The sequence below is a fragment of the Anoplophora glabripennis genome, unplaced genomic scaffold (genome assembly GCF_000390285.2).
Source record: "Anoplophora glabripennis isolate ALB-LARVAE unplaced genomic scaffold, Agla_2.0 scaffold709, whole genome shotgun sequence".
NCBI lineage: Eukaryota > Metazoa > Arthropoda > Insecta > Coleoptera > Cerambycidae > Anoplophora > Anoplophora glabripennis.
The window spans coordinates 70,783-214,961 of NW_019416783.1; the positions used below are offsets into that span (position 1 = coordinate 70,783).

At 32.7% G+C, this 144,179-nt stretch overlaps 3 protein-coding genes across 3 annotated transcripts in view; 1 reads left to right on the forward strand and 2 right to left on the reverse strand.

Moving 5' to 3' along the window:
- The first annotated feature begins 1,142 nt into the window (after positions 1-1,142).
- LOC108914226 (mannosyl-oligosaccharide alpha-1,2-mannosidase IA-like) lies at positions 1,143-88,813 on the forward strand. The gene is made up of 3 exons (XM_018719989.1): positions 1,143-1,824; positions 81,326-81,359; positions 88,668-88,813. Exons 1-3 carry the CDS (start codon positions 1,231-1,233, stop codon positions 88,811-88,813), a joined length of 774 nt encoding a protein of 257 aa, XP_018575505.1. The 5' UTR covers positions 1,143-1,230.
- A 25-nt stretch (positions 88,814-88,838) lies between these two features.
- On the reverse strand, positions 88,839-119,135 carry LOC108914227. Its single transcript, XM_018719990.2, has 3 exons — positions 118,743-119,135; positions 118,562-118,676; positions 88,839-89,025 (listed from the first exon to the last, which is right to left on the reverse strand). The coding sequence occupies exons 1-3, from the start codon at positions 118,882-118,884 to the stop codon at positions 88,839-88,841; spliced, it is 444 nt and encodes a 147-aa protein (XP_018575506.1). The 5' UTR covers positions 118,885-119,135.
- Positions 119,136-123,594: 4,459 nt separating this feature from the next.
- The window catches only part of LOC108914229 (catalase-like), a 34,535-nt gene continuing 13,950 nt past the window's right edge, over positions 123,595-144,179 (reverse strand). Inside the window, exons 2-6 of the mRNA XM_018719992.2 lie at positions 137,075-137,269; positions 136,819-136,951; positions 133,613-133,942; positions 124,268-124,701; positions 123,595-123,994 (exon numbers count right to left, since the gene is read on the reverse strand). Of these exons, the coding sequence (XP_018575508.1) occupies positions 123,617-123,994; positions 124,268-124,701; positions 133,613-133,942; positions 136,819-136,951; positions 137,075-137,269 (1,470 nt within the window). The 3' untranslated portion in view covers positions 123,595-123,616. The remainder of the gene's footprint in view (positions 123,995-124,267; positions 124,702-133,612; positions 133,943-136,818; positions 136,952-137,074; positions 137,270-144,179) is intronic.

A 144,179-nucleotide genomic window follows, 5' to 3' on the forward strand; every position in this document is an offset into this window, starting at 1 on the left:
TGCAATAGTAATGAGGTATACAAAACAACATATTTTAATTTTACACAAGTGTACCTACATACAAAGTGTAACTAAACTCCATGTTTAAATTTTAGTGGCAGATCTATGTTACACACTAACAATATAAGTTTCTCTAAACATATGTCCGGAAACCTTTCATTTTCGATGTAGAGAATTTTCAAAATTATTAAAGACTTGTAAAGAATCACACATTGTTTGTCAAGTTGCAAAACAATTGACGAAAGTCATAAAAATATTTTATTAATTCGGAGATAATATAATAATTTCATTATTATTTCTATTTAAAAAATAATGGATGATTTTGCATTTTTAACAATAATTACCTTAACTAACTAAGCTTATTATTTTATTATTTATCTTGAATTTAAATTCCAACAAAATGAAGCAATAACACACTTTTATAAAGAGGTTTTAATAGCCACCCTGTCACATTATTCAAATTTAGAAAAGTAAAAAAATTACTATGAAAAATTATATACATTCAGTCGTAAATTGCATTTCGTATTTAAAAGAGATTCACTTTAATAAAAAGAAAACACTTTCATTTTCACTTTGTCTCAAAAAAGAACTACTCTGTTCTCATACATATTTATAGTAAATTGTTAAAATTATTATTAAGGTTTGGCCAAGCATTGTGATTTCACCCTGTAATATTCAAATGATAATAATTAATAATTAATAAAGCTCTAAAACGTAAATGATGGTAATGATAATTATTGTAGTTAGCATCTTATAAACCAATATGAATACATAATTGAATTTACAGTTGCCTAAGTAAAAGGGGTTACATATCTTTGTTTTATAAATTTTAATTCTGATTAAGTATTTATGAAAATTTCTTTATATTACACTTTATATTTTACTTCAATGTCAGCAAAAAGTTTTAATTAGGTGCCTATTTGTTTATAAATTTATTTTCTAAGCATTTTAATTTGCGCCATCTAGTGGTATTCAGTGTAAGCACTCTTAGATACTGTAGTAGAATTCTAGTATCAGTCAATAGTGCTATTGAACTTCTTCAAAACAGAGGGCCATAAATGCTTTTCATTCGTTTAAAATTTGGAGATACAGTCCCACCTGTGCTCTTGCTGGCGAGCAAAGCAGAAATCTGCGGGCATTCGAGCAGCTGTCAGTGAATCATTAATGGCGTGGTGTTAGTGGACGTAGGAAAGAACTTGTTACGAAAACAATATCAAAAAATCATTGAAAATGAGTGCTAGGGGTATTTTGCCCACGTATCAAAGGTTCGTAAATGGTATGCCGGTTCCGTTTTCCAGAAGATCCTTTCGCCCTCGCGAGAAATACGTTATATTTTTAGTTTTCGTAACATTTGGGTTAGTATGTTTTGGTACATTCTTTTTCTTACCGGAGTTTCGTACCGGGGGTACAGCGGAAAGTGTATACAAAGTGTATGATCAAATAAAACGGGCCGCCCCAGAATTATTAATTCCTCCACCGCCTCACCTCGAAGACAGCCGCGAATCCCCAAAATTGATCAGGCACGAAGAAGATTTTCGTGTCGATCCCCACGTTATAGGTGACAGGGAAAAGTTGAAGGCTAAGATTGACCAGGACGGTGAGTTAAAAGTGCTCGAAAGACCTGACATGGGGTTCCAAAGGACATCCTCTACAGCTAGGCAACCCATTGTTGCTAATCAGGTAGACGAAAATGTGGGAGCGGAGGACCTTGGGGGGCCAGAAATTGTCACTGTGCCCCCTGCACCTAGTGATCATTTCCCTCTTACTATCGGTGGTGAAGATAAAGATTCTACTGCCAGAGAACGCAGGGACAAAGTCAAAGAGGTAAGGTTTTTTTTCACCTAAAATTAAGGACGGTGTTTCTATTTTAAATATTTAATCAGGGTATTTATTTTGGTTGAAGTACCTATATTTTGTATGTAAAAGGTGTTATTATTGCTCGTACACATGTTAATCGTAGTCGACAATTTATCTGTTTAATTGTATTCGTTATTTCTGAATTATATTTACCACAACATTATAATATCCGCCTACATAAAATATATTGTTATGAATATAGCTGAAGTGGTTATTTCGGTTATTTCTTGTATGCCTATGTAGTATGAACCTATCCAATGAAAAATGTTATTTGCCAATATTAATTATGTAGGTACCTAGACCTAGGTAATTATTTTTTTTATACAACGACTAATCCAAGTAGGCACCTAATCAGAACTTTATCTGAGACTTTATCTAATCGAATCAATTGTTATATCATGATGATTTTATTTTAACATATTTATTTGCTTTCTGGACAGATAACGCTAAAATCGTTTATTAAGTTTATTAGCAATAAGTTTTCCACGAGTATTGACGGTTCTAAAATTCACCAATTTTATTGAAAATAAACGTATATTTTGCACGAAGGACGAAGATAAGAAAGCTCGTAAAGAAACTACTTTAACAAGAATAATTTCATTTGGCAAAATAAAATGAAATTATCGCAAAAAATGTACATATACACAAATTTTTGAAGAATTCCTAGGTACTAAGTTTGTAAAATACACCAGCTAGGTAGGTATAAGTATCTCATTTAAAAATACATTTTTTATTGTGCGTGTGTGTGTGTGCTGTTTAATTGTGTCCATTTCCGGTTAGTTTGTTATAGAATTTCAAACAGAATAAACGAATCTTTTCTGTATAAATAAAAAAAGCACATATCAACTTGAAATTTAACCTTTCAATATCAACAATATTTATTACATATTCAAATGTGCATAATATTTATAAATTCTTAGACTACCTATTTAAAACTAATATTTGAACACATACCTACCTACGTGTCAGGTCTTCTATGTTTATTTATAGGATAGCATTTCCCTAATATGAAATGTTACAAATACTTTTAATATACACACTTGAAATCGAACTTGAAACTATTTGTAAAGGTTTTGTGTTAGCTACATCTTAATTAGTTTTTCCCCGAATTCTAATAAAAAAATTAAATTCCTTAGCTTAATCATTCGTATATATACACTTCGATATAACAGATCATTAAGTAAGAAAACGAATACTCGCAAAATGAGTGATGCTCAGCTTAAGAGAACAGTTATATGATCACCCAAATTTGGATGATCACTTATATTATTACTTCAATACCAAATTATTCGATCCTACAGCGCCTATTTTTAAAAGATAAGATTCTTGTGTTTCATCTATAAGCTTTGTATCGAATATGTAGTTTTAAATTTTATATTTATATGTTTAATCCCAAAATTTTTCCAATAAGATTCCCTGAGACTTGATTTTCGAAGTCGTATTAGTAAAGCAAATGTATCGATTGTAGATGTACTGATTAACAATTAATTACCGATGAGAATTATTGTTTTTGAATGAAAATCAATCATACTTGCTGCTGCTGAGTGGTTAGATAAGTATGTACTGCATATACCTATTGTTGGTGAGATATAAAAAATAATAATAATCAATACCAGTAAGTAATTAAAAAGTGTTCACCTTGTTTTATTAGAAAAGCGTTTCGTCCAAAAAAATTGAACATACGTAATGTTGCAGTCGTTGCCTCTTTCCTCATTTGAATATTTAGCGTATACTTTGTTTAGATGTACAGAAACACAAATCAAGTCAATAAAATCCTTTATTTACAACAAACTTCACGGATAATAAAACAATAAATAAAAACCATATGGTTGGCCGTCACGTTTTGATATGGTTCGTGCTCCATAAATTATTTACAAGATGCGTATTCCATTTTATCTTTCAGGAAAAGGTAACGAGAGTGGTTACGGGACGCCTTTAAGGCGTACAATTACGTTTAACACGAAGAAGTGCCTTTCCTGTATCATTCTTCGCATAATTTATTCGGTATTGGTTTATGCGCTAGGCGTTAGTCGTAAGTTAACTTTCACTAGAAAACCCAGTGTCCATGTGTGGTCGAGCAGGAAAAACCGTGCATAATATTGTCACAGCTATTTCATAAACAAAGTGGACGATGGTGAACAATGTCGGTGTATCCCAAAAATAAGTGCCTCTCTGCAAAAAAATATATTATTTTCACTTATTTTATTAATACTTATACAGACTTATACTTGAATGAATGTTTTTGTCATTTTTAAGTCTCTTAATAAACAAATTTGGTGTAAACAATTAAATAATAGTATTGAAACACCTACTCATCATGTAATATTAAAGAGTTACATGTTCAATACAATGACGAAAATACAACACAAAAAGCAGAATGTTAGCAATAATTTGAGGGGTTTATTAATTTTTTAAAGGGATGGATTAAATAAAAATAATTTCATATTATTGTTAACCACAAAACTAACATAAGTATCGATATTTAACAATTACACAGGGCAACAAAATTTGACGAAAGATTACACCCAAAAACCAGACCTCACTTGCCCAATTTTTTTTTGTGCGCACAATCCAAATCCGGCTTCAGAATTGTTCCTATACGCCACGTTTCCGAGATATCCTAACCTAAAACTGAAAAAAAAGATTTTTTTGCTATATTTGAGCTTATGTCATAGAGCGAAAACGAATCATGCCCTCTAAAACTACCACTTTTACCCTTCAAAACGCATTTTTCAGATTTGAAAAATCTTTTTTATTCGCGGAGATATCATTGAATAAAGTTAGGTACTTTAGCGTTTACATAACAGTGGTACTAAAATTGAAAAAAGTTCTTCAGAAAGTGGAAGTAATATATTTACATGTTTTTTGGGTCGCCCAATCCGAATCTGATCTCCAAATTATTCTATCACTTTAGGGTTCTGAGATTTCCTAACTTAAAACTGCAAAATCAACAATTTTAGGCCGAACTATTGGTATTAAGCTCTATAATTGTAACACGGAGCCATTTAACAGATTCGGATTCTGCATTCTGACCTTTTGGCCAGTGAGGTCTGGTTTTTGGTTGTAAAAATTGTTCCCTGTGTTATTTATCTATCTTGTTTTTTTTTATGCGAACTTCAGTGAAAGCAACAATTTTTAAATGAATCGATTCAAAATTTCTTAAATTCTAACATAAAATTACCTATAAGAAAATCAATATTTTTATTTTTTTTATTTTTTCATACTTTTTATATAATTATGGATTTTGTGTATTGATTAAAGGATTAATTATTTTGTAAAATTATTATTAATATATTTATTTATAATTAGTATAAAAGTATATAAAATATTTCCATAGATAAGTACTGACACTAGATTTTTTTTTACAATTCATTACAAATTTCAACTTCGATTTGGGGGTTGAGGGGGGTTAAATTAATTTTGATATTTTTTTTATTGAGAACTATCGTCTAAAACATTTCAAATAAAAGAAAATGCAGACAATTTTTTTCAAAAAATTCATTTTTAGGGGAGTAGGGGGTGGTTTTACAAGGGTACAAATAATCCAGAAGTAATTTTTTCGTCGAGCTACCCCAAATTAAAAAAAAAAGAAGGTTCGACGTAACATGGAAGCTGAGATATTATAAATTTGACATTGTCAGTTTTTTTCTGGTTGAGAGGAAGATCCCCCCCACCACCACTCCCTGAAGGGCTACTGCCGCGTACCCTTACTTTGACGGGCTCTGGATTGATCAATTACCGGCAAATTCAATTAAAATTAACACGGCATAAAGTTTAAACCTTCATTTACAAAATGTTAAAATTTCAGGTCTTAATGTTTATAACAAATTGCTCTGTGATTTTAAAAACAAAAATTGCTAACTCCAGATCAATTGATCGTAGAAATTTGTTTTTGTTTTCAATTTGTAGATTTTTTTACGAGCTTTTGAATGGTGCTATATAACTTCTTTCAAAAGTAAAAAACCGCGTTAGAATTATTTTATTTGTTTATTAGGGAAAAAAGTGCCTTCTGTTATACAATTATATACAACTAAATTTGAAAAACAAATTATTTTTTTTTTAACTAGAGGATACTTGGTGTCCCTTCGAAGAAAATAAGTCCAAAAGAAATATTTCAGTCATAACCCTGCCCCCGGAATAGTCATTTGAAAATGGATCTGTTTTGCAAAAATGGGATAAATAAATGGACTTTTGCAAAAACTATTTGACCGATCGAGCCCATCTTTTGCACATCTCTTAAGGATATAAAAACTCACATTTTGGGAAAGTTTGGTAAGATTTTATTAATTATTTTAAAAACAATTAAAGAAAAAACACTTTTTCCGTTTAATTTTGCAATAACTTTTTTGTTTATAAAACAATTTTAACTTATAAAGTCTCATTTTAAAGATGAGTTTCTCTAGATCAAATCGTCTGTTGAACTTTTTTGCTAAGATTAATAGTTATTTTACAATAACGCGTAGAACGAAAATTGACGAATTTTTGACCTATTTGTTGATAAAAAAACATGGCTATACTTTTTCATGACCCATTTGATGAGACACCTCTTGTATCATCATTCCCAAGACTTTCCAACAATAAAATCACGCCCAGTAATTTTCACGAGTTCTCCATGATTTTTTACCTTTATTTCTTGGTCCAGTAGCTGATTTCAAAATGTCAGCAGTAACATCATCTTCAAAGAAAATAGGTCCAATTATTCTTCGTCGAGATATGGTTACCCAAACTCCTATTTCAACAGAATGTAAGTCGTTTCCATTTACACATATGGATTCTCCGCAGACCACGTACGATAATTTTGTGAATTTATCTTTCCACTAAGATGAAACCATGCCTCATCCGTGAAAAAGTTATATCGCTTAAGTTGTTAAACCTGTTACAGGTAGTTCACTCTTTTTTCATTATCTAATGGTAATAATTCTTGCACCATGGACACTTTTTATGGATGTAAATGTAAATTTCTTACAGCTCTGTGTACTGAACCATAATATGACATTCCTATAATTAATATTTCTAAATATTGATATTTGATATTTTATAAATATTTACCCGCCTGAGCTAACAGTTGTAAAGGTAAGTGGGGCTTGCTGTTAAACGCTCTCTAATATCTTCCAGTTTATCTTCAGTTAAAACTGACTTCTTCCAGGTGACTTCCCTTTCCAAATACTGCCAGTATTTCTGAATTGTATCACCAAACGTGAAACATGCTGAGCAAAAATGTTATACTCTGCGGCTTCACGATTTGGAAACTCTTCCTGGAATTGCAAAAAATATAAATGGATTGAATAATTCCATCCGTTTTCATCTCATTGACCAACTTTGAAAGTAGGCCTCTACAATGAATTTATCGTCTGCTAACGAAAAGACCATTTTCTAACTTAAAACAGTTCGAGTACTTTATATCGAAGAAACCATCAGTATTTGCTTCCTTACCACAAAACCAACAGTTAACAGATTATTAGCGTTGAAAAACACTGACTATTTAGAAGATAAAGATTAGATTAAGCTTCTTAAATCTCTATCAAATGGAACAACATAACCATGTATTAAACGGCAATAATAGGCTACTGGATCTGATTATTACATCAAATGATATTAGCTGTGAAGTTACAGAAGATCCAGCACCTTTAGTCGCAGAAGATGTACATCATCTAGGGTTATATGTCCAGATTAGCTGCACATCTAAATCTGATGATTTGCACACGGATTGGGCGTAGTTAGATATAATTTTCGAAAAGCAAATTTTCACGAATTGTACATGGCTCTCTCTGAAGTTGTGTGGAACGATTTGTATGATGTGAATGATGTTGATCGTGCTTGTAGTATATTTTATGAAAAGCTGAATAGAATTTTTGGCACATTTGTACCTAAATCCATTCCCAGGACATCTACTTTTCCACATTGGTTTTCCAAAGATTTAATACAAAAAATAAAACTTAAAAATCATTATTACAAAATGTACAGAAAACACAATTTAATCGCATTGAATATGGCGATAGAGTTAAACATTTAAGAATTGTCAATAAATCGAATGTGTTCTGATTATGAAAAATGTGTGAGATCAGCTGAAGCTAATCAACTGTGAAATTTTATAATTTTGTCTGTTGGATTTTAATAAACAGTAAAACACAATCTCCGAACACAAATGAAATAAACACTACAAGCATACACGGGAAGCACGAACGTCTCTGAATTGACAGATCGTATCGTTCGGAAATCTAAGAAAACGGAAAGTAATTTTGATCAAATAGAAGTAAATTTTAATATCTTTGCAACATTTACTTGTGACGTCAGCTTCAATCATTCTGGATCTCTCAGTATTATAAAACATATAATATGGCGATGTTTTCATTTAAGTGTAGTTTTAGCGGAACTTATACGTCGAATGTCCTTAAATGTATTGCAACTTCCAGTATACCTACTACAATCGGTTCTTTTCGATATGTTCTTATTTATCAGCTCCTTAGCGAACTATCACATACAGAATAACGTTAATTTGAATAGTCCGAATGGTGTGCCATCTGAATATACTTGGGAGAATATTTGGCAAGATTGGTATCGATATACACCATCCACACTATAAGACATTTGTTTACGTTTTACATATCAGATAACATTCTCGACCATGCAGTCGTCCATACCAAGCGACCTCATCGTCTGAAGCCGCCGTACACACCTTACCTAGAAAAAGTTTTATGTTTCAAATATTCTTCGATAGTCTGTTTGGAAATGAAATAGGGTAATAAAACCTCGAGATAAGAACCGGCCATGGGCGTGGTAATATTTCGTTTCAGGTAATTATCGGGTAACACTAATGCTAACAAAAATGACAGGGATTGGAAAATCGACTATCTACAGACTTTTAAAGGAAACAAAAAATGAACAAGATACTGTAAATCCCCCAAAATCATCTACAGGGAGGTCAAAAGTCGTTATAGATGATTTCTTCAAAAATGTCATTCGCAGAAAAGTACACTCATTTTATTTTAAAAAAGAAATACCAACGCTAAACAAAATTTTAAGTGAACTTTCAGAGGACAACGATTTGCCAAAAATCAGTAGAAGCAAATTATGGGCCGTCTTACGAGAGTTGAATTTTTGCTGGGAAAAGCAGAACAGGAAGTCAGTTCTTATCGATAAAGATGAAATTATTTGTTGGCGAAGATCCTACTTAAGATCAATTAGAAAATTCCGTGACGAAGGGAGGAATATTTATTATCTAGACGAAACTTGGGTCAACGAGGGATATACTGTAACAAAAGTATGGCAAGATAAAAATGTAAAAAGTTTTCGACAAGCATTTTTGGATGGACTTTCAACAGGGTTCAAGGCACCTTCAGGTAAAGGGCGAAGATTAATAGTGACACATATAGGTAGTGCCAGTGGTTTTGTAGATGGCGGTTTACTTTTATTTGAATCTAAAAATACAGGTGACTATCACGAAGACATGAACGCAGATGTTTTCGAAGAGTATTTTACACAGATGTTGGATCTTATTCCTCCGGGGTCTGTAATTGTCATGGATAATGCCAGTTACCATTCACGGCAGACCGAGCGGACGCCTACGACTGCTTGGAGGAAAGCCGATATAATTCAATGGTTATCCGGAAAAAACATTTCTTTTGAAACAAATATGGTGAAAAAGGAACTTTTGACACTTGTCAATCTTAATAAAGATCAGAAAAAATATGTTATCGATGAAATGGCAACAAATCGCCAAATAACGGTACTACGGTTACCACCTTATCACTGTGAACTTAACCCAATCGAATTAGTCTGGGCGCAGGTAAAAGGAGATGTAGCGCGAAATAATACGACGTTTAAATTAAGTGACGTGAAAATTTTGTTAAAAAATTCCTTGGAACGAGTAACTGCAGATAACTGGCAAAGATGTATACATCATGTACAAAAAGAAGAGGAGAAAATGTGGGAACTCGATAATTTAATTGACGTTACTGTGGAACCTATCGTTATCAATCTAGGAGACGAAGATAATTCATCAGAATATTCAGAGGATGAATTTTAATATACCTACTTTTTTATTTTCTTTATTGTACATTTATACAACACTACATTTACTCACCATAATTTGAATTTTCAAAATACATATATTTTTGTGTGGAATAAAAGTCTATTCATTAAATTTAAATAAATATTTTGATAATAATATTGAATAATTTTATTTGAATTACTAAAAACCCTCTTAACCCGGTTATGATGCTTAAAGTAGCCTCATGTTTTGAAATGCTGTTTTTATATTGTTTACTTATAAGGGAAATGGACCGAGAAATTGAAGCGGCATAGACAAAGACAGATTGTCGGGGATTAAATTTTAGCTACCTGCTACAATTTAGTATCACACAAAGTTTTTTTAAAAGTACACCTCATCTATACGGATAATACATAATATAAAAATATTTAATATAAGCACCAGTACTACATTTATTTACGATTTGCATACATTACTCTCTTTCATTTCTAAACAGACTATAGTTGCCACACGCTCTGTCACTGTTGAATTCAATTCAGTTTTAATAGCTCGATGTAACTTATAAACTACCGTGAGCTTCATTCAAACTCCTTTCTTCGCTCTCGTCTCCTTTAACTAATGCTGTGCCCTCAAAGGGCCATTAACGTCCGCCATGGTAACGAACGCGAAGTTTAATGTTTTACTCAACCACCTCGTAAACCTAGTTTGGCTAATATAAACCCGGGTTAACTTTTCGGTGTAGAGGCTCACGCAAGATTCATGTTTTCCCCCTCGTTCCCCGCCGTGCGTTGGGGCGAGCGACTTATTGTGTATACGGGGAATAAACACGACAATAATTTGAAAATGAAATCAAAAGTGAGGGCAGAGCTGTAATAGCGAAAGGGGAGGCAGAATCAACTACCCCGTTTGATGTTTATTCTCGCAGTTGTTTGCCAGCGAATGTTTTCAGTCAGTAGCGGTTCGTTAACGCCTTTAAAATTTGTTCAGTGGCTTCTCCAGAGTTATTCGATTGTCAGTCAACTGTGAATGAGCAGGAATTTTTGCAAAGGGTGGGGGGGGGGGGGGGGGGGGGGGTCGTTGGGGTGGTCACCCAGGGCAAAAAGGTGGTGGTGACAAGGTTGAAGTATAAGGACTGTACTGAGGAAATTTACAGCTCGCCCTGTATATGTTTTGTGGTATACGATATGATTTCAGAAATACCAAGAATATATGGTAAACCCCAAGAATTTAGTGCAAAAACCTTCCTATCCAATAGCCAAAAGCAAACGGTGGCCTAAAGTGCGTAGCAAATAAATAATATACTTATTTTTGTTTAAATTTTTATATTAATTAAAACTGTACAGAACGAATGGCCAGTAATTTTCTAAACTTGCAGCATGCAACAAGAATCACGGAGGTGGCGTGCCTCCTTTCCCCTACGCCCATGTGTATCAATGTATATATTACAATATTCTTAGTACCCCAGTTTTTATTTTTCACATAATTTTGATTATTTGAAAAATACTATTTTTCTTTTTATTTTGTTTGTAGTGTTTCAGTCTTTTTGAGTATCTAGTTTGTTTAATTATACATCGAATTATACCTTTAATAATAATTGTACCTTCTGTCATACTTTAGATAAATACAGCAAGGGGTATGTAATATTGTAACCTGACGGGTTATTTATTTATTTATCTATCTCCTGTTATGAAAAGAGTTTACCATTTACTTCTCGAAAGGGAGTTTATAATTATCATCTACACTTTAATTAATACGTGGGACCCTAGAAATGTTGTACGTTCAGTGGATGAATCCAGGTGTTGGGTGTACAGGGTGTTCCACTCTCACTCGATGGACACTTAATTTGGAAGAGCAAGAAAACACCAAAACTTCGAGGGAGGTTTTTTAATAACAATAAAAGCAAAAGAAACAAACAAAATAACGAGGACACACGGCTTTGAACAAACATTATTAATTAATTTACACGTAACAACGCAATCCGAGATTAAGGGAACTCAACGCAAATTTATAGCTAAATCTGGAAACACTTTATCCGTTATTAAATTAACCCGAGACTCTAAAATTAAGAAAACTTCCCAGTGTGGAATCCAAGGAGAAACTGGCTTTTTTCGGAGATCTTTCCTGAATTCGACACCTCTCTTCGACACGCCCATTTCTTGGGTACATAAGTTACGGTTCTTATCTTATTGGCGAGATCCCTGAATATCGGGGGTTGAAATGGCTTAGCTATACCATGTTAATACCTAATTGACTGTATTTACAATTGTATGGATAATTTTGTAACTAAACTAAACTTACAAGTAACCCTACACCTTCCTCTTGTGACCCCCTCCGTATAGCAACACGGGACAGATTAGTCAATCTCCTTTAATATATTCTTATAGCTTGGAAAATCCGCCTATTTGATCTATTATTATTTTCCTCACATCATTCTAACAACTTATTTAAATATCTTGCAATTCCTACGTCTTTTCGAATGTATTTCGCGCGTTATTTGAAATATCAATTTTTCCCTTCATCATGGGCCGAACCGACGCAGTTAGTCGATACCAGATGCCTAACACTTGGCCCCGACGATCTAAGTCTACTTGTTCAATATCATTGCTAAATCTCATGAGGCCTTCTCCGAAGGACTGCGATGGTCGAGCTTTACAAATTTATTACTCCCGGTGACCAGTGGCACCAGTTTCTCAACTACTTTATGGCGACGCTAAACCTACTTGAAGGCCCTTAACTTTCCAATAATTACACAGACCCACAAAAAAAAAAAGTTGAAAATACCAAAGACTAGACCAACCTATCCTTATGTATTTTTACGCGCTGAAACCGAATCCGAAGTCAAAATTGCTCCATCACCCTCCAGTTTTTTTTTTAAATCGCGAAAAACTACCCCAAAAACACGGAAAATCTTCAAATTCTCGCTTGAGCACGGGTCCGAAGGTTGAGATAAACGTGGGAACCAGCACAATAAGACTATTTTATATGTATTTTGACGAGCTAAAACCGAATCCCGAGCCAAAATTGCTCTATCACCCTCCAGTTTTTTTTAAATCGCGAAAATCATCCCAAAATACGGAAAATCGCGTGTTGTTGTCTTGGATCTTAACATTATCTCTTTTTTTTATCGTACTCTTTTATCTTCAAAAGATCTGTGTAATGGATACCTTTTTTTCTGCTATCTGGCTCGGTTTCCCTTTTAAGCATCCAACAAAAATCTGCCATCATATTAACATCTCATCGTCCTTGGTACCGGCGTTCAATGGTTTAATGGACATTAAGGAAATGTCCTTAATGTCTTAAATAAAGATGGCTCATGCTACATTTATGGTAAATTTGAAATTTCTAAACAGGGATTGTATCTGAGAAGGGCCTACGACGTTGCTTACCTTGATTACAACATCCAATGAAATAGAAGACGTTTAAAAGGCCTACTACCGTCATATTTCCAATTTTACCTCTTTGACCTCTGTCAATTGTTAGGTCCAAGTTTAAAGTTTTAAATGATTCAAATATATTATATTTATTTTTAACATATTGTGAGATATTGTTGTAGTGTATCTATTCGTCTTGTTGAAGTCGATTGGTAATTTTTACAAATTGGCAATCTGTCAACATGGGCGTTCACTCAAAATTTGTCTGGGGGGTGTCATAAGTCCTAAGATATATTAGAAAATAATACAATTCTAATTTGATGACAAATGTGTGCGTTAGTGTCGCACCTGCCCTCTCTACTGACCCTTTTCTCGCCGACGACGACGCATCCTCCACCCCCAGAAATTGGTTCCTGCGTAATCCTCCAACGACGCACCCGATTCATCGCAGACAGGGCTGGAGACTAGCGCTTTTTAGCCCCTTTCCATCTCGATTCCCTCTGCCTGGCTGAGGTTTTAATGTTGTCTCTGAGATTAGTGAGAGTAAGACACGCTGTTTGTTGTTTGCCTAAAACCCTCGAGACGGCAGTGGTCTGGTAGAAACGTTTTCAATCTATCCATTTTCTATTGAATTGTTCTAATACATAGGATTTTAGAGTACTTTTGCGGGACAGCTCCTTTTTTTGTATGTATTTCTTTATTTCTGTATCCCTTAGGATCTCCGCCAAAGGCACAGAAAGTCCTCAGGGGATTGTATACTAGATGGCTGATGTACATCTCAAGCGATGCGTTCGCAACAAATTTTTAACAATGTTCTGAATTGCAAGAAAGCTTATTTTTGTAAATGTTTGCATTATATTGATATGCGACAAATTAAGGGCCGCTATACAATGCAACTATACGTACTTAACTGGTTTTTCACTTTTTTGCACAACCTTGAGACATATTTTCCTCTAAATAAGTAAGGACAACCTCAAGGTACTAAAAGGCAACGAGCACTCTTCAATTCGAGTCGTAGTCTTATACTAGCCAGAGAATTTTGCTCTGGTTACAGATATGCGAGATCCCAGAGTCGACGTTCGATCACACTTTGGAGTAGCTCCGTTTATTCTCGGGAACTGCTGTTCGCTTTAGGTCCTGATACCTGGCCTCTCCGGATTCGAACTCTTATTTCAGATTTATATAAGGCAACGAGAGTCCTTTTCGTCTCCTGTCCAGACGCCCAGATCTCCAACAGTGTTTATTGCAAGAATAAAGACTTTTATGGAAAAGTTATTAATTAGCAGCAATTTTGAAAATGGCTGCTAAAAAAATGAAAATTCAAAATTAGAAGCAACTACTTATATTGGTTATATGCAATGATGTGAAATAATTGAAAAGAATAAAGAAATACTGATCTTAACTTGACAAAAAGTGCAATAGTGTATGTAGGGATCTCTTAGGATAATTTTCTATATACAGCATTTGAAATTCTTTTAATTTCTATGAAACTTTTTTCAGTCAAGGTATTTACCGCATTCTTTCGACTTCTGCGGCCTGTCATTGTTTTTCTAGGCGACTCGATATAAAGGTGAGCAATAAAGAGAAACCAATAACATTGCACGACAACATAAAGGATATAAAATGGTTATGTCGTATGCGACTCTGGAGGAACCTATTTCACAAACGAGCCCCATGTGTCATTTCATTTTTTAATGCAATCCGCGGGATGGGTATAGCGTCTCCCTTTCGGTTTTGTGATACCCAACTTCTTGAAAAAAAAGTCCTAAATTTGTGAATATCCTATTTCCATTTGTTACACTAAAGTATTTTTGTTTTAATTTTATAATGGCACATTTAAGGCATTTTTCGGTGTACATTTCCAAACGCATTACACTTTACGGACCAAAGTATGGAAGTTTTTTGTATTATAGTTTTTCCGAAGTCAATTGAAGAACCTATAATTTCAAGGTATGTACCAGGCTCGGTCGCTAAGCAGCAACTCGGCATTGAAATATTTGAAAAACTTGTTCCCATATTTATTTAGCCATACCCATATATAGGTCTGGTCGAACTAAACGTGCAGGTGGTAGAAATGTATACGACCAGTTGAAGAATGCGAGCGCGGCCACAGGGAAATGAGCACAGTTGTATTGGGCTTCTGTGCAATAAATCACAGCAGGCGACAAGTGATTCATAAATTGCCCAGCAGTGCAGTGCAGTAGTGCGGAATTTGGTGTGAATCAGGCAATTTTAATTTATTATAGGCACCTTCTATCAATCATTCATATTACAATTGCGAAAGGCAGAAATAAGAGGGATACTTTGTTTACTAATATTACCACAACAAGGCATTTTGGAGACCTTTTGAAATGGAACAAAACGAAATTTACCACCAGTATAATAAAATTGTTTGAGGACATAAATAATTAAAATATATTGTTGGCCAAATGAACATATAATAGAAATTTTCTACACATTATATACAAATTATTATAATTTTTTACTTTTAGCAGAAAAATTGTTTAGGGACGCCTATGAAACTCATAAAATTTTATTACCAGGCGTTTTTATGCATATTCAACTGACTTCGGAAGGACTATAACTGTAATGCGATCGTAGGAAAATTATCAAAACAATAAACAATTAGAAATAAAATTGTGACGTTTATTTCGATTTTTACTCGGATTTTTATTATCGTTTGAATAAATATATTCGTTATTCGTATATTTGTTTTACGCAAGATGGTTTCTACTACTGCCATCAAAAGACGGCAAAGTTTTCCACGTATTGGCCAAATATTGTAATCGACAGATTACGACATAATACAGAATTATGAATTACAGACAAAAGTCAATATGGGTCTAAGTTGTACCGTTTCATTTAATGTTCAAGAAAAAAGATGCGTTTGCATCGAAAATATTAACTTCCGAAAAAAGACACTAATTACGAACAACAGAACCCTATGTTAAATTTGACACGGGCAGATACAAAATTTAATTTTGTTTCAATTTTATAAGTTATGCAGAGGTCTATTTAAGTAAAAAAGACACCGTCTGTGTATTTTTTAAATATTTTTGTCGACTTTTCTAAAATATTAAATCCTGTAAAGTAACTAGCGGGGTTTTGTGAAAAAAATTATCTCGTCTTGCAATCATGGTTTACATTGTAGTGGTGTATAAGTAGGCAAAGACATTAACTTGAGCAGAAAGAAAAGATCGCTGTGCGTAAAATATTTCGCAAAATTCACCCGTCATAGGCGTAGTGGGGGGACTTAATAATGTGTTTAGCACTCACGAAACTTATATTAACGCTGAGTGCAACGGTTTAACGTTGAAGAAAATATGACTCATACATATACACTTAGGTATTGTCAGTAATTTAAAAATTAGAACCCGCATATAGTAATTTATTTAATATTTTATCAACAGGCAGATAAATCGAATAGTATCTAATAGCTTTCCATTGTAGTTGTACAACATTTATTTTTTAAAGCAAGAGAAGGTCTACAAGTTTTGCATTTGATTCAGAGTATCAATATTGAATTAATTTAATTACAAAGTACGAGACAAAATATAATAATTAAAAATGTATTTTCGAATTGACGTCAGTAGAATAGATATTAAATGTATACGTCCATTCTAGAACCAATACTGGTTGACATTCACCTTTTGATCAGAATTATTTACTTAATTTAAAATTGTTGCAAATGTGCAGGAGGAATAATTGGAAACGAACAGCGATATATTATCCCGTGTTATCCATGTGGTCGAAATATTCCATGTATAATGTATATAATATTTTTTTAAGTATCAGGAAATGTATGCCCTCACCTAGTGAAATTATTATAAATCTTTTAGAGATTGCTAATTAGTAATTAATTATTAAAATCTAGTGCGCGAAATGTTTCAAATGAATGTTTTGATGCCGCACTAATTCGTGACGTCATTTAGTGCGCTGGAAAATCGAGAAGATGAGGGACAGAACAGCCTGATAGCATGAGCATGGCAAGTAATAAAAGTCTAGAGACAGTCAAATTCACTTTGACGCATACACAGTCATTCTTTTTGTCTTAATAGTTTCTTCAGGAGCAACTGTATCAAAAATATTTAATAAAGTATTATTAAAATACTGCACCTTCTCATCAACAGTCTGTAAAAATATAAATGATGGTGTTACTGTTAAATTTTTTAACAAATCCCAGTAATATCTTTAAAATTCCTTATCCTAATTCTGTTTCCGTCTTTGGTTCTTACCTACCTAATTTGCAGTAAACTAAATAATGATCTGAAATGTTTAAAATATCTTTTGTGCCACAAGTATAATTTTCGGAAATCGGTACTATTATATGGTCCAGAAGTGTACTGGAAGTTTTAGTACCTAACTCTGGTGGGTGATGAAATAATTTGTTGAATTGTGCATCTAAAAAATACTTAATATATCATATAAATCGAGATTTATGTCACCTCCAAATATAACCTCATTACAAGCTAGCTCCATTAGAGAGTTTTCCAGAGAATTCAGAAAATTGTTAAATTCACCTTTAGGTCGCTCAATAGCGTAAATTAATTTAGAAATTCTTACCTCAATCCAAACTTGCTCCAAATCTTCATGAGAATCTATATTAAAAATATTATAATCTATACTATCTTTTAAATAAATACTCAAGAAGTCTTTTAAAATCTGCAAAATGTGCTACTAATGATTTCATATAGAAAAAAGCAATCGAAAAATGTTTCATTGTACCTTCCACTTACAAAAATGAATTATAAATGAACAAGAACAAGAATGAATAAAAAACGATAAATTACTATAAAAAAAATTAAAATAAACAATTATATACAACTATTCTTCTTCGTTCGTACCTTTCTTTTCCATATTGCATATCCGGCAAAGCTAATTCGATATTATATATATTTAATACATCATCTTTACCTTTCAAAGATATTTTCCGCCCATTAGCTTTTATGTAGAGTCCAAAGGCCAAACATTCCCTTTTCCAAATTTTTCTGTAGCTAACATTAGATCATGTTTAGTTGTCAACAGCTTCTCGGTTATAAACATCTTCCTTCCTTTCAATTTCTTTTTGTTGTAATAAACCAAATTACGTTGTGCAACATCTATAAATTTTAACAATACAGGTATGGGTTTTTTTGTTGTTATTTTGTTTCGTTCCAATTCGAAAACAGCGATCAGATATGATATTTGTAATATTCAACTTGGATTCCAGAATTTGTTTTATATGGTTATCAAGATCAGTGTTAATGTCTTCAGAACTACCATTTAAGTTTGAATTTTTGTGCCAAATTTTCCAATTTTACTTTTAATTTATTTGCCTCACCCTGTAGGTTATTCGTTTTATCTTCCATTTATTTGTGTTATCATTTTACCAGTTTGGCCACTTTTGGAGAAACCTTATCAGCTAATTTTATTGACAGGTTCTCCAAAAAAACATCATGGTTTATTTTATCAGCTCTTTTAAAATTGCTTTAGAAACTTCTTGAGCCAGATGTTTTAATTGTGATTTTTGTCTTTCCATAGATACCATTGTATTGTTAATAATCCTTATATGAAAATGTTTCACTAACTGTTTTGTTCATACAATGATAATAATACATTTTATGAATACTTTGAACAATTCTGAAGATAAAACTCACACTATTATAACCGATTAAAATAGCCGGAGCTGCAAATCAGTACAAAAGTACATCTGAAAAAAATTTATAATTTCTTCATAGTACTATCTTAATGAAATGCGTATATTTTACACAATTGTACCTCATAACTAGAGAAATATGTTTCTCAAGCATTTACAGCATCTAAAAGTTTTTAACGGTGTTTGTCATGTTGATGTGCATTATTATTTATCTAAATATATTTTTTCACCTTTTTAAGGAGCGTCATTCTCTTCGGTATTATTATAATTATTTTATGGATTATTTTTAGTTCTCGAAACATTGATTTGAAGAGCGTGTACCGAAAAAACATTTGGCAATATCTTTTTCTCATTTTCATATGAAAACTGTCGAAAATGTTCTTATAGACACATATTCTGTACTTATATAAAGAATTAAAACAAAACGTGGCAAATTCTCGATTACATAGTACTATGCTGGAACCGGATTTCCGTACCTATTCCACGCCTCAGACAAAAGTCAAGGCTTAATAATGACAATTACACTTATTTAATTTGATTTAAATACATTCGGCAGTAATTGAGATCTTATCGCCCGAGTTGGTTCTCTCGAACTATTACAATAACACGGCACGCTGGTCTCCATTGTCTTTGAACTTTCATACTTTTGTTTGGCAGGCTTGATAATGGCCTACTTATCGTAGCAAAACATCGCGAAGCCCCACGTATGTGAATGTCAGATATCGACTTTGAGCTAAAGGCGTCCACACACGACGACCGACAGTACGTAACTACTAATCTTATTTTTTGTAATGGTTCTGCCTCTAGTTGCTTTTAATTCCACGCGATTTAAATCCAAATCAAGCCAATATTTCTTTTTAAATTGTGACTCTAATCATATATCAATTATTGTCTAAAAGAAATTAAAAATAAATGGACAACTGGCCTTAATGGTATTCTAGCTATTGAGCAATTGTGCACTTATATGTGCTTTGACACTATATGACCTTTCCTCAAATTTAGATATCGCCAAAAATACATCTTGTTTTTAAAAGGGGGACAAAATGAATATTGACAATTACAGATAATCATTCTTTGCAATTTTGTGAGATTGTTTGGTCACTGGTCATTTTCAATATTCTATATTTATGAAATGTGACATATTCTCAACATGGACTTATATCTGGCTGATTTATAGTAATAGACCTTATAAGTACCACTTAATTTATTGCAAGTTCTTTGGATAAAGGTTGTCAAACTACAGTATTTATATGGATTTATCAAAAGTCTTTGACATGTTTGATCATTTGTTCCAAAAGTCTAGGATTGGCATTAGATTTTCTTAAGTTTTTAAATTCTTATTTAAGTAACAAAGTTCGAAATGTTCAGTATTGCAATCAACTGACTTATTAGCGATATCAGTGGTTCCACATATATATTTCTTATATAGATATATTAGAGACCACTAAAGATTGGCCAAATATTTGAATGTATACACTTGTATATACACGATAAAAAGGAAAGTAATTTCTTTGTCGTTTGTAACGAGCAGAAAGCTGTGAGAAACGATGATGGTTAATTGCAGTGGGTGGATTTCTGTAATCGTTGTGGGTACATAATTGCAAGATTAAATACATATGTATTTATCTCCCTTTCGTTATACTTAATGCAGTTTTCAATTTTACTAAATGTCTGTGTATGAAGGTAGATAAAACTTCGTAATGAATTTTAAAAATTAATGTAGTTAAAAAGCTTATTTATTTAATTATGATTATTTTAATTTTTTTTTCAATTACGTATTTTTTTGAATTGACGTACGACATAGAACCCTAAGGGGCGTCTCCTGCAATGTGAGTATTACATTCTTCATTATAGAAATGCTTTTCCTTTTCTTATTAGAATTTTGATTAATTTCTACATTTGATAGAAAACATAAAAATAGTGCAATGCCTAAGAAAACAAAAAATTGCTATACTTAATAACACAAACAAATAATAATAATAATAATGTAGTAAATAATATAGAAATACTGTTTCTTCTTTATTTATTTAGTATTTTGCCACCTCTGCAAAAAAAAAATAAAAAAATTAGTTAAACAAACCCTTGTGCCGAAAGGATCGGTCATGAGTTATTTTTTATGAAAACGATTTTGCCTAATCAAAAAAGAAACAATTCAAAAAGTTGTTGATATTTTTATTTATTTTTGACAGTTTAATTAATTATTTTCCTTTGATATCTGACAGAATTTGTTTTTCGTTCAATATTGCTAAAAAATTTTTTAACAATAATACAGTTTAAACAGTTTTTCAATCAACTAAAATTTATGCACTTTATCAAAGAAATTTGATTTAGGTATAAGCGAGTTTATAGCATACCTTGTAAAACTAATAAACTCTTGGAGAGACCCCTCGCTCTGTAAATATTAGAACAGATAAGCACAAAGATTATATTGAAAAACGAGAATTTGAGAAATAAAAAATTTGCAGTCACGCTTGGGAAAAGATCCAATAATTTAATGAGATTGGGCCAAAATTATGAAGAAGTAAAATAATGCCGTTGAAAAGAAATTAAAAGGCACCACAATTATTTTCTTGAACGGGGAAAAATGTGTTTCAAATTACTTTTTGAACTTGGATCCTTTTTGGCTAAAAGTACTGAAAGATGAAGCAAGTAATAATAAAATAAGCATCATACATCTTTACCTATGGAAACAGGCAAAAACAAATTTAAACATAATTAAAAATAAAAAAAATACAACGCTTTGCCAGAAGAGGATGTGTGGTTTCAACAGGACGGTGCTCCATTCTTATGCCGTAACTGTGGGTGATTTTCTTTATTTTCCAAATCACTGCATAGGACGCAGTGGTTCAATTGAGTGGCCTCCGAGATCGCCAAATCTAACGCCCTTAGACTATTTTCTATGGAACACGACCGAACTCACTTGAGGAGCTTCTTCTGTGAATTGTTGAAGAATGTCAAAAAACAGTAAAGGACTGTCAGAAAAGGGAAAAAGGGGAAATATTAAAGACAATGAATTGACATATAGTCAGAAAATTAAGCTGCATGGCTTAATTTAGCTAGAATTTTCAAAATTAAGTAAAATTTGGTTAGAGTTTGAAAGTTAACCTAGAAAGAAGATATTGGTATCAAAAAAATGCAGAAAAATCTAAAGAATCTAAAGGCTTGTTTTAATTCTGTCAGCAGACAGTCTTAGAACAATTCAAAATAGTTACCCAAGCGTATTGTCAGTATGTCTTGGCTTAAATATGTTCTTATGAATGGAATGGTCAACTGATTTGAACCCTAGAACAGTTCTCTGTCGGAACCAAAACAAAGCTTAAATATGTAAAGATCATGCAGATTAAAACATGCAGAAAGTCAGTATTTTGAAAATAAAAATTCTCAAAGGTTTAGTTTGACATTTCCACGGTAACATGTCTTTTGTTTAAACTTCAGTAAAAGCAAAAATCGAGCTCAAAGTAGCTAGTCTCTCATAAATTTCCAAAGCAGTAACATTGTCAGTTTAGTACCTAAAATAACAGTTGAATATCAATAAAAATCAATAAGTTTGTGGAAATTACCTATCTGAAACGTAAACGTCAGTCACAGCAAGTAATGTCAAACGTCAGAATCACACAGTGTATATACATAGTTGAAATCCCGAAAAGTTTGTAATCATTGCTATCAGTAAACATAAAGTTCAACACTAAAATCTGAACAAGGTGAAATAAATAAAAGTGGAAAAATCAAAAAGTGTAGTGCAGTGGCGGCTGGTAACATCATAATAGATTGCAGTCAGAACGAGCTTCTGGACGTCAATGCGGAATTATCTACGACCTATATCAGTAAATGGATCCATCGCATTTCCAGAGTTCAGGAAGAAACCAACATAACGACCAAACGCATTGTGAGTTGCATACAGATAAAATTTGTCCAAATTGCACTTTCAAACATTAAATTCAAATAGTAAATACATATATTTAAAAATTTAATCATATATGCATATAACGAAAAACCAAATTTTCATTTTATCAAATTTTGACATGTCGACAGTATAACATCAAATCATAACATTGAAACTTTAGATTAAGAGGGGGAATTCTATGTAATTGTTTTATTTAGTCAAACATCTTTCATTTTAAATTACTTTAAGCAAATTAAACAAAATAAAATTACAGGAAACCACACCCTGAAGTTTAAGTCAGCTCTACTTTCACTTAAAACAAATTCAAATTCAAATGTAAACACAAAAACTTTTCATCAAATACATAATATGTTGTCTTATTGTTTAAGTGATGATTTTATTGGCATATCCAAACCAAAATTTAAAAATCCTCGTGAGCAGAATTGAAAAGTTTAAGGGTATTTTACGCCCCTACCTAAAGGGTAGCTTCCAAGACACCAAAACTTAGACCATCACGTGTTCCCTTTAAAAACAATAAAATCGACGTGTCACATTTTTTTTTGGTTTTTTCCGATATTTTCTAGATGGGAAGTTTTAATTGTATAGTAATGAAAACATCGTGAAAGTGTTAAAATAGTTGAATATTAATTTTTCTTTTTAAGCAATTCTTGTATTGAATTAGGGGTCATCGTTCTGTAAACGTTTTTTTTTTTAATTCATCAGCCCTCACGAGGTAAAAGTATGTAATTCTGATTTTAATAGAAGCTCAAGAAACTCTGCAGATTACCTTAATCATCTGCTGAGGTAAACATCATAATTTTATCTCGTCAGTTGTATGACTTTACATGTGATTGATAACGTGCTCACTTTATTAGTCGAACAGCACTCGACCGCAAAATATGAATTTGCACATTAAGCAACAAAATTGCAAATAAGGCCAAGGTCGCACTACTGTCTGTAACAGCTGGATACAACGTGATAGTTATTTGCTGAGTTGATATTTGATAGAAATTATTTTCCGTGTCCGCGAACACCAAGTTTTACACCGTTATTTAATAACTTGACCGTGATATTTCGCTGTTCTTGATAGCCGATAGTACACTTACATTGGAGGTGTTTGATTCTCCTTTCATTTGCATTTTCAATACCAACTATAGAAGTGGCTTCGTATATGTACTCTGTAAGTGGGTTTTGCTGCTGAACCCTGTCATAGAATGTTAAAACTATCAGTGTTTTTGCGGGTAACAGTCTGTGACATACATTTAAATACACACATTTCAATGCAGTATGGGCTACAGGTCATAATGTTTAATTTTGTTTTGATTGTGAACAGCATTTAATTGTGACATTGCAAATACGCGTATTCATTATAGTCCAGTTGGTAGAGGTTCGGCCTGTGTCAAACCTTGATAACTCAGAAATAACTACACAGGCCTACTTTAAATGATGAATACAATAACATGCTAATTTGTTGACAGAGTATTTTATCAGGAAAAAAGTAATTAACAATTTAATCGTAATTTTTTTTTGTAGTAGTAGTTTTCTTTAAATAACTAACTCAGCGGGATGACTTTGTACGAAAAAATGCTTAGGACATGATTTTGTTCGTAATAAAAATAGCTACAAAATGGCGGTGGTTCGATTACGAAATTTGCAATAATATTGGATGGAATATTTTATAAATATACATACATATTTTTCCAAAAATTAAAAAAAAACGGTGACGTATAAAACTAGGGTGACGTATAAAACCTTACCAAAGCTGCAAAAATTAAGATAATTGAATTTTGCAAATTGCTTTTGGTTTCTGCATATTTACACTATGTGTATACCAAATTTCAAGTGTCAGCAAAACTTCCAACAAATTTGGCAAAGCTTCGAGTTTCAGATGCCGATGGATGTTATAAAACCTTATAGAACAAAAAGTTTTGCTCCTGATTTTCGGCTTTAGCGTCATTATTGTATATATATTGAACTATAGTTTTCGAAAGCTTTATCACTTTTTGTTTATAATTGACATTTTTACAGCAACTTTAAAAAATTGACGTTTTATACCGTTTTTTCAATTTCACGGCTTTGTTATTGCAAATTTCGTAATCGGACCACCGCCATTTTGTAGCTATTTTTATTACGAACAAAATCATGTCCTAAACATTTTTTCGTACAAAGTCATCCCACCGAGTTATTTAAAGAAAACTACTAAAAAATTTTTTTACGGTTAAATTATTAATAACCTTTTTCCTGATAAAATACTTTGTCAGCAAATTAGCCTGTTATTGTACTCATCATTTAAAGTATTCCTGTGTAGTTATTTCCGAGTTATCAAGAAAATGTCACCAACAGTAACTTTTCGGCCTCTACCGACTGGACTATTACTGAAATCATGAATGAGATTTTAAATCAATATCTGAGTGTGCAAATTTGATTGTATGTCAATTAAATACAATATTCTATATTAAAGATATTGGTTATTATCAGGAAACAAGTCTCTAATAATCTATCTTGTAGTTAAAGGTCAAAATTTAATTAGTAGATAAAATATTTCTTCACAATTTAATTTAAAATAAAAAAATCTTGTTTTTGGCATTAAGTAGAGCATAGGTCATAAATCAATTAGAAAATATAATTTACTTACATGATTACCTCAATGTTTAAATTTTTTTTATATAACAAAATATAAAGAAAAACAAACTTACCTGATTTAAAACTAGGTTAAGTTTTTTTATGTGTTATACACAGGGTTAGTCAGAAAGAATGGGTCAACACTAAGCTGGAGATATTAGACACCAAAATATTATGTTTGAGCTCATCATGCCTTGTAGCCGGTTTAAGAAATACAGGGTGTTCAAGATTTAAATTTTATTTTGAAATTTCTTAATAAATGAGCGAGTTTTGATAGCATGACTCTGAAAATTGGTAGTGTTGGGTTTTTTGGTGTGAGAATTACGAATTTGAAGCTTATTTTGACGTTGCTCCTAGAGGGCGCTATTTTCACCGTATTATTTAGGTAAATCAAAACATATTTTTTTGTCTGTTGAGCTCTGCTTAAAAAAAGTTAAAAATCAAAAAGAACTTTCAATTCTACATAAAAAATGTACTAGGTCGCCTAACTTTATCGGTTTCTGAGTTATTTGCATTTAAAAGTTTGTGGTGATTTTCTTTCAGGTGCTGATATTGTTATTTATTTTCTAAGTAGACTTGTGTCAAATTTTCATGTAAATATTAACGTATTTGGCATGCGTGTGATTTATTATTCGTGCAAAATTATGAGCTGGTGATCAAAAAATGCCACGACATAATAATTTTTCCAACAGTGAGATGCGTTGATATGATTTGTGTTTTCGCTCAGGCTAATTTTAATGGATATGCGGCGGCCCGAAGATATGTACAATTGTACCCAAATAGATTGCAACCTAATTATAAACTATTCAAAAATCTATATAATCGCTTAGGCAAATCTGGATCTTTTCGACCATGGTACTCCATAATCTATCGGAATCGATGAAGAAGAGGAAATTTTAATCCGTGTTTCGGAAAATTCCAGTATGAGTACTCGGTTAAGTGCGGCAACAGGGGTAAGCCAATCGTCCATTTGTAGAACCTTGAAAAAAGAAATACCATATATTATATACTACGGTTTAGCATTTATTGCCTAAAGATTTACCAGCTCGCCTACAATTTGCTCAGTATGCAAACGGAAAACCCAGATTTCCTCAATAAGATGAGGCGACATTTACTAAACGGAAAGTTTTCTGTTGGAAGAATCATTTGTGGGATTCCGAAAATCCGCATGATGTAAAAGAAAGACATTTTCAGCACAAGTTTAGGGTGAATATTTGGTGTGGTTTAATTTCTGTTTTTTTTTTCATAGGACCTTTTGAATTACGACCCAATCTAATTGGATCTCATTATTTAAACTTTCTTCAACATAATTTAAACGAGCTTCTAGATGATGTACCACTCGCTTTAAGAGAGAGTATGTGGTTTATACACAACGGTGTGCCACCACATTTTGCCTTGCCGTCAGTCAGTATTTAAATGAACATTTTCCTCTTCGACGGATTGTCCGTGGAAGTGAATTTAGTTGACCACCGGGAAGTTCAGACTTAAACCCTCTGGACTTCTCATTATGGTCCAACTTGAAGGATGTGGTGTATCATGAAGAAATTAATTCTGTTGAGGAGTTGCGGTAGAAAATACAAGTAGCCGCGGAAACATTTAAAAATAATAGGAACATTTTTTTTAATATTCAGAGACATTTTAGAGATGTATGTATTGAGGTAGGTGGTGGACACTTCCAGCATTTGATTTAAGATTTGTTATTATTACAATTGTCAATGATTGTTATTGCTATTTTCATCTTTTGAGAATAAAAAATCACCACAAAATACATAGAAACTTTTAAATGCAAATAACTCAGAAACCGATAAATTTAGGGAACCTAAACAAGAGTATGTACATTTTTATGTAGAATTGAACGTTCTTTTAGATTTTTAACTTTTCTTAAGTTCTTTTGATTTAACTAAATAATACGGTGAAACTAGCATCCTCTCGGACAGCGCTTCTCAAACTTTTTAGTGTGACGGACCAGTAAAAATTTTACTAATGTATGACGCACCGCTGCAATTTTATCGTTTCAGTTTTTTCACTTTATTAAAAAAAAACAATAACGAAACGCAATGATTTTATTCATAAAGTAAAGAAACTACATATAAACATAAACATTTCAACCGGAATCGCACAACATTGCCTTAATGTGATAAATGGGCTTACTTATTCTTGGTTAGTTTCTCTAATGCTATTCCTATACTTTGTCTTTATTACACCCATTGTTGAAAAGCCAATCTCACAGAGGTAAGTGGTGACGAAAGGAAGAAGTTTTTTCAAAGCAATATCGGAGAGCTCGGGATATTCTTATCTTGCTTTTAACCAAAAAGATGCGAGTGATATATTTTCGAAATTAACCTTCAGTCCTTCATCAGCAGCGAGCTCCAACAATTTATTTTCTATAATGACGGATTACGCACCCATCCATTTTCTTTATGCGGATCTTCTTCTGTTGGGAAATAAAACTCGAAACGTTCTGTCAGGTTAGTCAAGTGGTCGCTGATGACCTTTCTTAGAGATGCAATATCAAGTTCTTCTGCATCGTCAATGAATGCCGATAAGTTGCCGAAACATATCATAACAACTTCTTGATATTGGATTTTTCCATGCTTCTAGTTTTCGTTTCTGTGCAGCAATCTTGTCTGCAATAGTGAAACAGGTAGTCACCGGTCCCTGCATTGAAACGTTGAGATCATTCAAGATGGAAAAAATATCAGCTAAATAGGCAAGCATGGCCACCCAATTTACGTCGAGGAAAAGTTGCGCCCAATTTGGTTTTTTGCTTTGAAGAAACTTCACCAGTTCGTTGCGAAGCTCGAATACTCTTGATAAGACTCTTGATAACCAACGCACTTCAGCATGTAATAAGAATTTCTTATGATCGGCTCCCATTTCATTGCACACTGCACTTCTGCATTCAGCTGCGGACATTAGAGAAGTATTGTGGGGGGCGCATACGTAGACCGTAGACCCGGCTCGCGGACCGGCAACATTTTGCATACGGACCACCACGCTGCTCTAGGAGCAACGTCAACATGAGCTTCAAATTCGTAATTCTCACATCAACACCAGCAACTTTCAGAGTCATGCTATCAAAACTTTCTCAATTATTGAGAAATTTCAGAATAAAATTTAAACCTTGAACCTTGTATTTCTTAAACCAGCTACAAGGCATGATGAGCTCAAACATAATATTTTGGTGTCTAGTATCTCCAGCATAGTGTTGACCCATTCTTTCTGACTCACCATTGTGTAAAGTGAAACTTAACTTGATTTAATCTAACTTTATTTACATAAATAGATTTCTACATAAAGTTAAGTTAGGTTAACAACATATGTAAGGGTGTCCCAAAAAAACGCAGGGTTTCATATGAGGAAAAAACATTTTAATATTTCAAAAGTTTGGCAAAGTTTTTACATGTTTTTAAATTGTAGACATTGCCATTAACACCGTAGTAATATTTTCGGCTCAACGTCAGGCCTGTTTGTTTTTATTGTCTGCAGCCGAACCTGTTTATTCAAACTTGGCAATTAATCTTTTCACACTTGTTTCATTTGGGGCTTTTCTTCTACCAAAAATTTCACGTAATTTGCGCAGAGTCTCAGCTACACACTCTCCGTACTTGCAATGAATTTTCACAATCTTCACCCGCTCATTCGTCGTATAGAGCTCCATTTTGTTTAACCGCGTTTTTACAACACCATGTGACCCTCAGACAGATGCTGCCAACTCTTCGGAATGAAAATTGCGCGCAATTCAAATCCTTCCCGACATGCGATTGTCTTTCCGACTCAGCCCAAATCGAATTTCGATTAGATTTTCTCTCCGGACCTTGAGCATTTTTTAATATGTTTACACGGAATCAGAGAGTTATCAGAGCGATCGAAATTCAACTCCTCAGGGCGTAACAGCTTGCAGAAATCGGCTCAATCCCAGCACCAATGTACAACGTGACACCGAGGTTATAAGCCAACAATTGTACACACGGACCCATTGTGTGTTTCGTCTAGCATTTTATGATTACCGTTCAATAAATTTCATGGATGGTTCGCTTCGATTTCCTGCTCAGGAATTTGTAGCGAGCCGGGATTTTTCTGGTCAGGTCACGACTTTATCGACGCGGGAGGCTCTAACCGCGAAAACGTGCGCGGGTTATTTAAAGTAGATTCGAAATGTATTAGTAAGCAAAGGAACAAATGGTGAGTGAGTCTTAATCGATGTTGCGGCATTAGATATGCCGAAACCTCCATATATCCTGTGAAGACTTCAGAAATGTGATTCTTGGGTTCGCTAATAACAGAGTAGAATAGTGCTGCTGTAGATAATCTATCTCCATCAAATCGTGAAACATGCTTCCGCAGGGTTCAGTCTTGGGGCCAGTATCATTAGCTCCATGCGCGAATGATTTGAATTCATTATTTTCTTATGTGCAAGTTAATTTTTACTGACATGTGGTACATACGGAATATAATACATGATAATGCTGATTCTAATTGGTACCTATTATAAACTGGAATGGACCAAGAATAGAACCCTGATATATATACAGCATTGGGAAATACAACATTGTCGTAATAAAATATCTCTCGATTTTATTCATTTCTTGTATAGAAAGCTTCTCTTTCGAAAAATTTGAATATTTAATAATATTTGTATGTATATAAAATTTTCGAAAGGCACGTCATTTAAATCAAATTATTTTGTTTTTGGAGGTTTTTCTTAATGCATAAATGAAAATGAAATTCACAACAAAGAAAGAAAAAACAGAAATTAAACTCCAGCAAATTGATACACATTCCATAAGTCTGCTTTGACAGTTTGGGTATAAAGATAATTGATATCTTGACTTACTGGTGTTAATACGATTTATTAAATATAACAAGAATGCATATCATTATTTATTTATAATATTTTTATGATTTCTTTTTTATTTAATATAATAATAACAATATCTCTACTCCTCATTCTAACTACGAGAGTTAGCCCAGAAGTCGGAGACTTGTGCGGGAGAGGAGGCGGCATATTATTATTAAGCAGGCCGCATTTGCTCCCAGGAACGACTTATGTTGGTAGGCCCTAACCACCATTCAGTGCGGGAATGAAGGAAACCTGGAAAACCTCATTAATTAGGGTGGTGGTCAAATGCCAACCGGTGTCAATCTCTCACATTGACCCAAGCCAACATTCTTCCACCCTACCATACCTGCACAGAGGGTGTCAATTCTCCGTACAAGCATAGCTAATCTACGGTCTACCGGCCGCGGGATTCGAAACCCGGGTAGATCGACACATCGATTTAAGTACTGACTGAATAAAACATTATTAGAGTTTTATTTCCGCGCCCATAGTTATTTCTAGGCTTCTCTAATACTCAAAATTCAAACAAATTCCGATCTATTTTTTTTCGGTATATTCATACAAATACATCTCACATGCTCTTTCACAGTTGCGGTTACAGATATAATAGATTCCTATAATATTACGCTGATCTTAATTTTCAACCTTTGTCAAAACGAAAATGTTTTTGAACATTTACTGAAATTTGTTAAAGCATGATCAGTTGGCGTTTTGGTTATTCATATGCATTTTTAAAAATTAATTTGTCATAATAAAATTAAAATTCTAATAATGTTTTAATTTTGACGCAACAACTCATTGAGTTATGTATTACCAAATGATGGTAATAGTTAATAATAATAAATCATTTATTGTAATGCGTGGTGGTAATAGTTTAAATAACTAGATGGATTTCACAAGGTCTAACGACACTTACAGTGTACGATAATTCAATAAACAAAGAAATCTAAATAAAAAATTTAGATAAATTTGGTACGAATACACTGAAGATGATTTTTTCGAGACAAAACGTCTGCATCTGGTTCGGGCTGAGGCAGTACAGTATTGGGGGTCATCAAGGCTTGCAAAAAATGTAATAAAAGTTCCAGGGTCGTATTTAAACAAATGAAGTTTATGATGGTCCTGGAGAGACGAAACGTTACATATAAAAATTGATTATGCCATTCGATAGAGGGCAAAAAGTGGCCATAAGAAAGTATTCTTCTTTTTTCAATGTGCATGTCATATATTTGCTATGACAGTCTAAGCAGCATGTGGATGATTTTGGGCTTTAAATTCTATATTATGAAAAAAATATCTGATAAAAACCGCTCTTTATTCATCAATTTTTTTTTGTAATGTCTTTTGTTAAAACCATCAGTGAGGTGCATTCAATGATGATTTTAACTTTTTTCAATATTTTCTCACTTGGGTCATAAAATTGTCTGTTTATAAGAGAAGCTTAGCTAAAGAAACATGATGAGGTTATACAATTTTTTTTTCTTAACAAAAAATGTAAACTTGTTTAGTGAATTTAATAGCGGAAAAGTGTAAACTTGTAAACATTTCATATCAATAAACTATAATACTGCGCGCAGTTTCAGAGCAAATTTGTGATATTAGATATACAGGGTGTGTTTGGCAAAGAGTACCATAATTCAAGAACTGATAGAACATTAAAAAATGAGATTTTTTTCTTATTATGGGTCTGTAGTGTTTTAGTTTTCAAATAAAGTTCGAATGGGATTTTATTGACACAATTACAATTTTCAGAAAACATTGTTTACAAACAAATAAATAACAGGCTCTCTCTAATGGCATGTTAGAATGTAAGGTAATTTTTAATTTCATATAAAAACATTTGCTGAAGTTCCTAAAAATTTACTGTTTTTGAGGAAAATGCCCATTACCGTCTAAAAGTCAAGCAGCTTCTATTCCTTAAGATACAGGTTGTCTAGAAATTAATGATGATTAATTTTGGAAAAAAAGACTAAAATTTGATTTAAAAAAGTCTTCTTTTATTTGATGCACTGTATCTCAAAAACAATCTATGGTTAGTATGGTTTTTTGTTTATTTAGTATATTTTCCTATGAAATTCCTAATTCATTAATTCCCACAGCCTACAACTTTAATTTTTACCATTTTGTTTTCTAAATAGAAAGGCACAATAGATACTGGGGGTAGAATGGTACTGAACCCTTTTTGCGCGTGTGACAGTTACACGTGTTGTTTTTGACCCACAATACGCAGAAATAACATACAAATGGCGACAAAGTAATCTTCCACGGCAGATACAAAGGGGGCCCATGTATTATGCGAGATTTGTGGGAGCGAGCAAGATTGACAGACAGTGAGTAATTAGACCAATTTATATGTATATGGATCCGGAATTCATATTCATGGGATTCCTTTCTGTTTCCCATTATCTAGCTGGATGTAATCCGTGTTCGAATAACATCTCTCTACCTATAGGAATCTCGATTAAACGCATTTTAATGGGAAAAAATTATCGTTGACGGTTTCGTAGTTGCTCAGTAATTTATTACTGTAACTGTAACATAATGCTTTTTTTGACAAGGCACCAGGTTCATATTTACTGCCACTATTTTTTTTTAATTTGCAGTTGTTTATCAACGAAAATATTCAAGCAAATTTATATATCAATGATCATTTACTATTAAAGCGTGAAGTTGACGAAATTTGTAATTAGTCTGTAAAAAATAAATTAGGTAGCTTTCGATTTACATAAATGTAAAATAATGACTCAGGAAAGTAAAGGCCCCTGACCAAATCAATGAAAAATAACAGAAGACATGAAGGCCAAGATTTAGGAATTTATTTTCAAACTAATTTCATTTGTAATAATCAGAAAAATGACTAGATAAATTTCTCTAAAATAACGATTTACAAAAGTAAAAATACCGGTCCCATTTTTTTTACCTATTTTCATTTTTAATTTAGTTCAAAATTTGGAAAACATCCTATTAGTTTCATTAAAATAGCAATTAGTGAGTTCAAGAAATATTAATTCCATTAAATATTTATTTAATTCACTTATTCCTGGTTGATTAGAACATGGATCTATTATTATTTGAGATCCTACAAAAAAGTATCTTATCCGTATTCTAGAAACAATTCGAAGTAAATTTATAAAGTAAGTATCCATATCATAAAAACGAAGCAATGTCAATCCAGCATATGCGTCCTTTCAACCGTTTTGTAGAAAATTTAATGTTTGCAAATTAGAAAACTTTAAGAATGAAAGCGTAACAAACAAACTTACATTCACATTTATAATATTAGTAGGGAAGTAGGGGTAGTTTTTACCCACGGCTTCGCTCGCGGGTAATTAAATATAGAAAATCTTTCGTAAAAAATAATTTTTTTTAATAAAATGTATCCTATGTTACTTCTAATACCTCCAAGAATATGTGTACAAAGTTTCATGATGATCGGTTAAGTAGTCTTCGCGTGAAAGCGTAACAAACATACTTACATTCACATTTATAATACTAGTAGGGATAGCTTTTACCCGCGGCTTCGCTCGCGGGTAAATAAATATAGACTATGTTACTTCTAAAACCTCCAAGAGTATGTGTACAAAGTTTCATGATGATCGGTTTAATTAAACTTACATTCATTCACATTTATAATATTAGTAGGGATTAAATGGAGAATAGATACAAAAAATATAAATATACCGAAATCGACCCAAATAATATTTATTACCAATTGTAATAATAAAAATGTAATAATCAAACTGTTTGATACTCCCTTAGTAAAGTTTAACAAAGGGACCAGGCTTTCTTTGATATTTATACTCGTATCTTGATTCTAAACAAGTATTTCCCCCACGACTTTTTATTTTCATCGTAATATATTGTACCGAAAATCAATGTAGTGTGCTTTATTATGCATTTGTTTACTTAGTTGTTTCATAATGTTTTTGAATATGTTCTTTTTAGAAGCTTAGATAGTGTTCTTAGAAGCATAAGGAAATTTCGAGAAACAACGAATAATAACATAAAAGTCCATGCCAATGCGCATCGAGAGTTTTAAAATATTAAGTTATACTTAATTATGTTATTGCGAAACGTCAAAGTTTGTAAATAATTGTGATAAGTAGAAGAAATTTACAATTAATGCAATAAATTATTTGCTAGGTGATTAAAATTTACATATTTCTTTAAACAGAAACATGTAATTAGGTTTCTTGCAACATGTTTGTTTCTCGTCAAAATTTCAGAAGGTAATTCTTGAATTATTTTGAAAATAAGAGTAATGAAACTTGAATTACTGTTGTAGGTACCTAAGTAAAGATAAAAGTTTATTAAGCTTGTATCCAATTATATCAGTAAGAAAGATGTTGGGAGATAATACAAAGATTCACAGAATTTCGACATCACTGGGTATTTTAAACCTAATTATAGACACTGGTGCAAAAGAGAGATAAACGCCAATATGTAAAACGTCCAGGAAAGGTGAAATAATTTTTTCTTCAGTATTTTTTTATGTTTTATTATTTTAAATACAACAGGTGGAAAAAGTGAATAAATAATATCAAATCTTTTGTTTGGTATACAAAATTATTAGACTACATACTTATTCCTTACAAAATTAGTAAATACAAAAAAAAATGGACAAGCCAAATGCCAAGTTCAAACAACCAGCACATGTGTAGTGAAGAATGAGGTAAGTGTCATATCACTATACAGAGTGGGCCAAACATACCGGAATGGCAGGATATCTGGGAATATTCCAGGGATATGGTGAAAGTAAAACAATAGGGGTTTAGGATTTTTCCCTGGCTATCCGATGGTGACCTTAAATTTGACCTGGACCATGACTTTCAAGGTCATATCAAGGTCACGAATTGTTTTTTATATAAGACCTCATAATTTTGACCCTGAAAATGGAAAGAGCGGACAATTTTACGTTCAGATATGACCTTGAAATACCATGAAGGTCAAGATCAAGGTCAAATATATTAAAAATAGGCAGAATATCCCGCCAGGATAAATGTTCTCCACATTGGTTCCAGGATTCTTGATGGGCACTAAACCGGTAACCTTGGATTTGACCTCCGCCCTGACCTCAAATTCCTTATCCTCCTGTTATTTCAAAGTTGGTTATTCTGTTGCCCTCGATTGCTACTGTTGACCACCCAAGACCGTCTATTACCCTCGGTTACCACTGCTGATCTTCAATGACCACCTTTTACCTTTGGTGACCACTAATGACCAATAGTGACCAACTGTTGCCTTTAGTGACCTTTAATAACCGACCGGCCGTATGTTGCCATCGGTGATCACTATTGACTAACTAGGAACGTATGTTATCTTCGATGACCACTAATGACCTTCCATTATCTTTGATATTTGACCTTGATATCATGACCATATCCGAACGTAAAAATATGAGGTCCCATTTTAAAAAATTCTCGTGACCTTGATATGACCTTGAAGGTCATGGTCTAAATCAAATTCAAGGTCACTATCGGATAGCCAGGGGAAAATCCTAAATCCCTAGTGCGTTATTTTTACCCTAACCTTTAAATATTCCCAGATATCCTGCCATGCCGGTACTTTTGACCCACCCTCTATACGACGGTATAGCATAGCAAGGATAAGTGATTTTATTTGTTAACCGTACTTATTCTATATTTGCACAAACGAAAAGTACAGTAAACCCATATCTACAATAACCGCATTTCAAAAAATATACTTGTCTGCTTCTTGCACTAGTTTCAATTCGTAATTGCATTTCAAAGAATAGAGGTATCTTCCATTGTATTTGGAAATCGTATTCGAGTAGTTTTTTTTTCGTCTAGAGTAAGTTTAACATAAAGCTTAATAAATCGACTGTAGGTAGCGAAAATACTGATTTTACGTTTTTTTTTAAATGCGATGTTATCATCCAAGTTTAAAAAAATCTTTGTAATCCAAGGAATCCTCCTGAAACATTTGCACCTTGATGTTCATATGCTCGAGCATGAAATAGTTTGAAATTTTGTATAACTTAAATATCAGTTTAGTTAGATAAAATGTAAGTTTGTAAATACTAAATTTGTTACTTTTAGATCACTTGTATGTTTTATTTTGTTACACTTTACAATATCCTTAAAAATTGGTAATAGTTCATCGACATTTTGAAAAACTACAAAAGCACTTTGTAGAAACTTTAATATGTGTGTTAAAGTAAAAAAAAGCTATTTGCTTAACACTATTGTTCGTCATCGGAAACACAGTTAACGGTACCCTCTACACTTAATTTAATTTCGATCTCATTTTACGTTGTGTAACAGTTTTGCATGTAAGCTGTTATCAAAGCTTGACGGTTTTTTGCCAAACCGCAAGAGTTCCGGAACGATATCCTAAATTCAGCATAAAATAATACAAAATTAACGCTCGCTGCTCGCACACGGTGTGGGAACTCACTATTTCGCCTCGAGCTGCACCTCGTGATCTTTTATGTATGCATGACATATTTTCAAATTTCATTCGGGTCCAGATGGAAGATCTCCCGAACAACAATAACATTTGTGTAAACTTTTATGAACATCATATAAAATAACATATTCAAATACCGTCCCGTTAATTCGAAAGGGCGCATGTGCGAGTTTCTCATAAATTGAGTTGTTGCCGTCCAGCAGCACTAACATAAGTCTTTGTTATGTCTGTTATACGGGGTGATTCATTAATAATGGGACAGGTTAATGGCAGGTTGCTGACTTCATAATAGAATTATTAAGCCAAACATGCCTTATCCGAATGTTGCTCCATTTCGATGGGATTAAAGTTGATTTTTTTTTAAATTTTTTAAATGTCTTGAGCATGTTTGAATCGATTGTCTTGAAAGTTTGTATGATTATGTCTTCCAAGGTGGTAATTACGAAAATGATAACTATTTTGCCATCAGTTCTAGGGCGCTACGTGGTGTTCCGTCAAAGTAAAAATACCTATATCAAACTTTTTTGTCCTTCAAAAATCTGAACATCCATTTATTAGACTACGTTCAATTCTAAATAATAAAGTATACCTGTTAATAATCGAAAAACTTAACCGTTTTCGAAATATAAACGATTTACAATTTTAATGTTTCATTGGAAATTAAATCAGAAAATAGTTTGTTTCAGGGTAGGCCTTGAAATACGTAGACTTGATTACGAATTAAGAAACACAATAACAACTGAAAATGTTATTATGAAGCGATTTCCACGAATTTATTCTGATTCGATCTAATTTACGAATTACAAAAGATTCTCAATGTGAGTCGAGAATAATGTGCGTGAGCTCCATTTTTACTTTAACAGAGCACTATAAGTAGCGCCCTTTAGAACTGATTGCGCAAAATAGTTATCATTTTCGTAATTGCCACCTCTGAAAATGTAAGCATGCAAAATTGCAAAACAATCGGTTTAAAGATGCTCAAGATATTTCAAAAAAACTTTCAACTTTAACACACTATAGATCGAAAAGGGACAACATTCGGATAAGGCATAAGGCTTAATCGTTCTATTTTCTGTTCCATTATTAATTAATTACCCTGTATAAAACAGGAATAACTACATCTACACCGGAAATATTGTAATAATAATAATAATATATTGTAAAAAATAATTTTTGTGTCACTTTAAACAGCAACTTCAAATGTTAGTGTGGAAAACCGTAACTACTCAACATTTTGTTGTTTTGGATGCTTTACGAGGTAATATTAAAATATCGTATTAATCTTTCAACTTAATATGGCAGAATAGGGCTTGTCGTTAATATAATACGAGCACTTTAAAAATTATTTAATTTCTAAAATTTAAAATCATAACTTAATATTAAACAATCAACAAATTGAAAAATTACAATAAATATTCAAAAGTTAATCGTTTTGCGTGGATTTGCAATGACTATAAATAATAATAATAATAATATATTTTATTAGTTTTACACTGTATAAGAATTTGTCACACATAACTTATAACCCAAATTAAATAAATTAACAACACATTAGATCACATATAGTTCACACAAAAAACAAAATCGCAGTCCATTAAAATCTAAAGTACTCATCCAAAGAATACGGACACATCAATTAGGTACGATTTTAGTTTCTTTTTAAAAAGTTCAACAGTACAACAGGTCTTTAGATCATTAGGTAATTTATTAAATACCTTAAGGCCCAGACAGTTTGGTGATTTCATGGTGAGCAGTCTCATAAATGGTATATGGTATTAATTTGTTCGTCGTGTATTCATTTCATGAATTTCCATGTTTGTATAAAATTTAGATTTATTGTTAAATACATAATTACACAAAGCAGATATGAAAAGACCAGGTAGAGTTAGAATAGAATAGTTTTTAAAAAAGTCTCTACATGAATGTGAACTGGAAACATTAAAAATACATAGTAGTACCTTTTTTTGACATACAAACACATCAGAACCAACTCAGTCAAATACCTTAGAATAATACTCGATTAATACTTAAAATGGAATGAACATATCAATTCATTTCAAAAAAATATATTGTAGGATTCACTAATAGTTTACTTAATATTGTATTGCTGCTTGGGGTGGAACTTATAAAAATTATACCCATAGATTAGAAGTTCAGAATACCATATTGAAAATTAGTTTAAAAAAATCCCGTTTATATTCAAGTTTTGATTTATACCAGGAAAACAATGTATTAACCTTAAAAACAATTTTTTATCTCCCAAATGAATTTAAAATGTTACTAGTAAATACCAAACATTTAAAAACAGACTTAAAGACTGCAATTAATAATTTAAAAAATTTTGAACACATTTTCTAATATTAAACACATACATTTTTGCGAAAAAAAAACATTTTCAATTTAAGAAAATAAATAAAAGATGCAAAATTTATGCTTTAACCGACTTTTAGCAAACGTGACAATTTCATTCATTCGGATCACAATGAAAGAACAATCGCACCAGATTGTAGCCTTTGAGGATTTCTTTGGGATACTTGGAGATATCCTTAGTCTATTCATTATTTGTAAAGTTATCTCAATTTTATCAAAAATCTTTACATACGCAGTTTTTTACATTTTTTGAATCAATTTTCTTGAATCAATTTTTTTTTTATCAAAGAACGATAAGAACGTCTTATAGAGAATACTTTGATGTTTATTAAATCCTGCTTAGATTTTCTGTACGATCATTAGTTGCCGATTAACTAATTATCAAAGTTGAAAAGGTCATTTTTTGCTTTCAACGACGATAAATCAGCGACAAATCATCATACAAAGGTCTCGAACAACTCAAATTAAAGAGGATGAATCAAACTAAAAGAGCTGATAAGTGGAATTGCCAAAAAAATTATTGAAGGTTTTGCACCTTTTGAAAGAAAAGCAAACATTTTTAATTTTTTTTCCTCTGGATTGATTATGATTTATTAAGGATGATCAACGATAAACATTTTGGACTTTTAGATCCTGAAACTAGAAACTTCAAGCTTCAATTTGCTTTTTTATTGCTCTGCGACCATATTTCGTCAAGTTACAGCCTTTTGAAAATCATCTAAAATTTTTGGATTTTTTTTATCCATTAATTTTTGTGGCTAGTATGTATATGCATTATTTTACTGTCATTATTTTCCTGTATTTGTAATTTTGTTTATAAATATAAAGCACCACTACTCCTACTTGTCAGTTTTCTTAGTCGTTAATTATAAGTTTATTTCGCAAACTAAGTTGGAAATTATTAGTATTTCCATGTGTATCGGTTTTTCAACTGCAGTTACATTAGCCAACTTTTACGCTTTCACTTTACTTAGGAATGCATCGAGACTCATCAATATTCATATGTAAATATACCTTTCTATAAATAAGTGATGTATGTTTTACTTTATAAACGAGATCGAACGGTTTTCCTTGCCGTTCTTTCTGCATTGGATAGGCATTGATTCATTGGAAATATTAAAAGTGCATGTAAGCAAGAGTATTGAGTAATATACAGCTTCCATTTGTACGAGACGAATTTCGTAATTTTACCTTTGGAGTCGTGTGTGGTATAAATTCTATAAATATTTTAACGATTTTATGTTTAAATAAATCAATTTGACGCGACAGTAAGTGGAAAAAGTCTTGAACTAAAAATACTCACGTATCCTTGGTCTAAGTAAAATTTCTTTGTTTAAGTAAGTGCTAATTAATGTATTTTTGATTTAAAATAATATTTTTGTGTAGTTTTTGATGCGAAGGAAAAATGCAAAAATGTACCTTCAGAAAATGTATTTTCTTGAACAGAGCAAAACGAACACAATGGATGATATTGTTCATATTTTGTAATCATCAGCACTACTATCACCTTATTTAACTGAAGTACATAAGAAATCTAGGACAGTATTTATGAATTGTTGTTCATTTGTTTTTAATCTAAGATAATGTGTCTCATGAATAAAACATTTGCTTAAGGTAATGATTAAAAAGTAAATGCTTTTACTTCATTTATTCAATATTTGACAATGTTTTGTTTCACAGTAAATGCTTTAGATGTTACGCTTCAACAAGTCAGTTCAGAGCGCATTGCTCCCAATTGAAAATAGTCTACAGGGTGTTCGGAATTTACGAGCAGAACATTTAAGGGGTGTTTCTACTTATAAAAAAAATGGAATAAGTTTCTATGACACTTTCTCGAAAACACAATATAATGTTTTGTTAAAATCTTTTCGTCTTTTTTTATTTTGACATTAGTAAAAAAATTCTTGAGTCTTAAGAAGCTAATGGCACTTGTTTGCTAGAAAATTGTTCGCGACTTTTTTATTTGCGGTTTTTCAAGGAATTAGACAATTTGTATTAAATACATATCATTAAAAGATCTTTAAAAAGGTAGTTTATTACTGCGATTATAATTTCCGCTTAAATTCTGATAGATTGTTATTATTATTTTTTATTCAATGTATTTAAAGATTATTTGACAGAGTCTAATACACATAAATAATTGTATCCTAATTTTATTTTATGTCCTAAACTTTCTTTATTTATACTGCAAAGCGTCAAACTCACTCAAACACGCACAAACGACAATGAAATACATGATCAACGTCCGTCAGCAAAAGACCGACAGGGCAGGCATTAGGGTGCCGCTAAATACGTATCGAATAAATTGATCGATGCGAAGCTTCAGATCAGAGGCAAACGTGTACAATTGTGAAAATATACGTCGTGTTCAAGCAAAACTACAGTTTGTGTTGGATAATAATCCTGATTATTGTATAATGATGTGTTTTAGTTGCACCGTTGGTGCACTTTCTTGTTTTTTATTCTGTTCATGCATGCAATGATAGGCCAGAGAATGCAATATTTTCTTCAAGAAAACCAAAAAAGTATCTATACTTTTGGATCAGATATGACTTAAAAAATGCCATATTTTTGGCATTTAGATGTACTAGTCAGGTACCTACAGCGGTATCGATGCAAATGCTAACAATTCATATCATTTTATTCGCTTTAACTGAATTTTCTCCAAAGTTTTACTTTTAAGTTTAAAATAAGTATATAATAATAAACGCATTTGCTCTTTTTATTCATCGAATTTAAGGAAGTTTATCGGGTACGGAGGTACACCTAAAGTCTAACGAGAGTTTCTGCAGAATCGCTAGTGACTAAAGTAGTAAGCCTTTAGATTTATTTTGTCAACGTTGCACTTGGCTGGCTCGCTCGCCTCGGCGTTCGCTCGCTCGCGTTCGATCATTCTGTTTGCTTGGACACCTGCAAATTTCAAATAATACGCTACGTCAAGACTGCGGCGTTGCCGCTATCACGCATATGGAGGATAAGTTAGTCAACGACAACAGTTTGAAGGAGAATTATTATAAATTATGTATCTTACAAGTACCTAATCGATTTCTACGAGCTATCTTATGGTTCCTTAGATATCGGTTTCCTATTTATATAAGTTGTGGAAACTGTTCGTCAATTGTTGCGCATTCTAAGTGGAAAGACCAAAAAAATATGCATTCTCATAAGACTTTGTACTAAATCGTGAAAAATTATTTTATTAATATCTCGTCTCTTAGGTATCCAAACTAGTCATAATTTTGTTTGAGGATTTTCTTCATATTAATAAGCTTATATTAATTTGTTTATGAATATTTGTTTGTCAATTCCAAATCAGTTAAACCTCCTTAATGTCTTCCTTTGAATTAAAAATATAATTTCCGCAATGTTTGTGTTACATTGAAGATTTTGCTACAATTCCCCAACTTGATACATAAAATCTACTTTTTACATAAATATTGACATGCATCGCTTAAATCCAGCCTTGGAATTGGCAATGTAATTTTTTATTCTTTTAATTTCTAAGGAATTAGTTTAAAAATAGCAGTAGTTTTTAGCTTGCTCATTTAATAAGGTCAATTGATAAATTCACTATTCTGCAGTGTGGAAAACGAAAGTGAAAAAAAAAAAAAATATTAAACATATTTGTGGATGGAATTGTGCCAAATAAATGTATATCCATTTTTCCTTGATTTCAAGTATATATTATTTAACGTCATTTAGATATTTTTATACGGCATATTAATTTGTATGAAAATTTATGCTGAATTGTTTATAATAATAATTTGTTTTTCCAGCCAAGGTGAATGGTATGCGATAAGCTTCGTGGGCCGAATTATATGTTTTCGAATTATTCGCATATAATATTCATAATCGTAAAATATTATTTTGTAGTTACATTAAAGATTGGCACGGAAATTCTTCGTAATAGGTATATTGGGCTATTGTTAGTATGTTAATATTATTTCAAGGACATACTCAAAAAAGAAATGTTACCAATATTTTCTAATTCCTTTTTAAAACGGCCTTTAAGACGCTTCAAATCTATATGTATTTGGGGGTATGTGTTAATAGAACCGGCATTTGATATATGTATAGATAAAAATTACTAAATTACTAAACTACTAAACTAATTTTTATACTATATACAGGGTGGTCCAGATTTTAATAGACAAACGTCGGGAAAGTACTAAACAACAAAAATTAACATCACTTTGCTCTATGAACATAGGCGTAGAAAGCCACCGTTTATGAGATACAGGGCGTTGAAATTAACAAAAATAAAACAATTTTTTTTAATATCTGGAAAACGGCTTTATCAAATTTATCCAAATTTGATGCACATTTTTTTTCAAATATTTCCCCTAGTTTTGTATATACATAGTCCAAATTCAAAGACCAATGACGGAGAAACAAGGATGTCGTTTTCTTATTTAAAGTAAAACTTCTACGCCACTGAATTAATTGGTAATATGAATATATTTTATAATGGTCTGAAACATTCCGGATGAAAAAACATTATTTTATTTTTATCGAAAAGTGAATGGTTTACGAGTTAAGTATGAGACATTATTATTAAACAAAGCGTTGAAGTCGGGAAAAATAAAACAAGTTTGGGTGGTCCAGATTTTAATAGACAAACTTCGGGAAAGTTTTAAATAACAAAAATTAACATCACTTTGCTCAGCGAACATAGGCGCAGAAAGCTAGCGTTTATAAGATACAGGGCGTTGAAATTAACAAAAATAAAATAATTTTTTTAAATATCTGGAAAACCGCATCATAATATGTCTCACAACTCGTAAACTATTCACTTTTCGACAAAAATAAAAGAATGTTTTTTCATCCGGAATATTTCGGACCATTATAAAATGTATTCATATTACCAATTAATTCAGTAGCGTAGAAGTTTTATTCTAAATAAGGAAACAACTTCATTGTTTCTCCGCCACTGGTTTTTGGATTTGGACTGTGTGCATACAGAACTATGAGAAATATTCGAAAAAAAATGTGTACCAAATTTGGGTAAATTTGATGAAGTGGTTTTCCAGACATTTAAAAAAAATGTTTTATTTTTGATAATTTCAACACCCTGTATCTCATAAACGGTGCCTTTCTGCGCCTATGTTGATAGAGCAAAGTGATGTTAAGTTTTGTTGTTTAGTACTTTCCCCGAAGTTTGTCTGTTAAAATCTGGACCACCCTGTATAGTCAGAGACATACAAAATAGTAAAATATTAAATAACGAGCGTTCAAATAAAAACGTGGTCAAGTTGGTTCTGAAAATTTGGACGTAGGGCGTAGCGTATAGCAAATGAACTTAAACGTCATCTGTCAAAGCGCTATGTCGCCGCTATTAATTTGAATATTTTCGTTTTAAAAAGCGTTTAAAATGGTGTTTTCTCAAGAACAAAGTGTTTATCATAGAGTCCTATACTTTAGAAATGGACGCAAGATTGATGGAATATGGAAGTATTCTATTGAGGAATGTTTCATAGAATTTCAAATTCAATTTCCCGGCGTTGTTGAGTACAAAATTTTTCAAAGTGCAGTTCAGCGTTGTGTTAATGTTTTTCGTGAAACGGGCAGTGTAACAAGAAAAGAAGGAAGCGGGCGACCTAAAAAGCGGACTGAAGAATTAAAAGAAAATGTCCAACAAATAATGGAAAATGCGCCAAGAACTTCTGTACGTGTTTTATCACAAATGGTGGGAGTATCAGTCGGTACCTGCCACACAGTGTTAAAAAAAGATTTGTTTGTTCTCCTTTAATTGTTTGTTATTGTTATCACGATTATTCTTTAAAATAAAGTTATATAGTCATTAACGTTATTGAAACTGACAGCTGCTATACAGCTCGTTGAGAAATGAGGTTAAGTTGGTCGCTATAAGCTACTCCCTACGTCCAATGTGTCAGAGTCAACTTCGACCACGTTTTTATTTGAACGCTCGTTATATGTAATAATTACAAGAAATAAAAGTATAGATACAGATAAAACATTATAAAGATTTACCTGTACAGCAGTTTTCAACAGTGTCATACTAAATTTAGGCAGACGCAAATAACTAACATTTCGAGTATCGTAAGAATGAATGCCATAGTTACTTTTAATGTTATTTTTATTTTTATGTTTTTCTAAGAGCCGATATATGAAAAGAGATGGTAGCGGTTAAAAAAATTTACATTTACAATCATTTTGATTACTCTTTTTGCATCTCAAATGCGTGTACAACAGACGACGAATTTTCACAGACAGTAATACCATAACGCAAACGGGAATGAAATAAATAATAGATTTTTTCAAAGAGTATTATAACTAGAGCAGACTTTAAAATACTTTTGTTAAATAACGTAAGATGACCAGCATAAGCGATCTTCAGTGGTCAAATGCAACAAATCACCTTGTAATATAATTGGTGGAAAAAATTATAGGTCGACATTTATCTTAATTTAATTTAAGATTGTTATTTACGAACCACTCTATCTATATATTGTAAAGAAATTACATTTTTGAAACCTAAAACAAATAAAGATGACATCAGCATAAACAATACATATCTCGAGAGACTAAAAGGAGAAAATATCATTCATATAGATTATAAAAAGGGGGACTCCAGGACAGATTTATATTTGGCCGCGCAATGTTCTAATATTCATTTAAACTGATTGATATCACCTGAAGTGGCTCTACGAGTATATGTAGGTGAACGTGATAAGAGTTTTAATCTGTTATTTCTAGTGCACAAAAGTTGACATAGTCATAGTTAAAATTGTACAGACCGAATCTGACCCTTGTGTACTATTTACATAGATACTATAAAAATGAACAACTTCAAAATAATTTATTTTTACAAGGATTTGGAAGTATTTAAGAGCAACCAACACGTGTTTCGTAAAACAGATACACTAATGTGCTTAAAACTTACACAAAAAACGAATATTTTTAATTTTAAATAATGTAAAAATATAACATTAGCCGTGTTATTCCTAATGCTCATGCTCGGAAAGAATAGCCTCATACGGAGGTGAGCTCTTGTTGATATGTTGTCGCTGTCATTATTAGCGTATTTTCTCTTGTTTTATTTAATCTTATCATTTTCTAGTTCTACTAAGTATTGTTACTGTTTTTCTTGGTGTTGTACTGCGTCAGTGTGTTTATCGAATGTTTTTTTCTTCAAGTGGTTTATTATAGACGAACTCTTAACCTTAACCATAACCAAACTTTCCTTAAATGATATCCTGATGCCAGGCTACTTCGCTTACATGAAATTATCTTTAATGCGCATGCTCAGTACAGTGATATAATTTTTAATTTATTAATTCCTCTAAATGTCAATAGTTTGTCACTTGGGGTTTGAAACTTTTTAAATATTTCTAATATTTCCAGAATATCGCGATATTTAAGGTCATGACAAAGAAAACATTTTTTTCGCATTTATGTCCAAGGTACATACTACTAAAAAGGTGTATTCAGTTTGAAACTTTCAAACAACATTCTGCTTATACATTGTTCTATAGTAGGATCATATTCGATGCAAAGTAATAAATCATTGCCTGTCAATGCAGTACGCTTTTAAGGGTTTTAGAAATTGAATAATTTCTTTATACATTATGAAGGGACAAGGTGATCAGTTCACATCTGGCACTCTTGTTCCTACAAAAATTCCTTTATTTTCATAAACTATTTATTTTAAATGTAATTTATTATAAATCCAATTTGTTTTTTAAATTCCACATATGTACTACATTTTACCTCTGTACGCGCCACTGTTGTTTACTTATTTTTTGAAGGCGCTCTCGAATTTACGGCAAAGCTCGCCAGGTTAATATTTGACGTATAACCGACCACTTCGTACACTCGATGCACCTGGGCGACTACAGCTACTACCAAAACACAGTACGTATACAGCGGTATTTCAGATTTTACATTCAATATCATTTTAAATTTGAAATGGTTCACCTTACGCCTCCTAAAAATGATGACACGATTTTCCTTTGATAAAAGACCGACAACTTTTTGCTCTACTTTGCATCGAATACGATCCTACTATACAGTAAAATATAATAAATTATAATTAAACACAATTATCAACAACACACATTTATTTATTAAAAAAACATTTATTTCAAATTCTTATTCTCTGTCATTCGTCATTCAAATTACCACTTGTCGTGGATAAATGAATTATATCTATTACGCTTCTGACAATTTGTTTTCAGTACTTTGACAGCTTATCAGTATTCACCCTCAATAATGTCAGTAATAATTCAAAATAATGATAGTATTATTGATCATTCCAGGTACCTAGTATGACTGTCTGCTGTAGGTACACTTCGTATTAGTATTAGCCATAGATTATTTATTTCAAAATAGCTGCAATCAGTGCACGTATCCAAAACAGGTCAAAGTATGTACCTACTTATAATTCAGCTCTTGTAGGAATCGTATATTTGAACGTCATGATATATCTTGAAAATAAAAAGATTTTCGAGCGGCAGTATGTGAATCTGTTATTTTGGTAGATCCAAAGCCGGTCAAATTAGGATAAATTTATTAAATTTGAAAATCATGCTGAAGAGATTTGACTTAATTTTTAAATATTTTTTTTTCTGGAGCGGAAGGAAGTCACACTTTCAAATGTTTGTACACTTTTTTATGAAAAATTCAAGTAATTAGTCCTATTAGCCTTGGTACTATCAGAAAGGAGAAAGAAACGGCATTCAACTTTTATTTCTTATGGGCACCATACTGGCCCAGATATTCTTCAAATTAATAAATAAGGGGGTATGCGGCACATCTCGCTCTTTTTCATATAAACATTGTTGGTCAACAATAACTTAAACTTGATTTGTTTCGTTCAGAGTTTAGAGTGTTGGTTGCATATTTTGTTCTCCAAATTTGTAGATTTTTTGAAAAGTTAATAGTGGATGTAAACCATAGCGTGTGGGACATCATCTTCAGCTCAATTCAAAAATGTTTATATCCAATATACACGGTGTAAGAAGTTTGACTGACATTAGTTCAGCATGACATAGAGTAATCATAAATGAACCAAAAAGCTGTGTATTACAAGGGCGTAAGATTAACAGTTTTCAAAATCCAGCGAGTATTAATATTGGGGAGTTTCATCACAACGTCACACAACGCTTAACCTAATGTTACACAGCTGATGCACACCACGTGTGCTCGCGGCAGACTTGTCCTTCGGAATAACAAAAATGTAAACAACTTTTATTGTGAAACATTTAGTAAATTTCAAGACAATTGTTTTGTTATAAAATAAAATGTATTGATTTTGTAGTATGAAGATAGCGTTGCGTTTAAATTTTAGCTTGATTTTTAGTAATTATGAAAGATTACAATGTTATAAACAATATATATTTTTAAATACGTCTACTGTACAACAAATATAAAATTACATTGTGGTTAATAATGTTCTTTCACGTATTATATTTTGCAAACATTGGTTCAAATCCCTAATCTATGGTCGGCAATTATTTGTACTGATGAAGCAAATTTCTCAAGAAATGCAATAGGAATTTTCACAATAGCCATGCATGGACTGAATGATACCCACATGAGGTATTTCGTTTTCAACATCAACATCAGTTTCAACGTTTGGATTGGGACTGTGAGTGACTGGCTAATTGGACCGATATTTGTCCAGGAAAACATACCGGTGAGGTGTATGAAACTTTTTGAAGCAATCGCTACCTCAATTGCTATAGAATATAGCTTTGACAATGAGAAATTTAATATGGCTTCATATGATGGTACACCGGCACATTTTAGTGTAGCTGCTCATGAGTTTTTTAACTGTAACTTATTAAGATCGCTAGATTTGTTAGGGGTGGACCTGGCTTATGACCTGCTCGATCGCCAGACTGAAATCTCTCGGATTTTATCTTATCGGGCCATCTGAAGTCATTTGTTTTCACTAATCTAATGGAAAATTAATAAGATTTGAAAAATGTGTAGTTGGTGGGTATAATTTAATAAGAAACTTCTGTTTTTGAAAAAATTCGGTAGTTAATGAAGCGAATATTTTCTCCATTTATTGTAGATTAAGAAACTGCATGTAATAAAATATTTTTTCTGTCTAAAATCTTTTATCGGCAGCTTTTCGAATATAATCAAATGACAAAATATTCTTAAAAAAAACAGTATCACCAATTTAATTACTTATATAAGAAAATTTTTGTATTTTATTGCATCGACTTACTTACATGTTTTTGCATAAGTTTACACAACTTCTGTTACTCTTGCTACCTAATGTTTACACAAGTTGCCCTAATGTGGACGCTCCTTTAGAAGGCCCAAAACGCCGCCTGAAATCAACAAGGGACGAACCCTTTTACCGGAAATAAAGCCGGCACTTCTCCTATTACTGCGAGAACGAAGTGTGGTCCGAAACAAAATAAAAATAATCGAAATAGTGTGTCCCACGGGACTGAATATAAACCGCAAGGACTTTGCGGTATCCACCCGAACGAAATTTACCGGCTAATTTCGCCCGTTCTGAGAGCAGCAGCTTTAATGTGTCGGGGACTTCTTTATCTGCGGCATTAATCCCCTTTCTTTCTCCTTTTCGTAACGCTGCCGAATTTACGACGGTGGATATGAGAATTCGGCGGAGCTCCTGAGAAGCCCCGTAAAAATCGGCCGCAGCATTTCTTATTAAATTTTATCTGGCTTTTTAATGATGATTTACGGTTGTTACCTGAACGTACTTGTTTTAAAAACCCTCGAAATCCAACGCTGCATATTGGGGAACATGATAGGGCTATTTTTAATACTGCAACGCATCAGCACATATTTTTGCTATAAGTGCTACACTGTATTCCTGAACTCTACGAAAAGTAGATAGAAGCAACACAACGTTGACAAGTTGACGTATTTATGTCGATTTGTTATTTTCACAGACGGCGTTTTTAAGTGTATTTAATTCATATTTTTAGTTAGCTATGACGTATTCAAGTGAAATTGGCGGTTACACGAATAGTGCAATGTTAAATATGTTAGAAACGTATTTTCTGTGCAATGAAGGTCACAAGTGGTAAAAATTCTATGGATTGGTAGAGATCAGAGAAGTGTTTCAAATGAATTGTAGTCTAACAACCCTAGGTTCGACAAAAAATAAGTAAACGCGCAGTTGTGGCCAAAAACATGTGATCGTCATAAGGAATACCTACGTTGTGTGTATTTATTTTTTATTGACCGGAAGGCGCTGGCTACTAACTTTTTAGAGGGGATGTATGGTTTAATTATATAAAACAAAAGCAGAGTAAATACACCTAACTTTTATTGACATACAATTCAAATTAAACATGTGACAAATAGAAAGAACAACAAAAACATTAACAACCATTAAACATAAAAGGAGAGTGCCAGGCTCACCTAGAGCTCCTGCGGGGAAAGAGCATGGCAGAGAAACCCACGATCTTTGCTCTCACCACCCAAATATAAATACAAAACAACCGCTAACCAAAGGAATAAATTAAGATCCTTTGCTAATGATAATCAAAACTGGACTTATTTAATTTATCACTAAATGTCATCTCACTCAAGTCTGACATACACACTTCCAAGTAAAACTGAAGAGGTTTTAGTAACAATAATAGCAACAACAACAACAATAAAATAATAATAATAGCAATAATAATAGGGAAGGTACTGGAGTCCCATAATACGGGAGGCTATCCAGCTAAAGTTGAGATATCGGGAGAACAACAACAATAATAACAATAATAATAATCATGGGTGAAAATGTTAGTAAATTCAACAAAGCTCTTACATACGTATGACATAAAGTGAGCACAAGAAATCAAAGAACAACGTAATCAAGATAAAACAAGTTAAATGTGAAACAAAGAAGACACGACAATATATACATATTCCAACATGTAATAAATCATGAACAATCTTGAATAACAATTGTAACAATTTTATCTTAGAAAAATATACGCCCCTGAGCGTAAGACAATGAAGGCTAAACATATACAGAATTATTATCATGAAACATCTATATTTTACGTATAACGTAATCGTGGCAAAAACAAGTTAGAAGTGAAACAAAGAAGTCGTTATTGTAATGTCTGGCAATCAGGACAATACATATATTTTTAACATGAAATAAATAATGGGCAAACTTTAAGTATAATTATAACAATTTTACCTTGGAAAAATATATGCCCTTGGCATAAAGCAATGGAAACTAAACTTACAAAGAATTATTATCATGAAACATCTATAATCATCACAATCATAAGATTATATAGAACAATTAACAACAAAGTACTTAAAGAATATTACCTGCTAATTAATAACACTTTAAACAATTAACTTTTCACTACTTTGACACACTGCCCGCCGATCGTCTTGCTACCTATCTGCACACTGTTCTCACTTCAACTGCCTATCTTCAACTATTTAGGTTTCCTTCCAGAATTTCCCCCCTAAGCGCTTGTTTTTTGTGCTTCCTTTTACCGACCGTTAATATTACTTTTTCATTGTTATACAACACCTATGTAACAGGTGACGTCGAAGTTGATAAGATAACTACGGTTATGCACAGAATATAAGTAGGTTTATCGACATAGTAAAGACCAAGAAGTAGTAGATTTGGTGCACAGGGTAACCCGGAAATGATGGTCGGTCGCCATTATGGGAAAACAGAAACAGGAAATATGAAAGAGCAAGAGGAGAGTTTTATGGCAGCATGACATAAGTATTGGATATTGTAAAAGCCCTCTTTTCCTCGACAACTTTTATTGATAAAGTTTTTTCATATCTTCCCTTTCAAAAATTATATGTAGGCGATTTGCAGAGAAAAATTTCAGCATTGTTGTGGAAAGCAAGATACTTTCCATGTTTATATTCATTACGGACAGTTTTTAATTATTTTTGTGCAAATTTACTATATTTATTAAACAAATGAATACGCAGAGAAAAAAATCATATTCTGATTTTTGGGGAAACTCGGTAATATTCGAAATTAGCAGTACAGCTTTATGTAGTTTTATTATTGCCAATAATGAATAAAAACATTGAAAATATATTGCTTTCCATTGCAATGCGGAAAAAATCAGTAACAGGCTTGATTGAACCAGTGATCATCTTCTCTAATTAAGTAAAAATGGTTTATGTCTCTGGATGTAATAAAACAAAAATCATTTTTCGATAAAGCAATCATTTAGGAACTATAGGAACCCCTTAATATTTTTTTAGTACCTTTCTTCGTATCGTATCGTGACAAACTTAATTTTTTCAATTTAATTTAACAAATTCACCGACAACGTTCGATTGCATGTTCACGACGGTAAATAAATACGATCTATGGAAAAAAATACATAAAAACTTGTCAAAAATAAAACTAATTTAATTAATAATTTCATAACCCTTTTACCGATCGCGTTAAAATTTGGCACATTTATTTGGACTATTATGGCGTATTATTTCTTAAAGCTTTAGTCAAATCGATATACTGGGTCATAGGTTTCTCCGGTTACCTCTCACTTTTAGAGGTTAAAACTTTTGCAGTGGTCGTATTTTTTAAAACGGGCAGCGACATTAAAAAGGTCGTTTCATTTAAAAAAAATGTCTCTTGAGAAAATCGCCTACAGAAAGCCATTCTTGAGAAAAATGGCATGATTTGCAGATCTGTACGTTTCGGTTTGCGTAACAGTGTCACAGATTTAAAACTTTGAGTTCAGTACGCGATGAAAACAAGATGTTGATTGCTGTGGCTGTCGGGTAATGTCGTTATTGTCGTATTTCTTTAGGATTGTCATCGCTCCACACATGCAAATTATGAAGTGTCCCCAGTGTATCAAAACAACTAAATGTATTTAAAAGTAATGTTCACAAAACTATTTACTTACAAAAAGCAACTTCTTCGGCCATTTCATTTAACTCCTTCCTACTCAAGAACTTGAAAATTTAGATCCCAACGCACGTTTACAATTTGGCCGCTGGTCGGTGAATTACTTCGCAGAAGATAATAATTTGCTTCAAAAATTGTTTTGTACCGACGAATCTTGTTTAACAAGGAACGGAGTTGTAAATTTTCGTAATTTGCGTGTGTTGGGTGATGAGATTGTATCGGTGAAATTTGCGGACACCCTGTATATTTGTTAGTGTCTGTAGTCGTGTCGATGTCGTGGCGGCAAACTTTTCAGTTTAAGTATTTTTTCAAGTTTTTGCAAATATTTTGACTGAAATCTAGGTTGGCTCTGAGAAACAATCACATACGGATTATTTAACATTTTTTTATTTTAATTAAAATGAAAATAATCGAAAATTAAATATTATTCACTCAACGGTAGGGGTATTTTATTTAAACAAAACACTTGAAACATGAAACATAAAAACAAACGATGAAATAACCAATACTCATCAATAAACATCAATAGAGATAAATTGTACAGCTTGTCTATTATAAGAACTAGTCGAAGTTGTCCACATCTCTTAGATGGTAAGTAGTTATGATAGCTACTGCATTTCTCTATCTCGAATAGTTCTTTCCTTGATGCCATGGACGTTGCATAAACTTAATTTTCAATGAAGCCCCAAGCAAATAAATCTAAAGGATACATATTTGGAGATCGCGCGGGCCAAACGAAAATACTTACACAAATCGAAAGAATCAACTTTACTGTGAAATGATGACAGATACTAAAAATATTAAGAGACATTGTTCGTTCATGATTGATTTATCGAAAAAATTATTACTGCTTTTATTTCCAGGGCCGTACTATTTTTTTTTACCAAATTACTGGTACTGATTCACAGACCAACAAAATTTAACTTTCTTTGGAAGCAGAAACTTGAATATATTTGTCCGAAGGATTTAAGTGCGCTGAATTCGAATCTGGCAGTAGAATTGCTCTATCACGTCAGGTTTTTGAGATATCCTAACCTAAATGTGCAAAAAACACTGGTTTTTCGTCATATTTGAGGTTATGTAGTAATGCCATCTATTCTTTTTCAATAAATTAATACATTGAATCTAAAAGTACAAGGCTCCCTCCTTCTAATGCCGTTGAGTTTGCTCAAATATCTTTTTTTTTCGTTGCGATATCACATGTTGAAATTTTTAAGTTTCTTAATATGCGAAAATCGACTAAGGATCCCTTAGACATCAAGCAGTCGATTGCAAATCAGAAACTCCATACCCATACGGTTTGTGGGTTTGGAGTTGGTGGGCTTGGGGTTTGTAAGCTTGGAGTTTGTAGGTTCGGGTTTTGTGGGATTGGGGTTTGTGGGTTTAGGGATTGTGGGTTTGGGGTTTGTGGGTTTGTGGATTTGGAGTTTGTGAGTTTAAGTTCGTATGTATTGAAGGTTTCTGAGTATGAAGTTTCTGAACTGCAATCAACTGTTTACCGTCTAAGGGATCCTTAGTAGAGTTTCGCATATTAAGAAACTGATAAACTTAGAAATTTCAACATGTGATATCTCAACGAAAAAAAAAAAAGATATTTGAGCAAACTCAACGGCATTCAAAAGAGGGAGCCTTGTACTTTTAAAGTATATGTATTTTTCTTTTGAAAAAGAATAGATGGCATTAGTACATACCATCAAATATGACGAAAAACAGTGTTTTTTGAACTTTTAGGCTGATATAGATAAAACCTGACGTGATAATGCAATTCTGCGGCCAGATTCGGATTCAGCGTACCAAAATCCTTCGGGAATGCATATTAGTGTGTCTGCTTCTTGACCCTTGTTGACCCGTGTTATCCTTTAGTTAATTTAGAAACTTGTTATTATTACTCATATTAGTCATGTATCTTCTGTACAAAATTTATATATATATTTAATAGTTTGGAAATTAAAAAATAAAAACATTTTTCTTAAAAAACTTTAATATCTTCTATCTCAAAATTGAAGAACGTTAGGACCTATGTTTATACGAACCTATTGCATTAAAATAATATTCTCTGTACAATGTTAAAGTCTTGATCAATAAAAATGGAACACCCCATATACAGTTCTTTTCCAAGTAACTAAAATGTATTTCCTCTCAACCATAAAGCCCATCAAAAAACGCAACAATTCAAGTAGAACATCTCACCCGGCGAAGACGCCGTACCGCTCCGAGTAATAGAACTTGCGTTGCACAGGAAACATCGAGTACAAAGAAATGTATATCCTCTTATTACGGCGATACCAGATAATAGCTGAAGACAATAAGCAAATATAAAGGATGCACAAAGAATGGAGGTTTGCAAATTACATAGTTGAAATTCCCCGTCACGCTCTCCGACTTGAGAGACCACCCGGCCGGGCCGGCACTAGAAGAGACTTCACGTGCGACCAGAAACAAAAGAAACGGCATTTTTTTGCGAAAAAAAACAGTCGTCCTTTGTAGCCAACCAACACCTTACAGATGGGATCGGTTCGTTCTTTGGACTGGTACTTATTATTTATGTTGTGCTTATTGTTATTCGGCGTGTAATTCCGTTTTTCTTCTCGGGAAAGGCTGGTTTAAATACGGGATGATTCGCAAAAAAGGGTTCCAATTTGTTTGGTAGTTATTAGAGACTTTAATGTGCAAGACTACGGTTACAATTACATACTTATACCACAGGATATGTAAATCAGCAAATTCAAATGAGAGTAAATCGTAAGACGTGCTTGGCAAGCTGCGCATGATTTTAAATCTGCGTAGATCCTCCATATTTCGCCATCTGTGTGTAATAAACAAAAACATATTTAACATTTTGCGGTTTGGAAATCGTATTTGATAAAAGAACCCCGCACAAAATCAATGGAAAATGGGTCCCAGTTGATTTTGCTGAAATTGCAGTATGTTATAATTTTTGACTTTCTGATCAAAAGTTGTCATGGGGCCAAACTAATCCTATGAATAATTTCAGACATAAAGAGGGAGAAGTATGTGATTTTGGCTGTAGGACTGAGTAAGCTTCACGAAGTTTCAAGTTGATGGATTCAAGAACTGAGGCATGCAGTGAATTTTGACCAGTAGGTACAATGCTTTTGGGGTCGCTGAACCTGTATTCGAGGATAGCTTAGTTATCTAAGGTCACCTGGAGGTCAGGTAAAGGTCGTTTCATGGTCAAACTGAAGAAAAGACTTGTATTGAATTTTGACCAGTTAGGTTTTTGGTCTCGCAGAATCTGAATCTGGAGATAGCGCAACCCTAAAGGTCACCTTCAAGTCAATTCAAGGTCATTTCAAGATCAAACTAAAGAAAAGGCTTGTATTGAATTTCAACCATTGCGTATATAAGTTTTTTTTTAGGGGAACACTGAATTCGGGGATAGCTTAGCCCTACAAGGTCACATTTAGGTCAAATCAAGATCATTTGAAGGTCAAAGTTAAGAAAAGGCCTTTCACGTATGTTAACCTGTAAGTATGTATGCTTTTGAGGTAGCTGAACCTGAATTTGGGGAAAGCTTAGCCTTATAAGGTCACCTGAAAATGAAGTCAAGGTCACTTCATTTGACTTAATCTCAATCAAGCCACGCAGGTGACGTTATAGGGCTAAGCTATCCCTGAATTCAAATTCAGCGACCTCAAAAGCATACATACTTACAGGTTGACATTCGTGAAAGGTTTTTTCTTCACTATGACCTTGAAATGATCTTGACTTGACCGAAGTGTGACCTTGTAAGGCTAAGCTATCCCCGAATTCAGTCTCCCGCTCGTGAAAGGTCTTCTCTTTACTATGACCTTGAAATGATCTTGATTTGACCGAAGTGTGACCTTGTTGGGCTAAACTATCCCCGAATTCAGTTCCCCCCAGAAAAAAAACTTATATCCGCACTGGTTGAAATTCGATACCTTTTCTTTAGTTTGATCTTGAAATGACCTTGAATTGACTTGAAGGTTAGGGTTAGGGTTACGCTATCTCCAGATTCAGATTCTGCGAGCCCATCTAAAAATGCATAAAAAAATTTAAATTGCAATTATGCAAAGACTAATGGACCGACAGCGCCTGCCTTGAACACTTAAAGTTGATATAATTATCTACTTCTGTGCCAAATTTCAGCTCTTACTCTTCATAAAGGACAAAGTTACGAATTTTTGAAAAAAATCCCGAATTTTCCGGTTTTTCCGGATTTTCTCCGATTCTAATCAACAGATGCAATCGCTCGGCCTCTCTTTTTCTTCGAAATTTAATTTCCTACAACTTTTCCATTTACGAATTGAGATTGCTCTAGTAGTTTCGTTTTATAAGCAAAATACTAAAAAAACGCGTTTTTCTGCACTCAAAATGTTAATAACAAATTAATTAATGAGAGTTGCGAGTCAAAAACACATCAAAGTATATCTGCGGACTGTCCTAAATCCTAAACACACCCACAGGTGATATGTTGTTAGTATTTTTGTCAAGGTATGACTATTTTTGCTCTATTGATGGCCTAAACGGTAACAAAAGGACAACGCTTAATTCTAGTGTCTGCCAATGGTGATATGGGTTTTATCTCGAATGCGTTACTGACTTTTTTGTACTCAGGCAGTGACTGGTGACTATCATTGAGACGTGAATATTGAAAGTTAATGATTGAATGAAAAGCTTATTCCAAAATTGCCATTACATAGTGTTTAGTCAAAAATTAGAGAGGAACTTTGGATGTGGATGAAATAATTGATCAAATTATTATAAATTTAAGTTTAAACGGTTATAACGTCATTTGTTGATTTAATATGCATAATATTTACCAATCAAATATTGTATTCAAATACCATATGTAACAATTATAAGAGCAAATACTATATTTTTTGGAGTACTTTGTGATAAACAGGCAGTAATAAACACTTATCTATCTAATCGAACAGGTATGTAGGTACTCCATTAATCATATTCCTAATTTATCTCACACTAACTAATCCTTACTTCCTCTCCAGACTTTTACTGCGAGTTACCTACTACCTCATTCTACATCAAGGCCTTCTTTTTAATTTGCACATTTCAGGCCTCAAGTGAAATTTGTACAGTTGTACATTTCAGTGCACTATATGATGTGATTGTTCTAAAATCTACATAAGTTATTTTAATAATATAGTAATATGAAAAAGTTTTTATCTTTTATCAAATTTAGAGTAGTTTACGGAAAGGATATGATACTTTGAACTTTGTACGCTTATTATAAGTAAGTCTATGATTATATTCTTCATAACAATTTTTTATTTTTGTACTGAATGCTAGAAATATACGCCAATAAAATGATATGTTGTAACTGATTATAATTCAAAGTTCTTGAAACTAAATACGAATGGGTACCTATTCTTTCGTATTTTGTATCAGTAATAATAATAATGTTTACAATTGATACTAAATAGGTACCAAAAAACATTAATATTTTCAAAAGATTAATTTCATTGCGTTTTCGAGTGTTGTTGGAATATTCAATTCAGTTTGATTCAACCGTTTCTTTTTATTTCTATCCGAATATAAGCTATTACGTAGAAGCAAAAAGTTTTATAGATGCGTTTCCAAAATCTGGTACTTTAGAGGACTGATATGCATCTATCTCGGGATATAAGGTGATTTTTATTTTGAAATTTTGTAAAAATAAGCCGAACAAAATTAAATGGTACGAGTACTAGGTATGTTTTATATTCTTTCCGGCCTTCGACCTTACAATTTTTAAAAAGAGAGCAACACAAAGCCAGGAACTGAGACGAGCCATCAACGTCCTGAAACGGTTTGTTTTCAGAATAAAACTCCCGTTAATATTCCGAATTTCCCATATTAACCACGGTCGTTATAATTTTCGTAAGACTCGCTTATGATCTTATCTACATCCGATTCGCATACCAAATGGCTCGAGATTTATTCTGCAGTGTTACACCCTGCTCTTCTACACCGGCCGCCAAAAGTTAGGACCTAATGAATGAAAATGGGAAAATATGTAGAGTATTGTGTAACTAAGTACATAAAATCTTAGGATGATGTTATTGCTTGAGTTATCTCGAGAAGAAATGTTCATAAAAAAGATGTCCTAAATGGTTTAGTTTTCAAAATGTAGGGTGTTAAATTTTCATAATATGGGTACCAATTTTATAAAAATATTTCGTTAGATGTTTGACTTAGATTTATGAAATTTTTACTAGTTTATTAAATAAAAGTAAAAATTCACTTCTGAGTTATTATATAAAATGTAAAAACAAACAGTAACTGGAGTACAAATTCCTCTTGTTACTCACAGAAAATTCAGATAGATTTTTTTGTAGATCTTTAATAACCATTGTACTTATTTAAATTGTATTTCTAAAAAGAATCTATAGTTTGTTGCGAAAAAAAGTAATTTTATGGTTTATTTTCGATATATTCGACAATGTGATAAGTTTACTTTGTCTTTCAAATAAAATGGAAGAAATCTTTTTTTTTATACAATGAGGATGTATCATGTCATTGACGAAATCCAGGTGTTCTTAATGATGGTTTCGAATATCTTCTTTATTTCCTTCATTTCAGTGAATATTTCTTTTAGTTATTGTCATTATCACAAATTTCATAAATCCGAGTCGAATAACATCTTCGCTATTTTTACGTAAATCTAAATTTTCGATTTCGAAAGTAATTACAATATAAAGTTAATATAACTAATTTGTATTTATACAGGGTGATTCAGAAAGACCTCCCGCGTAAATTCAGGGGGTGATAGTACTACAAAAAATAAGAATTTTTTGTCTTATAAACTATATGTCTGTCTCCTCTTGTTTTCGAGATACAAAGCGACAAATTAAAATTTTTTACATAGAATTTTTACGAAAATTTCGAAACGGTGGCACCCTCTGTGCAGGTATGGTAGGGTTGAAGAATGTTGGCTTGGGTCAATGTGAGAGATTGACACCGCACCGGTTGGCATTTGACCACCCCCCTAATTAATGAGGTTTTCCAGCTTTACCTCATTCATGCACTGAATGGTGGTTAGGGCCTACCAACATAAGTCGTTCCTGGGCGCAAATGCGGCCTGCCTAATAATAATATGCCGCAATTATTATTAATTTCTAATGTACAATTTTATTATTCTAAAAATAATGTAGTCTTGTTAGAAGTTCCTAATGTGGACGGTTTTCGAGAAAAAAGGCTTTTAATTGAACTCTTACAATACTACGGTGTAGAAAATAAGTGACTTTTCTCAAAGTAGGCTTATGTCAAAACTTATTGATGGATGTCTCATAAACAACGCATACATTCTCAGTAATATTTTAAACTCTAATTAACTTTATATCAAAATTTTAGTGATTGTTAGTGACTGTAGTTAGTAATGACTAATTACAATCATTAAAATTTTGATTTAAAGTTAATTAGAGTTTAAAATATTACTGAGAATGTATGCGTTGTTTATGAGACATCCATCAATAAGTTTTGACATAAGCCTACTTTGAGAAAAGTAATTTATTTTATTCACCGTAATATTGTAAGAGTTTAATTAAAAGCCTTTTTTCTCGAAAATCTTCCACATTAGGAAGTTCTAACAAGAGCACATTATTTTTAGAAAATAAAATTGTACATTAGAAATTGGAGCCCGATTGGTAAAAAACCTAACCTTAGAAAAATTAGAACCTAAAATGTAATATGAATGTAGCGTAACTAGCGCCCTATGAAATATCCAAAAAATAATTAGACCAGCGTATTTGACGTCCTTAAAAATCCCGGAATATGTAAAAAATTTTATTTTGTTGCTCTATATCTCGAAAACAAGAGGAGACAGACATATAGTTTATAAGACAAAAAATTCTTATTTATTGTCGTACTATCACCCCCTGAATTTACGGGAGGTCTTTCTGAAACACCCTGTATTTCATTATACTACTGATGTTGTTGCCTTTGGGAGCGGACATAATAATACGCACTTATCTGAATTTACTACAATCTGAATCGTGGATTTCTTTACAGCTGTTTTTGTACTAAGTTTTATCTTTTGTGAAGCAAGCATTAATATCTACATGACATTCTAGCTATATAACATAATATAATATCGCGATAAAAAATAGATAGATAAAAAATAAGATGATGTCACTTACTTATTAGTGAAAATAATACCCTTTTCTGCTTTTCCACTGTCACAAGTTAATGTAGACTTAATGAATTTAATTCGCAAATAATTTAAATACTAACAATTGAAAGTACTGGTAACATTGTTTTAAGCGATTACAATTAATTTATACTTGTCAATAATACTCACTATACACTATACAGCGTGTACCAGAAAAACGAGGACATCCTGGGATTAAAATATGGCAATATACTCCAACTTATCTTATGTTAAAAAAATAAAGCCTACTCGTAGTAGATGTAGCCAATTGAATGAGGCAATATAAAATATTTTTTTTAATATCCTTGTAAAACTTTTAGATAAAATTTCTTACTTTGTGAAAGTTCATGTTTATTCGAGCGTATTATGTTTTTGAATATGTAAGAAAATAACGCACAGGGTGTTATTTTTTTGGTATACCAAAAAAATAAATGACCACTTACATTAATTTGTTCACTGATAGTTTTGCTTGAAATTTAAAAAATATAAGATACAGATTGCTGTAATGAAAAGCAAGGTAGATTTGATTCTAACCTAAAATCGAACATGAAATGTTTCTCTTTATTGCGAAAAAGCGGGACAAAAAAAGCAGACCGCGCGCCTTATCTACGACCACAACTTCACAACTCCAGAAGTTCTCAAACAGTTTGACAATTTTGGTTATTATTAATTTTAAGCACCGTTTTAATTGTTGCAAATTCCTATTATTAATACATTCTACCTCCCATTAAATAATTCTCCAACCGAAACTCCAAGTTTATAAAACTTGTTTGCAAGTTGATCTAAACCTAAACTGTCGAACGAAATCCCTTATTTCCTGAAACAGTCTGTAGTTCTATGTGCTGTCTTATGTATTACACTGTTTTTATACATGCAGTCAGTGATACAGTTATGATGTCAGATAAGAAACATTTTCGGTTTGTAAAATTTTTTCAGTATAATTAATTTTTTCGTAACCAAAGAGTGCGCTGAAAGAACAGACAAATATTTAACTTTTATGTTCAAACAGCACTCAATTCTTATAATTTTTCAAGTTTCTGTGTCAACACAACGAAGCAATCTGCCTGAAACCTAAGAGAACTTTGTATTTTTTGACCCTCTTTCGAATCTCTCGAGGATTTAATCACATTATCAGCCATCTCACGGCCGCGCAGCCGAGTAGTTATTAAATTTAATCTGAATAACGATTCCGAGCTCTTCCCTAATTCGCGTTCTACAATGTACCCGCGATCCGGCGAGACGTTATCTCATATTGAGCGGATCGGGGATTTCGCGAAAGACACCCATCTCATATAATATGCCCGACTGGAGGTGAAGGACCATGAACACATACGACCGACGAGGATTCTATTTCCAGATAAATTAAACTCGGTCGCATGATGAGCACGTCGGATTAAGTTCGGTGTTCTTTTTTCGCGTCGGAATACGAGCAGAAATGAGGGCTTAAGTGCAGTCCGTGTAGACAGCGATGAGATATCCCTTAATTAAACTGTAATTGGGTATGATTCCTGTATGAAGGTACGGATTATGACGGAACACGACGATTTACAAAAAGAGACTCGGATGCACATCTGATGAGTGCTTAATAAGTCCGAGACCGGCGCAGCGGATAAGTCTGAGAAGATTTTAATGAATGATCCTCAATATAGGAGAAACGAGAAAGCAAGTTGGGGGCGTTCTGGAGTTGAATAATTTTGGGGCTAGTTACTACGTTGACCATTTAGCTACTCTTCTGACCGACAAAGGAAATACTGTTGTCATTTTGGAAAGTGCAGGGTACATATCCAAAGTGGAAAACATACTATGCAGAACCCGGTGTGTAAGACCAAGAAAAACCCAATCAAGAAAATTGAAAAAGATGTGATGTAACGCCTCCTGTGGCTCAAGAGGAGGTAACGCATAACGTTCCCAAGGAACTCATTTCGAGTGATTCAAGAGCACCCCAACTTTATTACCTTCTAAGGTGCATATTCGAACGTTCGACTCTGGCCAAGATCGAACGTAGTTAGATCAGCCACGAATACTTCAAAAACGTTGAAATTTTATTGACAAGATCATGGAAATTCAACTAGATTCCTAGTTAGTTTTATTGTCAAGTCGTTGTTCACAAAGTGCGCCAATTAAAGATGTTCCGCAAGAACTTCATCTAAGGCCAATCGCAGAATACAAGGACGAGAATTCAGTAGACTTGCCAAAAATGTGCACCAGATGGACCTTTAGATTAGTTTTATGAAGAATCGGAAGAAGCAACTATAGTTCCCGATTATCATTTGCCCCAGCAAATACAAGAGAGTCAGCAAGTCTAACGTCAAAGTGTTAATTCAGATTTGTTGAGGATATGGTTATAACAACAGAGATTCCTCATCCCCATCATTTCTCAGTATCTTCAGCATGGAGGTAGAAGCTAAAGGTACCTTGCCGTTCTTAGAAGTACTTTTCAATAAAAAATGGTAAAAAAAGGTATTATAATTTGGTGCAGAATCCACTATTGAAGTTTGTCCGAGAAAGAATAACTGAAAGAGACAAACAAACCTAAAGAGCACAAAATATCTAAAAGTTATATGATGGTTATATAGTAGTAAAATAAATTTTTTTGCATTACAGACAAATTACGGTTTCGCCATCTCATGTTTACCTACAGAAATGTGTTGGGCGGTGAATTTAAATTATTTAGGGAATTATTTGCAAAAACTATTGGTTTGTTTTTACTATTGTCTTCTACAAACTTCGAATTTATTAATACACCTACTAATAAATAATAAATACTGAGTTGTAAAGACAACAATTAAAAATTAAATAAGTTGGTATGATGTAACTTTATAATATTTACAATCAACACTATATAAATTAGGTAATATTTATTAGACAATAAAATATGGAAATTATTATCATATACTTATTTGTATGCACCTAGATAATTTATGAAAAACAATATAACGTTTATGTATATGTCAATGTTACAACTAATAAATAATTTTGAAAAATAATGATACAGAAAAATAGTAATCCAATGATTTGCTTTTACTGTATTACTATTTTCACTTCTCAAATTACCACTAGCTATCAACACATTAATAGAATAGAAAATATTAAACACTTTTCAAATAATTATTATTTTAGGTATAGATTTTCTTTGAGTTAAAGCGCAATTAAAAAATTCTACAGTTTAGAATTTAAAACCCAGTAAAACCCAGTACAAATGTAATCTCTTGTTTCTATTGTATTGACTTCCTATTGGTTGTTTAATAAAGGACTATTTTGCAGTCATCAAGAAGAAAAATGTGCATCTGAAACTGCTTAACCGCCTTAACTTTGTGAATGTCTTTGCAGCCAAAATTACTTCCTGTAATATTGGCAGACTTTCTTTGCATCGCCATTTTATTAAAATTTATTAGATTTCATGTCCAGACTTATATCAGTAGAGTTCCCCTGATAAAAACATATACTGGTACAAAATATTACTTTCATATAAAAAAAAACAGATGAATATTTATAGTAGAATTGTTTGTCGTTAGAAATTGCGACAAAGGGGACTACTAAGCATATTGTGTCAGATTTAACAAGTAGAAAGGCAAAAACATTGCAATTATTATTACTTGAAGGATAACATCTGTCCTCTTTAAAACTTTTGACTAACGTTATGGTAAACAGGCAAACGGAGAACGAATCCCATGACTTTCTAACCGGCGAGCTTTCAACCATGTCACTGTGTACACGCGACATTACGTAAACCTGGTGTTGGATGGTGTAAGCTCTCGAAGGCTACAACTGATGGGATGGCATGCAAATTGGATACTTCGACACGTTCCGCTGTTACAGTTGAGCATTGCACGAGATTACATTGTTATTAATGCATTAAATCAATTACCGTGGTCGAGAGCGTTTGTTAAAAAAGAATTTCATAACAGGTATCGATCTAACGCCCAGCGGCCAGCGGCAAGTACAAACAATTTTGTGTTTTCAATATTTAACTTAAACGCACGCTTCATGTTCCCACCCATCTACACGGTGTTTGCACAAACAGAAGCGCCTTTGATTCGTTATTATGATAGACAGTGTCCCAAAATTCACGCCAGAATTAATTTTGACTGAAAATGCAGGTTTTTAATTGAAAATTGTACATTTTTTATTGATTCAAAAAGTATACAGTATAGAGTTAAGTATAGGGAATAGCATGTCGGGTAAATGGCTTTGCTGACCGGTTTGCATAAATGAGTCTGTCCAATCGCATCAGCACCAAATAGTGACACCTTGCACATGCATTTGTTTCTCAACATTCGCTCGTGGATTTTCTGAACAGCAATTGCGACATTTTTGTCGATTAACGAAGCCCTCTCAAGATGAAAATGAGCCTCATCGCTAAAGAGACTTTGTTCAGCATCCACTTGTTCCATAATTCATTCAACGAACTCTCTTCCAAATTCAAATCTTGCGTGAATTTTGGAACACCCGACAGATTTTTCATAAAAATATGCAGCGTATACTACGATAACCAAATTAGAATATTTCAGAGACTACTACGATTTAAATTGTCAAAATTTGGTTTTGCAGTTTTTGGGCGAGCATATTCCTTGTAATGAAAGTTAACATTAACTAACTTTGTTCTTTAAATAAAACATTAGGTATATTTTTATTTCATAGTTAAGCTCTAAACAGTTAGAGGATTTTTAAAATTTGCCTAAAATATATTAGGTGTTCTATTGACAATATCGTGTTTTGAGAAGTAAAATTTTTAAATTAGTTATTTTATGGATACCTTTGGAAAGCTGACTGCCTGAACTGGCAACACAAATAGTAGAAAAGTGCTTTCATTGTTCAAGATAAGTACTTTTAAATAAAGTTAAAATTTTCAAAAAATTACAAATATCTTGAAATCATTTTACTTTTGATATAGAGAAGTATTCATATTTATGCCTTAAAAAACGATTAGATAAAAAAATTAATTTAAAAGAATATGGCATTTTGCTTGGAATATGCAAGACAATGACACCATTATTTTTTTTAATAATAATAATAATAATAATAATAATAATAATAATAATAATAATAAATAAATTTTTGTATGAAGAGGTTCTGCACTATGTAAATGTAACAAAAAAGAAAAGAGAATAAAAAAAACAGAACGGCTTACATACATAAAAAAACAAATCACCAGGAACAATATTTAAGCATGAATACATTATGCCAACTGCAAACATATTAAATTAAGAACAGTTCACTCATTTAGAACAAAAGAACGAAGCCTCAAAAAATCTCTCATAAAACCTGCCAACATTCATTATTTTTTTTTACAGAAGACAACCAAAAACCTTCTGATTCAATGATCCCAGTAGTCTCTGAAACAATCTTATTAGTGGTCACAAAGCTTTTTTTAAACACTGACATTAAAGAAGGTTATTGTTTAGAAAAAATTAACATAAAACAATCTTATTGGTGGTCACAAAGCTTTTTAAACACCGATATTAAAGAAGGTTAATGTTCAGAAAAAATTAACATCGATATAAAAAGTGCGGCTGTTTTTACAATGAAAATTCAGGAATTCATAAAGTAATAATAATGGCACCTTGCTATATTTTGTTTTCAAAATCTCACTGGAGTTTAAAAAAGAATGTTATTTCACTAAATATCTTTTCAAAAAATGACGATGGAAGATGGAAGTGAAATAAAATACAAAAATAAAGTTATTTAATTTGGCGTAGATATGAGATACATAAAAAATATTTTTTAATTTTTGAAATGCTAAATTACACTTTTGTCTTATCGATATCTCGACAAATTATTGCACAATAAATCCAAGGGCGGTTTTTGAAAAACTGAATAAATTCTACACAAGGATCTATCATGGTTTTCGAAGAAAATAAATTTTTTTCATCATTCATTTATTAATATGAAAAAGGTGCAAAAAATTACGCACTTTTGTAAAATCTACCGCTAATTTACAAATTTATAGAAAAACTAATGTTGAGGGAAATTTATTTTCACAGTTCAATCTACCCACAATAACCCTGTAAATTGACAAGTTGATACATCAAACCGTTTTTCTGTTCCAAGTGATCAAAGTTTTGGAAAAAATTAAAACTTTTTAAAACAGCCATTTTTCATTCAACCATATATATCTCGGGAACCAATAGTCATACAGAAACCTTTCGAAAATCAAATTGAAGCTGAATAAATAGGCTTACTGACCTCTGTATTGATTGAGTTTGAAACAATTTTCCAGTTCATGGACAGTCTTTTGCAATTTTTTTTCTCGAGATATTTCTTTTGATTGCTCTGTAACCGTAACTCAAAAAAAAATTGCCTAAAAATCTTGAAACCAGGGACTTCAAGCTTCAAAATGCTTTTTTGTTTACCTCGATATGACCATTTTTCACGGAGATACAACCGTTCGAAAATAACGAAAAAATTCATGAAAATTCATTGTTCCTTTAATTTTTTCCATTAGTGTATCATTTACAATTTTTCGACGAAAACGACGCTGAAGAACTTAAAGCTTCAAAATGCTTTTTCGCTTATCTCTATACAACTATTTTTCACTGAAATACAGCCTTTCTAAAATCACTAAAAAAATCTGGTAAATTGCTTGTTCCAGTAGTATATTAAACAAAAACGAAACTTTTAGAAAAAATGAGTGTCACAAATGTTGACAATATGACTAAGTAGTTTAACTTTCTTTTTACCTAACCCATATTTCCCCTTTTTACTAAATTTCTATTTAAAAATATGTTTTTATATATTTTTTTTGTTTTTATTATTAGGTCTCTTTTACTTTTTACTTTTTTACAAAGAAACCAAAGACCACCAAATTAAAATATATTTATTCTATTAATTATAACAATAAGCAGCAGGTATAAATTTAAATTTTTTCCTTTCAATTTCTTTCTTACTTTTGTTCTTTGTTGGAACAATCATCTCCGTCTCGTTCTTGATTTTGTTCCGCTTCGAAGCACCGAGAATTAATTTTTATGGACCGCTCTTCAATCTTCCTGCTTTCACATAACTCCGATGAAGCAAACGTTATCGCATGGTGTGACGTTTTTTTAAGTTACAAATTCTCAAGATGCGAGGCAGATTGCGTTGAGGTTGCCCTGACGGTTGGATATAAAAGGTAATAAAAAATAAGTAAAGTCGAAGATGAGCGTAACCAGCGATTAAGATTGTATCTTTGTGCAAATGTTCGGCCAATAAAAGAATTAAAGGGAGATAAGGCCGTGCAAGGTGTCCCCAGGCCGTGAGTAAGCTATATATCATTGAGGCGCGATTCGCGATTTTCTTACTATAATCGCCCCTTTTTTCTTGTCTGTCGAAAATTTGCGGAGCAAGAAAGATCATGTTTTCAGAAACTGTTCAAAACATTGAAAACCATAGCAGTGAAGTCAAAACGTTTGAAATAAATTATTTAATAAGCAATAGTCATGTTTATGGAACTTTTACTAATAGACCAGGAAAAAGAGTTGGGAAATTACCATTTCGCGACATTTTGTTTCGGCAAGCTGAATTTATCACTATAGATGCTGAATATTATGGTACAATAACATATTAGTTTCCACAGTCATAAAAATGGGGGGAAGATTGTTTACAGGGTTATTCAAGTTTTTCGCTTATAACTTTTTTCCGTTCATTTCCACGAGAAAACAGTAAAGTACTTTTTTTTCGTCTTCAAAAGACCTACAAAACTTGCCTTCGAACGTAAAAAAATATTAAATACCTCAAAGGTTATAAACAGAAGTTTATTTATGACTTTTGAATTAAACATTTATAAACTGCGTTATTATTACCAGAACGTTTTGGCATCGCATCCTCTCGTTCCTTATCACTGTCTAATAACTCACACGAGATCTGGAATCGGTAAGTTGAATAGTTTACAACTTATGGCCTTATAAACAAATTAACTAATTATTAGTCTGGACGATCCCGAGCATCTTCCACAATCGCACTGATTTTTTTCATGGTAGATTTCATAATAATACATTGAAATCTATCATTTTTTTTTAAATTTCAAATTTGCAACCTGGAAAGTTTTATTATTTTTTAGCCTGAGTTGCAAAATGAAATATACGACGCACGCGCGTGATATAGTTACATATTATTACATATTCGGAAAGCTTATGAATAAAAAAAAAATCGTCAAGATTCGTTGAAACACAACGGAGTTTACAGACTGTCAAAGTTGACGGTCTATTGTTAAACAAATTAGGTTGGTAGCGGCAAAAAAAATACTGTCATAACCGGCAACCCGAGTACTTTCCCAGATAAAAATATTTTATTTGTGGAAATATGTTAAGTGCATAAGAAATATTGTCAAAAGTCGGTGGCTCGCTTGATTTTCGGGGAGCCATAGTACGGCGGAAGGGTGGGGGAAGCGAACGACAGCGAGTCCGAAGAAAATGACGATAATATTCATAGTCCTGTCGTTAAAAAAGCGAAATTCACTTGAAAATAATATGTTTGACAGTCCGTAACTGTAAACTTGCCACACCCTTGAACAAATCGAAAATAATTCTGAAAGAAAAATTTTTAGAATAATGTTATTATTAAAAGGGAAATTCAGTGGCGTAGAAATTGAATTTTCATGGAACAAATCTTTGCGCCATTAAATTTGCCAATTTTTCACTCTTTCACACTTCTTTTAAACTGTATTTGCAATAGTAATAACTTTTTGTATAGTATTTTGCTGTAGACTCAGATTTTTGCTTCAACGTTGTAGTCCCTAAAACCTTCATAATTTCCTTTGCAACTTTCTTTTTCCATTTAGTTCCCATTTCGAATTGAATGAGGGAAAATATATATATATTTTATTTTTTAGCGTGGCGATAAAAATAATAAAAAAAAGGTTGCACATGAATTATTGATCGCCTTGAAATTCTTTGCAAAGTGTTATTGTAATAATGTTTTTTAGATCTCAAAAATTCCCAGAATTTTATCCGTATAGTCTTTCCCAAGTCAGTTGAATATACAAGAAAACGTCTAGTAATAAAATTTAATTTGTTTCATAGGCGTCCCTAAAAAAATTTTCTGCTAAAGGTAAAAAATTATAATAATTTCTATATAATGTGTAGAAAATTTCTATTATATGTTCATTTGGTTAAAAACATATTTTAATTATTTATGTCGTCAAACAATTTTATTATATTGGTAGTAAATTTTGTTTTGTTCCGTTTCAAAAGGTCTCCAAAATGCCATGTTGTGATAATATTAGTAAACAAAATATCCCTCTTATTTCTCCCTTTCACAATTGCAATATAAATGATTGATAGGTGCCTATAATAAATTAAAATTGCCTGATTCACACCAAATTCCGCACTGAAGCACTGCACTGCTGGGCAATTTATAATCCACTTGTCACCTGCTGTGATTTATTGCCAGAAGCCCAATACAGTTGTGTTACATTTCGTTTGCCCGCGCTCACATTCTTCAACTGGTCGTATACATTTCTACCACCTGCACGTTCAGTTCGACCAGACCTATATATGGGTATGGCTAAATAAATATGGGAACAAGTTTTTCAAATATTTCAAGGCCGAGTTGCTGTTTAGCGACCGAGCCTGGTACATACCTTGAAATTATAGGTTCAATTGACTTCGGAAAAACTATACCTGCGTTGAGTTGCTCGAATATTGAACATTCGTGCATATAAACTGAGCAAATATGCTGCAGAAGAAGAGCTAGAATGTCAACGACACAATTATTACCAACACTTGTAAACACATGCATGCACTATTTTTTCTGTCAAGTCCTAACCGTAGTCAAACTAAATTGAACTATGATTTTTGGTTTCTTCCATAAAAAATGCGGAATGCTTTGTATGTAGAAATATGTTTCACTTGTAGGTAGGTGTGTAGGTTCTTATAGGTATACATGAATGTTAGATATAATAGAAATAAACAAAAACGACTTAAAATATGTATTTGGGGCAAAATATGTATGAGATTTCAAAGAATAAGTATCAGTGGCTTCAGGCACAGCAAACATTGTCGGTTTGTAGTTTTCTCCGTCGCCGTCGAGATCGATACTTTTATCTTTCATCCGACCAATTCGAGTCGTGATGCCTTCGGTTGCATTACCCAAATGCATTCGGTTTATTCGATCGGGTTATTTCTACTTTATTTCGACTCCAACTACATCCGACAACAAGGGGAGAACTCCTCAAACCGAATTACCGAGAAGTTTTTCCTTCTCAGTCGGTTTATTTGTTCCAGAAACTTCACTCTGCCGAGTTCGGGTCCGTAGTTTTTAATTCCATTTGTTATCTCCGTATAGGAGGTAATGCGCTTCCAAAAACAATACCTTGTAATACTTGGGGTCCATGTAATTTTAAATAATGGTTATATTGAATGCTACTCTGTCCTGACTAAAATTTAGCAACCAGTTCGAGAGAGGGATATTTTTTTAATTTAGTTATGTAAATATTTGTTTAAAAAATTATTTCCTTCGGCTTACCACAATTTTTTGGATAAAATATAATCATCCTATGCCATATCTGTGACATTAGTTTGAATTGGGAATTTTTTCATACTAAATACCATTTTATTGTGCTTTGCACACAAAATTTTTGTATCAATCAATAAGATATAGGTAACATTTTTTGCCAATTTCAAGACCCTGATTTTCAAAACCAACTTCTAGAGAAAATGCTTATACATAAAAGTTCTTAAGTTTAGACGTTTTTGTATTACGCACTTTAAAAAAATATTCACTCAGTTTTACTCAACAATATATATATTTTTGACCACACCTGATTGAGTGAAATATTCACTCTATTAGTATGAATACAACTAAAATTTTATGAGTGTAACTATTGCCATACAACTATCAAATGAGTAGTGATTCTATTCTGAGTACCTATGTAAAACCAATTAAGAGTTGACTTTTTCTCTTAAACTATTCTTGAGTAATTTTTTACTCAGATTTGGTTTGTATTCTCTTTAAATTTTAATTTAAATATATTAACATATGTTTTAGAGACAATGTTTTAGGTCTCGATTAGAGGAATTGGGTAACTGATCAGACGAATAGATTACCATAACTTATATTGTACGTTACAGATGCGTATATGTAACAGTCTAACTATCCGTTTATTTAACCAAATATTAATCGAGACTCAATATACATATGATTGTTTTTAGTTATTGTAAGCAAACCACAGCATTTAAACACAATTATTGTCACCAAAATAACCGGATAAACGGATACTTGTCTATCACTACACGCATAGACCACCTAGACTGGCTTATAGAGCGACTTTGGTGAAAACACTTTGGAGCCCAATTTGGAGCCCAGCGCTCAGTCGTGTCCTAGCATTTGACGTATACGCATCGCAGTGATTTCGATAATTAGACGTTCTATCATGGGCAAGTGTATTGTAAAACATTGTATAAATACAAGTGATCGAGTTGGTGAAGAGAGGTAAAAAGTTTCCTTCTTTAGGTAAGTAAAAAAAGGGAATATATATAAAAGGTAAATATGTACGCCATTTTTCGGTTGACGTCACAAGTTTCCAGGGTTAGCTTTATAATTTTGTTCGCCCACATAGTGTAGTGATTAACGTGATATTGTTATTATAAAATAATGAATAAATTACTGTAAAATATTTTTAGTAATTATTTACTTTATGTAAGTCTTAAATTTTTATAAAATTTTACCAATTCCCGTCATTTCGAAATAGCTGAAAATTAATTAAATATTTTTTTCAATTAAAAAAATCGCAAACAAAACTAATTTCAAATTCAGTATTCGTACAGTCAATTAATTTTTATTAAAGATCGTGGTTGTTTGACGTATCCATCTCGAGATGTCGTAGTAATATGCTAAGAAACAGAAAAATTAATAAAATTTTTAAATAATGATGAAAGCAGAACAACTAGGCTACAGAAAAATAAAATTGTTTATCATGTATTAAAAAACTTTCTGAATGTGAACAAATTTGAAAATTTGCATGAACATCAATTTGATAATTTGCCTAACAATTGTAATCATTTAATAGAACTTGTAAGGGCTGAATGTGAAAAGTATATCGATGTACGAATAAATCATGAAGTCATATTATTTAATTCGGTAAAATCTACGAAAAGACAAATATTAAATAAATTAATATTATTTAGAGGATAATAAATATATTTAAATTATTTTGTACTTTTATTTAATATGACACTAAAATATACTATTTTCTGAATTACAAACTTAAAATTGAATATTTGTCATAAGATGCAATATAATGTTTAATATGTAATAAAAATATTACTTAATCCGGATCTGCTTAAAGATGCGCGCGATCAGGTTGCCTTCCACACTCCACTTCTCCGGATTTTGCATTCACTGGTACCCGTGCATTGGAATTAGATACGGCCAGTCTAGGTGGTCTGTGACTACACGCCATATATCACGTCAGGAGACCTAATGAGGACGATGGAAACAAAGACAACGCACAACAACCATAGGATGGCTTTAATTTATATATCATTGTCATAAACTACTAAACAGTCATGATGGTTTCAACACAGATTTGTTTTAGAGACAATAATTTAGGTCTCGATTGGTTCACTGATCGGGTAAACTCTAAGTTACAAATTAATACATTTTTCACTTGAAATTCTAATTTCTGGGAATATTGAAAGATTATTGAGAAATAATATGTTTTTAAATAATTAACAGCATTTTAATAAAGATTACAAAAACGTAGTTAATTTTAGATGAGATAGTTTTTAAGAAGATTTTAGAATATAATGTAAACTTTCAATGAAATATTTTGTGTTCTTATTGCTCTAACATCACCTTTAAGAGCGCGCAAAACTAATCACCATAGGTAAGATCTTGCTATATTTTTACTATAAGATAACTTTTTGAAGTAGCGTCCTTGAAAATGAAATTGATGGTTTTAATAGAATTAATAAATTAATTGTCTTGACTTCATTTGGTAGGATTTTCAGGAAAAAGAAATTATTTTAACTAGCTTTACTTAAAATACTTTTAAAATAAAGTGAAAATATTAATTTCCTATAAAATTTTTCTAAGGTTTTCCGGTTTATTCTACAGTTCATGTTTTTTATTTCTACATTATTTTTAATAAAAATTAATTTTCACCAGATGTTATCTAGTCTTACTAATCTGAATTAATTAGTATGTTTATTATACTGATATGGTGTGTAATTCTATTTGTATACGAGTTTTGAGATAAATTGTAACACGAACACTTTCCTATCTGATCGTATTATATGATTAGTGGCATAATTTTAGTTTTTTTCACTGTTTATTTATGTATTTACCAACTCGAAAACAAAAATTGACGAAAACGACTCGTGTGAAGAGAATTTGTTTTTTGTTCAACCATCAATTGCTTAAACTACCTATTTTTATCGAGATTATGAAGTGTATTTAAACAATTAATGTTGAGCTTTATATATTCTATCTTGGAGTTCAACGACACCTTTTGAAACACTTTAAATATCAACAGACTGTAGCCTATTAACAGGTTTAGTATTTTCAATTTGTATCATTCAGCACTGGTTTATTGGCTTTGATTAATTTTTGTCCAATTAGTCATTATTATAATGACAAAACTCGAGTTTACTGAAGTTTTATCAGTGGTAAAACCACATATTATCATGTATTTGTCGGTGACAAAAAATCGTCTATAACTTGACTTCGTTGTCGGAGTTTAACCAAGTGAATGTTAGGTAAACTCTTGATTTTGCCAGGAAAAACAAAAGTTCGTAGCATATTCTTCTGACAAAATCTTGTGAATATACGACAATTGCACTTTCGTTATATATTCTGCGAGATAATTGTATTTTTCAACGTATTCTTAGCATGTTAACATTCGGCCTTGTATCTTTACAACTGACAATAAATTATACTACGAATTAATTATATAGTCAGTCTCCCATAGTAGACTACATTTACGTGTATTATAAATAACAAACTTTGCCTACCTGATGCGCATGTAAGTGCATAACTTAACATTTTTCTGTAAAAGATAAAAATGAACGCTGCATGAATTTTTCATTTTGCCGTACTTATTTTATTCATCATTCCATTCCCGACATTGTACGACTTATCTAGTTTGAAACGCCGAGACAGCATGGGAAAATCGCGCTGTGTATCCTTTCCGGTTACGTCATTTCGAATTCAGAAGAGTAGTACGTGCAAAAATATATATTCACGTGCCTATTCTCGTATAATTGCATATTATACGAGAATTACTGTTTATTAATTAGCATTATTTAATTCAATGTAAAGATAAAAAGAGTAAGAGTAAAATTAACAAACAATAACTGAAGAAAATCTCTTATTTTCAAGACAAGATCTCACAAAATATTTGATAAATTAATAATCATAAAGTTATACGCATTAAAATAGAAGATTCAACAGAAGAAATGTGATAGTAGTCGATACATTCAGATATTTATCTTTTATTTAAATATTATATTAAGTACGACATTAATAAGTATTACTTTTATTAAAAGTTGAGTCTCTTTTTTTGTTACTATCGTGATACAACCTAATACATTTAGGAAACCTTTTCTAGAAAAAATCAAATTTCAGTCAATAATTTAATCACCCCAATTTTTCAAAGCTCTGTAAACATTACCTTCCGATGGAGACTTTTTTTTCATTAGGTACAGATAATTCTAAACAGGTTTTACAAATAGCACATTTCCTTCACTTATACGCATCTATAACATGGATAAAAAATACACTGAAAGAAATGCGTTTTATTCTTTATTAGAATTCTGTATACCATTATAAGACCATTGTATACTATATGTGACAGTTAAACAGGTGAATATTGGATATAAAACGCGTATTGCTAGCACAGTTGTATAGTGACTGTGAACCCTATTCTTTATTAAATTATTGTATAACTAGTATACAACGTTTTTTATACCCTTTACGAAATAATAGCAATAACTGTTATTAAAGTGTTCCATATCGTTATTAGAACATCTAGTACTGGTTATAAGTTTTATAATAATAAATGTATTAAACTGTTGTATACTCTGTATGAGTTAAAAACATATGACATTAAGTTTTCAGAAATTTTATTGGATAACTGTAATTACAAGCTAAGGTTCTAATGTAAACATACATAAAACATACTTTTAAGCATTAAAAATGATGACAAATCGCTCCCAAAACTGTCCAGTTTATTTTCTTAGCAACGATGCACCCGTATTTTCTTGTATTACATGAGAATTTGCACTATAACTCTTCCACCTTAAGAATGAAGCATCCCCAGAAAGGTTGAGCTTCTTTCCATATAATTTTATTTCCTCTGGTTGATTGACTTTATACCCATGCTCTTCTTTGTCACCGTTAACCTTCTGTTCCTCCATCTTATGTAAAACTTAACATCAGCGATTTCTAATAGGACCTACAAAATAATAATTTTTAAGATTTAGACAAGATTTACATTTGAAAAAACAAAACAATTACAAGCCATAAAACAGTTAGATACTTACATAATAATTTTCCATTTCACACAACGCGATATGATCATGTATCCCACAAAACATGTGCATATACTGTCCATTTTCATCAAACTAGACGTGTGTAAGTCGATGCACAGCGGACTGTCGGAAATTTTACGATTGTTGTATTTTCTCTTCTTGAGTAAAGATAATAAAGACGTTGTGGTTTTGTGTGTTTATTTTGACAATGATTGAACATGTATGGACAATAAAAGTGGACTGTATAAGATAGTTGAGTACCGTTCTGCTTCATGCATAGCATGCTACTGAAATCTTAGAAGGGATGAGCTCGTGCGGCGAACCCTAAATCAGCGGCTGGAATAGCCAGGTTTCTTATTGAGTCGGCGCACTTCGCTCTCGGGTCTGACATATGATTATTATTACAAGACTATGAATATAACTTAACAACGATCATAACCGATTATGCACCGAGAGGTGACGATCACTTAACCATTATAAGATGCGTTTTACACGTTAAAAACGGAAACATATTCAGTATAAGAACGAATAATTCTGTTAATACAATTGTTATATACAAATTCGGATACTGGTCTTTATACAACAAATCTTCCCTACTATACAACTGGAATATAAAGTCTATAACACCTAATAATGTATAAGTAATTCATTATAACCTTTATTTCATAGATGCATAAGGTGTATTAAGCACCTTCCAGTTAAACTGATTGAATAATGAGTATGGAGATGATTGCTTTTTTTAATAAAAGTTGTATATTGGTTATAAAAGTTTTAATATGCGCTATACACATTATTCTAGATAAACAGTTTAATAAGCCCATTTCTTTCAGTGTATAATTACTAATTTAATGTACTAAACGCCCTTGTATTGATATCTTCCAGTCACATGTTTTGATGAAAAAAATAAGTAGGTATGCAATGTAGTAATATTAACACATTTGATTATTATTAAAGCTTACTTGGTTTTCATTTATGCGAGACAAGCTATATACAGCGTGTCCCGGTACTTGAAAAAAAAAATTCGAGTACAGATAGATGAGGTCAAAATAATATCAGTTCTTCATGTAATTTTTTTTCCATACAGGCCTTCGTTAACAATTTACGGGCCCTCAAGGTTGAAAATTAAAATTTTATTTTTATTTACAGTCACTAAACTGTTAACTTCAGCATGATGCAAATTTGGTTATCCATAACACATGCGTACAGTTTGTTTTCGATGTAGTAAGTGAAACTTCATTATGCCCAGAACGCCAGGGACGGACTATGTCCAATGGTTAACAACCCAGAATTTATGCATAGATGACGATCGCAATCTGTCTGTATCAAAAAAGTCCCCTGAAGAATTTGCCAATGATAATGTCCTCTTGATTCAGCTCGGTAAAATTAACAGTTTAGGAAATATTTGTGATTTTATGTCGCAGTGTACTTGAGCGGCGCCTCCACCATTTTTTGTTTTTAAGCGTATATGTTTTTAAAACAAGGGCCTAGAAAATCTTACTGTGTGCTAATGTAATTTTCACTAACATAATTTGACAAACACACTTTACACATAAAAATAAGTTAAAAAATAATTTAAAAGAAAGAAAACTGTCAACATCCATTTTCCATATGGTCACCTTCCACCTCCGCACACTTCCTAAGACTACGAATGTTATTTGTTTGTACATGAAAAATCATTTCTGTGGTAATAATTTAATAGGTCCATACATTTTTGAGGAACGTCTGAATGGACATCGATATTTGGAGTTTTTGCAAAATAATTTGCAGCCACTATTAGATGATGTTCCACTAGTCACCCGAAGAAACGTTTGGTTCATGCACAATGAGGCTCCACCCCATTTCAATCTTGATGTACGAAATTATTTATCCATTGTGTTTAATAATAAATGGGAGAGGAGGCACAATTTCATGGCCACCACGTTCTCCAGACTTTAACCCGATGGACTTCTTACGTTGGGATACTTGAAGTTTAGTGTACGCAAATCCAGTACAAACAAGGGATGAATTTGTTACAAAGAATTAATTTCCATTGTAATAATATTAGACCTACTTCAGAAAATTTTTTTTGTAACGAAAATAACATTCGTAGACTTAGAAAGTGTGTGGAGGTGAAAAGTGCCCATCCATATTGAATATGTATTTTGATAGTCTTCCTTCGTTAAAATTTTTTTTTAACTTCCTTTAACTTATTCTAGTTTTGTTTTTCTATTTTGTGTTAAGTGTAAAGTGTATTTGTCAAATTTTGTTGGTGAAAATTACACAGTATGATTATCTATGCTCTTATTTTAAAAATATGTACGGTTCTAACACAGTAATTATGTCCAAGTAAAGTTAAAAACAAAAAATGGTGGAGGTGCCTCTCGATTTGCACTGACATAAAATCACAAATATTTCCTAAACTGTTAATTTTACCGAGTTGAACCAAGAGGGTATTATCGTTGGGAAATTCTTCAGGGAACTTATTTTTGATACAGGCAGATTGCGATCGTCATCTATGCAAAAATTCTGGGTTGTTAACCATTGGGCGTAGTCCGTCCCTGGCGTTCTGGGCCTAATGAGGTTTCACTTACTACATCGAAAACAAGCTGTGCGCATGTGTTATGAATCACCAAATTTGCATCATGCTGAAGATAATAGTTTAGAGACTGTAAATAATAGTAAGATTTTAATTTTCAACTTTGAGGGCCCGTAACTTGTTAACGAAGGTCCGTATGGAAAAAATTTACATGAAGAACTGATGTTATTTTGACCTCATCTATCTGTACTCGATTTTTTTTAATCATGTATCGGGACACTGTATATTTCTAGATTATTACAAAATAATGACTTTTTTAAAACATAATACATAAATTGTTTTGAACTCACAATCAGTCAAACGATAATTAGATGATCCATTACTCGTTTCAGACGAGACGGTTGTGGCGCCTCAAGGTCGTGGTAATTTTATTTCTCAATGAATAGCTTTTTTATATTATATATTTTATTAATTTTTTTATGTAGCTTTTTGTTTCCGTTTTCTGGAAATTTGAGTTATCGAAATCAAAATGTGTTCTGCATCTGTCATTTCTAACTTTGGAATTCTTTTTATACATTCATCACACAATTTTTTATTCCTATACAATAAATATGTTTTTTTTAACGAATATCTTGTCACTAGAAAATTAAAATTTCACTTTGAGTTCATTGTGTAATGGGCACCACACATTACACAGTTTTAACTGTACAGTCCAAACTGTACGAATTAAATTCGTGAAACGTGCTGCGTACACTATTCGTTCATCATACAGTTTAATTGTTGGAGTGATATCCAGTAGCTGTACTATTATTATAATCTTGAGTAAAACATTTTATTTGGTAAAATATATTCTTTGTCCTGGACTGTTTACTCCATACATTATACGTACTGGTTGGCACGAGTAAAACGTTCCGTTGATCGGTTTTTCGGTACGGTTAAAACTGTGTAATGTGTGGAGTCCTTAAAACATCAGATAGGAAGTCAGGTGCAGGACAGCGCTCTTTGGCAACATTTCGCTGGTTCTTATCTGCTGGCCGTCAATCCGGCCTCCGGATTATTCCGGGAATTCCTGTCCCACGCCGCGATAACAGCGAATATGGGCACACCGTCGTCGTCAACTCGCTGGGCCTCATTAAGACCAGCCTTTAATGGTACCCTTTTAATTGGAACGCTTATAGCTTTTATTTAAGTAAATGCCACCGGTGATTGAGATAACGTGGGGATGCGGATGAGTGGACAAAAGGGATAAAAAAACGTAATGCCGCTTGCCCGCGATGATAAAAATGTACTGGAAAAGCATGTAATTTTGAACAGCCTTGTTCGTTTTTTTTTTGTGTAATTGATGTATACTAACTTTTATAGCTAATTATCACTAGTTTTTCTTTACGTTTTGCCGCATTGCAAACAAAAAAATTAAAATTGTAAGACCACCGCAATGATCAATCAGGTGTTGTTTTTAATAAACTTATTTTTGTCTAGTTTGAAATTTCCACATGAAGAATCGATAAATACTTCACTTAAAACGATTTTCACACCAACGCTTACGAAAGTTCTTTAGTTTCGTTTCAAAAGCGATGTGTTTTTCTTACTTAAATTTTCAGATGTGACAGTTCCTATGACAGTTTATAATTTATTTGTTTATCTGCTTCCATAAACGATTGAATTATGACACATATTTAATTTATTACATGCTTCGTCTGTGAGAATTTAAAAAAAAGATTAAGAATTTCGAATAAATTATTTTTCAAGAAATTTAGCAGTATGCTACTTGAGTAATGTGGTTCTTCGAATTGTCCTGTTTTTTTTTTCATTGTTTATTTTTAACTTGCAGTACCTAAGTATAGTAAAATACCCAAACTCTTCTTAATATCTTATCTTCTTAATATTTATTTATACCTACAAATTTGTTAAAAGATCAGCTACAATTAGTATTCGATTTTTTGGGGAACTGAACAGAACAGAACAGATAAATATGAGTGAACATGTGATGTACAAATTCATACACCAATTGGTGAATAATTTTTATAACGAAGAGAGGTGGAAATACATTAAATAATAGAGTACAAGAACACGTGTCTACTGTACCAGATCTAGTTCTCTAATGTCTATCTCACAACCTGTTGCTTTCAATTCAACACCGCACATGCGCACGATCACTGCACTTTATTTTTTCTTTTTCAACGACCCATCGCAAAAGATCATTTAACACTATTTTGAAGGTACGCCTTCCAGATAACATAAAATATGGTTTCCATCATATAAGAGGCACATATGTTCCTATACATAGAAATGTGCCTATTTTGTATTGTTATTTTTTTAATATTCATCTCTATATGTAGTCCGTGAACTTAAAGTTTATTTCTTTGTTTCAGGTAAGCGTCAATCACTGGCCCTACAACTCGATCAGTAAGTTACTTAAATGTAGTTTATTTTAATCTCTTAATATCCAGCATCTATTATAAGAGCAAAGTATCTAGAAAATGCTTATTATGAATTATTTTCTTTATTTTTTGGATATTGTGCCACTTGTGGAAAAAAATTTAAAATTACTGAAAAAGCCTTGCGCCAAAAGGATCAGTCAAGGGTTATTTTTATGAAAGTAGTTCTGCCTAACTAAAAAATCTGACACTGAAAAAAGCAGACAAATATAAAATACAAAAACGCATCACTTATATCGCGTACATTAAAAAGGTCGTTAACGTTTCAAAAATCCACTGTTTTCGTCTTCTGAACTTTTTTTGAGTATCTAAACATTAATTTTCAGTATAATAAAGTATTTTTAAATTTTATTTAAATGTAAAGCACGGTATTTGCGGTATATCTTCATTTGGTCTAGACTTGAAATCACAAAACATCTCGGACTATGAGTTTTAGAATCAAGAATGCTCATAATAATAATTGAATCTTTGTCATCTATATCGTTGATAGTTATCTTTAGTAGCTCATCTCTTCTCAAAGCTGCACAAACACCAATTATTAAAATGACCTGAAAAGTTGTCCAAAATTAGTTAAATCATTTTGAATTTTCTTCGAACTACACCACCCTTTGAATTCGTTGTAGGCAATCTCGTACTGTCTCGACGATTTTTTTGGTATTAATTGTGAAACAGCACTTCCCCTGGTAAATGCTCGGCTTCGCTTTTCGAGCTCATTTTGAATTAAAACACTTAGAATATGAATTACAATATACAATTATGACACTACTTTTTCAAACAACTAATTAGTATTGTTTATAAGATTGCTATCGTTATTATTTATTAAGATGCTGTCGCCTAAACCAACAATATTCGAAAATTTCCGCATATTTCTGTGGCGAAATTGAAAGAAGGTGTATTCGATGGACCTCAGATTCGGACATTGTTCAAGGATGCAACATTCATCATTACAATGAGTAGCGTTGAGAAGAGTGCTTGGACTAGTTTCAAAGCTGTAGCGACAAATTTTTTAGGAAACAACAAGAGTCTTCTAAATTGTATCAAAAATTATAAAAGACTTCCAAGATCTGGGAGATCTGGGATGTTTGATGAACTACAAGTTGCACTTCCTTTATTCACATCTGGATTGGTTTCCTGAAAATCTTGGAGATTATAGCGAAGAACAAGGCGAACGATTTCATCAGGATATGAAGGTTATAGAACAGTGATAGGAAGATGGGATGAAAATATGATGGCCGATTTTTGTTGGTCCTTTGAAGAAAAGAGAACAGAAAAGAAGAAGTTTTATTGCATTATCAATCTTCTAGGCTATTAACTCATCTCTCAGTACAAAAAGTAGATGGGTAGATGGGTGGATGGGTGGGTTTTATAAGTGGTACAGGTGGATGAATCAATATGCATATTCATGCATGAACGACTGGATAGAAAGATGTATGAATTCATAAATGGGTGAGTGGATAAAAAGATGGATCCAGAACTCTGCAACACGAATTATGCCATGAAAATGGCGTTTTTAAGCATTTTGATCTATTTTCTGTTTTTGAATGAAATTAGACCAGCTTGTCTGACTCTATGATGATAAATTGGAATTAAACAAGTGAAAAATCATACGTCTAGTGAACTGGTAGAATAATTTGATTTTTTATAACTTTCGTCGATCGTAAATGACGTTTTTCGTGAATTTTGACCTGTTTTTTGAATTTTCCCGAAAACTCAGACCCGTTGGGCCAGATCTGAAGACAGATTCGGATTCAGCGGAAAAAAATACATGGATATACATGGGTCTGAATACCAGATCCGATCCTATTTTTTTGTGGGGCTGCGTTACAATACAATAGCAGTCTTCTCAGTGTCAACCAGTGTTAATGTAAAGTAATAGATAATCAATTGCTTTTAATTGATTAACTTCGTTTGAAAACATTTACGGGTTATGTATCTCTGACTTATCGATATTTAATAAACCTTATTATGACCAAATTCAGTTGTAGATATTAGTAATCCTCTTTTAACGACATCCTTGTTTCCAATCAAGCATTGCGTTGACCGGATGGGAGTGATTTATTAAATCAGATCGACAAAAGTGAAAAAAAGCGTTTCCTCGGAGGACCCAGCGAAATCCACCGTTCCGCTGCCCATATACGTCGGACTAGGCGACACGTATCTGTCAATGTCCTCACAATGCCGTGCAATATTTAACAATCGAGGCCGTTTGTTAGATGCGGACATTAATTGCGTTGACAATGAATTATTGTCTGGGTATCACGGGGTTATGGCCCCCGAAACCGGTCATCTTCACTGGGCCGTTGCGGGATCGACCACGATTTGCTCCTCGGGTGATCCGGGCAGGATCGAAAAATACTTTCTGGCACGGTGATGATGTCGAATCACGAACGCACGCAGGAGAATATAATAGATCGGTCAGGTCCGGTTTTGGGGCAATAGGAAGGAACAAATTTTTTGTGGCAAGCAATCCAAATTAATCATTCAAAACCACGTAAGTCAAAACAGTTAAATTTCCGGTACCTAGTGAAGAAACTTCTGTATAAAAAGTAATTTTTAAATTAAAAAAAACTTAAAATTTTACTGTAAATTAATTATAATTAATTGTATATAAATTAAATATAAAGTTCGGTAAGGTTCTGCTCAAGATTCTGGTATGATAGTAGTTTCGGAATAGTATGTCTTTCTTTTACAAAAAATTTGACAGGTGCAAGCATTTCGAAAATTCCTTATATTTTTCTTCGTTCTGGGAGCTGTCACTTGCTTTTCGGAATACACAAAGGACATAAGATGCACTACCTTCGCATAACACAATTACCTGAAGAAAATTATACTAATTGTCCCATTTTTCACGTTACATTTTGAAAACTTATAACCGACAAAACTTTTTAAATTCAAATGAAACACCCTGTATTTTTCTGCATTATATTATAGAAAACAAAATTCTCTTTTCACCGATATAGACATTGTAGGGGTTTCATTTCAATTTTCTCAGATATTTGCGGTTTACTTACATTTTCAAGAATATTACGTTAAAATATCATGAAATCTGCCTTGAAACGTATTCTCATTCAATATTCTGCAAGTATCAAGTACTTTCTCGACAAGAAAAATGCAAAATAATTATTGTAATGAAGCTATTTTGAATTTATTTTCTATCCATGGGACATTCACCATGAATCAGTATTAGCTGCATTTCTATGATTTGGTATTTTGCAAAATTTGAGAATTGGACGCGAATGAAACTCCGCCATCTACATACAATAGTGTTCTTTGTCGAACATTTTTTTAATAATTACATTAATAAATTGCGTATGTACACAAAAATAATACCTAATAAGATTTCCTTCCGTTGGGATACTATTATTAGCAACTGCAAGTACGGTAAAGAGCAAATAAGCATACTTTCATTAAGAAAACATTAAAATGTAAAGTAACCAAAATTTTAAATTATATGTAGTTATATTATAATAATGCATATATTAGTTATTTGAAATTATCTTATTTATTGTCTTTGCTATTCTTTAAAAACTTTTACGACAACATTAAAAATTAGAGAAACATTCTAAGAAAACCAACCGAAATCATTTCATTAATTGTTCTGTTTCAATTGCAAAATACCAAATCATATAAGAAATACAGCTAATAATTTTGATTCACGGTGAATGTTCCATGGATATAAAATAGCCAATTCTTGATACTTGTAGAATACTGAATGACATTACCAATATTTACCTTTCAAGGCACATTTGATAATATTTTTAACGTAATATTCTTCAGAATATAAGTAACCGTAAATATCTGAGGAAATTGAATATATAACTCCTACAATGCCTATATCTTTGAAAAAAGAATTTGATTTTCTATAATATGATGCAGAAAGATACAGGGTGTTCCATTTGAATTTAAAAAGTTTTGTCGGTTTTAAATTTTCAAAATGTAATGTGAAAAAAGGGACACAGTATAATTTTCTTCAGGTAATTTTGATAGCGGAAGATAGTGCATCTTATGTTCTTTGTGTATTCCGAAAAGCAAGTGACAGCTCCCAGAACGAAGAAAAATATAAGGAATTTTTGAAACGCTTGCCTCTGTCAAATTTTTTGTAAAATAACGGTTATTTTAATTTATCTTGTCGATAATGCAATAATATATAGGGTATTCCATTTAAAGTAACTAAGTTGACAGCTATTTTCGGAAGTGCTACGTTGATGGCATTATTTTCATTGAAGAGAATATATCTGATAACCCCGTAAACAAAATTTCAGTCATATTGTCTTTGGTGCCTCTGAAACGTCTAATAGGCCACTTAAAGTGAAGAACCCTGTATAATTCTACTTCTAACATACATATCCGGCAAATTGGATTCCTTTGGCTCATAATCATTGCTTCATTCAGTTAATATATTCTAATTATCCTCACAACAATCATAATATGGAAAATTAATGATTTTGACAATTATTTGAAAATGTCTAAAATTTTCCAGAATATTCAATCAGCTGTGTTAAGCTTTATGTTAATTGCTTCCAAATGACATTTTTCAAAATTATTTAAATTTCCTACCATTTTAACCAACATAACAATTATACCTACATCATTATAACAGAAAATAAGCACCAGAATAATCAATATGGACAATTCCTTTTTTAGTATATGCAAACAAGTGTTTTAAGTTACAAAGAATTTTAAATCTAATCTTAACTTAAAAATTGTTCTTAATGTATTACTTATACAGGGTGTTTTGGAAAAAGCTACCACAAATTATATGACCACTAGAATACCATAAAATAAGACGATTATTTTCCTCTAATCCAAGAGCCTATCGTCTTCTGTTTTTTGAGATACGCATTGCGTCAAATATAATTTTTTAAATATTATATTTTCTAAAAAACAATGAAATTTGGTACCGGTAAATTTATAAGGATGTTAAATACGCAAAAATTGTCAGTCATTGACCATAGCTTTTTGAAATAAAACTTCATTTTACATAAAAAAGTACTTTTGTTGAAATATTTCTAATTTTTTGTTTTAAATGTGACACATTATTGGGATTTATACTGAATTTTATAAACACCTACATTTTCAATGACCTTTTTAATTGTAAATTTGTCTTCATATACCGGGTGGGGCATTTATCTTGAAACAAAATAATATCTCTGTTGAATTATTTTTTCGAAATAATCGAGTCCAACCGAGATATTATTTTGTCTCAAGATAAATGCCCCACCCGGTATATAGGTAATAACTAATTCAGAATTGAACATATTAGAGTACCGTTATGAGTCATTATTATTTATGACTTTAACAGGATTTAAAATTCCTAGCTTTTAACATTACAATGATATTCTTGTATTTCGTAAAAGAGGAAATCGCAGTATTATGTGAAACATACGCGTATTAAACAGCACTACTCTTTCCGAGTATGCTTTCTCTTGTAGTTACATTACGCAATTATTGTCATTAACTGTCGAGAGATGAGTATTTCCCCAAATACAGATGTTTAAACATAACATGTTGTAATATAACAACCCTAGGTTCGACAAAAACAATATATCGTAGTTGTGGCCAAAAACATGTGATCGTCATAAGGAATCCCTACGTTGTGTGTATTTATTTTTTATTGACCGGAAGGCGCTGGCTACTAACTTTGTAGAGGGGATGTATGGTTTAATTATATAAAACAAAAGCAGAGTAAATACACCTAACCTTTATTTACATACAATTCAAATTAAACATGTGACAAATAGAAAGAACAACAAAAACATTAACAACCATTTAACATAAAATGAGAGTGCCAGGCTCACCTAGAGCTCCTGTGGGGAAAGAGCATGGCAGAGAAACCCACGATCGTTGCTCTTACCACCCAAATATAAATACAAAACAACCGCTAACCAAAGGCATAAATTAAGAACCTTTGCTAATGATAAATAAGACCTGTCTCATTTAATGTGTCACTAAATGTCATCTGTTACCTCATATTAGTCATACACACTTCCAAGTAAAACTGAAGAGGTTTGGTGTTAGTTAGCCGGCAGAGCCGGAAGGTACTGGAGTCCCATACGGGAGGCAATCCAGCTATAGTTGAGATTTCGGAAGATCCTTCATAACACTGGAGTCCCATACGGGAGGCAATCGAGCTTAATCCAGATTCGTTCCGCACGGGCGAAAATGTTAGTAAACTCAACAAGGCTCGTATAGACGTATGACATAAAGTGAGCACAAGAAATCAAAGAACAACCTAATCATGATAAAACAAGTTAAATGTGAAACAAAGAAGTTGTTATTGCTATATCTGGGCAGTCACGACAATATACATATTTTAACATGTAATAAATAATGAGCAATCTTTAATAATAATTGTAACAATTTTATCTTAGAAAAATATACGCCCCTGAGCGTAAGACAATGAAGGCTAAACATATACAGAATTATTATCATGAAACATCTATATTTTACGTATAACGTAATCGTGGCAAAAACAAGTTAGATGTGAAACAAAGAAGTCGTTATTGTAATGTCTGGCAATCAGGACAATACATATATTTTTAACATGAAATAAATAATGGGCAAACTTTAAGTATAATTATAACAATTTTACCTTGGAAAAATATATGCCCTTGAGCATAAAGCAATGGAAGCTAAACTTACAAAGAATTATTATCATGAAACATCTATAATCATCACAATCATAAGATTATATAGAACAATTAACAACAAAGTACTTAAAGAATATTACCTGCTAACTAATAACACTTTAAACAATTAACTTTTCACTACTTTGACACACTGCCCGCCGATCGTCTTGCTACCTATCTGCACACTGTTCTCACTTCAACTGCCTATCTTCAACTATTTAGGCTTCCTTCCAGAATTTCCTACCTAAGTGCCTGTTTTTTGTGCTTCCTTCTATCGACCGTTAATATTACTTTTTCATTGTTATACAACACCTATGTAACAGGTGACGTCGAAGTTGATAAGACAAGTACGGTTTTGCACAGACGCCCCTTTGGAAGATAGTGATGAGACGAACATGGCTCAGAAATATCTTTCAACACACAAAAACGGACTTTCCTTTCATTTGAATTAATGTCGCAGAAAGTGTAAACATTTGGAAATGGTTTGTCTGGTATGTACTTTATAAGGTTCAGAATATAACGGGTAGGATTGGTAAATAATGTTCTTCGTAGCATCAGAAACAGTAGCTTCACGTAGGAGTTCTAGATCTCCAACCAATATCGTTTCAAATGAGACATGCTTCTTTGACACACATCGTTCGGTATAGACTCCACACTTCTGGGCATGACTTTGACCAAACCAAATTTCGACAGGAACAATAAGAGGCGGTCAGTAGACGCATCTGTTACCTCAGCACCGGTGACCATAGGAAGAGGTGGCTTAAATGCTGCTACAAGTCCTTTAACTGGCTGACTCGGTCGCCCCTCGCTGGAAATGCCTACTCTGCCTCTGGGTTCGTTAGGAGTACTGAAGTTGTTACTAATGCGGTCCTGGCTGAGACTGCTTTTAAGCTACTGCTGTGGCTGTTGCTGCTGTGGCTGTTGCTGCTGGTGCTGGTGCAGTTGCCGCTCTTACTTTTGCTACTGCTCCTGCTACGGCACCTGCTACTCCTGCTGCTGCTGTTGCTAGACACAAAAAAAAATACAGCAGTATCATGCTATAATATAAACATCCAAACATCCCCATAAAGCTTTCACTGTACAGCGCCTATCCTGGTCACGGCGCCATTCTGTAATATAACAACCCTAGGTTCGACAAAAACAATATATCGTAGTTGTGGCCAAAAACATGTGATCGTCATAAGGAATCCCTACGTTGTGTGTATTTNACTATTTAGGCTTCCTTCCAGAATTTCCTACCTAAGTGCTTGTTTTTTGTGCTTCCTTCTATCGACCGTTAATATTACTTTTTCATTGTTATACAACACCCATGTAGCAGGTGACGTGGAAGTTGATAAGATAAGTACGGTTTTGCACAGAGTCTACTATCTGGTTCCGGATAAGTTGAATGAACTAGCGTTGCAATTGGTACGCAATTAACGTTATTCATAATATAATTACAGCTTCATAAAAAAATTGGCGTAACTAAAACCTAGAAAGCAGTTGGTGGTTTCATTTAGCCCTAGTAAACTCGTCATTTTTTTAAAATTTTTTAGAATATGTAAATAATTCCAATTTGAAATTCAAAATCTTTATTTCTACACTACGATTTCTATCTCTACACTACTCTTATTGGTTCTAAATTAGAATATGCATCAATAGTCTGGAACCCAAATTATGTTAATCAATTAGCAACTTTGGAAGGAGTACAGCGTAGGTTTATAAAATCAGCTGTGTACTTATTGGATGGTATTACTCCAATTAACTAAGCCTTTAAATCGAAATTTTGCCAACTTGGCTGAATTTTTGATATGAGTTAGTTTAAGGTATATTATAACAATAAGTGAGAGTAATTTTTTGTTCAACCCCCGGCCAAGGGTGGAAAAAGATAAAACAAAGGGCTTTTTCAAGATAACTCAAAAAGGGTAAGAGCTAGAAAAAAAAGTTTTTCATGAAAGTTGTAAAGCAGACAATTCTACATAAAAATGGCCTCTTAACTTTTTCTTGTACTATTACAATTAACAGAGTTAGGGAGGCTAGAAGTTAAGGGAAGATTTCAGAAATTTAAAAAAAATCATAACAAACAGAAAAATGATTGAATTTTGTAATTTTTTTTTTCAATCTGCTCTAAAATATGTAACTTTTCTTTTCAGAGAAATAGATATATTTTTTAATTTTTAATAAGAAAGTTATAACAAAAAATCAAATTTTTAATCGTTAATTTTAATGATTTAACAAAATTAAATTTCTGAAATCTTCCCTTAACTTCTAGCCTCCCTAACTCTGTTAATTTTAATAGTACAAGAAAAAGCTAAGAGACCATTTTTATGTAGAATTGTCTGCTTTACAACTTTCATGAAAAACTTTTTTTTCTAGCTCTTACCCTTTTTGAGTTATCTTGAAAAAGCCCTTTGTTTTATCTTTTTCCACCCTTGGCCGGGGGTTGAACAAAAAATTACTCTCACTCATTGTTATAATATACCTTAACCTAACTCATATCAAAAATTCAGCCAAGTTGACAAAATTTCGATTTAAAGGCTTAGTTAATTGGACTAGTATGTACATATCCCCTTCAGGGTTTTCTGCATGATCTATTACTTGAGCGTTTCAATATTCACGTCCTTGCTAAAAGAAGATCTGTTTTTCAAGTAATGTTTTTGTATAAAGTTCTACATAACATTTTGGACTGTCCAGGCGTTATAATATTAATATCAAAGTACCACGACTATCACCTAGAAGTAATAATGTTTTTAGTCTATCACAGCACATAGTAACATCCTAGTAGCATCACCATTGTATCAAATTGTTTCCAAGTACAGCGAGATAGAAAATAATGTCGATCTTTTTTGTCGTTTGGCTAATGATATAAAGAATGCTTTGCTTATGTAGTCATATATGTCTTATGGTTTGTTGCCTTTTTATCTTGTTCTTTATATTTGTGTTATTTGTAAGTTTGTACTATTTTTAGTCGAAATTGGTTGAACTGCTCGGACTACTGGCTTAAAAGTAGTTATATTTGAGAACAGAATACCGTTTTCACGGTGCGGATATAAAAAAAAACACTACATTTTTAAGTCGTTTCCAGACAACATCCTGTTTCGGAATTTGCGAGTACCGTAATATCCATCAGATTGTTTTCTTCTGATAGAAACTCAAACCGTCGGCTACTAAACCAATCAATTAAAACCAGGTGATCATTAATATAAATCAGCTGTCAAATTGATTCGGTTCTAGAGCTCCTCACTCCATTATTACATGATTAGTGACGGATGTGTCGGGAGAGCTTCTATATATATTTTTTTTTCTTTCAAGACTACTGAACATTCGGTTATGGAAAGTGTTTCGTCCATTCTTATATTATAATAGTAATTAATTGTTGGTAAATCAGATTACGTTAGCCTCCAAACGAGCGGATTTACAATTTATTAGGTTAATGGTTCTAGTTCGCGTTTAGTGACGGAACTAGGTCAGGCCTTTAATTCGTATTACGTGATTTAACGAGCGGGAAAATACGACCGAAAGGAATAGTGCGATTTTTAGCGCAGCGATGTACTTTCAAGTAATTTCGTTTCTTCTTTATCGGTCAGTCAAGGAAAGGATTATGGTGAATCGCTTGATACAAGTCTCCGTTGCGTTAATAACTATAAATAGCGGAATTTGTTTTGATGTAACTTTTACTACGTCAGTGTTACAAAAATTATACAGAAATAGGCGTTGTACAAAGCAATAATAGTAGTATATATATACCGGGTGTCTCGAAATTAATGCATCAAAATTTGGTCACATTTTTTTAAGACAAATGTAGGAGACCCGTTTTTTTTTAGTTTTGCAAGTAGCCCAGTCTTTCGGAGTTACAAAAAAATTTGCTCGCATATTTGAATATCTTAAAAATTATTAGTCCTCTAGAAAGCCATTGAATTTAAAAACTTATTTGTCTCATTTTATTTGTGTGGAATTTTATGTGATCGAATAATCTGTCCGTTCTTTTTTAACGCTAATCTAAACGCAGATATTTTTTGCGCTTCCTCTTCATGTAAGACAGAACCTCTATCTTCAACTAGATTTCCCAGGAAAGTGGATAGGTCGCAACAGTCCGTTAGATGAGTAGCCGTCAAGAGCTCCAGACTTGACGCCGATTGATTGCTTTTTATGGGGAATTTTGAAAAATAAAGTGTATTAAACAAGACCCCAGAGCAGGGTTATTAGAAATAAGAGGAGACGGATTGAACAGTGGACTAATAGAAAACAGTAATATTAAATTTTATTTTATTGTGAAAGTCATTTCTGGTATAATAAAAATATATATATACAGGGTGATTCACAACTTATCCAAAAAAAAAATTGGGAATAGATGCAGCATGAGAAATGGAGTCAATATTGTAAAAAAAATTTCGTAAAATCCTTATAGTTTATGAGAAAAAAATTATTGAAGTTATAGCACATTAAACCACTACACAGCTGGACAACTGTAGGTAGTCTCTAGCATCATTCGTCACGTGGCCTCATCGACTCCGAATACTGAATTCGGATTTTGCAATCGTCGTTGCGATATTTACTTGTTATCTGTGGTTTTTATAATACATTTTTAGTAGTTGGTGTCAAAAATGGGTAGTTAGTGTCAAAAATGGTTTGCGTGTACTCGGAGTTGATGGATATCGTTTTAATTTATGGTGAAGCGTTTGTGTTATGGTGAAACAAGACATCATTTGTGTTAGTTCGTAGAAAGTGAGTAAGACGGACCCAAATGTGTGTGGATAAAATTTTGAACAATTGCTGTTGCAGCATCGGGTATGTCAAATGATTTTATTATTTAAAAACACAAATTAATTTTATTAATAATTAATAAAGGCAAATGCATTTGAATTTGCCGATATAAAATAGGTGCGATTAGATTCTATTTACATATTTCTTTCCTTGCGAAAGTTTTTGTCCGTTTATATCACGCCGCCATTACGGTCGCATTGTGCGAGGTCAGGTTTTACAGTGGACCAGTTTCCAGTGCGTGCAGAAGTGTATTTTTAAATCAATTTCGAACTGACCTTTTTAATTGTTTCTTTACAAAATTGTATTTGTAAGGGTTCCCTGTACATCCAGAATTTTTTTTTTGGATAAGTTCTGAATCACCCTGTATATATAGTAATTTGGCTGTCTTATTATGAGCACCCTGTGTGAATGAAATTAATGAAACTGTATGGAAAAATGAATTAAAATGATGAAATAATACCTTAAAACTATTTTCCACTGTTAATACAGGACACTGCATTGAGTGAAATTTTTCGAATTTTGCGCCTGTTTTGTGAACACCCTGTAAAAGCTATAATAATGAAACTTTGTATTTAGGGTTTTGAGGTGTAATCAAATCGAAAATGCTATCCATTCCCTTTTCTTAAAAAATGCCTAATATCAGTGACTATAAAAAGAATTCTTTTTTATAGTCACTGCTAAAATGTTATAAGTGAAACACACTGTAAAAAACAAATAGGTATCTTAAATTATTATAAACACCTGATGTAAAATTTCAAAGAAATTCTCTGTTTTCTTTTATATATAACAATCATCATCACATTGATTTAATTATAAATATGTTAAACTAATTAAAATAAATACCTATAAAAAAATGTGTCCTTAAAAAACTGAAATTATTGTAATACCTTTATAATAAACTAAAAATACGAAAACTAATAATAAAATATATATTTAAAAAAAAATAAATATTAAATGTAAGATTTCAAAGAAATTCTGTTTTCTTTTATACAGGGTGATTCAGAACTTATCCAAAAAATAAATTATGGATGTACAGGGGACCCTTACAAATACAATTTTGTAAAGAAAAAATCAAAAAGGTCAGTTCGAAATTGATTTAAAAATGAATGAACCACAATAAATGGGCTAACCTATTTGTATATTTTAAGTGTTCTTTTTCAAGTGGTCTTATTAAAATTGAAACTGATAACTGATACTATTAATATTATATTCACATAGGTGTTTTTTTAACGAAAATAATTTTCTTCACAAAAAAGTCTTGTTATCTTCTGATAATGTATATTGTTTTCGAGAAAATCGATTTACTTGCGTTGTTGCACTTTGAAAATCATGTGTCGTGGATTTCTTTCAAATGTTACTTATACATTATATTAATTAAAATGAGTTCTTTACTATTAAAACTCTTTAAAGTACCATATTTGAAGCAAACAGGGTGTAACTTTAAGTGGGGGTCAGTTTTTTAGGGGTAATAGTACGTGTTGCCCTGAATACGAATCCGAAATTCTTTTTTTTAAATCAAATAAATAATCGAATTATAATTAGTTTTTTAATTTTAAATATATACTCGTATATATTCATGTATTACAAATACATGAATTGTAGGCAACCTACAGTGCATGTGAAGGGAGATAGTGCGGGTCAACGGTGACGAAGCGAAGGGCGCCAGTTGTTCCGCATTTGGAGACAGTATATCTAACTGTGAATTTGAATGTTTTTCATTGCTGGAAGCCACCAAGAGACTATTTATTTTTGTGTATTTCATTTATCATAATTGATTACTGATTGAGTTTTTTACTAGGTTACTTGCTAAGTATTCTGTGTGGCGAACACAACATAAGTAACTCGCGGCGAATGATGTGGAATTGTGCACGCGCTGGTACACTAGCTTCTCCAGCGACGGAATTTGAAAAAATAAAAGACTATTGATACGTCTTTCTAAAGATCAAAGGAAGCCTCTGTATAAACATGACCCCCATTCAAAGTTACACCCTGTTTAATAAAAATAATAAAAAATGCAAACTTCCTATTCTTTGGTGAAAAAATGAATAGAAATAACCCTTAGTTTCCCTTTGCACTCACATCTCTAGCTCTGTGTATCATTTGTGCCTTGTAAACTATTTTGAGTCATTAAAAGAAAATCCATTTTTGCCAACACACTTTTACCACTTTGTATTTTTTTTAAGCTAAACTGTTTCAGTTTGGCTACATATTTTAGAATCATTTTTAGAAGTTAAGAATTTGAGTACGAAAGCGAACAATATATTATTATTCTATGGAATGGATCCGGCGCTCATAAATGAAGATTGGGAAAAGTTCCAAATATTCTATTACCGTTTGTCGTTCAACTGAATACATTTTCTTCTCACCAAGTCTTGTAAAGATGGCGGTTAAGAGGAAACAGTGCTGCGTTTTTAATTAAACGAAAAAATGCCAACAGGCAGCTGCGCTGTGCTTCCCATACATTTTATCTGACTGTGCGAGCGCAATAAAAATAAAACGTTTTCGATAATCGGCTCTCCCAGAGAGCCGAGGGTACCTGAATCTGCATACAAACACGTCTGCATCTTCAAAGGAAGATAAAGACGTTTTACATTTTGTGTTTGCCTAATTTATATGGGTACAAAACGGTGGAATACGCATACAAACGAAAACCGCACAATGGCCGATACAATCTGATCTCCACTAGCCAGATTTCGTTCGCTGCTGTAATAATTTACAGATCTGTTGGGTGCATCAGAGATTAAAACAACGATTTAAGACTTAAAGAGTTGTTGAAGTTGTGTTTGTGGCAAACGTAACCTATATTTATACAATTTTTTCAAGTTATATCCATTTCTAGATATGTTACGTGAATGAATATCTTGTAAGAAGTTCAGTTAAGTAATTTGTAAGTTTGAGATATAAATCCCCCAACTCCACTGCAAGTCCTTCAACATGTTCCACAGACGTGAAAACCATCTACAGCGTGAATCGGCTTTACACAAATGTGGGTTAATCATTCGCACAAATTGTCCCTGTCACAATTTTAGTATCAATTTCAAGTACCATTGTATACAGATTAGAAAATATTACACATATTTATCTCCGTGTCGTGTACACAGAATTGAATTGTGTAAATTCCTACTAACTCTATTTAAAAAACTTGCCATTCATTGCGACAAAAACTGTAACATACTGGCCTTCCACGTAAATGTAGGTTTAAGCCTTACAAAATTTGAATGAATATTTAAATATAATCCATTTCTCTGTAAGTGGAGGTGTAGATTGTATCTTTTCGCATGTTTATATTTCATAAACCGTAAGGGTAAGGTAGACCGCTGCTGCTGCTACTACTAAGTATATATCACAGTACAGTAACGCTAACACCAGTTTCCTAGATCATTTTTTCTATACGATTAAATAACTAGTCTGCCAACGAGCGGTAGCCCTGAATAACTACCATTATCCATCGCAACATCTTTGTGTTTGTTCGCTCTCTTGTAATTTACTTACGTAATGGCTGTGTGTGTTATTTTTCATCGCGTGCCCCATTTGGTTCCCGTTAAGGAAGTACGGAGCTAAACATATTTATTTATAAACGTCGAATCACTGTATTTTACATGGTGGCAACTGTACTATAATCTGATATAAATTAGCATATAATTCACATTGTAGCACTAACTTGTTTATTGAATTCTAGAAGAAACATTTTGGTTATGACTTTAGCCAGGATTGCACTTCTTCAACGTCATTGTCATTCCTAATTTTGTTTTGTCTATAGCTTGCTTTGGACGTTCTAAGACATAATAATCAGCTTCCAAATGGTACAGGAGACCTTAAGAACGCCTTTAGAAGAAAATCTACAACATTTTCATTAGAAGCTTATTGTTCAACTTATTTCTGTTCACTATATTGCCACTCCTTTGATAGCATGTCAGAATGGACATCCACATCCATTCAGAAAAGAATGAGAAATTTTACTTGAATCTATTAACTACAAAGACAATCTTTTGGATAGTATCAAAACCTTCTCAGAAAGTATCTTCCTTTCCTGCATTTGTCTTGAAGACGAAATTTACATATTTTGCCAAGGCTTAGGCCATTTTTACTGTATAATTTAGTTAAAAATCAACCAGTTATTTACTTCGACAGACAGAATTTAAGACAATCAGCTCATACTAAATTAAATCCCAGCTGATGTGGAGTTGTTTGGATGAGTTAGTAAGTCTAGAAAGTCAAAACGATGTAACCCTAATTCTTGCATTTGTTTTGCAGAAGGTCACAATGATGACCTCGGCATAGGTAAGCGGAGAAGTTCTTGAAAGGACTTTAGAAGCAGTTGGCAGAACATTTGAACCAATGTGAACAATAAAGGTAACAACATTATGCAGAATTTCAGAGTATATTGGTATGGCAGAGGGCAACCTGTGAAGGAGGATTTGTCACGAGTAAGAGTGGGCTGCAGTCGACGTATTGTGCGAATATGAAGAACTAGCACTATTTACAGCCCGGAAGAGAAAAACCAGAAACTATTTATTCGAAGAATCCACTACCAAGGCTGTGGAACCTAATCAGATGGTTAAGCAGTAAAGAACTCTTAGATCATGGCAACCCAATAGACCTATGGTTCTGGGTGAATCAACATTTACAGTTAGCAATCTTCATTTTCAATAATCTCTACATATTTATTGAAGAAATTTAAGAACTTTTCAAGAAAGAAGACAGAAGAAGTGTTAATTAATATGCTACAAAAATTGTATATAAAAGTTTGCTTGTAACGTTTTTTTGTTTAATATTTTTGACCGTTCTAGAGGTATTGATGGATGCTGGGAGTTAATATGGCCACCGTGTACAAAGAGCGCATCATTAATATTAACAGCTGGTTTATGTTAATGCAATCAGTCGGTGCTGATATGCTCATTAATAGCACTTCACAGTGCTCCTGTCGTCAAGTAATAATCTTCAGTCTATTAATCAATGTTTCAAGTCCATCTTTGAATGCTCATTTCCTGATATAAGATATGTAGATATAATTTAGAATAGCTAGGAAATTGATGAGCTTAGTTTTAGACATATCTCTAACCGTAGAAAGATTATTATTATCATACGTTTTTATTGCCATCGGCAAATTTTAATTAATTATATATATTTCTATTGGATTTTGATTGGATTCCGTTTGTTCTTTTAAAAAAATATTCAGTCTACATAAATATAACGGAAAGTCATTAACAAGAACTTATTACAAAAGTGTTTACAGAAATTGTTGTGTTTAATTTTTTTGGTAGTCAAGTTTTATAACACCACGTTTTGTCTACCTATCCATAAACTGGTGCAACTTTTAACCAACTTCGTACCAATGCGATTAGTTATCTTTAAAAGGTTCAAACAATTGGGAGTCTGTTGGTGCTGAGTTTGGATAGTACGATGGATACTGCAGCATCTCAAATATCACAGAGTGTATTTTGTCTAGTGTATCAGTATGGGAGATATGGTTGTGGGATAATTTTTTTTTATTGAATCTCAAACGCTTCAATCATATCAGAATTTTCAGCTTGTACATTAACATGTCATTGTGCAGAGTACTAATCGTAATTTCACTTCTTTCTTGAAAGTTTGGAATAGAAAAGGCATCCCTATACCATGGTATAGGACCACTAACGTATATGACCATATTATTCTTAGTTTCTGGTTAATAATACATACCCTAAGGGCCGGAGTACAGATTGAATGAACATAATCGGTATTGGAAGTAGTTTTTTATACAAATAGATTGTTAGAAAACAAGAGACTATGTGAAAAATTAAACTAACTAACAATTTAACAGTTTGTAATTTTAATAGGTTATTCATTTAATAATTTAGATTTGTTAGTATTTGAACAGAGAGAATGCTCCTTTGACTTATTTTTTAAAACTCAGATCTGAATTATTGTTTTTATAACATTATCATTATTTCTGTTGAATGATAGTCTGTATCGTCGGCACACATATGACAATTATAATATTCTAGTTCAATACAAAGATTCTTGTTATAAATACAGGACAACAATGGTCCTAATTTTGAGCCCTGAGGTAGTCCTTCAACGTTAAGAATATGTTCATCTGAAAGTTCATTTTCTGTTTTGACCTTTAGAATACGATTTTCTGTAAAGTAACTGTCACTTTAGACCACTTGATTTGCCGAAAATCAAATTGGAGAGTATTACCTGTATTGTTTACTTGCGTGTTATTTTTACACATATCTCATTTATGTCCATAACACTGTTTTAACTTCGAAAAGAAAAAAATCTAGTGGTCTTAAATCAGGAAATCTAGGTGGGCGATTCATATTTTTAAACTAAATGTCTGGTTACATGAGAAAGGGAATCATGTTAAAATACCTGGTAGCTAGTTGCTCCAAGGTGCCATGTGCAGATATTCCGCAAAATCGGCAATTCGTCGCGTGATAAAAGTCGCAAATCGAATCCAGTTCCCGGCGTAATGAGTCCAGATTAGGTTTTATTGACTGGTAATGAGAAAATAATGGGTGCCGTCTCGACGAAAATCCTTGTGATTTAGCACGGTTTCGCATGGATTTTGCATTTCCTGCCCCTACGGCCGGTTCTCGTGCGGGCCGACATTAATTTTTGGCCCAGGCAGCTGACTCCGGCTTTATGTTTCCTGTGGTGGTTTCATTAGTGCTGTCTAATGAAATCGTTTCGCTTGATATAGTAATGCTCGGCTCGGTTAATGCGAATGGATGTTAATTCTGTATTTAAGAGTATTAAATTAGTTAGGTTCGGATTAAGGTAGCCGGCTGTGTAACTTGAAGAAGTGCATTTGTTTTTGCTGCAGTTTTTATTGAAATTACAGAATGTAAATTATGTTTAGACAGCCACTCGTATTATAATTTGCTAAAATATTGCTTTTACTGGTGCTGAAACCTTTTTAACCCTCTTAGTTCCTACGCTACTTTGGTATAGAAAATTAAACTAATTTAAATTCGAACAATTTTCGATCAAGTCACGCTACGTAAAGTCCAGAAGAGTATTATTCTTCAAGGGTGAGTGACTCCTTCAGGTAAAAGAAAACAAACAGGAGACAAGGACCAACAATGTATAACATTAATTATAAAGTTAAAAAGAATAAAGTTCAGTTATTTTCTGGACAGACCTCGTACATTTAATATTATAGTAATGGCAGGCAATTTCAAATAACCATTACTTCCATTACTTTGCCGAAATATCTGGATTGATTGTTTTAAAATATGTGGGTCTTCTTATACTGAGTCATTCTTTCGAGAATACTTTTTGGACTACTGTGCTCCCTTTACTGACACTGAGACATAATTTCACAAAACCAATATTTTCTTGCTGAACATTTCAAAAGATTGCTGCCTGACTTATTGAATGAAATTTATAAAAAACATTGCATACCTTTGTTGTAACGTCGCTTCAGACAAAGACCTACGAAATTCCACCGCGACAAATTAATTAACTTATTTTTTGCATTTAAACTACATTTACTTAATCGTTCTCGAGTAGAAGAAATGCGGCAACAGTGTTACATCTTTATTTTTTAATCTACATTTATTTATTAGTAGCAGCGGTTTTTTTAAGTTTTATACAGCCAAATTCGTTTTATTTTCCCTATTTCAACGCTTTATTTACTTGGATAATATGTCTCATAACTCGTAAACAATTCACTTTTCGACAAAAATAAAAGAATGTTTTTTCATCTGGAATATTTCAGATCGTTAGAAAATGTATTCATATTACCAATTAGTTCAGTGGCGTAGAAGTTTTACTCTAAATAAGGAAACAACGTCCTTGTTTCTCCGCCACTGGTTTTTGAATTTGGACTGTCTGCATACAGAACTAGGAGAAATATTCGAAAAAAAATGTGTACCAAATTTGGATAAATTTGATGAAGCAGTTTTCCAGATATTTAAAAAAATCATTTTATTTTTGATAATTTCAACGCCCTGTATCTCATAAACGGTGGCTTTCTGCGCATATGTTCATAGACCAGTGATGTTAATTTTTGTTGTTTAGTACTTTCCCGAAGTTTGTCTATTAAAATCTGGACCACCCTGTATACAGGGTGTCCCGTTCATGTTTCAAAAAAACTATGCAACTTCCTCATAGAAAAATAATAGTTAATAGTTCATGTAAAGTTTTTTTCTTAGACGCCCCGTTTTAGAGATACAGTGTGTTGAAGTTGTTACTTTCCAAATGATTTTCCTTAATTATCTTTAAATCGGCTAAAGATAAAAATGTTAAAATTTGTACACGAGTAAACATCAACTGTGCGTTAAGAATAACGTGCAAAGAGTTTCTTTCTGAAAAGCAGCGTTGCCGATACAGGTAATTGGAGGGGTACAATCGAAAAAAAAATGTGTTAAAAATCAAAATTTATTACATTTCTAAACGGTTCTGTAAACTCTAAAGCATACTACAAAAAAAAAGGTATACCTATACTTGTCGAAATTCGGTAGCATTTTCGAGGAAAATGAAGTTACATTTTTTTGCTTGCAAAAAAGTTACTACATATTCAGTACATCACGTTGCCTGCAGAGGGCGCCTCGTACTCGATACCCAAAAATCATTATTATATTATTTTTCCCGTCATTAAAAAATCTCACTGTTGAAAATTTGAAACATTTCTAACTAAAATTATAGAAATTATTTAGGAAAAACCATTTTTTATTTTTCACTTTGACACCCTGTATCTTTTTTATTATGCGACTTGGGATATAGGTATGTTAGGTTAAATCGACTTATTTTCATCCAAGGAATCTCTGGTATCATTTGTGCCCCTCCATTTAAATACACCCAGTATACAAATTATTATAATTTTTTACCTTTAGCAGCAAACTTTTTTAGGGACGCCTATGAAAGTCATTAAATTTTATTGCCAAGCGTTTTTTACATGTTCAACTGACTTCGGAGAGGCTATATCTCCTGTAACAATTTACTGCGGCAGGGGCGTGCCTTGAAATTTTCTGCCAATTTATTTCGGGTGTCGAATTCAGTTAATTCCAAGAAAGTGACGCAGAGATCTTCTTGGACTTCTATCTCAACAAATATCGTACGGACTGTACTAACAACTGTCGCTAATTTTGCATATCCTTTTTACATTCAACATGCTTAGGTATGTGCATTTCAGAAGTACGGTAAAAAGTTGCGGGAAAGACCCATTGAAACTGAACAGTAAACACGTCCCCGTAGTTAATTCAGTTCTGAAGTTCTTGCCTCCGGGCCGATGGCGTGCCTCGAACACGGACTTATCTCGATGTATTTATTACGTCCCATACGCTACAAATACATTATAATGTTCGCCGGAGTGGGACTACGTTCATTCGTCATGATGTCCGCTTTATTTCATCCTGCTGGTTCGATTTTATTTCTTATAAATCACCCGGGACGCAATAAATAACCGGGCCGGACTGCTTTGCTTCGCCATTTCAATTAATCGCCCAAGTATGCGCAGGCAAGTGATTTTTTTCTGGTCGGTTTGGTTTGTTTGTACGTGGAAACGAAGATGTATCCACCTGCAGCAGTCGACCACGCTCGGGGTAGTACTGAAACGTGAAAGTCGGGACCAAAATGCATATAAAGACCTGTATTTAATGACAATCATATATTTTTCCAATAAGAGCTAGAATGTGGGACTATGCAAGACGGGTGTGAATACAGCAATGGTTTTACAGCTTGTTAAAATTTTCAACATTTATAGATTCGAAAATCGGATTAATATACGGGGTATAGATTTCCAGTTCTCATACCTAAAGGTGGATGCTTACGTGAATATTGTAAATTTATACAGGGTGATTCAGAACTTATCCAAAAAAAAAATTCTGGATGTACAGGGGACCCTTACAAATACAATTTTGTAAAGAAAAAATCAAAAAGGGCAGTTTGAAAATGATTTAAAAATACACTTCTGCACGGCACTGGAAATTGGTCCACTGTAAAACCTGACCTCGCACAATGCGACCGGCATGGCGGTGTGATAAAAACGGACAAAAACTTTCGCAAGGAAAGAAATATGTAAATAGAATTTTATCGCACCTATTTTATATCGGCAAATTCAACTGCTATTAATTAATACAATTAATTTGTGTTTTTAAATAATAAAATCATTTGACATACCCGATGTTGTAACAATTGTTCAAAATTTTATCCACCAACGTGTAAACACATTTGGGTCCGTCTTACTCAGTTTCTACGAACTAACACAAATGTTGTCTTGCTTCACCATATCACAAATGCTTCACCATAAATTAAAACGATATCCATGAACTCCGCTATACACGCAAACCATTTTTGACACTAAACTACCCATTCTTGACACTAACTACTAAAAAAACTATTGAACAGATAACAGATAAATACTATTGCAACGACGATTGCAAAATCCGATTTCAGTATTCGGAGTCGCTGAGGCCACGTGGCTCTCCACGCGCATTGCGAATGACGCTAGAGACTACAGTTGTCCAGCTAGGTAGTCGTTGAATGTACTAGAACTTCAATAATTTTTTTCTCGGAAACTATAAGGATTTTACAAAAATTTTTTTACGATATTGACTCCATTTCTCATGCCGCTTCTATTCCCAATTTTTTTTTGGATAAGTTCTGAATCACCCTGTATATTATTTCATGATGTCTGAAATTGGCTTTCGGTGAAATCGGCCGAATTTTGGATATGTTGTTCCTTTTGGTGTCCAGATCAAAAATCTCCATGGGCACGAAGCTCGAAAATCTCACCTGCGAGCAGTACTCAGCTTGGAAGGTTAGAGACCGGTAATCCCCGATTTTTGCTGATTCTGCCTCTATCCTTGCATTTTCGGGATATATATAACAGGGTTCGTAGCGGCCGGGAAAACCGGGAATACCGGGAAAAGTCAGGGAATTTGTTATTCTTCATAAAAAAAAACGGAATAATCAGGGAATTTTAAAAATTCATGAAAGTCAGGGAATTTGATGTTTGCAACTGGAAATTTTGTGAAAATTATTTGTTGATGTCTGTTAAATTTGTATCCGTGAATCGCTTAAATTATCTCTTCTAACAAAGTCCTGTATGTTCTTTTATGTGCTCGGCCCGCATTAAGGGTGGCAGCCACCCTTAAGCATAAAAAAGGCTCTTATGTATAAAAAAAAGGTTTTCAGTTTTCACGAAATTTGAATAGTTCCAAATATTTCGAATTTTCACAACCAAGAACGGCGGTGACAACATTTTTAACATTAAGGCGATGTTTCGCATTGTATTAGCTATGTCCTGTACAAATTTAGCTTCGTGCAACTCTCTCGGGTTCAAAAATACAATACCTTTGTACGTTTTCGGCCACGAAATTTGAATAATTTCAAATTTTTCGAATTTTCATCACCAAGAACGGCGGTTACAACATTAGGTCTGTTCCAACAAGAGTCAGGAATTGGTTCCAAACCGTGACAAATATGCATCCAACTAATTCTTGCGATATATTCACTGAAGACACATTTAGAATTTAGCTGGCCAAACATTTCGAACGGTTGGGAACCAATCCCTGACTCTTGTTGAAACAGACCTATTTTTAACAATAAGGCGATGTTTCGCATTGTATTAGCTATGTCCTGTACAAATTTAGTTTCGTGCAGCTCTCTCGATTTTAAAAATACAATACCTATGTATGTTTTCAGCCACGAAATTTGAATAATTCCAAATATTTCGAATTTTCACCACCAGAACAGCGCTGACAACATATTTAACATTAAGGCGATATTTCGCATTGTATTAGCTATGACCTGTACAAATTTAGTTTTGTGCAACTCTCTCGGTTTCAAAAATACAATACCTATGTACGTTTTCAGCCACGAATTTTGAATAATTCCAAATATTTCGAATTTTCGGCGAGACAACATTTTTAACATTAAGGCGATGTTTCGCATTGTATTAGGTAGCTATTTCCTGTACAATTTTAGTTTCGTGCAACTCTCTCGGTTTCAAAAATACAATACATATGTACGTTTTTAGCCACGAAATTTGAATAATTTCAAATATTTTATTTTATCGTGAAGTAAAGGCTTTATATTTTACTTAATACGATCGACTTTTGTTCTGAATGGATTAATCATTTCGTAATACAGGAGTGCTCTGGTTTTAACTCGCCCACACTTAGATTACGTACCTAATCTACCCTATTAAAATTATTATTTTTTTAAATTAGTAGGTATTGGTGCGTAGATGCTGAAATGTTTACGATAAGGTTGAAGCTATTTTCACTTGCAGCCGATGTCGGATAGAATTTCTCATTTAAACACGGTTCTACGGCGTATGCCGAACAAAAATAGCAACTGGGAGGTTTGAGGGTTATCGATCAGATCCCAATTCATAAAACTTGGCCTAATTAATTAAAATTGGCTTCTCCCTGCTGAATTTCGGATAAGTAGTTTGTTAGTTAATAGCATCGATGTGAGTTTCATTTAAGTGTTTAATTAATTTCGTAATACATCACAGTTTTATAACTAAGCAAGTAAAATCGTTTTTTTAATTAAACATTTTTTTATTATTAACTCTTGTACTTTAACTTTGCTTTAAATATATTAAGGCGAAATTGAATTTTATATATAATTCAGTGTCTGTTAATATTCATATGTTTGAATGTATTAAGAGCAAATTTAAAAATGCAGAAATAAGTTATCTAAGTTATCGTAGCTGAATTCACATTTGCGATGGAATAATCATTAAAACAAAAATAGGAGACAATTAATCCAAAGCTTTGCAGTATAGTTTATTAGGAATTTCGATGTGTGAGGTTTGTATCTTTTTTTAAATAAAATAGCAAATCATTTGCATCGTCTGGCATTTTAATTTTATTAAACAATTCCAATGGTAAACAACGTGTTCTGCAGATGCTATTGTGCATTGAAACTTTTCCGTTTGAGCCAAATTACATATTAATTGTCTTCTGTAATGGCTTGTATTCAAAGTTTAATTAACCATAGCCGAGCGTTTGCTTAAAGTTTAAAAATAGTTTTCGCCTGGTGGCTTCCTAAATTTGCATGCTGTAAATAGAGGTTTATCTAAAGTATTTGTAACAATTGAAAGTATGATTTATGTGCTTCTTTCTTTGGGTTTAAGAGGAATCATCATCATTAAACGTGTACTTAGTTCTTTTAATGATCGGTACGAGATGTGAGTACAAAAACTAAGCATCGTTGTATCGCAGTAAGTCTTTGTCTCCTTATATGCTTCTTTACATTATATTCTGAATTGATATCTGGCTTTGCACAATACATCTGCAGTAAAGTGTAAAAAAACAGCGCAAACATTAGTAGAGAAGTATGAATTGAAACTTTTAGAAGTATAGATACATACAGTTTTACATTACTCTCAGAAACTTCGCTTTGCGTGCTTAGTCTAATCGACAATGATCTTAAAACATAAATCATAAACAAAAATCAATAAAAAAGTGTTATTGGCCAAATTAACAAGATTGCCATCTATTTAAATGTGGAGGTATAAAAAGCGTGATATATTTAATGGCAAAATTCAAGTTTATGGGTACTAAACAGGACTATCAAAAATGCCTCCCCTTGTACACAACCTCGTCCGTCCAAAGAATATTTTATGTAAACTGAGGACGAATGCTATTTTCAAGGAGAAGCCTATATTTTGCTGTCCAGTATGTAATTATTGTCACAATATTCTTGAGAAGTAAAACTTGCCATTGTTACAATTTTGCATCGCAATCTTATTTAACACGTTGCAGGCAAGTTATTGAACTAAACTAACTACGAAACAAATTAGATGATAAAGTACAGATATTTGATGATTTCCTCAATTTATTATCTGTCTACTATAGAATAGTTCTTCACAGGCGTAACATTGAAATTTTGTATATAAAAAATAAAATTAACAAGCTCGGACTGCCTTGAAATTTTACATGATAAGTTAACCACCTCTAAAACTATTGCGGGATTCTGGTAAATAACCCTGTATATCACAGTTGTAAAGTATCTCCATGGATTTAAGAATAAGACCTTACGTCGACCCGAGTTCAGCTACCGCCCATCATATAATCCAACTGCTAAGATATTTGGAATAATTTCTATTCGGAAAACAATTTGCAACTAAAAGATAATAAATAGATGAGGTTCTTGAAAAACTCGATATTTTATGTGAGCCAAGAACGTTGATTTGATTATTCAAATTGTTAGCACCCGTGAAGTGATAAATCAAGTGAACCCGGAGTGGGAGTGCAGAAATAAAACTCGAGGAGGGCACATATCATCGTATGGTAAAGAGAATAGAGAAAATATATTTATAATTCCTATCGACTATTTGGTAAAATGAAAACAATTGAAGAAAGAAAATCGCATGGAAAATTGTGGACAGCAGTCAGGATTTACCAAGGACACAACAGTCACTACAAAGGTAAACGTGGCCAATAAGAGGAGCCTCAACCCAGGAAGGAAAATATTCGAAAAGTCAGAAATACCATTCCAATGTCGCAGAAAGAAGAAACTACCAACGCTTGGGATGATTGATGAATATTGAAGGTAAAAATTCATTTCTTGAATTTCCACCTAAACTACTTTTTTGAAAGATTAAGTGATTATGATGAGGACCAAGGTGGACGCCTTCATCAGGACCTGAAAGAAAATGAAGTGAATGAAGGTACCACGGCAGACGGAATGCTGATATGATGATAGACTACTGCTGGTTACTGAAAAGAAAAACTGAAGACATTAGTTCGAAAAAAGTCCGAAATCCACTGCCCCCAGGTCGTTCTAGGGCAAAAGAGTAATAAGAGAAACGTAAGAAATAGTTTGACGTTTGAAGTTTCCCATTCAAGATTACAATTTTTGAATGATCAAACTTGAGCTTCAATCATTTCTTTTGTCAAAATACTAAATAATAAATAATAGGAGGAATCAGGAAGCATAACCAATGTCAGAATTATGAGCAAATTTCGACAGAAGTTCTAACGATTTTTCGAATTTTTTCGGCTATATCAAATACAATTACAGAGAACCAGGAAGACTAACTACTGTTCTGCACATTAAAATACGTGAACTTTATCCGGTCCAAATATTTTTTTTTTTTCAGAACATTGTCGATGCTGATTTATCGACCTTTCCACGATTTTTCAGGATGTTCCGCCATTTTTAACAATTTATTCAAATCCTGTTGCTGCTTCAATAAAACTAACGATGGAATCAGATAAAAAAAATACTTCAATATACATATAGGCAACCTAGTGGGGTCTCCAGGTCAGCCCACTTTTTTTTATTTTGCGTATATGTGTTATTTATCATAATTATTGAACAGTAATTGTAATGTATGGAATAAGAATGTTTTGTGTACTGAGAGATCTAGAATGATTGATGGCGCCACTACTGTGGCGTGTGTGCTGCTCTCCTATTATTTTCACTCTTCGTAGTTGGCAACACTGACAGTGATTTACGTCGTTCAGTGGCGGGTTAAGCGCAGTGGCAAAATTAATTTTTAATCACAAAAATACGACACAAAAAGCAGAATTTTGGCATTAAAATGAAAGATACTATAGACCAGGCAAGTTAGACAATAAATCAGAAATTTTTTTCTGATGAACCAATCGAGTTGCGGTTTTCGGCATTATCTTCGGAAAAATATCAGGAAAAAAAGTCTATCTATTACACTTTGGGGCTAGATCAAAACTTCATTGCGTGTGGATAAACTGCATCTTGGAGCGCATCAATTTTTCCGAATTTTCTAAAAATAGTAAAAATTAACTAAAAGTTGTAGAAATTTGGGTGCACGGGTTTTCGGGGTCGGAGATTCCGAATCTGACCCTGAAAAATAAGCCCGACGGCCCTGTGGCCCCCCAGGGGGGCAAGGCGGGGCCTTCTGTAAAACATCGAATAGTTGAGTAATTGCCTTCTAAATTTCCACTCGGGGGTTTTTGGGGTCGGGGATTTCAATTCTGCCCCTGGGGCTTCCGTATTCTGGGTGGTTTTGGTCTAACTTGCCTGGAGTATTATTATTATTAACTACAAAACTAACATCAACAATCGACTTCGTCATCATGAAACTGATTTAAAAATGGCTGCAAAATGTTTTGTCTGTATCGCTGAGCAGTGACATTGTCTTCAAAGAAAATGTAGGTCCAATTATTCTTCGCCAAGATACTATGACTACCCAAAATTCTATTTTAACAAGCTGAACAGTCGCTTCCATTAACAGGTGTGGATTCTCCTAATACCACGTAGGTACAATAATTTTGTGAATTTATGTATCCACTAAGAAGAATCCATACCTATCACATCGGTAAAAAAGTTACATCTAAAAGATTGTCATGGTTTAGGTTGTTGTTAAACCAGCTACAATAGTTCACTCTTTTTCCATTCTTTTTTCTTGTACCGCACATAGAAACTAAATGTAATTTTCTTACAGCTCTGTGTACTGAACCATATGACATTCCTATAATTAATATTTTTAAATACTGATTTTAACATTTTATAAATATTTACCCGCTGCCTTGCTGCTAAATGCTCTCTAACACCCTCCAATTTATCTTCCGTTAAAATTGACTTTCTTCCAGGTGACTTCCCTTTACAAACACTGCCAGTATTTCTGAATCGTGTCACCAAACGTCGAACATGCTGAGCAAAAATGTTATAAAACGCAGCTTCATGATTTGGAAACTCTTCCTAGAATTGCAAAAAACATGAATGGATTGAATAATTCCATCCATTTTCATATCGTCTTGTAACGATAAGATTTTCTAACCTAAAACAGTATTTTATATCGAAGAAATCATCAGTATTTGCTTCTCTACCACAAAACTGACAGTTAACAGATGATTAGCGTTGAAAAACACTGATAATTTAGAAGATTAACGATAAATTCAAATAAAAACACAGTATGCGAACACAAATAAATACAACAGCAAGCACGGGAAGCACGAGCGTCTCTGAATTGACATATCGTGTCGGTAAGAAATCTAAGAGAACGGAAAGTAATTTTGATCAAATGGAAGTAAATTTTAAAATCTTTGGTAACATATACGTGAAACGTCAGCTGCAATCATTCTGGATCTGGATTTTTATTTTATTGATTATGTAAGTATTATAATTATTTTTTAAAATAAAATAAATTTGTTTAGCTAAAGATGCGACACATCTAAATATAGTTTTTTTAGTCAATTCAAAACGTCTTGTCAGTATCTGGTTAAGTAAAAAAAAAATCGTGAAATACAGGTTCGGAAAGTACTGATGGTCCATCTGCCGTTACGTGAGAGCGATAACGTAAGACATAGAAATCCATGCGATAGAGAAGGATAGCTATAATGATAATAAGATCCACTTCTTATTTGTGGAAGGGCGAAATGAGCGGTGACTATTAGACGCCTTCATAATAGCCATCTTTTTCTATCGCACGGATTTCTATGACTTACTTTATCGCTCTCACGTAACGGCAAATGGACTATCGGTACTTTCCGACCCTGTATAATTTCCTGTGGATCTATTTCGACGCCCTGCTGATTTCATGACTTGACGCAAGTCGAATTCTCTTAAATCTATGTAAATAATTAGAAAAACACACTTCCACGCAGCAATGGAAGAATTAGAAGTGTTGAAGGCGAAGTGGATGAAAACAAGTTCTTCATTCGATATACACACTCCACTTTCCCAGTTTTATCGTGTCTTGTTTCATTTTTACAAGTAAGCGACTTATCAAAACAAGTCTGTCACACCTCGCCTTGTGCCTACGTTAACGCGTCTTACGCCCGTTCCCATTCGGATTTATCCGGGGACGGCTCATTATGCGGTCTTAAAACGGAACGAATACGAATACGGACCCTTTTTATTCATATTTTTCGCGTTACGACTCTTATAAATTAGGCGTGTCCGAAAGACCTGAAAGCTTTGTGGCATATTTTATAATTATTGCAAATTATTCGGTATTAACGTCGTAAATATAATCGCGTAATTTATCGCGCCCAGACGTGTCCGAGGCGGTACCGGACGGGTACGTGCACCGGAAACCAAGCCGCATAATGACTTTTCGGTTCGGGAGATACAAATAATAATGATCGGCCGGCGGAATTGATTTCGGGGCGCAAGATAAATGAATACCTTCGAGATCAAGTGCGATGTTACCTCGTGAGCCGAAAGGAATTGTTGATTCTTCACTTCAGGCAAACTTAGGAGTACTCTTAACTTTCCAATCAGAAGCACGAAGCCATTCCAATTACTATACGCTGGCCTAATCTAGGTAAAAGTAGAGACATATGTCTGAGGGGTCCTAAATTGCCCTCCACGAGAAGTATAAGGCGCGGCGACTGCTTCGAAAATTTCCGCCAAAGTTGTTTACGTAGCTTCCAGCCGCCCGCAAAAACCACAGCAGACGACAACACCGGAGGCTGATGCCGACGACGGCGATGTGTAAAAATAGAAAATTCACCTCAATTCGAACTGAGGAACTGCAAGGCAAATCTAAAGTACCACGTTAGACCACAAGTCAATCATCAGTTCCAGTCGGCGACAATCCAAAATGGGTAATATCCGTAGAGTAATATCCTCGCTACGGGACTTCTGCGAACCCATCAAGAACTGTGACCGAACGTCGACCCTTGCCGTTTATTAACTACTAACAAAACCTGGCCAATACATATAGGTTTTAAATTAGTATCATTTTGCATTGTATAGAGCCTCTACAGATCAATAATCAAATACCCGTTTGTTATAAATTACTACTTTAACAATATATGTTTTTAATAACACAGGACCACAAAAAAATGACTGTAGGGTTCCTTGAACCAGACCAAGAAACCCAACAATATCAACCCTATACTTTCATAACTCAATAACCTTGAGATTCGATAACATATAACTCTAAAACCCATAACATGAAAATCTCTAGTCTCAAAACTCATAAATCTCAAATCCCAATAAACTACAAACTCAAAATGAGCAAAAAAAAACAAAAAAAACACGCAAAACTAAAACCTCAATATCGGAGATATTTATAATTCTAGACTATACTTCGTAACCATAAACCCCATAACCCTGAAGTCCCATAACCCTATAATCCCAACAGCCTATAACCTAGTAATACAAAACCTCATAACACTGTGTTATATTGTGACATGCAATTTTCTTATGTTACACTTCAGGGCTATGGAATTTATAGATTATGAGGTTATGAAGTAATGAAGATGTAGAATTATGAAGTTAAAACTCTCTGAGATTAAGGTTTGAGTTTAGCTTGCAAGTTTTTTGTTTTTACATTTGCTCATTTTGTGTTTGCAGTTTATTGAAATTTGATATTTATGAGTTTTGAGGTTATAGATTTTCAGGTTATGGGTTTTAGAGTTATAGGTTATCGATCTCAAGGTTATTGAGTTATGAAAGTATAGTTAAGTATATGGTTTAAGGGTTATATTGTCGGGTTTCATAGTTTCAAGCTGTTTTTTTGAGGTTAGAAAAAAACGCTGACGTGATGGGGCAAAACAGGTTTTGGATTCGGTTTCAGCGACCCAAAAAACATATAATCCACTTGTTCTGGTTCAAGGAACCCTTCACTCATTTTTTTTGTGGTCCTGTGTTATTCAAAACCTTGTTAAAAAAAAATTCACAATTTTTTTGCGAACACATCGCTTCCAGTATTCTCAAATAGTATTTGCTCCAACCGGATATACTAACCTTTGAGTAGGTACTCTCACTGGTTTACAGGGTGTGCCATTTCACACTCCCGCTGCCAATATCTCCGAAATGAAGAAATTTATTTTAGTTCGTAAAACTGGAGTTGTTAGGTCCCTCGAATACCTTCAAATTACAGTTTGAAATGTTAGTTCAAATCTTTCTGTATAGCTGGCGTGGCGATACTAAAAATTTTTTTGATTCCTGGAACGTGGAAATGCAGTCCATCTGAAAGATCGTTATATTTTGAGTAATTTTTGTAATATACAGTTTTTCCCAATATCTACTTGTTTTCGAGCAATGAATTCGAAGTCAGATTTCCTTTGAGACACCAACGAAACAATACCTTTTCTTTTTTAAGCCGCAATTTTTTCTTGGTCATATGTCCCTCATTTTGATGTCATGTGACGTCATTTAGTGCGACCGAGAACAGAACCTACTTGTCGGCTTTCTGCTGTCTGATCTACAGTCCAATGCCGACGAGACGGAACCTAATTTAAAAAAAACGCGCATGTGGGAGTTTCGAAGCAAAGTTAATTTGGCTGTCTCTAGATTCTTGTTACTTACTATGCTCATGATGTCAAGATGATCTGTCTTGTCATTTATCTTCTCAATTCTCAATCGGACTAAATGAATCACGAATTAGCGCGACACCAAACGTCATTTTAAAACTTTTATTTTGGACGCTAAATTTTAATAATTAATTATTATTAATTAAGATATTTCACTAGATAATTTTATATAAAGTTATATATTATTTGTAAAAAATGTTTTTATTTTTTATAAATAATATGGGCTTATTTTTGTTTTCATTAACCTGATCTCTATGTTGATGTAGGAGCTGCTTTCCATTTTAAATGATAAATCAAAAAACCAGTTTCAGCTGCTAATATGGAAAATCCTTATATTTTAACATTCTGCTATGGAAGCCCTATCTTTTCTTGCTGCTTTGACTTCTCAGTAACTGATTTAATATGTTCATACTCGTCTTGGTGTAACTATGGTACATCTTAAATATTACTTATTCTACAATTTTTTATGAGAAAATTAAAATTTATTATTTTATTAATCTGTAAATAACTCCATTGCTTTTTTAAATATGCACGTTATGCATACTCTACTCTAAGCAGTGAAACCCTTAATTATTTATTTATATCTGTTTATAGTTTCTAAAATATCGTCAAGCAATAAAAAGTTCACTTTTAATGATAGGGAATTTGTAATAATATTTGTATTTGTTTATCATGTATAACTATAGTAACATTGGAAATTCCCAGTTGAAGGCATACAATTAAATTTAATTAAGCTAAAATCCCATTTATGATTATGAAATGCAAATTCGCATTCTTTTGGAAAACTAAATTATACACAGATTCATATTTATTTTTCCCAACTATATTTATCCTTTTTAAGTTTTACATGTTGTTTTACATGTTGTTTTACATGTTGTTTTTTACAATGTGATGACTAAGACTCCTGGCGAGTAATCCCATCTTACACATGCATTTCAACTACTTTGTATTCAACAATCGCGTCTTGCCTTTCAAAAATCAACATCCGTTGGGGCACCACAACAGATGAATTTTAAAATTTTTTATGGCATTAGACAAGTAGATTTTGTATACAACTACGTAATTTCCTAAGCATAAATTTTAATATTTAACACTTTATTTTGGTTTCAGGTAAGTGGGAATAGTTAACGGTGTTCGCGTAAGTATTTATTTTACCTTTTTAAGTGTCTGAGATTAAGATATTTACAGTTACTGTTGCCATCAAGAGTGTAACATGTACTGAGAATATATTTGGTTTGTAAAAAATCCTGTAACTAGTATCAAGCACTAAAAAGTTGCACCAAACCAATTTCTTTACATTTTAAAATTAATATCTGTACAGGGTGCTCTATTTCCTTTGAGTTTTGCCTAACTTGATTTTTTTAAATGGAACATCATGTATATATAATTAGTAAGAGAGCGGACAATGTGTGACTTTAACCCGAAGAATAGGTCAAATTTTGGTAGAGATGTGTACGCGTTCAAAAATGTAATGTGTATAAACTATGCAAAATATAATTATTATGTATAGCAAATATATCGTATTATCCTCGCGAAGATTTGTACAAAGGGTACAAATCTTTTTAAAATCCATAAATCATGTGAACAGGTTAAATAACGAGAAAATAATTAAGTTAATTTAGTTCTAAAGAAATGAAATAACACTCTCGTCCATCTCTAGTCCATCCGTCGACATCGGTTGCGTTTATCGAATTTCTATTGGTCAGAATTCAAACTGCAGCCCTGTTATGAATGGAGCGTGAGTTGGACTATTCTATCATGTGCGTCGCCTGAGGGTATTCCTTACATTGACTTCCTAATTTCCAATTAAAAGAACGACACTATTTTTAACCGAACTTTATTTAAATGTAGTATACAATTTCTGATTTTCTAAATATTTTATAACGCCTAAAAATGTATGTACCGTGGAATTTTCGTGAATTATCACGTAAATTTCCGATGCATACCCGACACGCCACTGCGTCATGGGTAATGTATCTAGGTTTATGAATGTCATATCTATGTTCAAGGTTAAAATCACAAATTGTCCGCTCTCTGATAATTAGTGCATTTTTGAGTTTCCCTTTGAATGACAGCTTTTTGAATTTGTCAAATATCTCCGAAGCTAAACACAGCAGTAAAAAACACCATTTTTTTAAACATTAAATAATACAGAAGCGTTACGTTTTAGATATGATAAAGAAAATAAAAGCATGTGGTTCATTTCAAGTTGCACAGAAAACAATAGCAGGAAACTGTAAATAATTCTCAGATAACGTGACTACGTAAATTTATATTGTCATTTGTTTTGGAACTTGCGATGTGGCCATCCTTTATTGGTCGATGATTTTATCTCCAAACGAATCCAGTTGAATCAAGTCATTACAAACCTCTTGATCCGAGATAGTACTCGAGGTAATACTTCGTTTTTAAATCTTTATAATAATGATTGTGAATTATCTAAATATATACAAAAGACAAATAATCTAATTATTAAAATTGCTTATATGTTATATTATAAAATGCCAATCACAGGTCAACAAGGGTCAAGAAACAGACACACTAATATGCATTCCCGAAGGATTTTGGTGCGCTGAATCCGAATATGGCCGCAGGATTGCTCTATCACGTTAGGTTTTTGTGATATCCTAACCTAAAAATGCAAAAAACAGTTTTTCGTCATATTTGAGGTTATGTAGTAATTATTCTATTCGATTCTTTAAAAAAAAATCATATAACTTAAAAGTACAAGGCTCCCTCTTTCGAATGCCGTTGAATTTGCTCAAATATCTTTTTTTTTCGTTGAGATATCACATGTTGAAATTTCTAAGTTTATCAGTTTCTTAATATGCGAAAATCTACTAAGGATCCCTTAGACGTCAAACAGTTGAATGCAGCTCAGAAACTTCATACTCAGAAACCTTCAATACATACGAACAAAACTCACAAACTCCAAATCCACAAACCCAAACCCACAAACCCAAACCCACAATCACTAAACTCACAAACCCCAATCCCACAAAACCCGAACCTACAAACTCCAAGCTTACAAACCCCAAGCCCACCAACTCCAAACCCACAAACCGTCTGGGTATGAAGTTTCTGAATTGCAATCGACTGCTTGATGTCTAAGGGATCCTTAGTAGATTTTCGCATATTAAGAAACTGAAAAACTTAAAAATTTCAACATGTGATATCTCAACGAAAAAAATATTTGAGCAAACTCAACGGCATTCGAAGGAGGGAACCTTGTACTTTTAGATTCAATCTATTAGTTTTTTGAAAAAGAATAGATGGCATTACTACATAACCTCAAATATGACGAAAAACAGTATTTTTTGCACTTTTAGGTTAGGATATCTCAAAAACCTGACGTGATAGACCAATTCTGCTGCTAGATTCGGATTCAGCGCACCTAAATCCTTCGGAAATATGTATTCAAGTTTCTGCTTCCAAAACAAAGTTAAATTTTGTTGGTCTGTATAATTCGTCGTTGTAAATGTGGCAAAATGCCCGAACAATGTTCCTAAACAAGTATATTAGATTGTCGTCAAAGTTTAACTGGTTTTTTTAATTGTTTAAATTAAAAAAGGAACTTCGTCATGTATTTGACACGCCTTAGAGACTTTTACCTTATAAGAAATACTGCTTTAAGGAATCACCCGACCCTATACGTCACTTTCCATACGGGCTTTTCGTTTTTTATGGCCGGGACAACTTTTTACGACTGACGGTATCCTCCAAGAAGGCTAGAACCACTACATTTCGAGCTGTTAGTGTTTCAGCCACGCTGGAGATCGTCAGGGTTATAACAAATGGGATTCCCGTACCGTCATAAAATTTATGTTTGTCCAGTAGCTACCCGGGGACAAACTGATGGCCACTGTTAGGTAAATAAAGGTAGAGCCGCGCTTATATACGCTTGTCATAATTCATATCAATTAAGACTTCCACTCCGGCCTTTGGGAAACTATTAGTCGTCTCGCAGACCGATCGACTTTCCTATTAATTGAAGTGCTGCTTCGATATTTTGGTCATTTGACGAAACTTGTTCTCGATAAGTCAATCAGTTCTTTAATACATAGATCTCAAATGTTCTTCAGTTGACAAATAACTGAAGTTTTTAATTCGTAACTAAAAAAAGAAACGTACAAGCCAAAGTGGCATTTCATTTTAATTTGGGGTTGAGTAGGTAAGACACAGGCGATGCACTACCAAACAAGGAAGAAAACATCGGCGGGAATTAAATTAGAATTAAATTAAATTAGAAAATTAGCAGAAGTAAGAGATAGTTGGATTGAACGTGGTAGCGAAGTACCTTGGCTTGCACATAGTCCTGATTTAAATCCACTGGATTTTGAGGCTATCTTAAATAGTTATTAATAGTCAAGAACAACTGTGGACAAATATTCAAGTTCATATTATCAAACATCATAGAACTTTATTTAACATCAGACAAAATTTAAATAAAAGGCTAAGAAAGTGCATTGAAATCACTAATGATTGCTTAGAGAATCTTCTATAATTAATACCTGCTAATTTTCTAATTTTCGCCGAATCTCAAAAACCTTAAAATGTCTGTATCTGGAAAACGGTTGAGTTTATAAATTTCTAACAAGTATACCTTTTTTATTTAGAATTCAACGTAGTTCAATAATTTCTAATTAAAAAATTCAAAATTGTAAAATATAAAAAGTTAGACATATTTTTTCATTGATATAACTAGCGCCCCCTAGACGTGACCCCAATACTGGTTGCATATTCGTATTTGCCACCTCAGAAAACGGAGAACTACAAATTTTCAAAACAATCGATCAAGACTCAAAATATTGCAGAAAATGGAAAATATTTTTTCAACTTTAACACCCTGTAAAATGAAAAGGAGTAACAATTGATTAAGGCATGTTTGGCTCAATCGCTATATTTTGGCGTTAACATTCTGCCATTAAACTCTATGCCATTAATAATGACTCACCCTGTATTTGAGTGAAAATACTCAGTTTTAGTTAAAAAAATTATCAAATTGCTAAATACTAAGAGAAAATATACTCAATAATTTCACTCAGTGGATTCACTTCGTACCTTTATTGCTTTCACTCACACCAATTTTTTTTTTACTGTGTACGCATAGTGATCTGTACTGTATGTTCAACTAACTTGGTCATAAAAGAAATAAAGATATTATTCACCAAATATAAGTACTGCAACATAATTTTGCGTTAATGAAGCCAGACTTAGACCACTAACAGGCGAGGGAGCGCATGAGCACAAAACATTATTTTGAAATGAAACATAACCAAACTAAAATAAACAAGTGAACTAGGACAATAATGCTATATGTAAGTGTAAGTTAATTACTAATTTTAATTGTTTATGTTTCTTGTGTTAATGTGTATTTATTGTAGCTGTAATATCATCCTGTAATTGGGTTTCTCCCGTTGGGTGAATTAAATTAAATAAATAAATAAATAAACTTATTATCTTTTCTTACATAAGGCTCAGCCAAACTTTTTTGCGTTAATGGTCTTGCCACAAGACATAGTCTGAAGCGTAATTTATATTACGCTTCCATTTATTTAATTGTTCAACTACTGTAATATCAAACGTACAGATGAACTTGCTAAAAAATATTCTTGCGTCTTATTTTCGTCATTTCCAGTCCAACTAACTTGACGAGTACAAATACTTTGCTTTTTTTTGGGTCTTCGGTACATGTATCAAATGGAGGGCCCAAATCTGAAAGTGAAAATTAAACATTAGTAGTCTATTGACTGGGTGATTTGAAAACTATTGTAATTTTACCTTTGCGTAGAAAACGGATAAAACTTTTGCTTATAATATATAGGTAATATTGGTTCGTTGGATCTAAATCGAGTAAGATTGCTAGAGCGTCTTCTTTTTGACTTCCTTTGTTTGCTTCGCTCAGATGATGCTTCATAACCATTACACGATCTTTCTCTTTTCACTCCTGATGATGTAAAAGGCTCTTCATCGAACTGTATATGGATATCTTCATCAAGCCACTCAATACGTCTATTCAAAAATGCATCCGTAGATCTGGTTTGTTCTAACGCTACTTAAAATGCGGCATAAAGTTTGTTGGACACTTTTCTTTGATATAATGCTCCGCTGTGGATATGTTTTCGGTTTTTTATTAGACGAAAGGTTAATTCGCGTTTGTTAATATTTATAGAGCTCATATCGTAATTTTCGCTAGAATGACACTTTTAAAATATCCGAACAGCTTTTATAATTGTTCAACCACAAGCAAGTGCAGATAATATAAAAAAATAACAAAAACTGGTGGGTACACATCCTGTATGTGGTAAAAAATATTTTTATTTACATTAATTTTGCATTGGCAAAATACATTATACACTAGCCACCACTTAGCCACAGAAAAGATAAAAAGAACAGTCAATTTGAGTCACTAGAAACATATTTGTATATGCATATTTTTAAATATAAATTTTGAACAATAATAATTATTATGTTACTTGGTAGAAATCTATTATACTGTGTTGGGAAATATCCCATTTTCACACTGAAATGCATCGTGCTTTAAATATTCATATGGCTACCCTGAACAATTTTTTACAATTTAGACCGAAATTTGGAAACTGTTTATTAATTTCATCAAGTTCTGTAAATGGTGACTACTACCCACTGTATGGGCCACAGCATGACAATCCGAAAAACGGTCGACTTTAAATATCCTTGGATCATTTTAGAGAAGCAAAAGCTCATGTTGATATATGCTGTAAACAACATAATTTTCGATGTTAAAGTTTAAAAAAATATTTGTTAAGTTAAATAATGACAGAGATGCTGGAGGACATATAGCCACCAAAAACCTCAGAATTTCGACGCCGTTGAATATTTTGGAAATTCGAAATTAGTTTCTAATTATATTTCAAAGAATATTTTATTTGAAAACCTTTTTCAAGTTAATATTTTTTATAAATTTAATTTTTTAGGAACAATACAATACAAAATTCAAAAATGCAATGTAATGTTTTTTTTCTTTTGATAACATATTGTAAATAAAATCATATTTATGACAAAAAAATTATATAAATATTTTATACAATAATTACAAATAACATGTTTCCATTGTAACTGAAAAACTGGAAATTATAAAAAGATCGCATGGACCATTGGATTCAATATAAAAAATATGCAATATAAAGAATCTCTTTACAACAATAAAATATTTTCACAAATTAAAAATTTATAGGGATTGACAGAAAACGAACAAATTGAATATCTTGTTTTGCCGCACCGTAAATTAGTTTAAGTCTTAAACAAGTGAAATTTTAGAACTTTTGTTTTCGCCAACAAATTTTTGTTGAAAAGTTGAAAATGTTGATTTTGAATAAGTTCACTGATGCAAAGAAGGTGACGATTGAAGAGTCAAATTACGACAAATTTTGGCATTATTAACCGTACTTACAATATCTCACTCAGTTGTAGGATCTTGGCATATGAAAACTTTTTGAAAGACGATATTGTCAACTTTCATTTTACCCAATTTCGAATTGACCTGTCAGTCAACTTCGTCATTATCTGTCGTATGGTTGTAGCAGCAGTTCATCAGCCTTAACACTGAGTGTTTCGATACCCATAAGGAGGATTTTTCTAATAGCGAGTTCGTTCGTTACTTATAACGATAATGTAGCACCTACTTTAGAAATTGCAAAAATATATATAAAATTAAGGATATAAAGTATTAGGAATGAGATTATCTTAAGTTGACTTGGATCTGTTATCTTATCAGATTTATATATTTCAAGAGATATTAAATGACACCAGATATTAGGTCAAATATTTATAGACATTGAAGGTCGAACTAAGAATCGAAAGTCAGGCAAAATTGTTCTTCGAACTACTTCATTTTGATAAATTACATCTTTCAAATGATCCTGTTCGGGCAGTGACGTTAAGCTAAATGTATATTTTTAATATCCTTTGTTTCATGACTAAAGAAGTTAAAGCAACTGCCTCACCTTTCGCATATTCATTTTATTGTTTCATATTCCGCTCTTAAGCCGGTATAAACTTAATCCGATTTCGACGAATGCACTCTCCTTTAGTATCTAAAGCCTCCCAAGAATGCGCGCGCGCACATTTATTTATCTTTACTTTCCATTATTCACCAACCTATGGGCTGTGGAGACTATAATCTTTATTGGTCGGTCTTAAATCTGGTGCCCGTAAAAACAACTTTCATGAAATGGGGCTGTACGTAAATTAAAATCATCAATTTTTTATTCGCAAATTGAGCTTCTATTACTCAGGCTTTATGCACATTGTGGTGGTTTATGTAAACGTAAAATACTTGTGAATAAAATCGATAAGTAGGATAATTTCTTTTTCTTCCCAAATTAATACGAAACTGGGGACATGGTGTCGTTTTTAGCGAAGGATTCTGCCATATCTTACTACGTTACTGAGATGGCAGTACCAATAATGACCAATAGTATCGGTTAGTTTCTTAAGTTTTATTGTAATGTGTATTGTATACTGTAGTATAACAACCCTAGGTTCGACAAAAAATAAGTAAACGTAGTTGTGGCCAAAAAGATGTGATCGTCATAAGGACTACCTACGTTGTGTGCATCTATTTTTTTAATGACTGGAAGGCGCTGGCTACTAACTTTGTAGAGGGGATGTATGGTTTAATTATATAAAACAAAAGCAGAGTAAATACACCTAACCTTTATTTACATACAATTCAAATTAAACATGTGACAAATAGAAAGAACAACAAAAACATTAACAACCATTAAACATAAAAGGAGAGTGCCAGGCTCACCTAGAGCTCCTGCGGGGAAAGAGCATGGCAGAGAAACCCACGATCGTTGCTCTTACCACCCAAATATAAATACAAAACAACCGCTAACCAAAGGCATAAATTAAGAACCTTTGCTAATGATAAATAAGACCTGTCTCATTTAATGTGTCACTAAATGTCATCTGTTACCTCATATTAGTCATACACACTTCCAAGTAAAACTGAAGAGGTTTGGTGTTAGTTAGCCGGCAGAGCCGGAAGGTACTGGAGTCCCATACGGGAGGCAATCCAGCTATAGTTGAGATTTCGGAAGATCCTTCATAACACTGGAGTCCCATACGGGAGGCAATCGAGCTTAATCCAGATTCGTTCCGCACGGGCGAAAATGTTAGTAAACTCAACAAGGCTCGTATAGACGTATGACATAAAGTGAGCACAAGAAATCAAAGAACAACTTAATCATGATAAAACAAGTTAAATGTGAAACAAAGAAGTCGTTAATGCAATATCTGGGCAGTCACGACAATATACATATTTTAACATGTAATAAATAATGAGCAATCTATAATAATAATTGTAACAATTTTATCTTAGAAAAATATACGCCCCTGAGCGTAAGACAATGAAGGCTAAACATATACAGAATTATTATCATGAAACATCTATATTTTACGTATAACGTAATCGTGGCAAAAACAAGTTAGATGTGAAACAAAGAAGTCGTTATTGTAATGTCTGGCAATCAGGACAATACATATATTTTTAACATGAAATAAATAATGGGCAAACTTTAAGTATAATTATAACAATTTTACCTTGGAAAAATATATGCCCTTGAGCATAAAGCAATGGAAGCTAAACTTACAAAGAATTATTATCATGAAACATCTATAATCATCACAATCATAAGATTATATAGAACAATTAACAACAAAGTACTTAAAGAATATTACCTGCTAACTAATAACACTTTAAACACTTAATTTTACACTACTTTGTCACACTGCCCGCCGATCGTCTTGCTACCTATCTGTACACTGTTCGCACTTCAACTGCCTATCTTCGACTCTTTAGGCTTCCTTCCAGAATGCCCCACCTAAGTGCTTGTTTTTTGTGCTTCCTTCACCGACCGTTAATATTACTTTTTCATTGTTATACAACACCTATGTAACAGGTGACGTCGAAGTTGATAAGATAAGTACGGTTTTGCACAATACTAAATTTCTTTAAAAAATAGAATAGGTATTTCAGGTATAGAACAACAATGTTTGACTTGATGTTTTAGGAAGAAATTTGTTTAATTTATTCGAATTAGCTAATATCTAATAATAGAATATGTTTTTGTTTAAATATCGCATATTTCTATCGGAATTGTGAAATCAGTCGTATATTTGTCTTTGCAATTGCTAATATGCAAACCTTTATAATGTACGTCGTTATATAAGAAGATTTTACACTTGTTTTGCACAAAATGATCGAAAATAAAAAATAACGAAATATTCTGGGTGTAAAAAAAGTATAAATCAGTATAAAGCAGAGTACACCAAAAACGAAATGAGAAAAAAAGTTCATATAAACATACGCACCTAAGTATTTGAGATACAGGGTGTGAGTTTCACTTTACCTTCGAATTGATTTTTCTTTTTTTATTTTGGAATATGTATCCTTTAATTTTTTCAATTTATTTGCAACACTGCAAACATGTAAATCAGTATAGTAGTACGACGAAGTTCTAGAAACTGATTGCTTAAATCTACATATTGTATCGCATGCTTCACTTTCGTTAGTTGACTGAATAGTTTTAGTTTAAAAATCACCTTTATTGATTTTTTTCTCATTTAAACATACACTACATCTACGTTAAATTTTTATACCTTTTTTTTTATAAATTAACAACTATTTCTGTTGCTAGCATATTCCGAAGTCTGTCCCCCATATCCGGGTCGACCTTCGAGAACACCTCTACGGCCCTGTTTCTTATCCGTTCGCTGGTCATCTTCAGGGAATTCGCCAAATTATCCACCAGCCTGCTTTTCCCACCTTCGTCCAGGACCTTATTCCAGAAAACCCTCGGTTGTGAATAGTTGTCGTCTTCACCCAAGTCGTAGTAATCCACATCACCTTCTACTTTTGCAGGTGGTGGTATCCAAGACATAGCATTCGGATCTGGATCGGGTCCTCCGAAGCTGTTAGGGTGATAGTTCGGGGCACCTCCTTGGTTGTTTACGGCATCCCTGCCGTCGCGTTGGAAATTAGACACCTGGAGAAGTAAAGCAAATGAGAGATCAGATAACATTTCTATAAAACAGTGGTTGTTCTTAACCTAATCGTACAACAAATAGTTATTTTTGATCTAGTTTGGTAATTGTCGCTTTTGTATTCTAGAAAGATTTTTTTAGTGCCAAAAAACCTTTTGAGTGTACAAAAGCGATTTGGTAACTGTCAAGCAAGATTTCTCAAGTGATGAACAATATTGAAGTGTCGAAACTTCAACTTATTCCTGAAAAATCTGCAGGATGATTTGGTTCATTACCTTATTCAATGTGGTATTCACAACCAGCTGTTCATAATTCGCTCCCAGACGATATCGGTGAGTGTCCTGGTAACTAATTAGCCTCCCTTGAAGAAGTCTGTCGGGCGAGGCTCCTATTCCGGGAGTCAAATTGTTGGGACTGAAAGCGATCTGTTCTATATCAGCAAAGTAGTTGCCGGGATTCTGGTTCAACACGAATTTTCCAACTTTGATTAAAGGGAAGTCTTCGTGTGGCCAGACCTTGGTGATGTCGAAGGGATTGAAGCTCTGATGTTTGGCTTCCTCGGGGGTCATCACTTGAATGTAGAATGTCCAAGAGGGAAACTCCTTCGTCTTTTTCCCGTTTTCTATCGCGTTGTAGAGGTCTCGGAGGGCGTAGTCTGGGTCTTTGCCGGCTATTTCCTGCGCTTTGTCTGGGTCCAGGTTTTTTATACCTATGTAGATCGTCGCAAATTAGTAGGTCAAGCCCTTATCCTCATATGGCGAGAATAATGGAATTTTAGTTTTAACTAATTTGAATCTGTACGAACCAGTTTCGACATATCAGAGTGTTAAAGTTAAGAAATTACTTGTATTGTAACAACTTCGTTGTTTTCTAACATACCGAGTTAAAATTTTGTTCACGATTATATTGGAACGGTAAGTGAATTGCTTACCGTTTTGTTAGCCTTAGCAACCAGTAAGCGCATCCTACTGTCGTAGAAACAAACATGATAAGTGAACTAAAAAAGCTTGATCGTGCAAAAAAATTTATGAAGTTTTTGAGACGTTCTGTCATTGCAATGTTGTCAGACTCGTCAGAGCTAGAAGAGATTGAAGTTTTACGCCTGTGGCAGTGGTTGCTACTATGTGAAGCAAGAGAGGGCAGTAATAAAATACATTTTTGGATGCATCCTCTTACTGAAAAGAGGATAAAACAAAATAGTTTAAAGATGTTTATTAAAAATAAAATTTCAGCAATTTTACAAGGCTAAGCATATCCATTTGTACAGCACAGCTACAGTCTTCTAGTAACAAGAGTAAATACGGAATGGAATGTTTTCACACAAAACAAGTGGTCGCTATTGCACATCCTACGACAAGAAACATGTCAAAACGCTTTGCTAGGCGATTTTGGTTCAAAGTAATGGCGGATTTCCACTAAACGGACAGTTGAGTTTATGTCCTGTTTGTGTTTTATATAGAACCTGAAAAACAAAAACAAAACTGAAACAAACCCAAAACTCTTGTTTTCATCAAGCGGGCTACATTTTGTTCGAGTTTTGTTTTTGTTTTCGGTCCTTTTCCACTGGTTGTCGCGAAGAAGTCAGAACACATTTTTCCAATAACCAACCAACATCTTTAGAGAAGATTTTTTTATTCTTAGTTATAGCTGGTTTATACTGAAATCCTTGGAAAAAAAGTAAGTGTATATATGTACGGTTGAAGTATTTACTTGGTTAGTTAGTTTGTATACTAGCCAAGTAATCTTAACCGTACACAAATATATTTTTTAATAATGAATGAATTAATGAAGTACTTGGAAAAAAAAGTAAGTGTCTAAAAAGTGCTCCACCTCGAACTCCATCGATGGATATCTGGGAAACCGCTCTAAGGATTTTTTTGACATTGTGATTGTGTGATACGGACCGTGGGGCCCACCAAGTTAAAATATTTTCAAGGTCTTCGTACTTCCGGTTATACCGGAAGTCGATACTAACTTTCTTATTTTAAATGGAACCCCCTGTATATTATTGCATTTTTCATCCATTTTTAAGTTGTAAACATATAGCACACTCCATACTTAGGATTGACCGTTTCCGAGATATTTCGATTTTTAAACAAAAATTGACAGATGCAGACTGTCAGCAAAATTTAGTTTTCCCGGTTTATTTCTTTGTGCAAATTGGACATTTTGTAGAGGAAGACTTACTTTATCAAATTTGACATGAATATTTTCCAGTTTTTATACGGGATGGTCAAAAATTTTTTATCGAATATGAAGTTCAGAATATGTGGAAAACTCGAAATTTTTAAATGGAAACCCTTAATTTTTTTTCAATAACATACAGGGGGGGTCCATTTAAAATAAGAAAGTTAGTATCAACTTCCGGTATAACTGGAAATACGATGACCCTGAAATTTTTTTAGCTTGGTAGGCTCCACGGTTCGTATCACACCATCACAATTTCAAAAAAAATCTTTCGAGCGGTTTCCCAGATATCCATCGATGGAGTTCGTGGTATATGTACGGTTAAAGTGTTTACTTGGTTAGTTAGTTACTTTGTATCCTAGCCAAGTAAACACTTAGTAGCCCTAGTAGTAGTAAACCGTACTCATATATATTTTTTAATAGCTATAATTCATTAATGATTAAAATATTGTTTTGGGAAGAAGAAAACGCCAACATAGATATTGGGTTGGATCACTTAAATAGAAAACACAACACGACCGTTTTCACTAAACAGACTTGAGTTTCAAAACACGACGAAACCTTTTGATGTGACCGCTTTCGAGCGGGACCCGAAAAACAAAACTCCAACTGCCGCAAAACACGCCAGTCTTCAAAAAGTTTGCGAAAAGTTACAGATCTGTTTTATTCGATACAAGTTTGTGTTTTGTTTTTGTTGTGTCCGTTTAGTGGAAAACCGTCTTAAAACACGTTTATTAAATGAAAACACCGTCGAGCAAAACCATCTTGACACTACCTGTTTTAGTACGTTTTAAAAAGTTTTTTGTTTTGATTTATTAATATGTGTTGGATACTATTTAATACATTGGAGAATAGTTTCTAACAAAATTAATCAAAAACATTTTGTGTGAAACCGTGTTTGTTCCATCAGTGTGCTGCCGGACTAAGCTGTCGATTTAAATTGGAATTTCTCAGTTTTTAACGTTTTGTTAATTAACTATAATGAAATGGGAAATTAAAAAAATAATCATATAGTCTTGTCTCTCGTACGAGCTATATTCAGTTTAGCTTGTGACAACTTCTTTGAACCTAAGACCCTGACTTTTTCTTTACATTCTTCTGCGGTACCGGTTATGAAATATTTATTAAATCATCCTTCATAATCCGTCCTAGACGTATAACGCGAAAATTATACCCTCACGGTGGAATAAGTCGCGAGGAGAAATGAAAAATAAATAAACATCGACGAGTGATAATTGCGGTACCTATCATGATAATGTATACGGCGATGGATTTCATTGTGCAGTGCACGTCTGGCATTGCATCTAAGGCACCCGCCAGGAAATCGAGGAAATATAGGGCAGTGTCGTGCGCTCGTATTGAATTATTGAAACGTTTTTGCGTCCGACAGTTTAAATTTCATCACGAAGTGTAACAATGAAACAGTTTTCATGAAAGAAGGTAACATATTTTTCGACTAATAAATTATACAGTTTGTTTTCAAGACTAAAATGTCTTAATAATTAATACTTTCAGAATTCATATTTTTATTAACTTTCAGAATTTCTTGTTTAGAAACGATTGCGTCTAGCTCTGTTGTATATACAGTACGCGCCTAAAGTTAGAATAAATTCAGTAAAAACAAAAATTTTTTTTGGGAAAAATCCGCGAACAGATCGATTTTTAATTAAAAAAATACATATTTTAGCATAAAAGGCGATTTTCAACCGTCATATGTTTTCGAGTAATGACGTCATCGACATTTTTTTTGAATAGCAACCCCCTATTTTTTTTCTTGATTCTGAAAGATCGTTTCATTGTCGATCCGACAGTATTAAAATGTTGCCATCTTACATAGCAAAGTTTTCGAGTAAATGACGATTGAATGTTAGAAAACGTAAATTTTATTGGTTAAATAAATAACAATTCCTAAGTCAAGCAAATACAATTCATTAAGTTTTCTACTTAAATTAAGTGTTCGAATTGCCACCCACCGACTTCTTGACAATACGCAAGTCTGTGTAGAAATCCTTCTTGTACATTATGAATTATTTCTGGGGTAATTCTGTGTATTTCATCTATAATACAATTTTGTAATTCTTCTAAATTATGTGGTCTATTAACGTACACTTTGGACTTTAAGTAGCTCCATAAGAAATAGTCCAGGGGTGTAAGATCTGGGGATCTGGAGGCCATTCTATCGATCCTCGTCTGCCGATCCACCTCCTAGGAGAACAATTGTCCAAATCTCGAACAGGGCGCGCATAGTGCGGAGGTGCACCGTCTTGCTGAAACCATATGGTGTCATCAGGAATATCAGGGTCATTATCGTTAGGAAAAATTACTGCAAGCGCTGGAACAAGGTCATTTTGTAAAAATTCTAAATATCTTTCTCCTGTAACGGTTCCTTCAAAGAAGAAAGGCCCTATTATTCTGTTGTCAATTACCTATTCCAGCCCACACATTTAATTTCTGTGGGTGTTGGGTATGTGTCTCTGCCATCCAATGAGGATTTTCCCGACTCCAATACCTGCAAGTTTGACGGTTCACTGTACCATTGAGATAAAACGTGGCCTCGTCTGAAAAAGTATTTGCCGGTGTAAATCTCTATTTACTTGACATAAATACATCATAATTTCACAAAAGTGTAGGCGGCGGTCGGGATCGGGATCGTCTTCATTGAGTTCCTGCACAAGTTGAATTTTGTAGGGATGATATTTTTCCTGCCTCAAGATACTGTGTAGTCTGACTAATTTCATTGTTTAATGCAACCAGTCGTAAAGTATTAGGAGGATTATCTACCGTACTTATCAAAATGTTCTGTTTGTGATCTTCGCTAACGCTTGACCGTCCAGGTTTTGGAATATATAATATATAATATAATATATATGAAATTTAGATTCTATCTTACCTGTTGATTGGCTGATACGGCGGACCTGGATGTTTTTGATTAAATAAATCGCAAACTTTCTGCTGCGTTCTAGTCTTATCCCCGCATCCGATGAGAATTAAAATTTCAATTCTTTGTGTGACAGTTAAATGTGCCATAATACCTACTTTAAATTCAACAATAATTTTTATATCGCTTACAATGCTTAGAAAGTCGGTACGACAGTGACACTTTGTAAAGATTCACACCTACGTGATCCATAAAAAACTTCAGGCATTTCGAAAAACTAAATTTGATAACGTTTTTGCTTTATTTTAATTGATTTGGTTTTCTAACATTCAATCGTCATTTACTCGAAAACTGCTATGTAAGATGGAAACATTTTAATACTGTCGGATCGACAATGAAACAATATTTCAGAATAAAAAAAAAATAGGAGGTTGCTATTAAAAAATATTCGATGACGTCGACTCGAAAACAAATGACGGTTGAAAATCGCCTTTTATGCTAAAATATGTATTTTTTTAAATTAAAAATCGACCTGTTCGAGGATTTTTCTGTATTAATTTTGTCAATGTGGCCGTAGAAAATGAGATATTTACAATGTTTATATTCATTACTGAAAAGTTTGAATTATTATTTTTTTGCAAATTTACTACATTTATTAAAAATGAATTCTCAGTGGAAAAGTAAATGTCTTTTTGATTTTTGGGGAAACTTGAAAAGATTCTAAATTAGTAGTATGACTTCATATATGTCAATAATGAATATATAAACATTCCATGGTAATGTTGATAAAATCAGTAACAGTATTGATAGAACCATTGTTTTTTCTGTATACAGGGTGTTTGGAAAAGTTCATACAAAATTTAAGGAGGTGGAAGTAGATAAAAAAAGTTCCTATAAACATTGGTCCTCCGGAGCACCGTTACTGAGATATGACCCTCCAAAGGAGTCTTATCATTTGAATATTTTTTAAAATAACTTTCTTTCTGATTAAGATAATGGAATGAAAATTGTAGGTAATAATCATACCATAAGGGTCTTTAACTATCGTAAGTTTCATCAAAATCGGTTATAAATAAGAATAGTTTTCTAACTACCCTTAACAGAAATTTTTCGATTTTTTTTTATTCCTTTCAATTTATCAAGTAATTAATATTATTTTTTAATGAATTTGACTTTTTATTATTTTTTAAATAATGTGTGGCTCAGAACAGTAACTTTTTTTTAACATTTTCACATAGTAGGCGTCTTTCATGATGATAGTTTCGTTATAATGATACTAATGATTGTCACTTTCGCGTGCTATCGTTTAAATTCTTACGTTTCTTAGTTATGATCTTTGTGCTTGGCTTGAAGGTTCCATTTAAAATTTTGAATTTGATCTTCAAACGACCTTTGAAATTAAGGTCAAGGCCATTTTCAAGGTCATGTCAAGATAGACCCCCTTTTCCCCCTACAACTTTTGTATGAAACATACTCCATTTCTCAAGATTCTTGTATTTTTTTTTGTTTTTTTTATGGCCATGTTATGGCCAAAATATGGGTTAAATCGAAAAAATAATAAGAACAAACAGTTTTTTTCGTTTTTCAATCGAAATCCGTGGTAAATAATGGGTGTTCCATTAAAAAATCAACTTCTATCTATCTAAAACACCACTTTCGGTCTAGACCGAAAGTCGTAATACGGACCTTTCAATGGTCCCCTCGGTGCCCTACAATTTTTGACTGAAATTTTTTTCGAAATAATCGAGTGCAACCGAGATATTATTTTGTCTATAAATGCCCCACCCGGTATATAATATAATGAAACCTTTACTGTTCCTAGGACAGTAAATTTAATAAAGATGGATTTTTAAGTAAAAAATTTATATCATGCTATTAAGATCTCTAGCGGTTTCATATTTGCTCTTTGCGTTTTCCGTACCTAATGGCTGTCATCCGTTAGTTTTGATATATACTGATGGGCTTGATCTTTTGTAAAGTTCGAATATTTTCCAGGTTTCCAGGTTCTTTTGGGCTTGAGTCAACCGATTTTATTAATGGTGAAAAACTATCAATTTCATAATTAATTTAATTTAATCATAAATTCCATGAAACACAAATTTTGGTCAGCAAGTAGAGTATATCGAACAATATATAAGAAACAAATGATTTTTAAGTTTTTCAACGTACTATTTCATACTCGTTAACTCTTATTCAATTTGATTTCATAATCCTAAACATGGAAATATGCAACTTTTTTGTAATTTAATCAACTCGTATGTCTCTTACAATTTAGACGATCCTAATACTGTTAAAAGTAACTCAGTAGATTACAGATCATCGTACTCATTCTTTCGAAGTGTATATACAACAACTGTATGACCTCATTTCTAATGTCGTTCCCAACACCTTATCATTATTTTAATAATAACGACTCATCTGTTTACAGGAATCAAACATTTCAGTTATGTATCTGTTATTAAATAAATCACCTGATTATCTCTAACAATAATTGAGTAATATAAATATTTATTTTATACTCGGAAGCACTACAATTCCTGTCACAAGATAAACAAGACAAACTTGCGGTTTAGAATAAAAATAGAAAAGTTATGGGTATTTATGTGTTCTGTATATTAATTTGTGACACGAAAATAAAATAAATAAAGTCGTATATACTTTTTTTGTTATTGAATATTTCCGATGTTAGCAATTTATCGGTCTACTAACACTAACTGATATTGATATTAATAAATATTATTAGGAGTAAAAATCACGTAATTTGCCACTTTTCCTAAATAAGTAGGTGTTTAGCGGAATATTTTATTTTATCGATTTCAGTAGCTACTAAATAGTCATGTATTTGTCAATAAAAAAATTATTTACTATAAAGCAGTGTCCAATCAGTGCAAATATATTAAAATTAACAAATTATTCGTCAGTACGATACAAGGCGGAAGATAGCGCAGCTTAGAGAAGAGAGCGTCGCACAGTTCCAGCCTATTAACCAGCAATTTGCTTTGAATTAAATAATTAAAATAGTTTTTTGATATAGTAGCACTTGCTAGTTGTCGGCCGACATAAAACCACTTACAATAAAATTTAATTCAATCTAAGTTTGTGATAATCTGACAGGAAACTAAGTGGAGATGCATTAAGTGCAGTTAATACTCTTAAAATGTTTTACAAGTCGTTATAAATAGGTTTATAGTGGTAACATTTCAGGGGAGACATATTTTGAATACCTCCGTGTGGATAAAGAATGAAAGATGCATTTGATGAAAAGATTTTGCTATGCGAACTTTAAAATTTCCAAACTGAAATGCTTGGAAATTGTAAAAGATTATAAGTATTATACTTAAAGCCCATCAAAAAATATTATTTAGACAACTTTGTCATATTATATAGTTTCGGAATTGCTTATTTGATTAGGAAGTGTATTAATTTTATCATTTATTTCGTATTTTATATCTAAGATGCATTTAACTGATTTTTACAAAAGGAAAATTTCATTTTAGTATTTTTATTGAAAGAAATTTCTGAACACGTGGTATCGCTGCGATAAAATTTGGAGGACGTGTTGCGTGTTGTTGAAAACAAATAATCCTAAACCGCACATACGTATTTTCCATACACCATTTGTATCCTCTTCGAAGAAACAACTAAGACAAAACAACAACGACGCAACTTTACGGGAAAAATAAATCTGTGTGTGATAGACTAGACCATCTTACCCATTACGTGTTTGGGGTCGCTCAATCCGAATCCTGTGTCCGTTTAACTTAGCCCTTATTCAAGGTTATGTGAAGGTCAACTCTTGTTTTTTGATAGTAACAAGATTTCTGACACTGCATTCTGAGGCGAAAAATTAAGTTCGAAGACGTAGTTATTTTTTTATTTTCAAAATCGTTATAAGATCAAATCACCGTTTCGAACTTCTCAAGTTAGTATCTGGTGACCTTGGAATTGACCTTGAAGATCAGGGTCAAGGTTATTTGAAGGTCAATTCTTGTTTTTTGAAGGTAATTCTTGGGAATATTGTAGGATGGATCATCCAACATGTCCTCTTTCGAATCACTGTCCATTCCGAGGTGGCAGGATTTCGAATATGCTTACTTTGAAACCAGTTATGCAAAAGCCATAAGCTGAGAGTATGTAGGTCCAAATTGTCGAATAAGAAATATGTCGTTGCCATTTTTATGTCTTCAATATCTTAAACACCAGATCTCATCATCTCACCCGTCAGAGTTGATTTTAGTGATTTTCATCAAAATGACCTTCAAGGTCAAATCTAAGATGACACAAACGATTTTTATAGATGTCATTATCCTGATTTCTTTTTATTCTATCGAGATACCAACCCAAGAAATTGGACAGGGGAATTGGACCTTTAAATGAACATCACTTATTCAAAATCCGGGATCAGAAATTGCATTACTCCAAAAAGAGAATTGACCTTCAACTAACCACAACGTTCTCAAAATTTTTTGAAGTAATTACAAATAATATTACAACATAGTAGGTACCCAAATTTCTTTCGAGAAATATTGTAATATTTTTGTGCAATCAATCATACCTTGATTTGTTTTGTAAATGAACTTGCACCAAGTAAGCTTCCTGTCCTTCCCAATCAAAGAGAACGTGTGGGAGCCGAATCCGTGTTGGTGTCTGTGACCATCCGGTATACCCCTGTCGGAAAATAGAAACATCACCTGGTGGGTGCTTTCCGGTCTCAGGCTGAGATAGTCCCAAAACATGTCCCAGTCCCTCAGATTCGTCACTGGGTTGCGTTTTTGGGACTTGATGAACATGGGGAAGAGAATGGGATCTCTCATGAAGAATATCGGAGTGTTGTTTCCCACAAGGTCCCATATTCCCTCCTCGGTGTAGAATTTTAGAGCAAAACCTATCAACACATATCGGAATTAAGAATTTTTTACTCTCCAGATTCCCATAAAAATGTTCATAATTATTTGATAATAAATAAGGAAACAAAGGATTTTAATTCTGTTTTTTTTTTATATCAATGACAATTTGAGAAGATAATACCTACAGGGTATTTTAAACTAAAAAAGTATTTTTTTTAATGGTAGGTAGGACCAATAATTATTTTCAGTAATCAAAATCATTGTAACTACAAAACGGACCTTGAAATTAATATCACACAAAATTGTTAAAACTTGTTGAGGACCCCTGAAATTATCCCCGACTTACATATTACATAAAAAGAGGTAAATAGTTGTGACCGTAAATAGACTAACGTAAAAAAAATGTTTATTAATAAATGCCAATAAACATGCTAGAATGGCCCATAATAGAGTAACATATGGTGGTAGTGCATGTAAACGTTCACACCCGTATATACAGCGGGCACAAGCTTGCACCGACACAGAGTTATCGGTGAAATCAGCGGTTCCAAAAAAGTATTTAGTAGGTATAAAAGAACATTTACAAAAAAATTTTCAACAATAAAATATTTAAGCAAATTGTACACTGTGAGTGTAATACTCGTGAAATAATTTTATCTATCTAATAAGTACAATTTAGAATATAGGAAATAGGAAAATATTAGGATTTTTTTGTTATATTTATCATATTTTCGTAATCTTAGACAAGTATACATATCTTAAATACCAATTATAAGTATATTTTAAGAGTTAACTATTAAATTTATGAATAAAATTCGCATGTCATATCACTGATAACTTTGTTACCAATTGCTGATAACCAATGTCAATAAAGATCTGTGATGTATGATAAATTTGTGTGTCCAATCACATTCAAATAAATGTTTACATTTTTTAATGTTATTTGTTGTATAATACATAATCACCAGTTACAATAGCTCCAATATTCTGTTAGATTAAATTTTATATATTTTTTATTTGCCAGTAATAGCCAAGTAAATAATTATTTACATAAATTTTAAACAAGCTGCAATTAAATTTCAAGTCCAGGAAAAAATCTTATCTTATATGCGCCGTATAAATATAACAAAGTAAGACTTCCTTAGATTTTTTTACTGTACTTGTATGTTTTTAATTGTTAAAAGTGCTGTTAATTCTGCGAAGTACTGTTCTATGGTATCTGTAATTAAAAATAAATCTCCATTACTACTGTAGTTGTTTGTTTAATAGCAGCATTAATTAAGTTAAATTATTATTAACCGAGAGGACAGTTATTTTAATCTAGCAGCATTTAACCGTTTAACGCTTAAACTACTACGCGAGGTGCTGATAACATGCATTACCCGATAATTACTTTTTTAGTGATAAAATAAACTTTATTACTTTTGTTATCGAATTGTCAGGTATGTACTAATAGTCCTTACCATATTATTGCAAACAGTAAGTGGTGATAATAAAACTCAGTAAAACTGTTAGCTGCACAGCATGTTTTTTAAAATAATTTTGGTGATACCTCGGGTGATACTTTTCAGATGAGCCCTGGCACCAGTGGCACCAGATGGTAGAATACATTAAAATAAACAAAAAAACTATTTCCGAGAAAAAAATTATCAAAATCTCCAACTTGACATACAAATGTTCGATTAATTAAGGAATATTGGCATAACTGCGTGCATAGAATACCATAAAATACAAAGTTTATCACTTTTTTTAACTTCTTTATGCTTAATTCTAAAAAATAAGCGTTGTAATAAATTTAAAATTCGATAAAATTCATAGCGAGCAATGTGATAACGGCGCGGCGGATAACACGAGGTACTAAGCTATTCAGTTGGTATTTGGAATTGGACCATGTCTGAGTGTTTTTTGAATACTATTATTTCCGTTTCTTGAGGTGTTTTCCAGCGAGTGCGCGAAAATTGGATTCAAAGGTGTTGTGTGTGCATCAAAAATAGTGGTGGGTGGACATTTTGAGCATATGTTGTAGTTTATTTTGTACTTGTGTGTTTAAAAATTACTGAATTTTGCGTTACCTACCTAAATTATTTTTAATACGTATTATTATTTGGACGACGTGAATCTTTGGATACTTTAACTACATACGTAAGTCCGCGTGCACACGTAGTATGCACCAGCTGTGTAGCGTTAGGTTAAGCGATGTTGTCACGTTGTGATGAAACTTCCCAATATTAATATTCGCTGTATTTTGAAAACTGTTAATCTTACGCCCCTGTAATTTACAACTTTTTTGTTCATTTATGATTACTCCATCTCATGCTGAAGTAATGGCAGTCAAACTTCTTACAGCCTGTGTAGTCATTTGGTCAATAAAAAAATTATTTTTAAAAAAATATATTTGTATTTTTACTGTAAAAAGCGAGGTAAAAAGTATACATTTATTCCCAAAATAAAATTGAGTCATCAGAAAAGTTTTAAGATAAAAGATGTAAAGAACTAATTTTTTACAAAAATAAAATGGATATCTAGTAATAATAATAGAGTAATAGACCTGCTCAACAAAAACTATTCTGATTTTGACAAAAATTTTGAAATGTAACACAATCCTACAAATTTTATTTGAAACGATTTTGTAGTTATTCAACGAAAAATGAGTTTGACCTCGAAATTACCTGAAAGACATACTCGTATAGGAAAAATTTTCCCTATACTAGAACGTACAATTTGGCGGACTATAGATATTTTATTATAATTTATGCTCAGAAAAAGCCTCAACATCTTCTTCTTGAAGGAAGAGATGAATCTATTTTGAACAGTTTCTAATAACATTTTAAATTATAACTCAGTTTATTCGTTTTTTGACTTACTTTTTTGAGCTACTGTAAAATATAATCTTATTTTTATAAATTTTGATTACCTCTGGGGTCTCGCACTGTATCAGCAGATCCAAGGTTGCCAGCGACTTGTGAAAACCTTACTGCAATGTTTGTCTTCTTTCCCACATACTCAAAGACTTTAGAAACGGTATACTTTGAAATGTCATGAGTTACCTAAAAGAAGGACACTCATATTTTTTAGGTTTTTAGTATTGTATGATGGTTTTTTTTTTAAATATTTACTTTTATCAAATTTTTCTCAAGACCGCAAGTCTTTTTCGTTAGGTGGAAAATTACCTCGAAATACCCAAAAGCTCCGGCCCCTTTAGCGTGTACCACTCTTTCCGGTATCCTTTCTCTGTTGAAGTGGGCGAGCTGCTCGAATAGATTGAAATCCTCCAACACTATGGGGCCGTATTTTCCCACTGTGATGCTGCTGTCTGCGTAAGGCACTGCCACACCGGCCTCGCTGGTGACGTAACCAATCTGGGACTGAAACAAGGGTGAAATTAATTAATGTATGTTTCTTATTTTATGAACAAGTCAAGCGCAGATTGCGTAGATTTGTCGGAGCACACATGTTGGTAAACGTAGAAAATGCCGCATCGTGTGGATGGTGCATATCGACACATCAAAAATACATCTTTACTTGCCAAGTATTCCCTTAAAAATTGTATTCATTAAAAATTTGAGGAGATATTTGTCACATGTATTTCTGTACATCATGTGTATTATACAACTTCGCACAATACATTTTTCCCAAATAGTATGTTTTATGTTTGGCAATTGTTCGGCGAGTGACCGCATCATCTGGACTCGGCTTAAGAAAAATAAACGAATATTGACTTATTGGCTAACACATGCTAAAACTATATAGAGTTCCATAGATAGCTGGGTTATGTTCGTTAGGTATATTATGTATTTACATTACCTTGTACATATATTCTCATTTTAGTATTCGTTTAAAATTTTATTACATTCTGCCATATCTACTTGTAGTATAGATGTTTTCTATAGATCTCCTCTATGATAATTATTTCTCGAATAAGTACCTCCCTACATGTCGCTTAAAAACAGTATAGATATTGCAGTGCTCATCATCAGCGACGACAAAACTGCTTCTATAATAAAAATATTAATTAAAAATAGTTTGAGGTTATTGAACCTCTCCCTAAATTATTTGGTAATAGTCTCCGGATTCCCTGTATGATAATATGCAAGTAATTTAGAATTTAGACTCGCGATTGTTTAAGTATTCAGTTCTGGCACATATCAGAGGTTTTCTATATAAAATGAAGTACCTAGAAACAACCATCTGCGGAAAAATAACAGGTAAAACGTATTTTAAAGCAAGCACGATATGCCGCGGCTACATGCCGCACAAATTTAAAAATAACCGCAAATAGCATCGGCAACCTTGCACGAGTTTCAATGCATGACATTGGAGTGGCTTCTTGCTGCATTCCGGGGATTGTTTGTAAATGGATAGTTGACAAATTGATGAACCTTGCGAAATATGCGCCTTTGAAAACAATGTCGCGGACTTTTTCAACGCACCTTCTGTCAGATAGTGATTTATTAAGCCGATGCCTTACCTCTTTTTTTTCTGAAAACGTTATGGTTTGCATGACATTAGAACAACAAACTATTTTTGTGGTTCATTTATGCTTTTACGTAATTTAGAAAGGTAAAGATTTCTATAATTTTTAAATTTTATCTAAAAAATAGCCAATAACAAATTAAGTTTTTTAATACTACAAGACTTTCATAAGAGCAGTTTATAAAATATTGATACATGCAATGTTGATGGCTGTTAGTACTTGGATGAGTTACCATACGGTGAAAGCTCGCGATGTTCGTCCACCTTCTTGCGTGAATTTTGGACAACCCGATATTTAATTATGATTTTCTAAAAATATAGTTTAAAATGAAAGACCATCAAAAGTGAACTATGGGCAAATGGTCGCTTTTGGAATATAACAGTTTTATTAACGGAATGTGTAAAAATGTATTTATGTGCAACAGGATATTATTAACAGTATGTGTACAAAAATGTAACTGCTGAATATTGAAATAGGTATTAAATAGTGTAATCTTTATAAGAAGAAATCTTGTTTTATTGATTGAGATTAAAAAAAAATGCAGTTTTTTTTTAAACATCGCTTGAGGGTATAGGATTGTATCGATTATATCCAAAAAACAGGGTTAAAAGGAACTATAATGTTCAAGCAATTTTATTGCATGAACCGTTCAAATGGTCATTTTAAATGAAAAAACCGCACGGTGCTATTAAATTAGAGGGTTGAGATAGGGGCGAAAATTGAATTTTGCAGTTTTTTAAATATAGCACGAAAACGAAGCAAAATTTCGGTAAAGTTCATAGGAAAAATTTTGTAGAGAATTGAATTTCCCATCGAAATGGCTTATTTAAAAAATTTTAAAGAAAAATTTTATGCAAAAAATCGTTAATAAACAATTTTAAAAGCAAAATATAAAAGTTTTTGATTTTTTTTACTTTTTTGACTAATTTATGTTAAAAACGACGAAAACCTAAAAAATATTTAAGTTTGACCGGTTATAATATAACTCGGTCAATATTAGTCCAAAAACTTTTGAAAACGCATCATTTTGAAGGGAATCTCATCTAGTTTTTTGGTACAACTATTTTCTTTGCCTACTTCTGCTAAAAAAAAAATTGGGACAAAAAATTTTTAAAAAAATCTAATTTTTTACCTTTTATAAAATAGTTTAACGATTTTTTGCATAAAATTTTTCTTTTAAATTTTTTAAATAAGTCATTTCGATGGGAAATTCAGTTCTCTACAAAATTTTTTCTATGAACTATACCGAAATTTTGTTTCGTTTTCGTGCTATATTTAAAAAACTGCAAAAGTGCATTTTCACCCCTATCTTCAAGTTCAACCCTCTAATTTAATAGCACCCCGCGGTTTTTTCATTTTTAATTACCCTTCGAACAAGTCATGTGATGAAAATCCTTGAACGTCTTATTTCCTTCCTTTTTTGCAAAAAATGAGAATTAAAACGTAAGGGTAAACGCGACGAAAATCGAAAAATTGGCTAAGTGTGAGCGGTCAAATCAATCAATTCTCATCCAAAAATACTGTAAGTACAGCCTCTTTTTTTAAGGAAACATCTACTTTTTTTTATGAAGTAATGCCTATATATTTATCTTTGCTAAAGAAAAACTAGAGGTAAAAAAAGTAAAAAAAAAAATAAAAAGTCGAATTTTTTGCTTTTTTTCAAATAGTTTATTAACGATTTTTGCATAAAATTTTCCTTTTAAATATTTTAAATAAGCGATTTCGATGGGAAACAATTCTCTAAATAATTTTTCCTATGAACTATAGCGAAATTTTGCTTCGTTTTGGAGCTCCCAATTAAAAAACTGAAAGGGGTGCATTTTCACCGCTATCTCCATTTTCCACCCTCTAATTTAATAGCACTCCGCGATTTTTTCATCTAAAATGACCATTTGAACAATTCATGTAATAAAATATCTGATTTGAATTATACCTTACTTTTTTCCTATATTTGGGATAAAATTAAATATTTTTTGCTATAGAAATATTTTTGTTGGCGTTTCTTTGCCATTATTATTGTTCGTTGTTGATACTGCTAACTTAACAACATAATAAAACAATAAGATTGCCAGTAATAGCTAATAAAAGTTCCTAGTCCTGAATCTTCCAGTAAAGTCGTCATCATTTCCCCAATTTATATTACTTTGGAGAATTCTAATGAAATAAACAAACTGATATGTTTTATAGAATTCAACTTACTAAATTTTTAATTAATATTAATAAAATAGTTATCTATCAGACTTTTTGTTTCATAATTAATTACACTTATCTAATTTTTCCAAGATTAATACTTCCTTATGCAATCATTCATATTTTAAAGCTGGCACCTATTCATATTTCTGAATTGTTCAGGTAAATTTTCCCACAGTCGTGAACATGGTGCTCTCTATTTCATGTGGGAAACTTTTATGTTGGTTTGTTTTATTTAAACGGTCGATATAATTATAAAAAACGATATTATAACACGACCTTGTTCACGGTTTTATAGTCGTGATACGATACGTGTAATTTATATGTCTAATGGATACTGATAAAAGATATAGTCAGTCTGGCTTAACACAGTAATCCGGTAAGAGTTAAGAGACCTATATTTGACAGATGGACCATCGCCATGCGCCATAGTAAATTCCTTGTTAATTCGTGTTCTACTAACAGGTATTATTGTTCCGGAAATTATATAGTTATCAGTTTTAAAATCGTGACATGTAAAGTTAAGTCGCCCACGTTCAAATGATTTCGGTTAGCGTATGAGACGTAGGCCTCTTAATGGATTGCTGCCGGGAATCACGGCGACATGTGTACAAATTAAACATGTTCTATTATGCAGCAGCTAATGTTTATTAAACAGACCCCGATAAAGATGTGTTATCCGAGAAATGAAAACTGCTTCGCTGAACAACGCCTCGGGCGGGATGCATTAAAAAGTTCCTCGTTGAGTTGTCGGAATAGTTGCGGCATTAACGCCGCGTTGAGAGGAAATGGGGAGTTGCAAAGAGGAAATGGAATGATATAATTATGTTTTCGTTGTGTGCACTTTACTGAAAAGAGTTGGCCTTCTGAGGCTGAACATTGAAAAGGCCGAATTAAATATTAAATAAGCCAAATTGCAGGGTTTTATTCTCGTTCACATTTCGTTTTACATTGAAATCAGTCATTAAAAAGATGCGCAAAAGCTAGGAAAAGTACAAGAACCAGACTGGAAAACGGGGACAACTTAGAATTATCGTCGATATTCGTCTGTTACAGTATTTTAACAATGCCTTCTGCTTTGTTGTATGAAATGTGTCTATACAGGGTGATTCATTAACGATATCGAGCGGCTGTATATATGAAAACATCTATTAGCAAATACGACCAAAAGAAATTGATTTAAAATATTTTCAAGTTTGTAACTTCACCGCTAGAGGGCGCAACTGCTATAGTGTTACAGAAAATTGTCGGTTTTTCGAAATTTCACTTATATAACCTAAGTTGCAAATACATTTTTTAGATACACTGTTAAACCTTTCACAAGTTTTGTTTGAACTTTTTTTTGTTATTACCATAGCAATGCCAGTATGAAGGTCGCTATATTGAAATTTTTAAATTGTCATAACTTCTAAATGCCTTAATCGATTTCAATAAACGATGGCTCATTTTAAAGAACTATGAATAAAATTTATTTTTATGATATAGGAATGAAAATATTATTTTCCTGCGCAACGGTAGACGATGCTAATGAGAAAAGTTTTGTAATTGTCTCCGTTTACTAAAAAAATAAATGCAACGATATAGGTTTTTTCATGGCTTGATAGACCATTCATTATAGAAAACAAATACACAAACCGGAGGTCGATATCTCTGCTTTATTTAGTTCTCTAAATAACATTGACATAAGATAAAATTAAATTGTAAAACTATACCAATTTTGTCCTTAAAAAGAATTATTGCTTAATTTTGAAATTTTTTTGATAACTGCAATATTTCATTTTTTTTATTAATTCCAAATATCTGAGTATTTATAAAGATTACACAGCCCCACAAAAAAAGAAAAAGTATCGGATCTGGTATTCAGACCCATGTATTTCCATGTATGTATTTTTTTCCGCTGAATCCGAATCTGCCTTCAAATTTGGCCCAATGGGTCTGAGTTTTCGGGAAAATTAGGTCAAAATTCACAAAAAAGTGTAAGTATTAATAGTTCTTTAAAATGAGCCATCTTTTATTGAAATCGATTAAGGCATTAAGAAGTTATGACAATTTAAAAATTTCAAGATAGCATCATTCATACTGACGTTGCTATGGTAATAACAAAAAAAAAGTTCAAACAGAACTTGTGAATGATTTAACAGTGTATCTAAAAAATGTATTTGCAACTTAGATTATATAAGCGAAATTTCGAAAAACCGACAATTTTCTGTAACGCTATGGTAATTGCGCCCCTAGCGGCGAAGTTACAAATTTGAAAATATTTTAAATCGATTTTTTTGGTCGTATTTGTTAACAGATTTCTTACCCCATAATCGTAGCACGTCTAGTTTTCTATATACAGCCGCTCGATACCGTTAATGGATCACCCTGTATATTTTTGTCAACAAAAATCAGTTTGTCCACAGAAATTAGATTCATTCAATTGATACACGGCAGTCTTGCCATGTTAGTATACCTTTTGGTAGGTGTAATCTATCTTTTAACTCACCTAACTGTCTTGGTATACGAATGTTCAATAGATTACCTAATGATATAAAAATTTGTACCTCTATAGCTTCAAAAAGGCTCTGTAAAAATACTTGATAAATGTTTCTATTCTCTGGAAGAATTTTTTGTTAAACGACTTTCTGTTAATTAAGTTGTAAATTAGTCTTGTCTTATGTAGTTGTTTTTACTATTCCTATTCAAATGTTGTATTGAATAGAAGTAATATATGTTATTATTATTATTAAAACAATTTATACCTAAAACGGGTTTAATTTTTTAAAGAACATAATAAAAAATATATAATAAAACTTTATTAGAACACTTCATTTGAAGGCGAGCAAGGAATTCATTATAGCTTTGTCTAGCCTCTTCTAAAGGTATGGATTGTAAAGCTTCCTAATACGTTGTTTCAGTGGGTCGATGTTATTGTAAAAGTCTGCTATACACATTCTGTTTGAGTTGTTAAATCTGGACATGATATGGACCATGCCAATCCACCGCTTAAGAAATATATCCTGTCCTAACATTTACAGCACAATGCGTCGGACAAGGGTCGTGTTGGAAATAAAAAAAATTCAGTAGGCCATTGGTAAATTTTCCAATTCATTAGTGGAACAAACCGTTTGGAGCTTATTCAGGTAGCTGTTCCCATTAAATGTATCTTGGAATTATGGTCCTATTATTCCATGAAAAAAAAAGGCTAACCAAACATTTATTTTTTTGAAATATTGTCTCCCAGGTGGTATTTAAAAAAGGTAGCAAAAGTTGCGAAGCAAAAATGCCATTTATGGAAAAAGTGGTTTCGTTCGAAAACATAATATGCTGATGAAAGTTTCGTTCTATATATCTCCGATCCACAGACAAAAATCGAGAGGTTTTGCTTCGTAGTCTGTCTCTAAAGTGTGGTTAAAAACTGGCAGAATTTTACATTATTTTGCTGCAAAGTGCTTTCGTATGTGGGACTTTTTCACAACTGCAAAATTTACTTTTTACGATAATTACTGTTAGACTTTTTAAACGAAGTACGGTGACACAAAAAGTGAAGAATAAAATGTCATTTTCGTTATAATCTACTACATATTTGAAACAAAGGAAAGTAACAGTCTTAAATAATGTAAAGAATC

Coding starts and splice junctions, on each gene's coding strand:
- LOC108914226 (XM_018719989.1), top strand. CDS start 1,231: ATGAGTGCTAGGGGTATTTTGCCCACGTATCAAAGGTTCGTAAATGGT. Junction 1,825..81,325: donor GCAGGGACAAAGTCAAAGAG/GTAAGGTTTTTT, acceptor TCTTTGTTTCAG/GTAAGCGTCAATCACTGGCC. Junction 81,360..88,667: donor CTGGCCCTACAACTCGATCA/GTAAGTTACTTA, acceptor CGTTCGGTATAG/ACTCCACACTTCTGGGCATG.
- LOC108914227 (XM_018719990.2), bottom strand. CDS start 118,884: ATGGTTATGAAGCATCATCTGAGCGAAGCAAACAAAGGAAGTCAAAAA. Junction 118,677..118,742: donor TATCCGTTTTCTACGCAAAG/GTAAAATTACAA, acceptor TTTCACTTTCAG/ATTTGGGCCCTCCATTTGAT. Junction 89,026..118,561: donor AGACGCAAGAATATTTTTTA/GCAAGTTCATCT, acceptor TTTTGTGTCTAG/CAACAGCAGCAGCAGGAGTA.